The sequence below is a fragment of the Plectropomus leopardus genome, chromosome 19 (genome assembly GCF_026936395.1).
Source record: "Plectropomus leopardus strain MGB_pleo_1.0 chromosome 19, ASM2693639v1, whole genome shotgun sequence".
NCBI lineage: Eukaryota > Metazoa > Chordata > Actinopteri > Perciformes > Serranidae > Plectropomus > Plectropomus leopardus.
This window is the reverse complement of record NC_142194.1, coordinates 19783662-19918211: the sequence shown is the minus strand read 5'-3', so window position 1 is coordinate 19918211 and position 134550 is coordinate 19783662. Positions and strand designations below refer to the sequence as shown.

The 134550-nt window shown below is 42.1% G+C and overlaps 2 protein-coding genes and 1 long non-coding RNA gene across 3 annotated transcripts; 1 reads left to right on the top strand and 2 right to left on the bottom strand.

The window, feature by feature from the left end:
* Positions 1 to 15976: 15976 nt before the first annotated feature.
* LOC148186350 (uncharacterized) lies at positions 15977 to 17748 on the top strand. The gene is made up of 2 exons (XM_088070214.1): positions 15977 to 16061; positions 16170 to 17748. The coding sequence occupies exons 1-2, from the start codon at positions 15998 to 16000 to the stop codon at positions 17189 to 17191; spliced, it is 1086 nt and encodes a 361-aa protein (XP_087926340.1). The 5' UTR covers positions 15977 to 15997; the 3' UTR covers positions 17192 to 17748.
* A 162-nt stretch (positions 17749 to 17910) lies between these two features.
* On the bottom strand, positions 17911 to 48728 carry LOC148186349 (uncharacterized). Its single transcript, XR_015774918.1, has 4 exons — positions 48603 to 48728; positions 48313 to 48410; positions 18460 to 18546; positions 17911 to 18104 (listed from the first exon to the last, which is right to left on the bottom strand). It is a non-coding gene; the product is annotated as an uncharacterized LOC148186349 (long non-coding RNA).
* A 2039-nt stretch (positions 48729 to 50767) lies between these two features.
* Positions 50768 to 115240, bottom strand: bahcc1b (BAH domain and coiled-coil containing 1b). Its single transcript, XM_042507340.2, is given in 28 exon segments — positions 50768 to 53408; positions 53952 to 54188; positions 55728 to 57175; positions 58177 to 58314; positions 58415 to 58522; positions 58610 to 58718; positions 58813 to 58888; positions 59409 to 59526; positions 59746 to 59917; positions 62233 to 62477; positions 63629 to 63799; positions 65359 to 65526; positions 65618 to 65804; positions 65942 to 66020; positions 69631 to 69735; positions 70025 to 70161; positions 71551 to 71717; positions 75057 to 75983; positions 77433 to 77817; positions 79044 to 79234; positions 80823 to 80963; positions 81360 to 81553; positions 82084 to 82195; positions 83706 to 85733; positions 86945 to 87055; positions 91859 to 91960; positions 91963 to 92016; positions 114934 to 115240. Coding segments are annotated over 28 exon segments (8292 nt in total). The 5' UTR covers positions 115106 to 115240; the 3' UTR covers positions 50768 to 53198.
* Between the last annotated feature and the right edge of the window lie 19310 nt (positions 115241 to 134550).

Here is a 134550-nt window from a genome sequence, read left to right as displayed (position 1 = left end):
TTAACGACACTTATTCCAAACTGTTTAACTTTCAAAAAGCTCCTGATAAAATGATTTTGTAGCAATTTAAATTGCAATACTGACAAGAAATTGTGATTCATCACGATAAGATAATGACAAATATATTATTTTTATTGACTATTGCTGTGAGAAAAACTAAAGACAAAAACAACTGCCACTAAAACTTAGTAGTGAAAGAAGTGCACAGGTTCTAATGCTTAACCTCTGAGGCTGTGACTGCTCTGCAGACAGGAGGTCAAACTCATCTCAGTTTTTCCCCCCAACATGTATAGTTAAGTTGACTTGATACGTGCCATTCAAACTAAGACATTAAAGGGACATTTACAGCATAAGCAGGTACAACAAGGTATCTTATGTAGTCCATCAGCAGTGCCAGACCTGGAACATCTGGCACCTTAGCCCCCCAAAATAATTTAGTATAATTATCATGATTATGATTATTTATATTGATTTTATTTATTACAAACAAGAACAAAAGTAAATGAGAATTTAATTTAAAAAAAACATTAGCTAACAATCAATTCCAGTAAATGACAAACAATAAAAGAATGTGGTATGTGCAAATTTGCAAATTAGATCTTCTTTTGAACACTAGATGGCTTTTTGTTTTATCTTATTCTTATGCTCTCAAAATACACCCTACTCCATCATATCCATCAATGCTCTCGAAAGTTATGACTGTGATGATCTCTCACTCATAAGGTAGACTGCATTGCTAGGACTAGACGTGTTACCCCTACTACAGACCCACTGTTGGTATTAGATTTTTGGAGTATTTTTCCTTGATGCCAGACTTTTTCATTAGAAGAAGGGGGCGCTCTGCGTGGCGCCATAGGCGGCCGTCTATTAAGCGTGGGTGGTATCATGGTATTACGGTATACCAGGATATTTAGAAATCCTGAAGGCTGGTTTTTCCAATACCGTCATAAATGCAGGTGCTCCTCTTTCTATTAAACTCATTGCATGTAGTGCACAGCACGCACCACCAGAGCCCAGTCTCCGGTCTCTACTGCTGGAACAGGCAGCTGAGCTGAAAGACACCACAACAGCTAGGTAGGAGGGATAGGTTACAGGGTTAGAAACAGAGAGACACCGAGGGGAATAACAGCATGCTTTTTGCATCTGACTTGGTGAATTAACAATTTCTTTTGGCCAAACCGGAACTGGTGATTGTCGAAACAGAGGACTTACTAACTAGATTACAAGTTTGGGTGAGTTTTATTTGTTTTTGTCGAGTTTGAATAAAGTGTGTTTTATAATGAGTTAACAAGGCAATTAAGTCTTCTGTGACTGTGACAAAGTTGAATTCAAAAGGTGAACAGTTGTACTTCTCTTGTTAATATGGATAATAGCACTTGCACACTTACATCATCATAAACTGTACACTCTGGTGAAATTTTAGAAAGGTATGAAAAATTAGATACCACCCCAGCCTCCTATCTATGTTGCCTTATGGAAGATCCACTACTGTCCATCAGAACATTTGAAAATCTCTCATGCATCATGCATGTGCGCATATACATGTGCAACAATACTCCTTATCTTTGAACTAGACTAAATAAATTGGGAACCAGATCCTCATATTTCCCGTACCTGAAATCTTCTTCAGAGAAACATCCTTGTCCCCCTTATCTCTCTATCTTTCTCTCTTATATAAAACTACAAATACACACAACAACATGCATGCATACTTCAACACACACATAGAAAACACACAGTGGGAGAAAAAAAAGGAGACAGGAGGAGCAGACAGACACAAATCAAAAAAGTCATATACTGTTATTGTTATCAGTGCTATTATTTTCATTACCATCACTATTATCACTATTACTGTACTTCCTCCTCATATGTGTCCTATCCCACGCATCATTAGCTCGCTCTCTGTGGCCCCCGGGGGGGCTGCGTCATCGTCTGCTGTTGTGCCGGCACTCCTGATGCCGTCGGCACGGTGACGCCTGTCGATAGCCAACCAGATGTTTTTTTCTCTCCCCAACCCCCCCCTCCCAAACTCCTTTATTCTGGGACGGCGGCTGTGCAAGGTTCACCGTGGCAACCGTGGAATGGTGCTTTAGAAGCCATTACAGCGGTCCTCTGATGACACTCAAATAGCTATCATTACACCTCCTCCAAGGAGACACAGAGGGAGGAGGAGCGGGGGAGAGGGAGGGAGGTGAGAAGGGAAAGGAACGGAGAGATGAAGCAGAGGAAGGATGGATGGGTGAAGGCTAGGAGGGAAGGAAAAGAGGTGGAGGAGAAGATACAGAGCAAGCAGAAGGAGGTGAAAGTGAGGAAAGGAAGGGAGAAACAGCTGAAAGGTGACTGGTGGGATGTAGGTTAGGGGTGCAGGGAGACGGAGGGAGAATCGGCAAATTACACAGGCAGACAGGGATGGGAAACCACGTTAAAGATATAGAAGGTGCATGGAAGAAGGGATGAGAGGGGAAGGGAGTGATGGAGAGAGAGAATGGGGAATTCAAAATGACCGTTCTGAGTTAACAGCCTCCAGCCTTTTTCTACCCTATTAAGTTCTATTCTGCCATTACTTGGGACTGCAGGGGGCTGCCTCGTACCCCACAGTGCCCCCCTGCTCTTACAGACACCCCCTCCCTGCACACACATACATCACGTCCACAAACACACACTCCCTTCCACACTTTTCCTTCTCCAGTCATCCTCTTCCCCTCTTTTTTCCTCCACTTTAAGTCCCCCCTCCTCTCTCTCTAGGTTTTCAGTTCAATTCCAGAGGTTGTGAACTGAATGAAAGAGATCACCCTGATCAATCTTTGAGTCCACCAGTTGCCCTTGTTGTTGCTGTTGCAAAAAGCATGCCAAAACAAGCTGTAAGGTTGTTTTTTTTTGCTGCTGTCTAGCTTTATTCACTTTCCTTCCTCTCCACCCTGACACACTATGAACCCGTTTCAGTAAAAATCAACTGGGATCAGGACAGAATTGATTGTTAGACGACCATGTCTGAAATCTGAGTGTTTAGACTGCTTTGTCATATTTAAAGTCTGAAGGTACCTGCATTAGGTTGAAAAAGAGTGAAAAAAAAGAAAGTTGTTTGCATACAAACTTAAATCTGATTGAGAACACCTGGCGCTACTCAAATGGCTTTTTTGACCAAGAAGTCAGCATCAATACACAACATCTGTACAAGAAGATAGTGGAAAAGACATGTTTTCTTTTTTCTTGCACGTGTTTTAGAACATTAAGGGTGAGAACAAATGCAACGTCTGAGGATGCGCTCAATGAGTAATTATGGTTGTGATCTGACTAAAATTTTGGCAAAAATACATCAGACATGTTTAAATGCAAATGAACCAATTACAACCTTCACAACTCGTTCACGACATGGAAGTTGGGAAAAAGTTTTTACATGTAAAACCTGTCCGGTGTCCAAACCTTTTTTTGCCACCACTTCCTCCTTCCTTCAACACACCCTTATTTACCTCTCTTTCATCATTTTACCATATTGCCTTACAAATTGAAGAACATCTCAGCTCTAAAATAAAAACTTAGCACAAATAAACAAAAAGAACAAAACAGTTTTGCCATTATGTCCACAAAAAGCAACAACAGATTCCTACCATGCAGAACATACCAGGTGGTTTCATTGTGTAAGAAATGAAATCCAGTTTTTAATTTTGGAGTAACTTGATAATATCCTTTGTCCAAAGACATTTTCTGCTTGATGACGTAAGTAAAAAGACAAACGTTGTAATGACTTTCAAACTTTTATGAATGTCGAAACAGTTGCATCCCCTCACAGCTTGACCTGACGTGCTCACAGTTGTAATTTCCAGATCCACCACTGAGAGGCGGTGTCAGCCTTCTACTTTGCCTCCTTTACGAGAACCTTGCCTATATATTTTTTGGAGGTTAAAAAAAGAGAGAGAAGATTGATGATTGGTTTGTCAGTGTTGGTGCCTGTGTGACTGCATAGCGTAGGAGGGAATGACTTTAGAGCTATTTAAAATGGCTGCTTTTAATGTCTCCTGCTTTTGGGGGGGACTTTGCAGAAACTGAAAGGCGTCAACAAACATGTGCAGCGTTATCAACTGTAAAACATCAGTGCAATTAAAACAACAGAGGAGGAGGAGGAGGAGGAGTATTCCCCCTGTGTTTCAATCATTTCCAGTCACTGTACCTGAGCGTATTTCTCTGCCATGTCATGCAGGCTGTACATGGCATAACAGGAGCAGGTTTGACCCACAATTTTAGAGCCTGGATGTGTGAATGTGGGTTATACCTCACTGCTAAGCATGCATTTCTCATGTGCTTTTAATCCCATTGGTTTTCTTGCATGCTGATTTGATTATGATCAGGGCAACGCGCAAGCTTGAAAAGGCTGCCGCGCTGCTCTGGTCGCCCCATGTGCTCCGCTACAGTTCAGTATATTACCCTCACTTTTCTTTAAATGTGTCTGAAACGAGGCTTTGAAACAGTCCGGATTAACTGATGTATCGCGTTTCTAAAAACAAACCGCCTCTGAATCATTCATTAATTCACATTTGGCTATTACAGTGCGGGTTTGTGTTTTATGGGCAGAGCAGCTCCTTCCTGTGTGGTAGGAAAGAGTTAATAACAACGGGCTAAACGTGATGAGTGAGGGGACGCTGTGAAAAACAGCAAGCCAATCCGCGTCAAGATTAACACCTTGCGCGGCCGTGATTCGCCCACAGCCTGGTCGTTGTTGTTTGGGCTCAAAACCCACGTGGGGGTACGGACCCACATCTGAGTTTTCATTGGCTGAGACCCCACACTCAAGACCCGCCCCGAGAGGTTCTCACAGTGTGATTGGCCAAGCTGCCGCGATCAACTCCTCCCCCTCCCCGCCTTGTTTTTCCGTCCGAGAGGAAAGGAAATATCCCTCTCGCGAGCTCCATGGGCTCGCGCGGGCAGCCGCGCCGCCGCCGTCGTCGCTTCACATCTATCAGGAGGCGCGCGAACTCAGATCTGACATTTCGCACCGATCTTCTTAACGGCCCCGAAAATACGCAAAAACACGATCACTAGATCTGATATTTAACTGAGCATCGACGACTGCGTGCGAGGAGCTTCCCGTTGTATCGTTTTATCGCCAATTTGCACGAGACGTTTGCTCTGTCTGTGTGTCTGTTTCTTCATTTTCTCCTCAACCAGCGGCTTCGCTCTTCCTCTATACCGGACACCGCCGCACACACACACACACACACATACATGTACGCACGCGCGCACACACGCACGCACACACACACACACACGCACGCGTCTATGTTCATATGTGCAGTTTTGCAGTGACAGGACCATTAACCTTTAATGAATTAATTATATTACTAAAGATTAACAGGCAAGGGAGCTTAATCAAATTTGGTGGGTGAGAGTATAGCCTCTGGCCTCTATCTATCTATCTATCTATCTATCTATCTATCTGTGCCTGTCTGTCTGTCACTGGTTAGATAAAGTCCAGATTCTTTTAACTTTCCTTCGTAACGATTAGTCTGCACAGCTGGATTAAATGTCTTACTGAAGACGGTTCCCACACATTTACATCGAAAACATTTCAGAACTGTTCCATGACTTTTCAAGGACTCATAATATTTTTTCTGCTTGCCCATTATAATGTAATTTCAGCCAGCTGGCAAACATGAAGGGAGAGACTGAATGCAGAGAGAAAAATGAAACATACGTGATGGTAAACAAAATGATGATGTTATTGTGCTGTGTTTTTGTTCTGACCTGCCGAGGGACTGCAGATGCGAACTAGCTCTAAGCAACAATCTGGTACAGTGCATCAAACGGTAACATTCATGTTGTAAACTGTACATGGCCCCTTTTATATAAAAATATAACGTCACACATCCAATGCATGTCAGAGTCACATCAACAAAATAAAATAATATAAATTTGTGGTTATGTTACAGTATGTGGAAGGTTGTCTATGGAAGATTACAACAAAATTATATGACTTTTGCAAAACTTTCAATGATTTGTGCTAGTTCTATTACATTTCCAGGCCTTGGAAATGTGATCATGGTATACCATGACTTTTCTGGGGTTTCTATGACCGTGGGAACCCAGTAAAGAATTTGTTAAAATGTAAATTGCTTACAAAGGAACCCCAAATGTACAGTTGCAGTTTTGGATAGATTGCTGACTAAGCCTGTAATGCTTTTTTTTGTTAGGCAGGACAGTATATGTGGCTGAGATGAACCACAGTAACAGATAATGGTTGTAGTGGTAAAAACAAATCTAAACTTCTCTTCGTCTTTGAGCTAAGCAGGAGGAGATATGAACTGTGAAAACTCAGATGCATGTACATGCGGTATTTACTTTTTTTCCTTCAACCAATGAAAGTTTGTCTCAAAGTGAGCATGTTCAGTTAGGTGCCATCATGGCATATTTCTTTTTTTTGTGTGAAAAGTAAGGTACCTGGGCCATATAAATGCCTTGTTTCCACCAAGCCGTCTGGTTCTGTTCAGTTCGGTTCACATTAGAACACTTATTTTTCTGTTTCCATTAAAAAGTTATTGATGGTACCAACAGAACGGTTCCTTACCGTTGATATTGTTTGTCACACCTCTGTTGGGTCACCTAGCGCACTGATCTGGTATTAAAATGTGGCGCTGTAAACTTGCAGCCTGTTGATTGGTCAACAGAGAACCGTCATTCTTGCTCAGGCCTGAGCTGTGGCTAATTTTGAAGCCTATGTAACCACTGTTCACTGTAAAAAGTTTTTCATATATCAAGAAAAACTATATGAAAGAGTGATTTGCTAGCAGCTTATAGCAGACATAAAACTTTCACTGTCTACTGCCAGCAACTTTCTTAGGTGGAATGTTTCGCTGTAATGTTACTCAATGCATTAACTGACAACGTGACTCCATCAACACAACTTAAATGTCAATATGACAACTCTGACCATCCCATTTGTTTTTATTGTCACTCATGAATGACATACACTTTAGTGATGATATGTATATGAATTTCAGCTGGTGTACATTCTATTTCCTCACTTGGAGAAATAAACGTGATGGAGTGTCAGTCTGGTGCGCTCCAACATAACAAAACCCCTGCTCTTGCCTGACAAGAAGTCAATGCACAAACTCACTATTTTTAAATATCCCATCGAGAGACTCTCAAACTGAACAGAGCAGTGAGTAACAACAGCCCCGTCTAAGGGGCCGTACACATAATGCTTTTCTCTCTTGCTCATTTCTATTGTTTTCAGTGGAGATGCACGGCAGGCAAGCTCATGAGCCACGTCAACGCCATCGTGATGCGCACGCTCTCCCAAACGCTTTCCCAAACGCCTATTTTTCAGGGTGCATCAGCTGTGCCCTGAGATAAACAGAGTTCAACTTTTGATATGCTGCAGCGCCCATGCATGTCATGTGACAAGGAACAAGCAGTCACAGCCAGCAGAAATCTTTCCCTTTCTTCTGTAAGTATCAGTCTGTGATAAATATGGAGAAGAATAAAATCATTTCTACTGCAGAGATACTCTGAGATACTCTCTTTACATCTTCACCTGGAGGAAGATCAGCTCTGCACTCAGGATGTCTGGTAGGAGGGCTACGAAACAGTGCTGATTATGGTCACTTAGCAATCTCAGACGCAACCTGACTCCGCACTCATGATAGCTGGGACAAGAGTAGCATCCAACATCCGACCACGCATGTTCCAGGCGGTTAAAGATGCGGCATATGTTAGGCCCCCAAAAGTACTGTCTGCAGCGTGTGTTCACTCCTAAAAAGCTTTGATATTGGTGCACTGTCAAAAACAAATGGGAGCTGTGTTTCGACTTGTTGAATGCTAACAAAATATTTGTTCTCATCAATAACGAGGTGTTAAAATTTTAGAAAGTACAGTCATATTTGAAGATGGACAGAATTTTCTGATATTTAATATCTATGTCTGCATAGACCAGAGGCTAGTGGAAATGAAGCCTGTTAGCAACAATGCAGGACTTTTTAGTCTCTATTTAAGGCTCATTCATCCTCCTTTCTGTTGGTCTTTGCCAAGGGTGTCCATCAACTCCTTAAAAATAATTTTGCTCTTCAGCTTGCCAAATTGTTTTCTTTTAATATTTTTACAGCAACTTTCTAACTTTATCTGCTGTTTGGTGCTGGGCAGATAGCTACGCTCTTTCATACCTAAATGACAGAATAACTCGATTCCAGCTTTATTGCTTCACTGCAGCGGGCAGTGAAGATGCGATCAACAAAACTAGAACACAAATTAACAAAGAGCAGCTAAAAAGCTTCATAAGAGCTGAGAATTCGGTTTACTACTCTGTGATTTAAGCATTATGAGTCATGCCTTTAAAATGACATAGCCTTGTGATAAAGAATTAATGTAAAAAACATGACCCAATGCTGGGTTAACAATCAAGAAACTGTAATAATGACATTTACAGTAATATTATGATCATGAATCAAGTTTTTCTGGACATTTTTCCCTTGCTTAAAAAAAAACTATTTTCCAAATCAACTAATTTCCTACCATTTGCAGGATATTTCTTGCTAAGTTGCTCACCCTCCCATGTTTTCATAAAGGAAACAAACCAACTTGCTAAAGAACGCAAACCAATTTGGTTCGAAGGTTTCAATGCTTGTGAAATGCTTATAGCGCACCACAAGAAAAGTGATGTGGATCCATGTTTCAAAGGGTTAAAATCATGGTAAGTGTTTCTTACTGCATCCTGAACCTGTATGCACATGAAATCTTGCTTTTTTAAAATGCAGTGCGACTATTCTCCTAATATTGTGTCTTTCATGCTAGCGATACTTGGTCAGCCTCATAGACCAGCCACAGTGACTCTTTTTGGGAATTCTGCCTCCAGAACAAACCCTTCCTCCTCCTCTTGAATTGTTAAATGATTCTGCTAAACTCGGCTCAGATTGAATCTCCTGTCCATTCAGTTCACCTCAGAATCGAGATCAGTCAGCTTTTTTTTCGCCTCATCCTATGCCGGAGCCGTGCTGCGGATTTAGTTTGCCTCTGATCCAGCAGCAGCAGGCACGGCGGCCCTCGCTGTGTGACGGCTGCAGGAGGGGAGCTGGGCCAGCGGGGAAGGGGGATACCTCCCGTGTGCGCTCGGCAATTGTTGTCGTGGCGATGGTGGCCGTAGTGGTGGTTGCCAGGGAGATGGCGGTTGCTTGTCTGACCCGTCCCCCTCGTGCTGTCACTGGCATTATTGATGCACGCCGCTGCTTGGCATTGTGGGAGTGCGGGAGGGAGGGCGGAGAGGACAACGGTTAATGAGTTCAGGAGGAACGGGGACTCTCCCTGCTCTCTCTTTCCTTTCTCTGTTTCCTCATCACCTCTCTCCCTCTCTTGCTCCCCCCCCCCCTTCATTTCTCATGGGTGTCTGTCTTGTGCGAGTGTGCATTAAGAATGTGGGTCTCTCATGATCCATCATGGCAAAATGCACTTTCACTCTCCTTCACACACACACACACACACACACACACACACACACACACACACACAAATGCTCACACACCTAAACGGCATACAGACGGCGCACTCACAAAAACATGTTCTCCCACACCTTTGCTCGAGCAGCGTAACTGACTCATTCGCAACCACTCCTTTCCGCCCTCACTTATACACCACACACACACGCACGCACGCACACACACACACGAACACACACACACAGATGCTGCCCTGCTGTTATGCCTGAAGGTAGGAGAGCTAGCAAGATTAATAATGACCCCTGACTCCCCATAGACAGACCCAAATATACACAGTTTGGAGAGAGAGAGTAAGAGCGAAGGCAAAGAGAATGAAGGTAAGAACAAGGTGAGGCCAAATGGTGACTAAAAATACACACTTAAGACACAAAGGGAGAGAGAAAGTGTATACAGTTTAGAAAGTGATAGAGATGAGAAAAGAGAGAGTGGAAGAAGAAGTGGAAGGCCAAAAATGCAAAATTGAGTGAGCAGAGTTGATAAATGGGACAACACTAATTGGACTGCGGGCACTTGAAAACTGGGAACCATTTTTACAGACGGTCCCCGGAGTGGATAAATCTGAAAACACCAACCACAAATTTTTAGTGAAGATAAGGAAAACGTAAAGCAGTGATGTGAGACTGGTTGGGGTGTTAGTCGCAGGGGGTACTTCAGGGTTTCACTTCCATAAAGTTAGGGGACATGCAAGAGACAGACTGAAGAATGAAAATGGAAGTAGCAGAGGCCATGATAGCTGGACTTCAGTAGTATGGGCCAAGCTCCAAAAACACCCTAAAATACCCAAAATGTAACTCATATTTGATGTCTCCCAGCCCAAGCCAAGATCAGACTTTAGTGAGCTCCTCTAGAACCACACTCGTTTGGGCTTTAATGGTCTGTGCTTTTATAGCTGCATGCAGAACACAAAGAACTGAATACACAGTACAATTTCTAGGAATGTAAAGGTTCACGAAATACATGGTTCGATGTGATACGGAACAGTGGTCTCTTGGCTCACTACGTTTTCTGTACAGCAAAAAAGTAGAAATGCCAGAGAACTTCTCTTGATTGTTTCATTAGTTTTATTTTATGCTGTTTTAATTCATTTATTTATTAAAACTAACATAATAAAGTATGACCTTTTTCAACTATGATGGATGATGATGGATCTACACCTCAGTGACCTATGTCAGAAGAAGAAGCAGAAGAAGATGAGTTGACCACAGTTACAAATTCATTTGAGATTTATAAAAGGAAAATTGCAGACTTGCAGGCGCACGCATGGTTTCATAAATCTGAATATTTTTTGGGGCATGCCAATTTCGTTTTTTTCCCTATATACACTTTCAGTATGAATCTTATGCGTTGTTTTATAAATGAGACCCCTTGTCTGTTTGTTTTAGCAAGGAAGGGACCTCTGCAGAATATCTGGCTCTAAGTCAAAACCTCATGAACAATGAGCACTTAAAGATTTCCTACCCAGGAGAAGTTTGAGTTAGTTGCAATCTGCAATCCTCAGCTTTAGATGCCACTAAATCCTACACACTGCTTCCTTTAACACTGACATATTTCCCCAAATGTCAAACAATTAAAGTTATGAAGAGATTGTGGTCATGGTTAGATAAAACTGTTGACTGCTGGTTGGAACATACCTAAAGGTCCTTTTAGGTACTCTAACAAACAGACCATGCCTTAGTTTTCCTTGTGAAAACTGTGAATACAGGTGTTGTAATTCATCTGTTATTGTGTTGATTTTGCCAGACAACTTGCATAATGATTCTAAAATTTAATTGAAGTCTCCGCTAGCTGAAGACTCTAGTTTAGACACACATTGTTTAACACGTAACCAGTGTTTTGCACATAAGCCGAGTGTGAGCGCAGCCTAAAGAGAGTGACGGCAAGAGTATTTGCTTTGACAGTGTGTTACTACCTCTCACTTTCTTACGCTAAAGCGCTCTCAGAGATTTTTCAGCTGCCTCTCGTTCTCTCTCTGGGTCACACACACACACACACACACATACATAGAGGCTTGTGCATGTGTATATAGACACACAAAAACACACACAGATACCAGCGGCAATATGCAGACAAAAACACGTGTGCACGTGCACACACTCACACACTCACACACACACACAGTTACATGCATGCACAGAAGCACCGGCATGGATTAATGTGTTTGGCTCAACTATTTCATTTATTACTGTCGGAGGCCTTTTGTGATGAGGGCATTTTTCAGGTTGCTAACCATTATTCCCTCTAGGCCCCAGGCTCATCAAAGGACTGTGTGTGTATGTGTGTGTGTCAGTGTGTGCGTGTGTGTCAGTGTGAGATTTACCCAGCCTTATGGTTATGGTTATGGTCTAACCAAGTAGTCTTTTTTTTTCTTTTTTTATTCTTCAGGGGATTCACGTTGCCATTTCTGACTGTACTTAATGCTCCCTCCCCATTTGTCAACACAAGCCTAAGCAGCTCGAAGGCCTGTTTGTTTTGCCATGAAAGGGTTTTTTTTGCACCTCTATCATACCTTGAAATATTGCTGAGTGTGCTGTATCCATCAACATACCAAAAGTGTCTGAGCGAGGGGAGAGAGAGGGAGGGAAAGACGTGGATAGGGAGCGACCATGTCACTCGTCTCTGTCCTGATGTTCTTTCCCCCCAGTGTATTAAAAAGTGTTTACACAGTACTCGGATCAACTACAGCACAAATTACATGCACATAGAGATATAAACTCAAACCAGATGGCATTGCTTGTGCTCTGAATAATGGTTGGTGTTTGGTTCTGTTTTCATGGGCTTGACTCTGCCACTGCCTCAAGAGTAAATTAATTCATTGGTTTATTCTTGGTTTTCTTTGTTTGTAGAGGAACTGGCCAGTGGGCTAACTTGTGACAGTAATACAAGAATTAATTGAAATCATTCTGTGGGTAGTACATGTAAAAGGAAGGAAGTCAGCATCATCAGTAGCCTGCCTCTCACCTCATTGCACCAAATATACATTTGGCTCACAGGTACTAAAGTATGTGTTCAGTGTTGCATTGAACTGAATGTAACAGGTTGAACCAGCAACAGATGGCATTACGACTCAACTGAGGTCAGTCAAAGTTATGAACCATGATACCTTCATTTACTGCTGTACGTACTAAAATGCATGAACAAAGTACATAGTCAGTGAAGCACCAGACTAAGTAAAAACCAGTAAGTGGTTATTTGAAGTTCTACAGCATACTGACTTACACTAAATCAAGTTCACAGCAGTATGACAAAAATCCCTTCAAGGTCCGCTTGCTAGCTTTTTCTGAAGAAACCCCCCCCCCGTAAAACTGCTGGCTCTTGGAGCTGTTGCTCACACTACAGGCTATACTTTCGCATTTGTGTATTGCCCACTAATCACCAACAACCCTGTTGCTGTCACCACATACACAGTGAGTAAAGAGTTGATCAAGAGACACAACCACTCCTCTGTCTATCTCTTAAACTCGGACCGAAACCATAAAACAGTAAAACTAGGCAGTGCTGATCGACTAGAAATCAAGATTACATTATCACACTGCATATTTCTCATCTAAAATGTAGGTTTAGAAAAAAACATCATGGTTCGGCTTAACATTCATACCGGAAGCAAATATTGGGCTCTTAGGTGAAAGTTTGGGTATTGTTGGACCCATTCACCACCCCCAGTCACTATAGAGAGACTTTTCAGGTCCTTTGATCACATTGTTACCGGTAATGTTTCAAACTGACACCACCCAGTGGCGAATCATACTGTCGTGACAAATTCAGTCCGTTGGGTAGTAAACTGACGCTGCTCGCCAGCGTATCCTCCCGCTGTGACAGGTGCTGTTTGGCTGACCTGTGGCATATCATACTGCCAAGAAAGGTGCCGTCTGGTCGCAATATAAACTGCCACCATCCGTTGGGGTATTAGGCTGCCATGAAATGTGGCTTTTGACGTCAGTGTTTGACCCCGAAATTACTGATTATTGACAAGTTCAGAATGTGAACAGGCTGGAAATGCTCAAGTGAGATTTGATATTCTGGATTTGAAAAAAGACATGTAAAGACATGCAGGCTCGAGTGTACGAGCACAGGAGTAAAAGCTGAAAATGATAGCTGTTGTACTGCTGCTGTTGTATGCCTCCGATTAAATGTTTGTCATCTGTTTTCATTTAAGGGCTAAAGGCATTTCTCTAGATTGAGGATTTAAGCCTGTGAACCTATTTGTCAGCCCTAAAAATAAGTTCAAAATCAGAGTTTTTGAAAAGTTGACATCTTGGTAATAAAGGAGTCCTTATCAGTATATGGCTTTTGTAAGCAATAGAGTCTAACACGCATAAAAGCAAAAATGCATTAATTTAATGGATGAAAGGGGCAAGAGTGAAAGTGGTTTAGAGTCAAAGCTCAACCAAAAAGATATACAAACATTTACTGTTACGGGAAATCTGCCAACATTTGTAGAAATACAGAGTCAAAATTGACCAGAAATTTTAATCAACCTCTTAAACCTTCTTTGACACAGTGTCAACCGGCCCTGCACAGCGTGAGCGTCACAAACTGTGTATTCAGGGCTGCCATTCACAAACAGCCTTTACCAAGGCCGACACACAAAGATGCAGTTGGTATAAGGACCACAAAACCTGGAGCCCTGAGCAATGGACACGCGTAAGATGATCTAATGAGCCACGTTCATGTTTCTCTTACAAGTGTCATGAGAGTCTGCTGGGTCCAATGACTCCTTTGTATGGCTTCATAACAGCTGAGGAACATGAGGTCATTTTAGTGCATCATTTCCCCATATTCCAAGATGATGATGTCTGCATGTTAGACGAATTAAAGAGTGGTTTCATGAATGAAGTCAAACACCTTCTGTCAGTCCACTGCAGAAATCTTTGTCAACTCTCAAAAACTAGAGACTTTTTTTTTTATCTTGCACAATCACAACACACTGTTCAGGTGTTGTATAGAAGCACTGGAAGCAGGATAAAGAGGAAAAGTCATAAAAACTGAATATGTGTAAGTAAGGAGTAGAGTCATTTCAGTCTTTCTGATCTTAAATGTCGTGCACAGAATTTGAACCAAAAATATATTGGACAATTAAAAATAAAGATCTCTTGTCTTTCAGTATCTCTTTCAATCAAAAATATTTTACCTTACATTGGTACTAAACGTGTAATTCATTTTTTTTGTTTATTTCTGTCATATATCTAAATTGAGTTCCCGGCCTTTACCTCAGTTTAACAAGCCTTAAAGGCTTTTTTATCTTTACATGACCTTTAGGGTAAAACAAACTGCACATGTACATTAACATTAACATGTTTCATGTGGCAGTTGCTATTGTGTTGTGTTCACAGGAAGGAGTAGGTTTTGCTCAGAGGTAAGGTAAGATCAAAAGTACCAAGAACACAGGAAATGTGATGTCGGTGTCCACACCACAATTCAGCATTGTTGCCTTTTCTATTGCATGAGTGTAGCTCTTCCATTAGGGTTATTAAACCTAAAAATATCTAATGTATTTAATCATGCACATTTGTCAAACTCGACAATACAACTGGAATATATATAAAAATATGCAACACATTGGGTCAACGCTGTTCATGACTATTTCAGCTCTCACATCTGACTGATATGGCAGCAAATATTCACGCTCTGGCTCGTTATAAACTTTTTGTCTGGGCATGTGGACAATGCGCAGTATGTTGTGGATAAGGAGGCATATCACCAATGTAAGTGTAACCATTAAAATATTTTTCACATCTAAGTGGTTAGGCAGCAAATGCACAGATGGTTTGGATTAGGGTACGGAGGGCAATGGTAAGCTGTACAAAACAACACATCCAACAGTTGTTGTGTAATGTTATACTATAAATGGTTTTAAACGTATTAAATTTATTCTTAAAGACAAGGCGATATACCATAAATATAAAAGACCATTTTAAATGTTCTTCATCAAGTCAAATATGAGTCATGTGTTTGGGGGGTGGGGGTGGGGGGGGGGGTGTTATTTCCACACCTACAGCATCGATCAGGTACTTAAACCACAAACTTGTGTTGCTTTCATGTTCACTGACCGGACTGCAGGACCGCATAAGCTGTAAGTGTGATCACTTATGTTGTTTATTAACAACTGTGGCTGTTGTAACATGACTTGTCTTATTCAAATTGTTGAGATTTTGCAGTCTTGCTTGATATTTAAGATTTTTTAAGAAGTTACTAAAAAACGAAAGGTTTGTCTGAAATTCTTAACTGAATTCTGTTTTTTCTGTGTTGCTTTATGTTACACAGAATAACAGTGCCCTAAGAAATATGTATATAATATGTTAAGGGAAAGTGATTATTTAATCTTAAGGAGTGTAAAATCTTTGTGACCTTCTGCTCATTTCACTTACTTCTAATTTCTGGACGGCAAATACATCTTTTTTTTTGCATGAGATTTACCCCAAAATCCTGAAAAATTCGCTGTTTGGACTCCGAGTGTATAGTTGTACCTTCATATCACTTTTCTTTGTTAATTTTGGTGCAGTGCATTTGAAGCAACAATGGAGGGGAAGGCAGCAGGACATGCAATTTGGACTGCCTTTCTGGTGCTGTTTCCTGTGGCAGGTACAGGTCTGCATCATATTATTGCTGTCACTCTTGGAAAACTTTGAGGATTCACCACATGGTCCAGAGGGTGTTAAACAAGCCTGTACTTTATGTGTTTTATTTCAGCTCAACTCTCATCAGCCAGGTGTGTTACCTACGCACACAGAGAAACCTGTGGTTTAGAGGGCTCATCAGTACAGTTTCCCTGCTCTTATCCCAATAATAGTCAAGTCATCTCAATACCAGGGTGGTCCAAAAAACTGCACCCTAATGTGAAACCTAAACCCTTGATAGAGATGGCAGCTTACTCGTTCCGAATGAAGTTCCTTCAACGTGGAAACAATGACTGCACGATGACGCTTACAGACTTGAAAACAGATGACGCATCCATTTACTATTTTTTATACAAATCAAGAAACAATACAGGGGAACCTGTGACATGTCAAGGTTTCCCTGGTGTGAGACTCCACATTTTTGGGTCTCCTGTGAGCATCCTGGTGAAGGAGCTTGTTAGGGAACAGCATATGCCTGTTGCAGATTTGACAGTGACAGAGGGTCAGAGGATAATGCTGACTTGTGTCCCCAACTGTGCTGCAAATCTGAACTCCAAACCAGGCTACATTTGGTACAAGAACAGGAACAGACTGTTATTAAATGTCAGCAGAACAAACTCATGCTTCCTGTTGTTGGACCCAATCAGTGATGAGGATACAGGCAGTTATGTCTGCGCCATGATTGGCTACGAAGACCGGCCCTCGTCTGCTGTCGACCTCATAGTCAAGAGAAGACCCAGAAATATTGTGGTGTCTGAAGCTCCTGACGGTGGATCACAGGAGGACAGTGTGACAAACAAAGACAAAAGCATGTTTACATTCTCTATGCTTATTGTAGCCAGTGTTTGCATTGGGTGGGTAATTGTAGTAATGGTGGTTATACCCATCATCAGAGTAAAGAGGAAGAAAAAGATGGAAAGGAAAAGATTTGCTGCTTCAGTCCCCACACCTCAAAACCACAACAGTGATTTATACATAGCTCTAGATATAAAATCCATGTCTGCTGAATATGACACACTGGACACAGTGAGACACTGCGCTGATGCCGAGGCTATTTATGAGAACTACCATCAGCCTGGAAACTCCCTGAGATGAGAGGGGTTTCACAGTAGCCCAACACCAGTTTTGCATATTATAGCTACATTGTACATATATTTTATGTTGTGGCACTGTTTAAAGTATGTTTACCATATTTTTATTGCATTTTTTTCTATTTTATATTTAAGTTCTTGAGTGTTGCAGGATGTTGCCTTTATTTTAATTATTATTCCTCTTTTATATATGTTTATTGTATTTTTAATCTTTGCACCAACTGCCAAAAAGCAGATTCCTTGAACCTGCTTGGCAATAAATCATTTTCCGATTCTGATTATAGCCAATGTATACAAAGTACTTTCAAAGATTGGACCAGACTCAGAAAACTGTAGGATTGACAGGAGCCAAGAAGACCACGGAGAACAGAGACACAGGACTCAAATATAGATAGTGTTTGCATGTACTGAATGCTTAGAAAAGGTGATAAACAGGTGGAATTCTCTAGATAAGTTCAACAGGTATGTTCAAATTGCAAAGTAAATGTGTTTACAGATTTGCTTAGAAAATAACAAACTAATAAACTGTGTGAACACAAAATAAGTAAATAAATATATACATTTAAAAAAAAAACGTGGGAATATGGCTCAGTGTCTCTACACAATACAGTGTGGGACTGATACGAATAAAGGTATGTGTGTTCTCTTTCCACAGAGCTCTGTGTGTGTGTGTGTGTGTGTGTGTGTGTGCGTGTGTGTGTACAGTTCAATCTTACCGCGCTGGACGTAGGTGTTCAGCTCGCGGCCTCCTCACTGTGGTAGCAGGTTCTGGGCTCTCCTGGGCTGGGCTCGCCATCCAGTACTGGAAAATGGTTCTCGCTGAAATTGTCTCCATGTATCTGAAGTCTCCTCCAACGGCTCTGAGATTTCCTGTGAAGTCCCGACACGTCTTAGATGGACTCAACAAAAAAACGGACCTGTAAATGAGGACAGACTGTTACTAGCTAATTCTACAAGCTAGAGAGTACAGCTGATACAATCAACTCAATTCTCCATTCACATTTCTGTAGTTCACTCCTTTTCAAAAATCTTCATTTCATTCACAGCAGCCAAATGTGGTCAAGTGCAAACAAGCGTTTATCATTAACCCTTTAACACCTGGATTGACATCAGTTTTCTTCACTAGTATTCAACTTCAGAAACCTGAGAAAATTAGGTTGATTTCTTTCCACAACATAATGAGCAACTTTGTGAGAAATGTCCCATAAAATGGGGCACCCAGTAACTCTGTGGACAGAGAGGGGGCCAGATGTATAAAGGCAATGTCCTCACTGCAACGGCCGTGGGTTCGCTTCCAGCTTGAGGCCCTTTGCTGCACGTCATCCACTTTCTCTCCCCCTTTCACACCAGCAGTCTGTCCTGTCAAATAAAGGTAAAAATAAGAAAGAAATGTCCTGAAAACTGCAAAAAATAATAACAATTAAGGTGACAAGGAAATCATTTGAAAATTAGCTGGGTTGAGTATTTGTTATTATCAAAATATCAAAAAACCTGGGAAAAATGGGATGGGCCTGTTAAGTAGGAACAAGGACACAAACGCAAGTATGTATGCACGCACGCACGCACGCACGCACGCACGCGCGCGCGCACACACACACACACACACACACACACACACCACACACACACACACACACACACACCTTTGCAAAGGATTAGTATCTGCCATCACGCCGAGGGTGTATCTCGGTGCTACAACACATACTTTTGTTTTACCAACATGTCTTTGCTGTCTAATGCTCTCTGTTTCCGTGTGTGTGTGTGTGCATCTCTATACCTGCCATCAGCTGTTGTGTGTGTGTGTGTGTGTGTGTGTGTGTGTGTGTGTGTGTGCGTCTCTATACCTGCCATCAGCTGTTGTGTGTGTGTGTGTGTGTGTGTATGTGTGTGCGTACTCACTAGCTCCAGCTAATGACATAAGTAAGCAGACATGTTCAACAACGAATTGGTGCATGTAAACATTGTACGCTGCAGCAGCCCCATCCCTCCCTCCTTCTGTTCCTCCATGCTTTTATCTCTCCTCTTATCTCCTGCCCTCTAAAAATCTGCTCATCCATCGCTCCCTGCCTCTTCTGTCTCTACTCGCCTCTATCTGTTTATCTGCCTCTCCTCCTCGGGCATTCAAATCCTTCCCTGCTGCACCTTTTCCTCTTCTCTTTCTTTAATACAGTTTTCCCATCTCTTTTTCCTTCTTCTCTTCTAAAACACCTCCACTGGCATTATTTATTTCTCCCCACAACTCCATCTGTCTGACGGTCTGCCTGCCTTTTCAGCCATTCATCCACCATCACTCTGTTGCTGATGTGGTGTGATGGAGGAAGTAAATAAACAGAGCCAAAGCCAGGAATCCTAAAAGATCTTGTCTTTGCATGGATGATGGTAATTTATCACTACCTTGTCTCTCCCTCCCTGCTTCTTCTGCGTATAGGAGGGAGATTTATCTCTAATTGTAATAGTGAGTCAGGTGATGGAGGGAGGGAGGGGGCGAGGGTGAGCAGCAGAGAGGGAATTATTAAATGTCACCAGTAGTTTGATGCCACCTGGGGCCCGAGATGCCATCTTTGTTTTGGGCTTACAGTTTGCTGCTGGTCCCATGGATGTGTTTGGCAGTTTTTTTCATCTATCTTTTTTATTTTATAATTTTTTTAAATAGATTTTATTTCTGAACATTTCAATAATAAAAACAGAGACATAAGACATACAGGACAGAAAGCAAAACAACATTGATTTCAATTCTTTAACAAAAAAGTAATGATAATAATAAATATGATTAACTATGGAATTTAATACAACCCCTATGGCCCTTGCGTGTTATTCTGCGCTCAGATTATGCGCCGTTTAACTAGCAACATGGTGCTAGATCGCTTAAATGGGGCCCTGAAATATAGACAAAATTTAAAACATCTCTGTCTTTTAGTTGTCAGAATTAACTGCACTGTGGAGCATAATAATAATAATAATAATAATAATAATAATAATAGAAAGAAGAAGAAGGCAGTTAAAAGGGAAAATACAACTTTTGTGTATGCCAGTTTGCACTATGATTGTCCACAGGAATATTGAGGCTGAAGCACAGTGAACAGTCCAATGCAAAGAAGCAGTTAAATATGGCTTGTTACCCACTTGACCTTTTACCCCGTTGAAATGTTCAATAAAGGCTCCCCAGATTTTAGAAAACTTCATGAGGGAGTTTGACAGAGTATAGCGGATTTCTTCAAAACGTGGACAAGAAAGCATGTCATTTAGCCATTTTCTAAAGCAAGGAGAGGAAGATGATTTCCATTCTCACAGAATAACCCCTTTTTTTGCTATGAGTATATCAAACATAAGAGCTTGCTGTAATGCAGGGGAAAGAGTCAAAGAATAATTAGAATAACTCAGTATCACAGTGAGAATCAGTCAATCAACTGTTTGCTATATGTGTTACTATACGAGGTGTTTACATTTCAACGGTACCTCCTGACAACAGCTTTCCTACAAAAAGGAGGAGATGGAGGAGATGTGTCTGAAAAGGTTTTCAGGTGTAAAGCAAAAGACGGGATGAATAATTGCAAACAATAGGTGGTGAAAAATAGAGGAAATGTTCTCCAGAGGTGCACCTCATTGTAGAAATCCCCCTCCTGCTCTCTTTACCCAGCCCTCCACCTCCACCTCCCCTCTCCCCCCTTTTCCTCCCCCCACCCCATTACCAATTAGCTCTAAGGCCATAATGGATGTTGTTTGCCGTGTTTCCCTGTCAGCGGATTGAATTAGCGCCTCTGTGTGTGCGAACGTGTGTGTATGTGAGCGTGAGTGATCATCTTATCGGCTCTTAGTACAGTAATGAAACACAGTTATAAATGGCTGCAATCCTGTTAACAAAACAGCACCTGAGTGTAGCCTGCTAGATAAATCAGAACTGGGTCCGTCGCCACACCGACCCGGCGGCTGTTGCTAAGGCGTGGAATCACCAGGAGACAATTGAATCATTTGCTCACTGTCTGATAAAGCGTCTGTCTTTAACAACCGGATCACTGCTATAAAAAATAACACCATTTGTTATCACTGTGTTTTCTCCCTTCACAGGGTTCAGGAGAAGTCTGGTTGAATTTCTGGTTTTGGAATCAAACTGATATTACAGGAGTGGGGGGAATGGCAGCATATTTCTTTGTTTTGAAACATTTGGTGGTTTAAACAGCCCCTGCTTTGCTTCTGGTCTTTCTTCATCGCACTATGGTGATAGGGGTTGTCATGCATGCGCTCGCTATCACACACACATGCACACATTCCTCTGTCTTTGTGCTGCGGGACTATTAAGACAGTGTCTAATGCTGCGACATACTCCAGTGCTCACACACTTAATTGTGTTAATGTTTGAGTTCACATAATCTTTCAGGGCTGTCATTCTCTCAGATTATTCAGCCCTGTTTTCAATTACTGAACGCCTTGGCACTGTAGGCCCTGAATGCATGATATACCTGTCCCTGTGCGCGTTTTCACGCCGTTGTTTGTCCGTGTGAACCAAACCAGCAAAACAAAGACTGTGGATGAGTTAGGTTTAATTATTTCTACGATGCCTTTACTGATTTTGCTACAAGGCTGTGTGTGTGTGTGTGTGTGTGTGTGTGTGTGTGTGTGTGTGTGTGTGTTTGTCAGTGGTGTAAAGTAACAAAGTGCTCAAGTATTTTTGGGGGAGTATCTGTACTTTACTTGAGTTATTATATTTTGGTCAGCTTTCACTTTTACTCCACTACATTTGCTAAACAAAATGTATACTTTTACTTCACTACATTTCCCTCGAGCATCTTAGTTACTTACTACAAAATAGGGAAGGCAGCAGTGGTGTGGCCAGACTTTTTTAGCGGGGTGACCCGAGTGGGGCATCGACGTATGCAGGGGTGGCATGAAGTACGAGCACCACTGTGAGCACACGCGTCGGCATAGCTTTAATTTACCATTTTTGTCTTTATGACTTACATTGCATTGTTTTATATTCCTGTTTATGGTTTAGTTTAAAGATAAATAAACCTACCAATCACAACACAACAGAGTGACATCACAGAAATGTAAAATAAAGCTTCCATACTTTAGTAAAGAAGTTGTTTCTCTAAATGTAAATAGTACAATAGTGAGTATAAAGTGCCAAAAAAATCAAAAAACAACAACAGCCTCTGTAAATAAACTTTTTAACAGTTGCATCGATTTATTTGTATTAGGGCTGGAGACGGCGTCGGCGTCATTGATAGCGTCGATAATCGTCGACGCAAGAACTGCACGTCGATGCGTCGTCACTCAGAATCAAAAAATGGCGGCGGCCGCGGCATCGAGTAGCAGCCACTTTTTGATTCTGAGTGATGACGCATCGACGTGCAGTTCTTGTGTCGACGTATTTTTTGCGTCGACGTCATCGATGACGTTGACGCGTCGTCCCAGCCCTAATTTGTATGTGAAAATTAGTCAGGCTAGACACTACTCTGGCACATCACTGACTTTCAGGTTTAAGACTGAATTTGGCCAGTGCCACCTGGACCAAATTCTCTCCCTAGACACACCCCTTACAGGAAGTGAGGAAAAGATGAGGGGACGGACAGACAAATGACAGAATACGAGGTAGGGAAAAACTGGACTCTGTTCTTTAAAATCTTTAAGTTATAAAAAAAAAAAAAACAGCTTTTCTTAATGTGTAGTCTACACTCCATTAAAGTTTTTAAGGTTGAGTATGTTACGAAGACATAAAGTTCATAATTCTCAAAATTCTGGCCACTTGCTTTTCTCTTCACAGAACTCACTTTTACTTTCAATACTTAGTTACATTTAAATGCATACCATTACTTTTGATACTTAAGTATAGTAAATAGTAGATACTTTAACGTGAGTAATATTCTTCTCCTTTTAAGTAATTTTCTGGCAAGATATCTGTACTTTTACTCAAGTATGGCTTTCAGATACTCCATCCACCACTGGTGTTTGTACATCTGTGTATTTGAGCCTGCACATACATGATGTGAGTGTGTCTCCATGTATTTATACAAGCAGCTCAGGCTTTCAACGGCCAGTCAGTTGAAAAATTGAGCAGCTCCTCCTCAAACTCATTTTGAAACCTGTCTGCAATAGTTTTGGCTACACTCACCGATACACCACATCATCAGTTATTGTGAATACGAGAGGAGTGAACTCTGTTAGCATTTCGACACACGCACACCCACACACACTAGGCAACGGAGCATGAGTCAACGATACAGGAGTAAGAAAAATAAAAGCCACATAGCACAGTCATTGCGTGCTGAACGGAGCCCATTCAAGCAGATCAGCGGTGTGTGAGACAGAGTGTGTGCAAATTGTGTTTGTGTGTGTGTGTTTGTGTTTGAGTGCACTCGTGTCAGTCATCCATCAGTCTCGTTACTGCCTGTCAACTGCAGGAATTTCCTCACCACGGTTTACTTACTGTCACACAAAGTTGCGTGTGTAACTATGAACAGTAAGGATTAAGCTGGGTTATTTATCGTATCCTGTGAAAGCTGCGTATGCCGACTCACAGATAGCCGTAATTATCCAGGTTCATTGTGTTCTTTAATTTCTAAATTCTGTTTTAAAAAACAGTAAAGACAGCATAGCAGTGATTTACTGTGCCCAGACTGACTGAAAGTATACAATAGGTGTAAAGTAGCATGAAGAGAAAATACTCACATAAAATACTTCAAATTCAAACCTAAGTATAGCACGAGTAAATTTACTTAGTTACATTCCATCCAAACAATGAAAAGTGTGCTTAGGCAGCAAAGAGGAACAAACATAGCTTCTATTGTTCAAACTTTTGGTGAATTTGAATTACATAGAAATGACCTTAAAAACGGTCTTTTTAGAAGAATATGGTTGCTGTATTTCCTCACTTTACAAGATGTAAAGGATAGAACAAACAAGCCGTTTGAATTGAAAGTTTGAGATAATTAGGGCTGTAAGTTATGCGCTGGATGTGTGTGAATCTGTGTTGCAACAAGATGGGCATTGTCAACCGGCTATGATGCTCTTTATTTGCTCTTTATAAGGGGACTTTAAATGATTCAGCTCCTGGGATGGGACGCAGTTATAGAGGAAACTGGTCGTTTTCATGAGCAATTACAGAGGCCTTGGTTAGACCACTGACTGTATGAATAATAATAGTCGCTACCACGATGTAATGTATTGTGGGCTGCTGTTTTGAAGCCTCATGTTTGATATTTTGGTTATTTGGAGCCAGTATTGACCATATTTGGGTGAGAGGTTGGAAGCTGTGGATGAGCAATAGCTGGATCCGACTCACAAACTGTAGCGACACCTGTCTTGCAGACAACCTGTCAGTGAAGTGGCCCTTCCCTTAAATATGCATAACTTTTAGCCTAATCCTAACCCTAACCCTAACCCTAACCGTAACCCCGTTCCTCGTTGAAAGTTCAAATAAATACCAAAACCATTTTTTGTACCAGGCTATAAACATGTTTATCTTTGCTGTATAGCTGTCTATAGGGATTTATTCAGTTTTGAAATCAGCCTCCAGTTGCCATTTGATGAACTGCAATTTTTTGTCATTTCCGCGTTGGCTGACTTTTTCAGTCTCGGAGGTTGCAGTTTGGGTTAAACAGATGGTGTAGATATCTGGTGGCATTTGTCCCCAAGTTGTGGAAGACTTCACGAAACAAAATTTAAGACATTTACAGCAGATGAGGCAAGTTTACTGCAAGCATACGTTATTACGCACATGTCCACCGTCTTTATGTGATTACACTGAGTGCCAGAGGGGGGAGACAAAAAGTTCTGTACTCCAGCTTTAACTTGTTGCCCTTTCAGTCACAAATATGTAACAGAGAAATGTATAAGATGTGAAACTTATGGAGCTTCATGACAAACTTTACAAGTCTGCCTGTATATAGATAGTATACGGAAGATGAAACTTCACAGTTAAAGTCTGGGGCTACAACGAACATACATACTGATAAAGTAAGATCATCATCATGAAGAGTTGTGGTCTCATTTGTCTTAAAGTTTCACAGGAAACTGTGTGAAAGGTAATGAGCGTGACTTAACTAATCTGAATTTACCTGCAGATGACCTGTTGCTGGAGGGGGTGAAGAAAGTGACGCCCACATTTCTGTTGACTGTTCTTTGGAAATCAAGGTGTGAAGAGCGCTGACATGCCTTTCATCATGTGGCGACATCTCCCTTCACAAACACACGTAAATAGAAATGTCAGCTGTGTTTTGCATACTGTGTAGATTAGATGATTTATAACTTACTTTACCATCTGCATAACTGACGAGAAACTCCTCTTTCCTGTGTCTGGCTGTTTTTATCAAGCACAACAGGGCACTAATATGTGCGCCTAAAATTCTACCGCTGTCTCTGATGAGTACAAAGGAGGGGAAAGAAGCCTCGTCACAGGGAGAGAAGAAAGGTGATCACACCGCTCTGACAGTTTTATGATGCTCTGGCTTTGTATGTGGCTGCTGGGCCAACGGCTCTGAAAGCCTTTGCAGTAATTTGTGAGGTGCACCCGTCATTTTATCACTGCTCAAATTAAATGCTTATTAGCTACCTTAAAGAGGCATTTCATGTAAAAATACACTCATCTTATTTAACCAAACACATTCTACTTTCTGTGGTGACTTCTCTGTAATTAAAAAAGACAAGTATATATATGTTGATTTCATCATGAGAAAGCATGTCTTTTTATGTTAGTTCACATCACCTCACACATACATTTATGAACAAATTAAAAACACTGTCCCTGCAATTGTATTTTGCAGCTGAAACTTGTCACTTAAAATTGGTGGCTTGGTTTATGATCTTGTGGATTTTCGTGTTTTTCCTGTCCAGTCACATAAAATTATAAATACGATCCAATTGATCGCTGTGAACATTAAAAATTAGCTTAGCTGTAGTTCAAGTCCATTACTACCCGGGTGAAAGTCTGGAGTTCGTTGGACCCATCCACTGCCCCTGCCACCTGCTCTAGAGGGACTCTCCAGCTCCAAGCAACGCTGCAAACTGATGGCTCCTGACTGCGTATCATAACGCAGCGAAAGGTGGCTTTTGATGCCAAAATCACTGACCGAGTTCAGAATGAGAACGGGCTGGCTGCAGCGGTCACTCTCTCCAACTACTAGACCAATTCCTAACAACTGTTGTCTCCATCAGTTACTTAGACACAAAAACCTGTCAAAATCATGTCCAGGTTGAAAAAAGTGTCCATTTAAAACAGATTTAATTATATGCCAGATCCACTTCTTACTTAAGTTTTAACACAAGCAGGTTTGCTGGTTATACGGTGATAGCATATGAATGAGCTAAGCTAGGCTAATCTCACCATTTAAATCAAAGACGGGCCTCCCTGAGGAATGAGGAAAAGGAGGCAAATTTATTTTATATACTGTTCTCGCATGGCAAAGAGTAGACCTCAATTCACAAGAATACATTGTCATTTTTAACAAAATGCAAATTAAGTTTCACAGTTGGTTAGAAATCCAATTTTCCAGAAAAGGATTTTGAAAGTGTAAAGGCTCGCTGTCTTTTTTCTTTTTTTTTTCACCTTTCTGTTTCTGCCTTTTGACAAACAGGTCTAAATAGCTGTGTTGGGGCTGACCCTTTGTAAACAGGCTGTGGGTCCGGTCAAGGCTGCAGGAGCTCCGTTAGAAGAAGGACAGGCCGGGGAGACAACTGAGGTTGTTTGCCATCAGGTGTGTGTGAAGATATCTCCAAACATTTGGACCCTGGAGATAACAACATGCCAGAGAGGGGGAGGCAGGGAGACAGACGGGGATGAGTGTATTTCCCTGGGACCACCTAAGCCGCCTAATCAAGATATGACTCCACAGCATGTGTGTGTGCGTGTGTGTGTGTGTGTAAGTGAGCGAGAGATAGAGAGAGACAGACAGAGACAGACAGAGAGAGAGCGTTTCTGTGTGTCTGTATGCGCCCAAGATAAAAGGTGGTGAATCAGAGGTTTCCCTCATTCTGATCCCCTATAGCAGGTGAAGCTAGGTGCGTGTGTGTCAGACAACTGGGAGGCTGCTCCCACAACCCCCATCACATCACCTAGACCATGGAGACCAGACCTGCACATGAGTAATGAGCAGTGTGCTGTTGTGTCTATGTCACTCAGTTTGTGTGTGTATGTGTGTGTGTGTGTGTGTGTGTGTCTATGGGGGCGAGTGATAAACGTTAGCGCTGTGATGTCGCATTAATTGCGTGCAGAGTCTTTGGTTCCCTCTCGCACAGTTAATGAAGACACGACACGTCGCTCATCCCTCTCTGACGCTCTGCTTTGAGTGCCACTGTGGCCTCCGCTGCATTTGAGCACTGTAATTTGGCTTTTAAATGAAATAAATGAGTTATCCGGGAGATCCCAAGGATTACGATTATCATTATTTTTCCCTTAGTGACAAACGCCACGCTGTGATTGGTTAATGACTTTCTTCTGAGTGGCAGCCGTCCTATGGGGTCGTCCGGAGCGAGGAAAATGGAGAGGGAGTGGAAGGCGGCAATCTGTACGACTAATGAGGAGCAATTATATCACTGACTTTCTGTTGACGTGACCCCACCGAAACCCTCTACACACATATACACACACACATTTATTGGGAGCCCTTCAGAGACCCAATTTTAGGTGGCTGAATATGTGGATGTTAGCTGAACTGATGGCTAACTCATGACAAAAACAATTATTTATGGGTGATATATTTTTAACCTATATTCCTCTTTTTAGCAGTTTAGTTAGTGGTCATTTTTTCCGTAATAACACATTCATTTAAAGGAGAACTTACGTCTGTTTGCAGATCTTTGACAGGATTACTGCATACATGATTAGTTAGTTTTATTTTAATTGTCTAGAGACGTGCAATGCTAAATCTGTCTCTACTACAACATGTTTACATGCTTTACTGGTCAAAAAATGCTTTATTTTCCTCATCCTGTGTGTGCCCCCCTCCCTCGAAAAAAACATCTGATTGGTCAGCGTTTCCAAGTCTACCACATGCACTCTCAGTGTCTCTGGTCGGAGCGTTATTATATGCCAGCGGACAGACGGACGGCACCAGCCTCTCATTGGATGAGAGGTGAAATGTCTTCAAGAAACTCGAGCAAGTCCAGCTGCCTAGGATAGAGCACTTAGAAGTAGTAAACAGGGTATTCAGAATGCTCTGAAGCCTGAGGTTTTAGCTCACAAAACATCTTTTAACAAAATATACGGTTACACACCCACAGGCAAACCTCCTCACTTATTTATCGCAATGCATTATTGGTCCAGCTTTTGTCTCTTTACTGCTCCGTGCACATATTCCACAAAACTGGACAGTGAAAAAAACTCAAAATAACACTTCTGGACACAATCCATCCATAGAGATCCTTTTCTCGTGTTGAACACTGGGGACATACCCTTTATCTATGCGGAAATACGGACACAAAACAAAAGTGTGTGAAAACCAAGTATTAGCATATCAGTGTCTGGTCACGTATTTCTTTTGTTTAAAGCCTTTGCATCACAGCCACATTTAAGGCAGCAGGCCGGATTTTTGTTTTGATGATTATGTCTTACTGTCAAACTTTTATTTGGTCAAGTAAAAATCAAAATGGCCTGCAGCAATACAATCAGACCTGAACCAGCAATGAGACAGACTTGACCCAATGTGAGTAATGTCAAGCAGTGTTTTGTGAGCCGATACTTTCTAGTTTTAACAAGACAGTCCTGACGATACTCTGTTTTTCTAAATCCACGAAATCACCAAAGTCAACAAAGAATTGATGATGTTCTAAAGCTCATTCAAGACGGACTTAAGCGTTGTTAATTTGTTGATAATAAGAAGAATACAGACTACGTTTTGTTTCCTTTACCACTGAAATAACTGTATGATTTCACTCTGTTTCTCCACTTTGATTTATACACATTGGTAGAGTTGCAAGGCTACATTATTCCTGTTTCTTTCTTTTCTACAAGTCTATCTTGTATGGTCCTTCAGCCTATCACCTTGGATACTTCATGTGCATATGCAGGAAAGATCATGATGTTAATTACTGTATGTTCACATATTAATGGAGACTAGAAGTCTTTATGTCCACGTTGAAAGCAAAACTGAAGATCTGTTTGAGCCGAATTCACGGCACTGACGAGGCTGGAGGATTTTTTTCTCCTGCTCAGTTTGTAGAAAGCCTTCCACTCTCCCTTTGTCTGTTTCTCTGAATGCTTCTCTCATTGTCTTCGACTTCTTTCAGATAATCTCATTTAGACTTCCCCTCTTGATTCTCAAGCCTCCTTCTCTCCCTCTCTCTCAGCGGAGCTCCCTGCCTCTCTCCCATGGCTCTGTCTTTCTCGCTCTTTCTCACTCACTTCCTCTAAATGCACACAGTATTGATGTTTTTCCCTCCATCATGGCCCCTGTGATGCTTTTCCTCCTTTTAGTTCTGCCCTTTGTCTCCCACCTTTTATTTGTCAAAGGTTCTCTGTAGTGTTTTCTCCCCAGGTATACTCTCCCTCATGCACACAGATGTATAGATATACCAGGGGTTTGAAGGCCAACACCAATACTGATTTTTGTTCTGAAACTGCTTATAGACAATATACTGTATATGTCAATGGACGTTATTTATAAAAATGACAATTTCTGTGCTGAGAAAATGAACTATAGAAATGTCAGCCCCCCATGAAAGATGCAATGTGTTGGTTTCATTAAAAAAATATTTTTCTGAAATGACATAAGACAAATAAGACATGGAAAAAATATGATATACTTGATGTGAAAAGATCTGTTCGAATTAAAAACTCACAGTAAGTCCAGGTTACACCAAGGCAATTGTGGTTCTCTGATGTGACTAGACTAAACTCCATGGACGGAGGAATCATGGATGGATGGAAGAAATGACTCTAACATGTTCATTCTTGCCATGAACAGATCAAAACCAGTATGTCTCAAAACAAGCAGAAAACAACACACGTGCTTTACAACACTGACTAGATAAAAGAAATGGGCGTAGTCACCAGGAGATCACCCACTGGTCAGCTTTAAAAGCCCTGAGTATGGCATTTTGGCCGTTGCCATCTTGTTTTTTGGGGGGGGGGGGTTGAGCCAGAAGTGACCATATGTGGATGAGAGGGTGGAGCTTTGGAGGAGTGAATCTGACTGAAAAGCCAAGGAAACCATGAATGCCCGACCTTCAATCACAAGGTTGCTACGACCTAAAACAGGAGTGCTCAACTTACTTTGCTTGGGGGCCACTTTTGCAAAATGACAGGAGGCAAGGGGCCAGTTGAAACAGCACCATACATGCTTCTAAAATTTCATGACATCTCTAGGACTTCAGGACATTTCTGGGATGATAGGTAATATCTCAGATTTAAGGACGTTTTTAGGGTTTTAGTATGTTTCTCAGATTTTCTGTCATTTCTCGGATTTTAGGATATTTTTAGGACATTGAAGACTGTTTTATGCACTCTGGCCCCTTAGGTGCACTAAAAGTGCAAAAACAATTCCCAGTGTGAATCACTTTAGTTTATTGTTAATTAAAAAGTAGTTAAGAGGCCACCAAGCAACCTATCAGGGGCCCTAAAGCAGAGAATGGGTCTATTTTACACTAAATGGGATCATGATTTACGTAATGAACATCATGCTGCATTGAGGAGGACTTGAAACTAGCCACTGAGACCGTAAACTCATTAGGGAAAATGTTTTCTGTGGTGATAAATCAAATGAGAAGTAGGACCATTTTCTCATAAACTTCTATAGAATATCATGTGACTTCATTATGCAACCAGTGGAGTTGCCTCCTGCTGTCGATTTCAAAGAAGGCCGGTTGAAGGCACTTTGGCATTAGCGTCATTTGTCAGAACCGGGAGCTACGTCCACTTCTTTTATACAGTCTATGGTTGTACAATGGCAACACACAGCCAGTTTGAAAACATTTTTAACAAAGAACTGCCACTTTTGGCTTTTCATTCTTTTTTCTTCCACCCGGTTGACCTGTGTGCCTCTGGGGATATTTGCAACAAGTTCTCATCCCAAATTGTCACATATTGCCGATGTGCAGTGGGCTTCTGCATCCACATATTACGCTCTAGGTATCCTTTTGCATCTGCTATTTACATTCTGGGATGCCCCTATTGTAATGTCAACGCAAGCACATGGTGGGATTAAGCTGCACTAGGTATGTTTAGGCAGCAAACACACATGGCAACCAACGCCTGGCATGGTTGGTTAGGATTAGGCAAAAGCGGCACATGTTAAGGATTAGGAAAAAAATATTACTTTGACACGAGAAGAAAACACCGGAACAGGGTTTGTTGGCTCCATCCACCGACCCTCCTGCCTGCCCCATAGGCACCTTATATAACATCGTTACCAGCAGGATTTCAACCTGACGGCATCCTGCCGCTTGTAATACACACACAACAGGTTTCATCCGGCTGCGTTCTCCACGAATCATGCCAACATGGCGGATGCCGTCGGCCCATCCGCCGGTGTATAATATTCCCATGACCGGTTCTGTCCACCCGGTTCTTCAGTGGCATATCAAGCAGATGCCAAAGGTGGCTTTTGGCGTTGGGATCTTACGCCAAAAGCACTGACTAAGCAGCTGTATTTGATTACTTCAGAATGAAAATAGGCTGATTTGTGCCCCCTAACACTGTCAGAGATTAATGACAAGGATGAGACACACACACCTGCAGATTAGAGGCTGAAATCTTAAACTGGTCCAAATCAGACTGCGTACCTTTGTTGCATGCCACACTCCACCCCCCTCCTTACATTTTCTGTCTTGCTCTTGACTATCCCAGAACTCTTTTTTTGTAAACCTTATTTACTGCAGGTCATCATGGGACACTCGACATCCAAAAAGATGACATTTCTTTACAACAGTTAATCTGGGACGCACCACAGCCCTCACATGAGGATTAATTTACAGCGAATCAGGTATTTTGTTGCGGTAATTTAGCTTTAACCTTCATGCTTCCTGCAATATTCACTATTTAATAAAGATAATTTCAGCTTGATATATTGGGTTACCTGTCATAAAACACACACACACTCGAATGCACACACAACCTTTGCACCATCTCCCTTTGACTGTAAAAAGCAGCAGTAATAGAGAGCCGCGCACCATGTCAAGCTGTATTTTACATTTACAAGCATATCTCCCAACAAGCCAATCTGAGGTGGTGAGGCCAGATGAGGCTGGCTGTATCACGGTCCATCTAGTCAGCAGTTGCTGGCCTTATAACATGGCCTGTATCTGAGCAGAAAGGATATTTAGGGCGAGACGTAGAGGGAGATGAATGATGGGTGGAAGGGAGGACGGATGAGAGAGGGGGAGATGTAAAAAGAGAAGGCTCATGCACAAGAGTGGCCTTAAAGAGCGAAGAGGTTGGTTTCAGCGTGTTTAAGAGCTTTGGCAGAGGAGCAACTACCGCTACTGCGACTGTGGTTTCTGAAGGAATCAATGTGTGTGTGTGTGTGTGTGTGTGTGTGTGTGTGTGTGTGTGTGTCAGATATGGGGAAAAAGGATCCAGGGTATTTTCCTGGCATTTGATGGACAGCTTAACGCCGAGCTTGTAAAAACAGCAGAGCAAAATGTTCCACGTGCCAAAGGACAGGAGGAGGTCACACACACACACACACACACACACGTACACACACACACACACACACACGTACACACACACACATGCACAATAAAAGTGAAGTGCAGAGTTGTAGTCTTATTTATTGGGTATCCTGTGGTGTGGGTGAACAGTCACTGGGTGGTAGGGCAGCGTGGGCTAAAACCAGATGATGTTTTCTTAACATTTCCCCTGATTACCCCCAACATCTCCCATCTGTAATCAGATTTCTAACATTTCCCCGTAGCCGCTTAAAAACCTCCTGCTGGTGACCACATAGCCTCAATTGGCTCTTGCAGAAATTTTGTGTGCAACTAATAAGATCAGGAGCAATAGTTCAGGCTGTATTGTCAGTCGTCCACAACTAATGGCACAGAAAGTATTACAGAGAAATGGCCGTGTTTGCACAATGGCAAACAGCACTCGGACTTACTAATGAAGTTCCCAGATGAGGGAGTTTTACGCACCACTTTTCAACTTCTTTAATACACTCCATACTTGGTCATCACCTTCTCACCTACTCCCCTCCGCTGCTCTCACGTTGATTCAAGTGAACCACATCAAAAGTGTCGTTCTGCTGCCAACATTACACAAGCTTTCCCTTTCACACCCGACCTCACTTTCCTCATGCCTATTCCAATCTCAACATGACAATCTCGAAAGAGGGTTACAACATTTAGCGTTTGTTGCATTTGGTTAGGTTATTGTGCAACACAAACGGAGGCTCGGTGGAAACAGACAGTTGGGTTACTGGTGGAAGAATTCATACATAAAGGACATTTTGCTTTTCTGAATGAGTAGAATAAATATTGTTTTAGGGCACGGTCACACATGAGCGAATGCAGGCGAGTGAATACGACCTGTCGAGGCGATATTTGTGCGTACTGCCTGATGTGACAAATACAGAAAGCTAGCTGGTTAGCTAATGTTAGCTAGCTGTCTAATAAATATGGGGAAATATGATGTTATCGACACATTATCCATTTCCTCATGTTTCATGCTCCCAGAGACACGCTCCACAGTTTGGTTATACTCCTCAAGAGCTGCAAACATGTTGCTTGTTGCCACAAGTGCAACAACTGCACATAAGGGCGGAAACACGATTAATCTTTCAAAACACCTCGAGAAAGTACATCACACACAAGCAAAGAAATGTACCGTTTTCCACCGCCCAGCTTATATTTCATAGCCTTTACCCCAACCCCCTCTGATATCTTAGATATCAAAATGCTACTGCTGAATGTTAATCTATATACTGTACTTACATAGATGGAAAATAAAGCAATATTAATTCTGTTCTTAATTTTTTCTTTTTTCTATCTTTCCCTAAATCCCCCCCCAAAAAGTACCAATAAGAGTACCATTAAAGCACTGCATCGATATGCAGTATCGGTAAGAGTTAGTAATCAAAACGATACCAATCCCTAGAAATCAGAGTAATGATTAATTAATTAAATGAATGATGAAATAACTATTAGTAACAGATTGCTTTATCTAATGTTTACATGATGAAAACCATGAAAAGATCGAATGACTCGTTGCATTATCAGTTTCACAGTGAAGAACGTGTTTTTCTAATTTATCCTTATAGCATCTACAACTGATCATTTAATATCCAGTTCATACAATACATAATGGTGTAATATTCTAGTTTGAAAAAAATAAATAAATAAAAAGAGATAGGTCCTATGGATATGAAATGTCCCAGAGGTATCAAACCACCCTGGTGTGAGCCGGGCTCAGCTAACTCAAATGTGTACGGAGCATGTGGTGCCAAATGTCTCGGAATAAAAGAAGCAGAAACTCATTTATCCCTGCGGCAACACTGATTCATTTGCACATATAATGATGCTGCTTTCGCCTCAGCACTGAAACAACTTTGTGCTGCAATGATGAATATATTTTTGCTTGTTTGTTTTCTCGTTGTTAACATCGTGTCTCTGTTTTTGAAGTAAATAGTCTATTTGGGTTTTACAGTAGATCAGCTTTGTAAAGACTAGATAAATACAGACAGCTACATTCACACTGCAAGCCTCAATTCTGATTTAATACTCTTTTTCCTTTTTTTTGTTTGGCTGTTCACATTGTTTTAAAAATTTGGCCAGTATCAGATTCCAGTGTGAACTGGTCCTGAACCAAACAACATGCGCAAAAGAACAATAGCAAGACGTCGCGAGCAGCATGCTGTCGCACTGAAGTAAACATGGAGGCCACTGAAGTCTACAGTCGATACGCAGTGGAAGCCAGCAAATACACAAGCAGATGATAACAAGGTTGAGGAGAAAGATGGCTTAATTTTTAATTACGGCTTTTTGTGGAAAAATAACTGCTACTGTTGTGCGGAGGTGTGTGTGGGTGTGGAGTCGGAGCCAAGAGTGGTTGGATCTTGACGTGAACGGCTTCTCTGAAACAGATAACATTCAAAATTTCAGGATGTCAAGGGCTACTTTTAAAAACAATCTTTTCTCTTCTCTTGGTAAAACATTCAGTTTCGGTGAGTGAAGTAAAAGTCACATTAATTCTGTCCAGACTGAGGTTGCATTGCAAAACAAAAATCATAGCTTTATTTAATTTGAGACAAACTGTATGGAAGTGGAACAGCCAGAACTGAAAAGATCAGGTTCCACGTGATTTGTGCTGTTCATACTGTTATGACAAGAAAAATCCTACCAGTCACATATGAGCGGCTGATTTTGCCTGCAGTCTGAATGTGATAGGTCAACACTTAATGTGATAGATTTTAAGTATTATGTTGCACTACTTCCACGTTTTGTAATTTCTGTTGTGATTTGTTGCCATTATTGTATAATTTTGTTGTCTGGTTAAGTGTTGACTGTATTTTTGTATCTGACGTTCTGGGACGCAAGACAAATTTCAGAATTATTTCGAACGATAAAGTGAAATCAAATCAAATCAAATCTTGCCTCAATGCAATTATTTTTTAGGCAAGTAACAGGTCGTGAAAAAATAAATATGCAAACTTTGAAAATGACTAAAACCTACAACAGTTTTCTTTAAACAACTTTTGAACCTTCAATTAATCCCTGCATGAAAATTGTCAAATGACTAATTTAAAAGTCATTTTCACACAAGTTAAAATGAATCATGATAGACTGATATACCAAACAACGACTCAGAGATGAAACCAAAACAAGTCCAAGACATAAAAGAACATCCTAGAGATTATGCTCCAGTACTGCAGACCCACATGCTACATAATGTGGGTATTTGTTATGTGCATTTCTTCTAAACCCTTTGAGCAAAGTGGATTCCCTCAAGCGCATCATAAAAAAGAAACTTCAAGTTAACATTGTGTGTGCCACATATGATATTGGGCCAGACATGAACAGTAGACGTCAGTCCTCCAAACAACACCATACTGTTTGAAATTAACTCCTACATGGTGCCAATCAATGTAAATACCAGACTGCAGTGCTTAAATTGTGTTTTTAAGCTCAAAGTAGCCTTCAAAAGTACAGGATGACAGCATGAGCCAGCACGAACCAACTAAGATACCACGCTCTCGCTCTCACTTTCTTTCCATGAAGCAGATGCAGAATAATACACGACAAAAATCACGTAATCCCCAGAGCGTCACGGCCCTTTCCTCTTTTGGTCACACTTAACCAGAGACTGTTGAACACATTTAAACTAAACTTTGGCAGAATTCCGATTTAAAAGGTTATTCAGAAATTCTGACAGTATAATTTTACCAGCACCATCAAAAAATACAGATGCTCGTCTTTCTATGAAACAGATTCAGAGATGCTGTATTGTGGATATTTTGTATGTAGTGCACAGAGACTGTATTTTAAACCTTTAACACCTGGACCGACATCAGTTTTCTGCATTCAGACACCTTTTATTTGTATTTAAACCTCTGAAACCTAAGAAAACTGGTTTAATTTTTTTATCAACCCAGGGGAATAAACAGAATGAGCAATTTGGCAAAAAAATGGCCAGAAAACTGAAAAAATAAATAAATAAATATAAAAATAAAAAAAATATATATATATTATTTTAAGGTAGAGATGTCCATATATTGGCAATTCTCTTGATTTTGCATTCAAAATGATGCTACAGAAAAAATATACTATTGTATATATATTTTTGTATTTTTTAGCACTTTCTTGAGGATATTTCCTTATTGCATGTTCTTTCATTCTTTTTATTTATTTGTGCTAATTTTTCTTGTAACTTTTTTACTAATTTCTCGCTAATAAGTTGCTCTTCCCATGTTTTTGAGAGAAATTGAGCCAATTTGCTCTGGTTTCAAAGGGTTAAGATGGATGACATAATTTTAGCTTCAGTTATGTCACCAGCGCAAGATGGCAGTAGCCATTTCCAGAATATTTTGGCTTCATTTTTGCAAAGTGGGGGTAAGTGGAGGTGTTGGGTTAGGGTTATCTTTATATACAGCCTAAGGTAATGCACAGCATGCGCTACCAGAGATCAGTCTCTACTAACGGAACATGAGGTAGAGTGCTCTAGCTTTTATTATTATTTTTTTTTTTTTACAATTTGTTGAATATTTTTTACCAAGTTGCTCACTGCCTTTTTTTCCCAATGTTTTTCAAAGCAATCACACCAATTTGCTCAGGGTTCAAACGTCTAAATACTCATGAAAGGCATCTGAAAGCAGCACAAGAAAAGTGTTGCTGCTTCAGGCTTCAAAGGGTTAAGTTAGAATATTTCCTCTCTGACGTTTTGTGAGCTTATTAGACTAGAAAAGCTAAGAGCTTGTGGAACGTAGCAAACTCAAGCTTGAACACAACTCCCAGCTTGATCTACAAATACCGTCGTAAACCGAATATCCTGGTGAAATGCCAGGGAGGTGTGTAAAAAAAAAAAAAAAATACGGTCGGCTGAATCACATGAACTCCTGTCTTGGAATGAAAGTCACATGATATAACGCCAAAAATGGTGGCTGGTGGAGGGTTCACACCATGATGCCCCAGGTTCTCTTGAACAACTGTCCATGGCCGTGTGCTGGATACCACAAACACCACATCCCTGCTTTTCGGCCAGATCTTTTCCACAGTGGAGCACTGAGGACTGTGGTTGTTGTCCAGGTTGGACTTGTTGTCTGTTTACCCAGAAAAGCCCTGACATGCCGACTGGTGGTGACTCACAGGAAGTGAAGGGATCATCCTTAGCATTAATCACAACCATAGTGTGACGAGGCCTCTTTTCAGAATCTCTGACAGGACAACCAATCTGTTCGCCCCCTCCCTCCTTCCACCCATACCGCACTCACTCTGTCATTATGAGGAGCTGCCACTCAAACCGCTTCAAGCTGCACTTATTGCAACACTGTCGGGGTTACAGGACGAGCCGGCTCAGCTGGGATTAAAGTCTCAGTTGCATTTGTTGAAACAGACTTTAGAGCAATACAGTGGGCAAATCTGGAGGAAAGAGTTTGGGAACAAAGACTGCCTGTGCTGCAACACACTGGATGGGCCAGATGAAATTTAGCTTATGAATTGAAACACATGCATTATGCATAATGAACAGAGGCCGAAGGGAGAGAGAGACAGAGAGGAGACATCTTGTCATCACTAAAGGAGAGCGATGGAAAGATGGACAAAGGAGATGTCCCAAGGGACTATGCACTCATTCTGCATGGCTGCCTATCCGTCACCATGGAAACTGTGTGTGTATGAGTGTGTGTGTGTGTGTGTGTGTGTGTGTGTGTGTGTGTGTGTGTGTGTGTGCGCACACTGGTGACCAACAGTGAGCTGGAGGGTGTGTGTGTGTGTGTGTGTGTGTGTGTGTTATGAGGAGGGGGAATAATGCGTAGGTGCTACGCGAGAGGCCTCCAACTGTGTTAGCAAGAATACCTTCGAAACTCACTATGATCACATTCCACGTTGTACGTGTGTGTGTGTGTGTGTGTGTGTGTGTGTGTGTGTGTGTGCGCGCGCGTGTGTTTGTGTGTGCGTAACACACAGAGAGAGTCTGTGGACCGAGAGATCTTATCATTTAAAAGCAGGACCCTCCGTTGATGAGTGATCTGCTGGATGGTGTGATTGATGAAGGACGGAGTGATGAACGCTTGATGAGATGAAAGAGTGAAGAGCCATCAGCACGCAAAGGCTGACTTACTTCAACACACACAGACACACACACACCACACACACACACACACTAAGAGGAGGCCCATGACTAAGGCCTCTGATGTGCGTGTGCAGGCAACACACATGCAGGCGTACTTGAATGGACACACAAACTTATAGAACCATAGACATATTATGCAAACACACACACACATACAAACACAGTAGAACACACACCTCCGTGGAAGATGAAGGGACGATTATAGATGAAACGTTTTCTTTGAGCCAAAAGAGACGTGACATGAATAACAGAGGAGGCTGTAATACCATATACATGCTCACAAACACACACTTAAACACACATTAGACAGAAAGACAGTGAGAGAGATAGAGAGATAGAGAGATAGAGAGATAGACTTGGACTTGAGCCTTTTGACCTGAAAATACTTCACATCTTCCCCCTGGCCCAAAAAAACCCCAAATTATTTTCCAATATCAACTAATATTCATGTTATTCATTCCCAGAAAGGCACATAATTATCCAGATTAGATTTGAGCCACAAATTTGACAACTTTAGACTCAACTTGAAAAAAAAAACAAACAAACTTGTAACTCAACTTGGATTTTAACACCAGTGGCTCCAGACTTTACTCGGATGTGAGCCCTTTGACTTGAAAATACTTGATACCTTCGCTCAAGCCAATAAGGGATGAGACTGTTAGAGACATTTTTTCCAATAAAAAAATCAATCATATACAAATAACCTGGAAATATGACCTGCACTTGTGCAGCGCTTTTCTAGACGTTTGACAACTCAAAGCGCTTTCACACTATGAGTCACATTCACCCATTCACACACACATTCACACACTGGTGGCCGAGGCTACCGTACAGGTTTCCACCTGCTACGCATCCAACAGCCATCGGGAGCAGTTTGGGCTTCAATGTCTTGCCCGAGGACTCAGCATGGTGACTGGAGGAGACAGGCGTTGGGCCGTCAACCTTCCGATTAGAGGACGACTAGCTCTACCACCTGAGCCACAGCTGCTCCGACAAGACTACAAGACAACAAGACAGGACTGAAACAAATTCGTTCAGTTGTAGGACTGGTTTATAATGCTATTATGTTACTAGAGTCCGTGTAAGCATTAATTTTTTTTTTTTTTATCTCTAATTACATTCAGTCAAACTTGTTTTAAGCACAAAACCTAAATTTCTTAAAAGGCATGAATTAATTTAATACATTTATATTATTACTATGTTGTTAAAATAGCATTAAAGTTGGCAAAGAGCTCACTATGGTGAACTCAAAGTTGAGGACTTGGGACTTGACTCTGGACTTGAGTGTTAAGACTTACTTGTGACTTGCAAAACAATCTGTCTCAGATTGACAGATATTTAGTGTTTAACTTCTTTCTTCCTTCAGTTCATGCTTGTAATTTATTGGGGGGGTTCTGCAAGGAGGGTAATTTGTCTGTGGTCAGGCCAAAAACACACACACACACACACGCACATGCACATACACACACACACACACAGACCCCTGGCACCTGAGGAGAGCGCCCTTGTTGTGCCAGGCTGTGCCAACATGTGGGTGCAGTTACAGCAAAGAAACACTGCCAAGACCACTCTGGGCAGGGCAAACAGCTGCCAGGGGCAGGCACGCACACGCGCACACACACACACACACACACACACACACACACACACACACACACACACACACACACACAAACATGACTGCTGATCTTAAACATTTAGCCTCGCTCACACACCTATCCTGCGCTTTCACTACCACAAGAACATCGCCACAAATTCTGCACACAGCTTCCTCTCTCTCTCTCACACACACACACACACACACACACACACACCCACACACACACACACACACACACACACACACACACACACACACACACACACACACACACACACACGTAATCCACACATAATCCTCCACCTCTTCCTCTGTCTGCCTTTCTCATGCAAACACACACATACACACACACTTTGCTGAGTCAATGCGGATAACAAAAGACCAAAATATAACCAGGATTTCCCCCGCCTGTCTTGATTTGGGTTGTGTGATATATAGGAAGCTTAACTGTTCCATTGATTTTGCACTGTACATTCCTGGTGTGTTGGTTCAGCTCTGCTCACTCAGCGTGGCGTCTTAATCTCTCAGGATCGCTGTCAGTTGATGAATCGTCACTCATACAGACCGTGTAGAGTAGCTTTCAGCTTTAGGGACTATAGGCAGAGACGTTTGGACAGAAAACATAAAGCAGACACTGTATGAAGGCGATTGTCTTTGCAGCGTATCGCCATTTACTCTTTGTGTGTCTTACATGGTCTTATATTATCAGTCTGAGTCTTCAAGATGAGCAACGGGCCTACTGAGGCTACTTTCAGTGCAGAAATTGCTCTGTTTACCAATTATTCTCTAAATTGTTAATTAATTTCCTGCCATTTATTACCATGGTAACTATGTCTTGACATTAGCCCTGTTCATATGGGACTAGTATTACCTGGGCCCCTCTTGTGATTTGTAATAACTGCAGAGGTCGTCTGTTTTCTTAATTGCTATGAATCTGCCGTGTGCATGAAGTGTAAAGAAAAAAAAAATGGCCACAAATTACCTTCCGCGTTTCACCAAACACATAGGTCATCAGGTAATATGTGTTCCACATCACAGTAATTAGACTTTTAAAACAGGAATCAAAAATGATTTGGAGCGATTTTTTTTATTCGTGTATTTTTTTTTCCAGTCACGTCTGGGCTGAAAATGCAGTGGTTAATTGTGACTGAGAGGTTGGATTGGATTTTGGGGGAAATGCAGAAAGCTCATCCAGCTACGCAGCATGGGGAGCCATTTGGGGAGAGAAAGCTTATTGTAAATCAGTAATATTAGAAATTTACCCCCCATGTCTGTGTTTTGTGCAGGAAACACAGAAATGGGGGGTAAATTCCCCGATCGCACAACGTTTATTGGTGAATTGAGACCAGTGAGGACAGCACTACAGTTGGTTTTTAGCATGAAAAGAGAAAACTAATGATAAAAGTAAAAAAAAAAAAACCAAATAATGTCACTCTCATGTGACTGGAATCAACGTTTTTGGAAAAACGTTTATTTGCTTTGTCAGTAGTTGGTCATGTGAAGGCTCTTCTCGCACATCTTCACACTTATACCGGAAATTATACACAAAAAGTAATGCACCATAATTCGTATGTAAACCACGTAATCAGGGAGGCTGCCGCCATGCCAGCAACGTGCTGAGGAGAGTAAAGAAGAATATGAAGAGCAAAAGAAGGCTCAAATTTTAAATATCCTATAAACAATTCAACTTGGCTGGCAAAATATTTTCTCAAAAGTGGATTTTTTTTTTAAAATCCGAATTCAGATTAACAGTAAAAATTAATTGATATTTTGGACTTTGTTTCAAAAAGCACTTTGTAAATAAAGTTGTTGTTTTTTTTTCATATCTAGCAAGCACAAACTTATCCCAGGGATTTAAAGTACAACATATAATTTTGACATTTCAGTTTGAAGGTATAATGTGTTAACGTGTTCAGAGATACCGGTTTGGTACTTTTGGATGGAGACAGGCTAGCTGTTTTTCTGTTTCCTGTTTTTAGGCTAGGTTATGCTAACTCTGGCTCTGGCTGTAGTTTCATATTTAACAGACAGATATGACAGTGTTACCATAACTCTCGTTTAACTCTGCCTGAAAGCACGTTTCCCCAAATGTCAAACTATTCCTTTAAGCATCAAAGCAGACTTTTTCTTAAGAAAACTTAATTTCTGTCATTGGTGAAATGCATGTTTATGGCGATATTTAGCACTTAGTTCTGTGCTCCTGGTGCTGTCAGTGTAAAAAGTTACAGCGGGAAAGTGGTGCAGTATTCATTTAATGTGAGCAAATCTGATGAAATGTAAGGAAATGCAACCTGACTGTCTGCCCGTTAACATCACGAACGTTGCGTCAATTCCCATTTAAAGCGGCGACAGAAGCATGTGAGGAGATAAATCCTCAAACACTGACACACTGTTCAGGTTTCACATTAATTTACTGTACGTAGAACAACCAGACAGGTGTACAGTTACAAGTATTTTGATGACCCCCGCGGTGTAGCTGACAACTCATCACGAGGAAAGAACATACAGGGCTGTATGAGATATTTGTGTGTGTGTGTGTGTGTGTGTGTGTGTGTGTGTGTGTGTGTGTGTGTGTGTGTGTGTGTGGGTGGGTGGGTGAGTGTGAGAGTGTGAGTGTGTAGGGTTGCACCGGTTGTTTTATATAAATACACTGTGCATATCTTTTCTACTGCTGTCACTAGGGCAGGGTTGGCAAGCTTGGCAATCAAGTGCCACACACACCCACACACACACACACATATAAATTCCACCCTGCATCCAGATCGTATCATAAATATCGCACACACATTCCCACACAGCAGCTATCTGGTGTCTGTGGCTCGGGTTGCTGTGTCCACTAAGACTTTACAGGATGTTTGACCTATTCTGACCGTCGGAGCAGCCAGACTCTAGCCGGCCAAGACTCCTCTACTATTCCAAATATCAAATACCAGCATCAGCGATAACCACCAGAGCTGCTCAGAGCAATGCACAACCTGATGTGTGTGAGTGTGCGTATGTCTGTCTGTGTGTGTGTGTGTGTCTTGCCTGCATAAAGGAGAGGAAATCACGGTGGTTTTTCTGTAGTTTCATGTTAAAATCTTGTGGATTAGGAGGTTACGGAGAGTTTGACCCCGGATGACCCCCGAGGCAGCATTCCTGCTATAAAACACACACGTCCTGCTCTTCCTCCATCCCCTCTGCTCCTCTTTATCCCTTTCTGCTCTTTACTGTTCAGCTTCTTTTTACCTTCTCTTCTTTTTACTCTTTGTGCCGTGTTTTCCCTTTCTTCATACGACAAAGCACAACACAGGTAAATGGGGAAAAATCTGATTCTAAACATATAATACGTTCTTAACTTAGAATATTTTTTTTTTTTGCATTTTTTAAATATTCTCACGTTGGCAAATATTTAAATGAAGTTAAAAAACAATTTTGTTCTGTCGCCGACCTGTTTCGTTCACATGAAAAAATAGGGATTTTTAAAAGGATTTTTCTTTTGAGTATTTGTCTACAAAGCATCTATACTGGTTCCCTCATATTTTCATGGACAACATTTTAAACTTCTCCATGATTTTCAAGGACCCCTAATTTTTTTCTTCCCCTTGCCTGGCGTTTTTCAACATAATTTCAGCTAGCGTGCATACACAAAGACGGGGGCGTAAACACAAGGAGTAAAATTTTAAAAAAAACATACATCAAGGCATATTGTAGCTATGTTACATCGACAGCTCCAGAAAATACATTTGCCGTGATGTTACATTATGTGGAAGGTTATCCATGGAAAAATCACTGTAACAATTTCATTGCATACAACAAAATCCCATGACTTTTCTAAAACTTTCAATGATTTTTACTAATTCCATGACTTTTTTCAGGCCTGGAACATGTGATTGTGAAATTCCATGACTGTTCCAGGTTTTTCAAGACTGTGGGAACCCTGTCTATATTAAGTGAAAAGACAGAAAATTCATATCATTATATTTAATGTAAATCAATTAAATTAAAGACACACATTCAAATAAAACCCGTGAAATGTGGTTGAAAGAGTAAAGTAAATGCATAACTAATTGTAGTTGTCAATTAAAAATAAATTAACTCCCCTTTATTTTTTTAATTTTCACAAAATTTTGTGCTCAAAATATCAGATACCATATAGTTGGTATAAAAAAGGAGAGTTTAAAAAGCTCTTTGAGAACACTGAATCCTTACATATACTATTGATGTCTCAGATTAGTGAAACTGCTCCATTGTGGAGCTGAAAATGTTGCCCTGGTATCTACATATGGCCACTGATCCGTGAGAAATATAGTCAACTACATCCCTTTCTTTCTTTATTCTGTGAAATGGACCAGAAAGTGAAACAAGTCATAAAATTGGGGTGAAATATAAAGAAGAGTGCAGGTTTGTTGGTGTTGTAATGTAGGAGAACATGGACATGACTTCCTCACTGCCAAGAATCCATGATTTATGTAAGCCCACCATCTGTTGCCACAGAATACGTTGCACAACTACCAATGAGTCAGATTGGCTATACGGATATCTACAATGTCACACACACACACACACACACACACACACACACACACACACACACACACACAGATAGTAAGATGGATACCAGTGGTGAGCTCGCAGAGGCTCATATGAACGATGGATGAGGTGAGAGAGAAGACCGCTGATCTCCTTACTCCCACTCTAAGTGACCTGAATACACCCCAGCACACGCATGCGCGCGCGCACACACACACACGCACACACACACACACACACACACACACACACACACACACACAATCTACATACACACATGCTGCATCCTGCTGCAGCTGACAGCCATTCATTCACTTCAGCGACATGCTCAGGCTATATCTAAATGGGGGGCTTTCACTGAATTGGACACCCCACCCCCAACGCACACGCAAGCACATCATAACACACACACATGCATACAGACCACTGATTGGGCAGCTCACGATGTATCGCATCTAGGTTCCTCTGGACTGGTAACATGCTTCAGATGTGGTGTCTTTGCTCCCTTATACCAGCCCCCAACCCCAAAAAACTAAAGAAATATAATAAAAATCTGCCACACCTTCCACTGACACCTTGACCCTTCACACACACACACATACTCACACAGACACACATCAGCTCGCAGCATGTTTGCTCTCACAACGTGAAAGCCCTCTCTCATTAACCCAGAGGGCACCCCCAGCCTCCTATTGTGCCCCTATCTCCCACAGCATTCTGGGTAAAGTAGTTTAACAATGTCATCCAGATAAGCCCAATGCAAACCTGCTGATAAGCAGTCAAAGACTGCACTTAATGTCTGTGTGTTTTAAAGGCGTTGGTTGATTGAGGGGCCAATGAGGAGGATGTAAAAGACCAACAGTGAGCAGAATGGGAGCATGTGTGTGTGCATGAGTGTGTGTGTGTGTGTGGTCGCACTCCCAAGCATACTGTTTCATATCTTTGTAATAACAAGTTAAACTGCCGAAACAGCTAAACGAAGAATACAAAAGGAAAGCAAACACACACATGCACACACAGCTGGACAAAGAGCGTGAATGTGTGTATGCGTCTGTGATTTCAATCTACGGCCAAGGACCATTAGCAAAGTTATTCAGAAAAAAATGTGAGTCAACCTTTCCTGTATTGACAAGTACAGCAGAGAGAGATACGCTGGTACAGAAAAAAAAAGGGCTGAGGAGGGGCCGGTCTTAAAGGGAAACACCACCTAAATTAAAAATTTCAATGTTATTTCCATGGCCAATATTCTACCAATATTTGTGAACATGAGCTCCTCTCTCAAAGCCAGAAATCAGAGAAGAGAGTCTCTAACTTGTGATCACAAACAGGAAATGCACCCATATATGCAGAACATCGCCCTGAGCGCTCTCAGTGTCACTTATAACATCTATCCTTACTCATTACCGCCTTTTACAGGGAAATCTTGTGATAGGGCCCGGGGGCGCCGCCAGAGATTTTAGGCTCCATGAAAAGATTTTACATTGTGCCCCACCGCTACATGCCATGCAAACGCCGCGCAAATACTGCAACTCAACTTCCAGAACTCAGTCGACCCATTCAAAACTTTAAATGACTCTACCTTTGCAGCATTGTACTTTTTTACTCCATTACGTTTACTTGACACTTGAGGCAATTTTTTTCTTTTGAAACTCATCTAAAAATAAATTCAACCTCATGTTGTGTCATGCTTGCACACTGACCTCGAAACTTTCGTCCGTCACTTAAGTTTTCGGAACAGGTTTGATTTTCAGTGGTTATCGCATCCGCCAGAACTAGTGAAGAAAATGTGGTAGCACGACACATCAGTGACTTTTAACTGGATAATGAATTTTAGTCATCTGACGTGGATTTTAACTTGTTTTAAAGACTTTTCTCCCGCTGAAGCAGGTACGTAAGAGCGCCACGTTAACAGAACTCTGCTCGGCAAAGCCCGTTTTTAACAGCATTCTTTTATCGATTGTGAGATTACTTTGAAATTGTTGTTTTTAGTTTCCCAGTTTTACGATGGTGCTGTTTTATGAGTTACTTCTCGACTGAATCCAGCGATGATGACTTTGTGTGCGGACTGTGACAGCAAACTGAAATACACACAGTTAACAGAGGATATCTAAGACAGCGCTCCAGATAACTTTGAAACTAAGGATATCAGTGTGTCTGATCACAAAGCGGTGTTATTCAATTTGGTTTTATCCCAACTTCCTTTTTAACCATAGCACTCCAGTCTGCCCTCGGATTTTTAACTCTATGGCCTCTACAAAGTTTTCTGAGCTTTTTACTGTTGCCTCTTTAACTGCTTTTAGCCCAAATTTTAACACAGAGGAGCTGGTCTGCTTAAATAAATCCACCCAAACATTACAGAGAGAATATAGGAGAATGGAGTGAAAATGAAAAAGAAAACCCAACAGGTTTATACGTACGCAATGAAAAAATACTTTTACCGATGCCTCACAAGAGATGTGTGAGATTTTTTGTCAATAGGGTCAATAAAATAAGGCAATAAACTACCCCCATCAGATTGTGTTTTACTTGTTAGCTGGGACATTCAGAATTATTTTAGCAATTTTAAACCCATTTCCTTATGTCTTTTATTTGATATCTTACCCACCATGAAACCAACTATGTGCAGTCTTGATTTTTTCCCCACTCAATTTTTCAAAGAAGTTATTGACACAGTTATTTTATTGATTATTAGTAGCTCTTTAGCAGAAGGGATTTTCCCATTTTCTTTTAGATGTGCTGTGGTCCGACCTCTTTCAAAGAAATCTAACATTGATCCCTCTGTTCTCAACAATTTTAGGCCAATTTTTACACTGCAATTTTTATCAAAAGTTTTAGAAAAAGTGGTTTCTATCCAACTTTTAGAGTTTATGTACGATAACAACATCTTTGAGAAATTCCTGACTGGTTTTAGAGCTTTAGGTTTAGCTCTCAAGGTGACAAATGATCTTCTCATAGCTGCCAACAGAGGGGCAGCTCTATTAAAAATATTAAGCTATGAAGCAATTAACCTAAGGAGCTCGTGTTATGATCACAGAAATAATAATTGTATAGCTATGATATTTTTGCCTCTAATACTTTAAGTACATATTGCTGATAATACTTATGAACTTTTACATAAGTAACATTTTTAATCCAGGACTTCTTCTTCTAATGAAGTATTTTTACTGACTGTGGGAGCCAATTTATACTTTTACTTGAGTATAAAAATTTGATTACTTCTTCTACCACTGTAAATAACATCATAACCGAAGCTACTGTTTCTATAAGCTGACATGTGGTTTGACAGAGTGCTGCTCACCTCCCTCTTCAGACGGGAGTCAGGCTGCCGGATCACTCCTGTGTTTGGGGACACAGGGCTGCTGAGGACAAAGCTGCATCTGTCCTTTGGCCTGATACCTGTCAAGGACAGGAACAGCTGATTAAATATGATAATTCCCCAAAAGTTTGGCTATAACGACGGTTAAAGGAGGAACTAAATATCAACACACGGTATTTTCTGTGAAGCTATTAGCTAACATTAAGGGAGCAAACTTAGCTTATTTCACTATGGCCTAAACGGGTTAATTTCCACCACTCACGGTGACCCACCTGTCTTTGTGAAGAACTGGGTGACACGCCGTCACTCTCTTTTCTCTCTCCTGTCTTTTTTAGGTTTTGGTAGGCACACTTTCCTTAGGGATGCTGTAAGTATGAGCTCCAGCTACAGGCCGCTTTGTTAGCAAATTACCGTATGCGCCAGGTGCCCGGACAGGAACGAACCATTTCATGAAAACAGGGGGGGGCAAAACAGAGGCTCTATGGATGTTTACTTTTTGCCAAAATCAAGAAAAGAAAAAGAAACCTTGTGTATTAGTGAGCACATTAAATCAAGTACAAACGTCTGTTAATGATTATAGCTCGATAGTTTTCTATCGAAAAATATTCTCTTTTTTTTGGCCCCTATCAGTCGTGGGTCCTTAGAATAGTCCTTGAATTAGCATTTTAGTACCTCAAAGTCAATGGGCTTTTCAAATGGGTTTTCAATTAGATATAAATAAGGTTTGTGGTTAACACTAGCTTAAGAGACTTTCACCTTTTGTTCTACAACATAAAGTGCACCAGTAAATAAATATCCCTGCACCCAAACCCAAGTACCAAGTAAACTTTGAAACTTGTATATATATCTTTAAAAGGTGGTTGCTAACAAAGAGCTAAATGAGACACCCCTACAACAAATTGCAAGCAGCACTTTGAATGCAAGCGCATGGATTGGCTGTCACAGCTGTCAATCATGACAAAAAAAAAAAAAAAAAAATTCCGCTTTTTGTAGAATTGAATAACTCATTAAAACCGAACTTATCATAACAGTAGTTGGTTAAACAAACATCTGGATGATGAGAACTACCTTCAGTGACAGAAGGCATCTTTGCGAAAAATGTATTTGGCGAGGTTTTAGTTTGGCCTATGTCCCATTCATTAACAGGAGGGCAGGCTTTATGACCTATACACCAGAGGCCGATTGAGATTGAAAAGTGACACTTTGGAGGAGCTGTCTTGTTGTCCGTCTTTATATACAGTCTATGGTTGACACAGGTAGCCCAAAAACTCTAACAGGTACCTCCTCATTATGATTGGCCATCTACCCAGTCACACACTGAACGGCAAGACAAGTCTGTGCCACCTTTACATGATGGTACTTTCTATACTTATCAATAAGGCAAAATATCGCCTTGAACAGGCTGTGTAAAAGAGGCTTTACACTTGATGGCGTCACATATTCGTGTTTTAGCACTCTAGTTTTTGGTTTAAGGAGAGTTACTCATCTTAACAAAAGCTTTTGTCTTAGACTACAGGAGTGAATGTATGAATTCTGAGAATAAGTGTAGTTTCTCTTTAACAATGTAGCACAGTGAAATAAGTTTACTGCCACCATTCAAGGTGATGCTGTTCCTCGAGCCGTCTTCTTTGTGGGCCACCACGAGGCGACCAGACTGTAACTCAAGGTCAAAGGTAAATCCACCATTCAGCCTTTAATGTTGCAATAAGCCGCGTCACAAAGGCTCTGGTTACAGTGCGATAAAAAGGTGTGAATATTTCACAGGAAGTCTCAAATAAAGTGCAGTAAATTTGTGCACTTTGTCCCAGAAACTCCACACCCTGCAGGGGATAACTGTTCTTCCCAGCTCTCACATTACACACACACACACACACACAAACACACACTTAGCAGCAAGAAAAAAAAACAGAGGTACAGGAATGCGTGCAGACTGCATGGATGTATATCAGTGTGGACTAGCACGCTCTGTTTAATGGGCACATGTGAGCTGCATTTCTGGTATTCACACACACATATGTGTGCTCACATACATGCACAAAGTGAGGATCTAAAATCTCGGCAGGCCGAAAACCGATATCCTCACTTTGTTCTCTTAATGGTCCTGTTCCGTTTTTATTAGTCTGAATACCTGACCCACCTGTACAGCCAGAGGAGACTTTATCCTGCCCATCGTCTCTCATGAAACACTGCCAGATACAGTTTCCCTTTCTCTCCCCATTCTTCCCCTTCTATCGGCTACAGCTACAGTTTCAAATTGCTTCCTCCTCTCGTTTTTTCCCTTTTTTTTTGTCTCCCTCCTTCCCATTCTTCCACGCTTTCTTCTGCGGTCCATTTTCCTGCAGCAGACAAATGATCGGCATTGATGAACACAAGGCGGTATTCAGAGGACTCACGCCCAGCAGACAAGGGGGAAAAAGAAACAATCAATCAAGATCAGTTTTTTTTTGTAAGAATCTTTTTTTTAATGAAACACAAAAAGGCAATAAAATTAAGATAAATAATTTTTTTCCTTTTGTACATGAGGAAATATTTAAGTCATATTTCCAAAGAATGACTGAAATTACATAATATATTTTAGTAGGCTATCTCGACCGTACAAAGCAGTTTTCCAGTGGGTCTAAAAAAAAAACACACAATGATGTCGCTTCTGTCAAAACGTGATGGTTAGAACTGAATCCAGTGTTTCTTAAAGAAAATACAGCTTTAAAAAAAATAATCAATTAAAGACCCATAAAAGTAATATTCTAAAATTGAGTTTCACATTAGATTCCTTTTAAAGCTTTTGCTTTGCAGTGTAACAGCAACATTGTTGTTAAAAGTCAGTCAATGTCCTAAAAAAAAGAAAAAGGCAATCACGTTCTTCCCCCCTGTACATCCTATACACTGACAACAAACAGTCATCACAGGCTTGCATAAACAGTAAGACAATGAGGAAAACAAGCAAACATAAAACACACACACACAGACATTTTTTTGGCAAAGCAGGAATAAAAGTGACAAGAAGCATAATTTGTGATTTGATCCTTGTATTTTTTTGTCTCTCAACATTGTCCCATTGATTGGCTCTGATTGTCCTTCACAGTCACGTGATGCCATTCTGGTTGCCATAGTGACCTCAAGTGCATCAGCTGGGCAGCGTGCAGACAATGTTGCTGCAACGTTTCTCAGAGGCTGTCATAGCAACGCTGGATGAACACGAGCAGACAACAAGAGGAACTCTACTTAAAATACCTCTGTGATTGCAGGGGTCCCGGATTCAGATTTGATTAAACGTTTTTATGTCTTTTTTCATAAAATTGTTTTTTCTTCTAATGCGGTGAAGCGTAAACTCACAGGTGCTTTGGTATGTTTCTTTTTGATGCCAGATAAATATCTACATTTTATATAGGAATACAGGCTAAAATAGAAAAAGAAGAACTAGATTCTTTTAGGATCGGAGGACAGCAGAAACTCAGTTTCTTTTCCAGTATTTGTTTAAAAATAAGCTTCCAACAGGAAATGCACATTCTAAACCCAACAGAGTACAATAAAGACAAAAAAAAAGAATTTGGACACATGTTTAAAAAGAGCCTTTTTCTGATTTCCTTATAAAAACATTTCCCAAACACCCTTTCTACATATTCACCCTTCCTCTAAAGCAGGGCTTACAACCAAAAAGTCTTCACATCAGTTGTACAGATTGACCCCAAATCCAAATCTCTAATCCTGTTCAGTGCATTGAGAGAGAAGGAAACTAACCCCACCTGATCTCTCTATCCCACAAACCCACCCACAGACACCCTAAAAAATCTAAATAAAATAATCTTCTCTGCAAAAGAAAAAAAAAACAAGAACAAATATATATGTATACTATTTACAACATGTTATATTATACATGATACTGTACAAAGCGCACACGCTCCATGCACACGTAGGCACGCACACCACCATGCACGCACATTTCAAATAAACAATCCAACGACCTGTACATGTGTCTTCGCACCTGAATAGGAGGTTGCGAGAGCGAGGTATTGACGTGTATGGCTTGACAGGAAAAAAAAAAAATTGTTTCAGCCGCGGGGACTGAAAACTGCACGTTAAGTACTGGACAGATTAATATTCAGAGTGTTAGAGACATACTGACGGTGTGTCATGACGTCGCGAGCACGACCACCGATACACCTATATGCTATTTACTGAGAGCTCATTAAATGCCAAACAGGGCAGCCACTCTGCAAACACACACACACACACACACACACACACACACACACACACACATACATACACACATTCACACAAAAAGTCCAAAACTACAGTGTTTTTTGGTCCTGTTGGGGATCTCCCAATCATGTTGTCATCATTAAACTACCAGTATAAGACCATTAAAACCCTCCAAACCAGTGTGGTTTACAGTAAGTCTCTTACCATACAGTCTCTCCCGCTCTCTGAGTCAGTCTTTGTTTCAGAAAGCCAAGTCTGACACCCTCCCTCCATAGCATATCCAAGCGACTGTACTCCAAAGTGCTCATGTCCTTGGTTCCTGTTCTTTTGTTGCCGTAATCTTGTCGCAGTGACGAGATACTCTGTTATATCAGCCACAGGGAAGGCTGGAGACTCTCGCTGCGACAAGGAGCCTCAGTCCACATCTGATAAAGAGGTTAAATCTGACATGGATCAGACTTTTCCCCAGAACAAACCAGACTCCTCTAAGTGCCAGTACTGTGGGGCTTTATCCAGTGGGCTAGCTCCTTCTCTTACAAGGGACAGATCAATACGCAGAGCCGACGCTCTTTGTCTTCCCCTCTGTCCCCAGCTCCGCTCTGAAGGACCGTCCTGGAACTCCAGGGTTCAGGTTCAATATTTGGATTTCTCTCTAGCTGTCGGTGCTAGGATACGATGGCCATGCCGTCTGCGCTGATCAGCTGGCCCGTGGTTGGTTCGTAGCTTCCGGCCAGGTAGAAAAGGTCATTAGCCGTGTTGCCGGACTTGTGTTCATGCATCAGGTGATCATACTCGGCCCTGCTGACCACCTGGCAGCGATGGGAGATGGTCTGCACGTCATTCTCGTCCTCATGGCTCGACTGATACAAGGCATTCTGGGAGAGAGACAAGTAGATCGGTTGATAAACCAGCTGGATTATATATTCAACCATCAAAATGTTGTTTTCACGAGAAAAGCAGTAAGGCTGTTATCTTTGGTGTTGTTTTCAGTCAGCACTTCCCACACATACCCTCTCTGTCATGTGTTTAAGCGTGGGTTTTCTCATGATGAAGTTTCTGCAAGTGGTGATCTTTTATGTTTGCTCAGCCACGCTGGATGTTGCTGTTAATGCTAACGACTACCCAGATCTTTTTTATATATTCCAAACAAACCACTACAGCTGTTGCCAGAAATGTAAAATATGTTACTTCCTGTGCAGCAGAGATTTTTTTCCAGGGAAAGACCATCCTCACACTGAGTCTTTAGAACTGCAAATGTAACAGTTTCACAAACTAAGTGGAGGTTCAGCCATTCATATCAGATGAGAACAGGGAATAAAAGGAAGCAAAGAGGTAATATATTTATATGAAAATGTCACGGACTGTTACTTTGACCATTCCCATTTTAGAAATTCTACTTTGCACTCCCTGGCCTTTACCTTGCCGTCGCGGTGTCGCTTCCCAAGGCGAGTCTCCTCTGGGTGGTAGAACCACTTGACCCTGACCACCATGCTGGAGCTCCACGACTCCCAGAGGCTCTCCACTCTGCCCACGTAGGGCAGCTGGGGCCGACCAGGTGACAGGAACACAGCACAGTCCCCGACACGCACCGTCTCCTTGCCCCGCACGATGGCCTTGTAGAAAAGCTTGCGGGCTTTACCCTTCAGACCTCTCCTCTGTCGGGGAAAAAGAGTAAAAATAGCACAATTTATTCAGCATTATTTCACCACTGGCCTCATTTCAGAATTCAATTAAGATTTTTGTTTGTTTTACTAAACCCAGTCTACCAAAGTAAGGTAAGATTTAATAAGTCAAGAAAATACCTCATGCCTAACACCAATCATAACAACCTGACCCTATTGAGTTACAGGAGTATGTTTGCTGGCACACCAATAATTCACTCCCAACCTAATACAGGCAATATTGCTGAAACTTAATCACAGTGGGTAACCCACTCATCCCTTTGAAACCTGGATTGACATCACTTTTTGTGCTGCGTTTAGACGTCTTCGCAAGTTTTTCAACCTACAAAATCTAGGCAAATTGGTTTGATTTTCTTTGAAAACAGGGGAAAAAGGCAATAAGCAACTTGGCAAGAACCGCTTTACAAACTGCAAGAAATTAGTAGATTTGGAAAATTAATTTTATGCTCTTTTTCAGATAATTTTAATAATTAATAATTTTTCCACTTTTTCTTTGTTTTTTCCCCCTGTTTTTAGATAATTTTCTTGTATAAACACTTTTGGGGGGCTATTGTTTAGGGTCATTTCCTCCTAAGTTGCTCAATACCATATTTTTGAAAGAAATCAAGCCTATGTGTTTAGGTTTTAAAGGGTTAAATATCTGCTCCATCGATTCATTTGTTCCAGCATGTGCACACCTTCAGCGTCTTTTTAAGATGCACATCTCAGTCAACAGATGCAGTCATGTTTACAAAGCAAACAACGCAACAGAATGGAAGCCTAGAGTGGCAGCGGTTGCTCAAAACTGTTTCGTTATCTCTGGATCGTGACTTAAATATCAGGATAACAAATTCAGAGAGTAAGCCGTACAGCGTTGCCAGTGTGTACAAAGACTAAGGCAGAATGAGCACTGCAAAGAGATGGTATTTATCGCTGCAATTACTGTATGTAATCAAGGTATGACCCAGCAGAAACTGCAACAACAAGCGGTAATGAACTTAAGTAGGTTACTGATACCCAAGATAACAATTTTAATCCATATAACCAAGACGATAACATGTGATTATGAGAGACACTCTGCAAAGAATAAAAATAAAGTAAAAAAGCCTTGTTCCAGGAAAATATGTCTAATTTTTTTTGTCTTAAAAGTAAAATAACCATGTCAAGAATGTCGCATTTGCATTAAGTCAGTAATTCAGGAATGGAATTTAGTTATAAGCCACATGAAAGTCAAGATTTAAAACATCAGTCTCAGACCCCTCAGTTGACTGAGATTGCACCAAGTCAAGCAGTCATTTTTTGTTTTTGTTTTTTTGCTAGTTAGTGTGCCATGCAATGTGCCAATATGTGTATTGAACAGCCAAATCTTATTCGACTTGCAAAATTCTGGGTCAGGTACAGCCCTCAAGAAATCACAGACGCTCTTAAATTTTGCAGTACAGTGACGAGAAGCAGTTACTAAAAACATCTTGGAAAAACTCTTCATTAAAATCTTGAATATAAAAAAGGAACATACAAGCCAAAGTGTCCTACCTGTGTGGGATTGCCGGACCATTTCCAGAGCTGGCGTCCAGGCAGGTGAGTGATGTTCGGCAGAGGCTCAGGTGAAGACATCCGCTGCCTCTTAGCTGTGGCTGAGTCCTTGGAGGCCGATTTAGACTGCTGGCTCACAGGACTGCTTTGCCTCTGATGGTGGCTGCTAGAAATTCCTTCTTTCCTCTTCAGCTGGGTTTTAGCTGTGCCACTGTTAGCCACCATGCTTCCTTTTGACATGAACTCCTTCCTGTCCTCTGTCCTGTCTGCCCTCACCTTTGCCCCTGAGACAGCCATGCTGGCTTTGGCCACAAATCCGTGAGCAGGAGGTGGGGCAGAGGGAGAGGAGCTGGAAGTGGTAGGGTCGGGACTCAGGAGCTCAGAGGTCATATTCTGCCTGTGCTTGTGTTTGTCCTGTTGGAGCAGCGCGCGGCGCAGCAGCACAGAGGAGGACTCTTCATCAGAGGAGTAGGAGGAGTCGTTGTCTGACGAGCAAATCGACGAGGAGGAGATAGAGCCAGAGGAGGAAGAGGAGGAGGAAGATGAAGAGAAGCAGGTGGAGAGACGGGAGAGAAAACGGCCGCCACGATGGGACGTGACCGCTGCACTTCTTCTAGGTGCTTCAGCATCCTGACCATCATCCTCATCATCCTCATCCAGCTCGGAGTACGAGCTGGGGCAGTCACTCGGGTAGTCCAAATTGTAATCCCCACCTTGAACTCCAAGACCTGCTGACAGAAGGTCCTTTCTCAAAGGTGGAGCGCCCTTTACAATCGGCTCAGAACGGGACCCAGCGCTGTCTCTTTCCCCTCCTCCCTTCTTCCCATCCTTCACCAACAGGGCAGGGTGGATGTATCGCAGCGGTGCTCCTGCAGAGGCGAGACTCTTGCCTCCTTTCCCTCCGCTCCCCCCGAGTCGAAGCAGGGCCTTGCCGTTCTTTGTTTTAGGAGAGGTCACCCCTTCATGGTCAAGCTTCACCAGGAATTGTTTCCTGTCGCGTTCGCTCACCGGCTTCCTGCTTCCAGCTGCCATTGCCATGGTGACAGCTGAGGACAGAGGAGAGGATGAGGAGTCCCGGATCCCCATGGAAGCCACTGTGGAAACCGGTCGCCCCGCTCCAGAGCTTCCACCGTTTCTGAAGGTAGAGTAGCTGTTGGCGATGCTACTGAATGAGTCACCTTCAAAAGGGGAGCCAAAGATGCCTTTGATAGGTATCTGGGGTGTGAAAAGGTGGGAGGCGGGCCGATGAAACAGCCCCAAGTCTCGCTCTCGTATCCTCCTCTGGGTCTTCCGAGACGTCCCATTGAAGAGGAAAAAGTCAACTGGTGGTCTCTTCCTCGGCGCGGACCAGTTCAACAAGGAAGTGTTGCCTTTGGTTACAGTGTCTGTTACTGATGTCGGCGCGCTGGCAGTCTTAGGCACTGTGTGGACTTTCTTCGGCCTGCCAACTGAGAAAGGAGTCGACAACAGAGACGAGTTATAATCAATATGAACTGACAGGTCTGAAGAGTAGACTGAGATAATTGTGGAACTAAGAGCTTTGGAGAAACTTAATATCTTTATCTCCCCGATCTCCACCGAGCAAGGTAAGTTTCAACATATCCATTATTCAAACTACAACAAACCAGGTAAACCTGTCTTTCTCCCCACCTTCATTGTCACCTAGAGTTTGTGATGAGTTACATGTTGCTCAACTACCAAAAAACACTGATGACACCTCATAAAAGCATGATTAATGTGGTCATGTAGAGGTTAATTGATAGGCGGCAAACAAGGAATTTTTAATTTACGAGTCTTTTGATTTATAAGTCTCCACTCAGTGCTCTCCTCTGACTCGGAGGCATATGATAAGTGGTTGACAGTTGGAACTGTAAATGAGGCCTTGTTTGGGGGACTTTAGTATGGCCTGAGGGGGTGTGTGTCTGTGAATGTATTCACTAGTTAGACCAGTACTTCCCAGACAACATTTATTAAAGCTTTTATATCTGAGTGATGTTTAGTCCCTGAGCGGATTGCTTATCAAATAGGCAGCCAGTCTTTCTTCCACAAATTTAAACCAATAAGAGTTAATCAAAAATAGCATTTCCAATGGGCAAAGCTTTGCAAAACATTATGTGTTTTTTTTAGAAGTAGCAAAACATTAAATACAAGGATAGAGGATATCTGGTCTTAGCCGAGCAGCAACCTAGAGGGCTGAAAAATGAGGCCAAAACTGCAGTTGCTCAAATGGCCTCTTGAGGCTGGCTCCAAAAGCAAGTCAGGCCCTTTAGGCTCCCATGTAAAATTGCCCAACTTTACAGCAAAAATAAACATTTTTACAGCCTGGTACAAAAACAATTTTGGTCTCTGAGGCTTATTCTCATCATTTATGACAACTGAACAGGAGGTGATTTGTTTCGTATTTCGACGTTCCTGAGCAGAGTGCCGCACGTGTTCCCTTTCTCCTCACCTGGTCTTTTCTCTTGGGGTCTCCCTGCTGGCTCCTCATTGGCTGGTTTTTCTGTGGGTGTGTCTTTCCTCTCTTGGGTGGAGCTTCTTCGACCGCGACGACCAGGTGAGATCAAAAGTGCTGGAGAAGGCTCCGCACCTGCAGGAGAGAAGTTGTTGTTAAATGATGATACTGTATGTCTTTCTTTCTGTCTGTCTGTCTGTCTGTCTTTTCTTTCCTTTTTTAAAGCCATACTCACAGCAGATTTGGTATCCTGGGGGCAGAAGCCTGATGTTTGCTAGAGAGATCCTCCCCCTGTCTCCGTCATCAAACTCCACCATTACGCTCCCCTCCTTCTCCTCCTCACCTGGACACATGAGGGAAGATATGAGGTGCTGGGAAACTACTAGTGTATGTGTGCAGAGTGAGGTTATTGTTGGAGCATCTCGCTCACCTCGGTGGACGTATCCGGGATAAAGGCAGCGAGAGCGCTCGCTCCAGTAGGCACACACTCTCGTCCCTGCAGTCAGGATGGCCTCATTCTGGGGCCGCACGTCTAACACCTGGAAAATTCACAAAATTTTTCGTATAACATGTGGAGTTTCAGTTGAAGCGACTATTTAATAGATGCAATGGAGCCTCAAGACTGAAACTCACAGCTTCCTGTAGTAGTTGCTCAAGCGAGTAAATCCGGGGGCGATTCCCTCGTTCTCCTTCAATGACAACACTGAATCTAAAATTTTTTTTAAAAAAGGGAAATGAATGAAAGATAAAATTCATCACAAAACTGTTTTTTTTTTTAATTTGTAAGTTCCCAATAACACATTTTTAACTGTTCGATTACAAGGTTTTCTTTTTCAAAATAGGGTCTTTGTCATGAGTGCTCAGGTTTTTCCCTGGCAGCTGTGTTGGCTGCCAATGCTGTGTGTCTTGGCTTTTGTAGTCGTCTAGACTTCTTGTTTGTCAAGATTCACACAGCTGTCAGGCATTTAACTAAGCTAAGTTTTCAACTCTTTTGTAAATCAGAGAGGACTCTTGTTGCAATATGTCTTTCTAGTACTTAACTCCAGGGTTTCCCCAGGAAATTGTTAAGCCTAAGCGGTTATCCACCCAGATTTTGATGCTTCTCGCATTTAGATCCATTGATGACCGAGAAAAACAATGGTCACGTATGGCAGTTGCTGTGTGAAATAGTGACTCTGCCTTCTCCCCTGGCTGGTGAATGTTTATTTTGTAGGAAAGATGGGCCTTACATGTCAGGCAGGTCCAGAGTTTGGACGCAGGCTGCGTACAGCAGCTCATCCTCCTTAGAGATCAGGATCTTCAGCCCGTCTACCAGCATCTCTTTACTCAGCACACAGTTTGGCAGGGCTGCAATGGGAGGGCGTGGTCGAAAGATGGATGGATGGAGAAGATAAAGGGGTGAGATATAGATAATTTGTGAGTGTGTTGAATAATTGCTATGTGAAGTGAAAAAGGAGGGACAAGACAGGCAGAGAAAGAGGTGTGTATGCGTATGTGAAAAGGATCCAACATGCTTTTAAAACCTGCATGTGTGTGCATAATTATATATGATGTGTCACTGCCTACCGGGTATTCTGCTAGGCATGTTGGGAGGGAGGTGGATCAACTTTATCTCCTCCTCATCCACCTCCTCTTCCTCCTCCTCTTCGCACTCGGAGAAGCTGCTTTCCTCATCCAGCCGGAAGCCGTCGTCTGCCGCGAAGCTCTGCAGGAGCCGGCTCACTGCGTGGCCCTTGGCCTGGAGGGGGAAACAGGATGTGACATCAGTGGGCAGAAAGCAGGATATGGTATCTTCATTATACTACGCCCAAATTAATCTACAGTAAACAGGATCTGCAGGTGACTGAATTGATTTGACTGATGTGGTGAATCTGTCAGTGAAAGGTACCAACGCCTTTTGTTATATGATACTTCAATTAAGCCGGCAGGATTTTTTTCTCACTTGCCACCGTTTACTCAAAGGTTAGAGGTCACAGTCGGTAATAACTGCTGCTCTTGAACGTGTAGGACTTTGGTGTTTTGCTCAAGGACACTTGAGCACGGTGGACGCCTACTAATATAAAAGCTTGAACCCTAATTTACATTCTCACCATCAGATACACACACACACACACACACACACACACACACACACACACACACACACACACACACACACACAAGAGATACTATCCATCTCCAGACCGGTTTAGGCTAGTCTATCCAAAGATGACTGATGACTGATGATGGAAAGTCAGCTCATCCAACAGGTTTCTGCTTGTATTTAGGCTTTCCAAAGAAAAGACCATAATATTCGATGCATGAGAGAGAGAGAGAGAGAGAGCGAGAGTGTGTGTGTGTGTGTGTGTGTGTGCATGTTTGTGTTGTCTCCTGGAGTTTTCCACATCAGGAGCCCATATATTTTAGTGACAGAAGTTTCGTCACCAGAGGGCATGGGTGATTATTTCTCTTTAGTGCTTATGTGTGTTTGTGTGTGTGTGCAGGCATGCATGGGTGTGTGTCAGGTTAAGGCCAGTGATTATCTTTATACTTCAATGTTTGGTTTGGAGTTATGTGTTTTTGGACATTCCCTTACAATGAGTCAAAGACTAAGGCAACCTTGGGGCATCTCTCATTAAAATGAATGTGGGTGTCTCGCCAGCGGCTGCTTGCACGGAGACAGCGGGGCCAGTGGTGTGTTAGCACAACAGGCAGGCATGCAAACACACACCTAAGACATGAGCAAATGGTATATTTGACAAAGTGACTGATTTACAGCTGATGCTAAGTATCTCCCCATAAGGGAGTCAAAGTTATTGGTAGGTTGTAATCCACAGGATTTTTAAACTTCCTGCCAGGGTGTGGCTCACTGCAGAAGGGAAGGAGTGAATTTGAGGCAAGGGCTTTTCCAAATTCCTCCTTACTCCTCTCTTTCTCAACTTTTACTTGCATGCATCAAAAGGCCAAAGGACCTTCTCATCACCACCTGTCTTTACTCAGTCAGTCTGAACTACTGACAGCTGCATTACACAAAAACCAGCATGTCCCTTTTTGCCTGAGTAATGTAATTATATTCCTCACATCTCTGTGACAGCAGTAATTCATTGTGCTATGCATTATGTAACCTTTCCGTCACACCTCTAAAATTGGCAACTGCATCTCACCTTTCCCTTTTCACTTCTCTTTCCCATGCACCTCTGTGTGACTTAACAAATGTACCAGGCCGCTAGTTCCTGCCCATGACATTTACTCCAAATATTGTTGATTTTCTCTTATAGTTTAACTCTAATTGGTGGAATTTGTTTTTCTGGAAATGAGCAATTACAAAGACACAGAAATAAGCAAGAAATGAGTAGAAAGTACAAGAAAATGACCTGAATATTAGCAAAACAAAAAAAACGTAAAGTTAAAAAGAATTAAATTACCTGAAAAAAAATCTTACAAATTCAAAATTAGAATAATTCTGTAAAATAATTTTTAATTTTCATTTGTGCAAATGATTAATATATATTTCTCTAGACATTTTTCTCTAGCTTTTTTGAAATATTTTTTATAATTTCTTTCCATTTGTGGGACATATCTTGCCAAGTTGCTCATTGCTTTTTTCCCATGTAACTGAATGACATCAGACTGATTTGCTTGGGGTTCAGAGATCAAAATACTTGTGAAAGGCATCTGAATACAGCACAAATAACAAAACAAAAAACTTGATCCAGGTTTCAAAGGGTTAAAAGGTCATGGGAGCAACTGATAAACAATAACCAACAGGTATTGTGCACAGGTAGTGGTGCAAAGTTTTATAAAATCCAAGAAAGCTTCAAGAGGTACAGAAAGACTGTATTTCATGCTGTCTAGTTCCTATGATCATCTACGCAGAAGTGTACAGATGAAGCAGCTGAGGAGGGAAACGCAATATGCAAATGTCAGTTTTGAGGGTGTAAATATGACAGAGTAGCGTCATAAATCACTGCTGTCAGGGAGTCATTTACTTGGTTGAATAGCTGTCACTAGCAAAGGTAAAATATTGCTGTGTCACTGTAAGGTTACAAACCACCACCCAACACTGGTCCTCACCTTTCCCAGAATGCCCTGTCCCGATGAGCTCTTCCGCACTGCCTCCTTGCTGGCCCTGTTTGCTTCTGTCAGAGCTCCGTGGTTCCCCCGGCCGTCCCCAAAGCTGCAGCCCACTGACGACGCACCCCAGCTGGGCAGAGATGCTCTTTTGGTCCCCTGGTTGTCTGGATGTCCCCGGTCTGCGTTGGTGAGGCTCAGCCTTCTGGGAGCTCTCCTCTGATCTGCGCTGGGCATGCTCCCCATGTCTGACAGCGAAGGGGACACCATGGAAATTAGAGCTGACAGATAAATCGCTAAAATGTCAATATCTGAGTTTAGATTAGATATATTTAAAGAATTTCTTTAATATTAGGTAAGAAATGTAGGTTTTGAGGCCACATCTGACAGTCATCTGACACAATTTTCTGACCATAATAGATTGAACTGAACAAACATGACACTGTTTCTTTCAAGCCCTAGTTTAGATCAAAGATTGCTAGAAAACACTCAAGGGATCACACTAAGGGATGATTTGCCAATTTTCAACCAGCTTTGTGTCATAACAATGTGGGTAGTATGTGTAAATGAACTGTAGTAAACTTCCCCCCATCTAACCAGCGCCCAGAACTCCACGCTCTTCTCAGAGCTCAAATTGTTGCTGAACTACAGATTGTACTTTTGCAGTTTTGTACAACCGCCACCACAGACAGAGAGTATAGATTGAGACTGTGAGAGAGACGCGCCCCTCTGTCGCCCTCTCAAACATAGCTCAAACTGTAGAAGTAGGCAGTGTTGATCAAATATAAACCAAGTTTCTGTTACTGTATTGCCTATTTGTCACCTTTAATGTTTTCAGAAACATATTTTTGGCTGTAATGCAGCAATTTGTGAACAGGAAGTGGGAACCACACTGTTTCTTGTATTGTAAAAATGGAGACTGAAAAAACTGAGATTAAACTAACTAAGCAGTGCTGATCAAATATAAAACAAGATTCTGTTACTGCATTGCCTATTTCTCACAAAAATGTTTTAGCAATGTAATTTAGCTTACTGTTTGACTGTTTTTTCGAGATTGTTTGATATTAACTGGTAGCCATATTGTTTTCTGCATCAAACAGATTTTGTCCCTATTTTCTTTGGTCATATAGCACAATTTTTTAAAGTATTTGTGTCTTTCTACTGCATAGACTTCCTATTTGTATGACCATCTTTCCAGCACTGACACACTTTTTTAGAAATTGTACCCTGTTACTGGATGGGGGAATCATGAACCATCAAACTGGTTTTTAGCTGAACCACCATACATTTTCAACTTTATCCTTTATCCTTTAAATTTTCCTTATCCTTCACTTCAAGTTAAAAAAACAAAAAGTCACAAAGTTATATAAAGTTATAAAGGTGTGTAAAAAGGTCTCACCGGGAGGCCCTGGTCTCTTACTCCTGGCTTTCTGGTTCACTTGGAGCTTGGAGGACTGCGATGAAAAAGGCACAATCCCGGCAGGGTTTGCAGGAGCTTCTTTAGAGGATGAGCTAATCTTGGTGTCACAGGCTCCGTCTTCGCTGTAGTAGCTGCCCTCCTCCTCCTCCTCTGTGGAATCACAACATCAATATGATCAGCAGGAAAGCTCGGAGTGATCTAAATGTAAACACTGTTAACTAAAGCCAGGGACTCACTTGATGAGATATATTGACAGTGAGCTTTCAATATTCCTTTAGTATCTGCAGTTCAGTTCACAAGCTTGTGGCTAAACTTCTGCGATCATAAATTCAAGTGTTAGATAAGAAATGTTGCCTGAGAAAAGTTTTGTCTGATGTTTTTTTAAGTTTTCTCATATATTAACTCTACTACTAAACTAATTAACACACAATAACTGTTAGCTGCAGCTTGTTCCTTAACTGCAGTGATGGAAAGCAAATGTTGACACACATGCACTTAAGCAGTGCACACACAAACACCGACACGGACACACACACACACACACACACACACACACACACACACACACACACACACACACACACACAAACACACACACGCAGATTGTTATTGGCAGCTGTGTGTCGCTGACTGCGGGGGTCGTGTTGGGTGTCGACACATCTCTGACACACTTGTCACTTACATGGCGTTCTCGTCAACACTTTGACTTAGTCACACACAGACACCGACACACACACACACATTCAACCATTAATTCTCTGTGCCATCAAGGCCACGAGGTCAGTCAAATTTGAGCGTTTTCCTAAACTTTTCATATCCGACCGTCCTCTCCTGTGATGCACTTATTTAAAAGTCGGGAGGAGTGTCATTCTTTCTCCTCATCTCAAGCCTCCAAGGGGAGCATTTTCACGAGGTTGGGGAGGTGAAGAAGAGAGGGGAAGAGCCCAGGGTGTGAGATTCTGATCGGGGCCAGAGCGGGCTCACGTTACTGTGCAGAGTTGAGGGCATGGGTGGTTGTGTTGCATGCTTGTGGCAAGTCGTTAATGGTTTTAATGGTGTGACAGACGAGCTGGGAAGTGAGAGGAGGGCCCCCTGATGATGGCAGACATCTCACTCTCAGACGTTTTACGTGCCCACACACCCACACACACACAGACACACACGCACACACAGATGCACATTCACAGCGAAATTTCACAATGTCTGGTTGATGTTCTTTGAGCCATCAGCCAAATCAGCACTGCTTGACTCATGTGTTTAACAGCCTGTGAACTCTGCTGATTGACTAGAACAGTGGTTCCTGACTGGTCCAGCTATTGGTTTGGCGTTTCTTGAATTTGATTATATTTGGGGCTTAGCCCAGACCTATGTAGGTGGTTTTTTTTTCTCTACAATATTTTGGTGATTTTTTTTTCTCTAACATTTTTGGCAATTTGTTTTTCTTTTAAAATTTTTGACAGTTAAAAAATAGTTACTGTTCTTGAAAAAACAAAAAACAAAAAAAACCCTCTCACTTTAGGGCAGGAAATTGCACTTCAAAATAAAAGCTCTGTGCTGCAAATTCACTGTACTTCCAAAGAAAGTAAATTTTCACAAACTCGACATGTACTCGACTAATTTGCTGTCCATTCAGAATGGACCTGTGACCTACCAGCTGGGAACCACTGGACTAAAGTACATACTTGTGTGTGACCTGTACTTTAACTCACCACGCTCTGAGCTTTCACTGTCACTCTTCTCTTCCTTCACTTCCTGTTTCTCGGAGGTCTGGTCATCCTTGTGGTGAGCTCTGTTTGTGTTGACGCCCATCAACACTTTGGGTTTTCGACCCCTCTTCCTCTTTGCAGTCTGAGTAGCTGCCCAGTCCTGTTGCAGGTCTGACAGATGAACAGCAGGAGGGGGTACTTTAGTTTTAGGATGTCACTTAATGAACAGTTTTCTCTGTGTATATGCTCCCTGTGTACCCACCTTTTCTTCCTTGTCTGCTGTGACTCTTGGAGGCATTGTTCTCACCAGGGGTCCCTCTGCAGTGCAGCATGCCTCCCGACGGTGCACCAAGCTTGGCTGCTGCCTTCTGCTTCAGCTGGGTCACCCGCCTGGCCAGCCTGGAACTCAGAGTGCTGGGCCGACCTCTATGGTTACAGCGAGCTTTCATCTGTAGACAGGGAGCGAAAAAGCTGATTATTGACTCATTTCTTTCCGCTAATTGAAATATCCAGGACAGAAAAAAAACATCAGCAGCAGGAAGTGCTTGTGTGTGGATGAACCAGGAGGAGCCGTAGAGAGACGAACCTGTGCAGAGCTCAGGCTGTTGAAGCCGTGATTGGACATTTTCTTCCTGGTTTTCTCCTCGAGCAAATTCAGCCCGGCTCTGGAAAACATAAAAACGTAGCAGAGACGCACTTCAATGAGAATTTATCATATATAAAACAGATCACAGAGCCAATCTGATCACACATTTCTTCCCTTTCAAGGATTGCTTTCTCTGCCTCTCTGCTCTCCTCTTTCTAGTTTTGCCTCCCTCTCTGCCGAGTTCATTGATTGTCTCACTCGCTCCCCACTTTTTCTCTCAGCCTCATAACTTTGATGAAGTAAGAGAGCGACCGTCTGCGCAGATTGACGGCAAACACAGAAATATTCAGCAGCCGTGCGAATATGAAACTCTGCTGAATCACCACATGAAAGGGTAAGAATTAACTGGTGCGAAGGAGAGAGGAGAAGAGACAGAGAGAGACGGAGGGAGGAGAGCAAGTTGGGGGGAAGGGAAAGAGACAGAGAGAGAGATGAAGCAGTCTCGGGGGAGTCTGTCCGTTGACCGGAGCTTCAGGGCTCGATCGATAAACACTAACCTCTATTGAACACTACTCCTCCCTCTCTCTCCCTCTCTCTCCCTCTCTCTCTGTCATTCCTTCATTGTATGCATGCTCTCTCACACCACAGGCAGCCAGCACACACACTCACACACACAGCTCACACACTCTGTTAGCAGCTGGTGTCTGAGGCAGGTGAATCCTATATTCCCACAGAGGAAAGGTTTGGCTCTCAGCACCTCCGCTCCCGGGAGAGGAGGAGAGGAGAGGAGAGGAGAGGAGAGGAGAGGAAAAAAAAACACCTATCTATTTTAAAAAGTATCTAAAAAAAACTTAAAGATCTATCTGTCCATCCATCCAAACCACATCTGTCTATTTCAGCCCCAAACCTTCTTGACCGGTTACCTCTGAACCCTCTGAACTTTTAACTCTTAGTACTTGAGTATATGGACAAATAATGAATGCATTGTTTTTGATGGTTTGGGCTACAGGGCCCTTAGTTACAATTAAAGGAAATCTTAATACTACAACATTCAATGCCATTTTGAGCAAACTGGCTTGATTTCTTTCAAAAACATTGGAAGAGGGCAATGAGCAAAATTTAGCAAGAAATTAATAAAAAGGTTGCAAGAAAATTACCTGAAAATAATCACAAAAAAGAAAAAAACCCAAACAAAACAAGATAATTATTTTTAAAAATTATTATTAATTCTGTAACATTTTCAATATATAATTATGATAATTATAAATACAATTTTTCTGGACATTTTTGCCTAGCTTTAATAATTTTCTAAATCTAGTAATACAATTCGCAGGACATTTCTCACCAAGTTTCATTGCCTTTTTTCCCATGGTTTCAAAAGAAATCAAACTAATTTGCTCAATTTAAATACTAGTGAAAGGCATTTGAACGCGGCACGAGATAAGCAAAGTAAATCCAGGTTTCAAAGAGTTAAACAATAATGTACTTCCAACAACTACTATTTCTTAGATCACAATGCCCCTGTGCACAAAGCCAAATTCATGAAGGGCATATTTTCCAAATTTTGTTGTTGAAAAACTTGCCTTACTTGCACAGAGAACTGACCCCAACACAGGCCTCAAGGCATCAGGCTTAGAAACGAAGTGCTTTTAAGATCACTGAACAGCAGCTGAAACCAACTCCCTAGCACCTTTCTAGTGCCGGAAATGCAAGAGCAGTATTTGTTAATTTTTGTAACTTTCTAAAACAGACAATTTGACAATCACGCCCACTACACACAGCCAGATGAGCAAAAGTGAGAAGGTAAGCCAGAATTAAACTTCTCCTTTGAGCTCTCTTTTACGCAACTATTGCCACCACTTTTCATGTGAATTGTCTCTTTCTAAAGGATTTCTAGAATGATTGTCATGTCTTGGCCCCTTCAATGATGGCAGGCTTTTCACCTCACCTTCAAGTGTGGCTTTAACAGCTATAAACACTTCTGACACTAGAGCTGCCCCTTACAGTAGAAGATTTAAATTATCAGTCAGTGCAGAACAGTCGTCTTTTTGGTGCTGTTGTGTGCAGTCTAGTTCTAGGGAAGTTTTGGTCCCCAGATTTTGCTGCAAAGTGAGCGCTCCTCGCTTTCCCGCTTCTCTCAGGTACAGGTAGCTGCTGATCTAGACCCTGGGTGAGGCTGACTAAGATGGAGCCAGCTGCCGAGACAGAGAGGCTTTGCCCGGTCAGACTTAAAGATAAAGCTACCTTCTGCCTTCTGCTAAAAAATTTGTATCTCAAAACAACTCAATACAATACAATACAGTTTCTGGCTTTTGTTTGATATGAAATGTCGGCAAACAATGTTGTTGCATGCTTCCAATAGTTTGTTCGCATTAGCTTGGAGAGCTAACTTATTTTTAACTTTTATTTTAACTCATTTACTCTATTACGTGAACATCACTGTTACCCCACATGTCCCACTAAACCCTGTTCAAACTCTAAATTGATATGGGAAAAAGGAACAAATAGTTTAAAATTTGTGTTAAAGAGCTGAATCCAATTCGATTGACATACTAGTTTGTTTCAAGCACAATCCCAATTTTGCTCGATAGAGCTGTCTGATCTCACAAATGACCCTGTAGCTGAATGGAAGTAAACCCCTCCATGTAATGCTTGTGGTTTTGTAACATCTTCAACAAGCACATATAGATGCTCGTGTGTCCACATACTTCTGGCAATATATTGTGTATCAAGAGGGATCATCTGCTGTGTTTGGAAATGCTACTATTCCTCTCTATGTCTCACTCTCTTGCTGTTTCATTTCAACCCACAACTCTCTCGAGAAGATGAAAGCGTAAACAAATGATACATCGCTTGTTAATAACAACAGAAACGCTGCTCAGGCACGTAGCGACCAGCGCTACTAATTAAACAACTTCTGAGTGTGTGCGTGTGTGCGTGTGTGTTGCACCAGCATGTATGACTAAAGCCTTTCATTGTCATTTTCATTAGCACTTTCTAATCATGGTAACCGTGACAAACCCTCAGTTTCTCTAATCATTTTATCAAGGCGAGGGGTGCACATGCTAACAGAGGTGGGGCAGCATGAGAAAACACATTTATCATTACGAGTGTTGAACGCTGGCTGCGTGTGAGTGTGTGTTTCTGGCTTGTGTGAATGCGTAAGAATGTGTGTCAGCATGAAAGTGTGCACGTCAAAGGTGTTAAATATTGTGTGGTTGTGTGCGATGCAGCGGGTGGGTGCGGTGTCTAGTCGTTTATCACTGTAATAACTGTACATCGGGACTTTGTCCGGCTGTATTAATGTATGCTTGAGGTTCACCGGGAATCAGGACATAATCAATGCAAGTGATAAATATGATTAAAAGTGATTAATGATGATTAATGAAGGCCTCATCCACATTACCTTCTCTCATTTAAAATCACACCCGACATACAGCTCCCATCATACAACCCATTGTGTATATGCGTGTGTGTGTGTGCACGCATGCGCATGCGTGTGCAAGCAGCTCCTTCCAGTGCCCAATCAAGCAAATCATCAGCTATAGAGCATTTGAATCATTTCAGCTGAAGAAGAACTTCTTGAAAATCAACCGTGCCTTTCACTAAAAACACAAACAGAAATCAGGATGAATGAGCTGGGCTTGCCAATCACACTGATTATACTGACGCAATATCAGAGGACTGACCTGAGCCTTTTGGAGCTCTCTGCAGCAGCTGGGCCGGGGGTGGACTTGCGCTTGCGGGGGCGGCCGGGCCCCCGGCGGGCAGGGCTTCGAGACGTCTCCTCTTTCCTGCATAGACGAAGACAAGAGGAAGGAGGAGGAGAGCGAGAGAGGGAGAGAGATCAAAGATACAATCCGGACAGCAGGAGAAATCAGGAGGAAACTTGTATCGGCTACAGGTCAAACTGCATTAGGTATGAGCAGGCAGAAAGTCCTGATAAATCAGGAGGATGCCGCATGACAGCAGAATTGTGAATGTTGGAATGCACGACTCAATCGAGACAAAAAGAAGTGTGTGTGTGTGTGTGTGTGTGTGTGTGTGTGTGTGTGTGTGTGTGTGTGTGTTGTTTCTGCTCACTGGTGGTCGTGTTTCCTCTGTAGCTTGGCCAGTTCTCTCTGTTTCTCTTTGTAGCGGCGCTGTAGCTCAGCCAGTTGGACACGCATGGCCAGCTCCTCCCCTCCCATCGTCTCCATGGAGCCCTTCACTGGGCACACCTGACACACACACACACACACACACACACACACACACACACACACACACACACACACACACACACACACACCAATACACATACATGCACACAGAGACACACACAGAAAGCAGGGGAATTTCAATGCTGAACACAAACTGAGTTCAACAGTCACTGGATATGTGCAGTAGCCAGCTTGTGTTTGGGCAGCTCGACAACTGGATGGATTTTCCTGCAACTAGAAGTTCAGCTAAAGCAGTTTATCCATTCATGCTTAAAGGCAAGGATCTCTGGGAAATAAAATATAGCGAACAATATAGGAGGGGTGAAAACCAGAGGAACATAGGTGACATTTTTTGGCAAAAATGCATTATATATATCTAATGAAAGCTCCTTATGAGCTCTTTCTACTGCAAAAAGGAGACCTGTAATTCTAAACAAATCCAGAGTTATTGATCAAAAACAAAAAGACATAACACAAAACACACTAAATAATTTGGGGCCAAAAAGAGCATGTGCACTTACTTTTTAAAAAAAAATTAAGTATATTTTCATTCACATTTTTTGTGAAGTTTTTTGGTTCTCAACCCTTGGTAACAAGCATTAATAAAAGTAAAGAGAACCTTTAATTATTTTAAGGTTATTAGGAATATGCAGATTCATGAAATAGCATCAAGTATATCTGTAGCCGGCTTTAATTACTAAAATAAAAAGAAAATGTTGATCCATCCTACAGCTTTGCCCCTAACATTTCATCAATTTCACTAAATGTTTCTGGCTAGTTAAAGAAAATTTTGTGAAAATGTTCACCTTTAAATTTCTGCATAATAATTGCAAAATATAACCATCATTAAGAGATTTTCATATGAGCTCTTAATAAGTGACCGCCCTTTTTGTTAAGGAATTTCAGTCTGTGGTGTGTCGCATACCAATCCATTTTTGTATGTCTTATGTTTTTGTGATGCGCATTCTGTCTGTCTAACCTGTCTGTGATCTGTATGCACCTGCTGTGAAAAATAGTTTCACAGATATGCTATCTATCTATAAATAAAATAAGATATTTTCACATTTCACTTAAATGCTACAACGGTTATTTCATTACCACTGAGGAAACAATATCCTTCTGACATAAACACAAAGCAGCATACACTACAGGCAAAAAGTACAGTGGTTGATGAACTAGTGCAAACCAGTCTGTGCTTTGGGCTAATTTATTAGTCATTCAGTTGCTTGGAATAAAAGTATCACATACATTTTTTTATATTATGTTTGGGTTTTAACAGGTTTTTTTTTTTAAGCGCAGTAAAAAACACAAATGTGTGTCCATTGTTCAACACTTCCGCACATTTTCAGCATGAATGATTCATGTTTGCATGCATAATCACAAAATACACATTAAGTAAAGCCTCACCGGCTCGTGGCGAGGCGTCCAGCTGCACTTCCTGCGCAGGTTGAGCCTCTTCCTGATTGGACACTGCTGGTCCGCCCCCACGTCCGCAACCCCTCCCCCCATCTCCAGGGCACGGGCAGCCGCCAACGTCGCCAGACTGTGGAGGTCAAAGGTCAGCATGTCCTCACCTGCACGGAGACGGATCGTTTCGGTTCAGATTGGTACATCACACGCCGGCTGACGCAGCGTTATAAAACATGTTGTGCGGATTTATTTCTGGAACGATGAAACCATGCCTTGAAAAGTGGTGATATTTATGATATTAGCTGTGTAGTTTATTTGATGTACACTGGTGTTCCTGCTTAATCGTACACACAAACGACACACGCACACACATACACGAGGGGGAGCGGCAGAGAGCGATCTCTACATCTGTCACTGTCATTAACTCTGTCATTGTCACAGCACCAGCAGATGAAACAGAATATTCATGAGATGCTGCACACACACACACACACACACACACACACGTAAAGACACACACACACACACACACACACACACACACACACACACACAAAAAAACGTATGCAAATAAAAAACACTCATTCTGAACACACACACGTGCACCTACAACATTTTCGCTGAGCTGCGCAGACATGGGCAAACTGCATGAGTCTGTGAGGGAGAATTGGAGAGAAGGAGAACGACGGGTAGGAGAGAAGAGGAGGAGGAGGAGTGCAGAGCAGGGAGAAGAAGGGAGGGAGGGGATGGGGAGTAAAGGGGAGGAGAAGCAATAAGAGGCAAAGTGTTTATTGAGCTATCTATTTATTCTCCTACATCTCCTCATTATGGACATGGACAGAATCCAATTTCCCCTTTCGAGGAGAGGAGAGGAGAGGAGAGGAGTGGAGAGGAGAGGGGAGGAGAGGGGAGGAAAGGGAAGGAGAGGAGAGGAAAGGAGAGGAGAGGAGAGGACAGGAGAAGACGGGAGAAGACGAAAGGAGAGGAGAGGAGAGGAGAGGAGAGGAGGAGGATCACTCTCAGCCTGTGCACTGGAGCTGCAAGGCCTATTCACTGACATCTGACGTTATTAAAACCTGTATGTGTGAGCACTAGATGGAGACTGAAATGTGGTGAACAGATGAAAAAGAGGAGGGCAGGAAGGGAGGATGGAGTCTTCATCAGTGAAGCAAGCTTTTTTTAAAACGACATGGGATGTGTGAACGACAGGTAACTCCTCAGAGAGACAGAGCGAGCGGGAAGGAGTTGAGAGAGGCGGCTTTGTCCTGTCCCAGCTCGCAGAGGTCAATGCCATCTCATCTGTCAGACCTCTGAGCCAATGGCACGCTCCGATTACCCTGACAGGATGACATCACCACTGACATCACCGCTCCTAGTTTAGTATCCTGGAGGATGGCCACAATCGATAGATACCTTCCGCCCACAGTATACCACACACTCACACACACATCTTTGCACAGTAATAACACCATACTGTGTCCCTAAAGGGAGTGACGGGTGTAATAAGAGGCGGCACAGGGGATTTCAAGGGGAAAAACAAAAACAGTGGAGGAAAATTAAAAACCATTACAGTTGATATGGGCCCAGGCATCATTAGGGGCCATTAAGGAAGTTTATTGAGCTGAAATTTCAATATAAAGGAAACGTGAAGGAATAAAGGAAACTATGACACAAACAGCTCCTCTGACTATGTGTAAATAGAAGTAATGGTGCTAATTTATACTGGAGGGGAAAGTATCTCTTGATTCCTTAATCTGTAATTGCGATCTCCAGTGAATGGCTGAGATATCCTTCCGCGTCAAGGAGCGGCATAAATGCATCTGTCTGGGATCGGTTTCATCTCCCAAACACATTCAGGATGACAAAAAACGCCACGAGCGGTATTAATAACATTCCATGCGGCGAGGACGGAGCAGGTTTTTAAATAAATGTGTTGCAATTTGGAGAACGTTTTCCACGCCACGACAGGACTTATTGATTTCACACCTATTACACATGCTAAGCACGTGCACGCACATGTAAACAAATGCACACACACACAACGCTTGCTCTTGTGCACAGACAGCTACAGAGCGACTTATGATTTTTACACTTATTAATTCTGTCGACAAGGCTTGCAGAGGCAGGATTTACACACAAGATTACATTGGTTTAATAAAAGCAGGAAAGAAGAAGAAGCAGGTGAGGGGGAAAAAATAACAAAGAGGCAGGGGGAGGAGGTGCAGGCAGGGAGCAGGCAGCCTGGTGGAGAGACACATAGACTCTGATGGAGGAGAGCAGGGATTCATCTGGGATTACTTAACAGCTTACACACACACACACACACCGCCGTGCGCGCACACACACAAATGCGGGCAAACATACACACACAGATGCTGGCATAAATAAAAACACTTTCTCTCTGAGGAACGAGAGGAAAATAGGAGCGCTTACAGGAGAAGTGTTTTAAAGGAAAGGGTCTAATTAGCAAAGCAAGACGCCAGAGCCTGGGGGACACACTGGGCAGAGCGTGTGTGAGTGTGTGTGTGTGTCCTGGCTTGTGTCTGAAGCTGAGCTCGTTTGTCCATCTCTGTGTCCCCTCCACACACACACAAACACACATACTCCCAAAGGGGAAAATATGGTCCATGGACAAGAACAGAGAGTCCGAGTTGAGGAAGGAAGCAGGACAGTTAGTGGGAAGTGTGTGTGTGTGTGTGTGTGTGTGTGTGTGTCTGCGTGTGTGAGTTCTGAGTTGAGTCTCCACATCTGGGTTGCACACATCTCGCAGACCCCTTTTTTGGTTCACTGTAAGTGTGTGTGTTTGTGTAGTCAAGAGAAAAGTGGGTTTTTTTTTCCTTGATCTGATTTTCAGGGGAATTTTGGTTCCTTTTACTGCAACAATATGATGTAAATTGTACACAGATTATATTAAAAACACTTCATTATTAGTCGGGCTGCCCCTTGAAAGTCAGAGACCACTCAGGTCAACTAATATTGCTTCAAGTCAAGCTGTCATTATTTTTTGTTTTTTGGGGTTTTTATTTGCTACTCAGTGTGCTGTGCAGTGTACTTCTGAGGACGTTTTGGTCCCCAGATTTTTCTCCTAAGTGAATGCTCTTGACTTTCATGCTACTCTTTTGCAGCTATGGACATGCAGGCAGCAGCACAGAGTGAGAGAGAGAATGCACCATAAGGTGAAGAAGTGGCGAATTTACAGCTCACAGCAAGTTAATACAACATAGTCTTTAGTATGATATCTTGTATCGGCGAAAAATGTTGTTGTACATTTCCAATCTGTTGTTAGCGCCGTAAGCTTGTCAACTCTATCACATGAATGTTGTTGAGCCTTTTTCAAACTAGAGTCGGGTACAGCCCTAATCATTTGGGGCATTCTTAAATTTTTTTTGGTTCATTTCACAGGCACTTCATAACCTTTTAAAGGTCTTCAAAGTGGCCAAAAAAAGGCAGATACGACAGTAAGGTTTTGATGCTGCAGCAGAAGAAAAGAAAAATGAACTCACCCTCAGTGTCTTTCTCTTTGCTCTCCCTGCTCCTCTGCTGGATCTCCAGCTCTGCAAGCTCTCCCAGAATCTCCATACCGTGGTGTGGTGGAGGGCTTGGGGCCTGGACGGCAGGTACAGGTGGGTACAAGGCATCTCTGGTGGCACAAAGAGCCGCAGCGATCAGGAGCTCCAGGCTCCACATGTAGGCCCCTTGGAGCTGGGCTGCCGAGCTCGTCGCGGAAAGGAGGACAGAGTCAGAGGACGGGGAAGGAGCAGGAGAGTTACACTTTAGTTCCACCAAGTCCTCGTCTGAACTCCCCTTCTCTTCCTCTTCATCCTCAACCACCTCTACATTCTCTCTGTCTTTGCCTCCATCGTCCTCCACCTCCTCTTTCTCCTCCTCTCCAAACACAGAGACAGTACATTCTGCTGGTTCAGATCCCATCTTCTCTCCCGCGTCCTTCTCCATGTCTTCTTTTCCATGCTCCTTATCATCCTCCTGCTCTTTGGATAGTTGGGACTCCTCCAGGCTGGCCTTCTGGCCCGGGCAACCTGGAGAGAGCTCTACTTTTAGGGTTTTGCCTGTGGCTGTGGCCGTGCAGGCTGGATCTGGGACTGGAGTTGGGGAAGGGCATGGCGGCAATCCAGAAATCTCGCTCTCGGGCTCGGAGCATCCTTTTGCTTCCACCCTCCTTCCCTCCTTCTCTTCCTCTGCAACTCCACTCTGGGATTCCACCGCTTCACAGTCCCTGCCATCCTCATCGTCCCTCCTCTCCTCTTCTTCGGTGAGAGACTGGATGTGGCACGGATGCGGGAGGGACTTGGAGTCGGGCTCTGCCGGCTCCGCCTCCGCTGTGGCTTGTTCGGCCAGTCGAGCTTCAGGAGGTGAGGGCCCAGCCTTGTAACCCATGGTGATCGGAGGGTAGGAGTAAACAGGTGGCAGATCTGGACAGCAGAAGAGGACAAAATAAAAGTCAAATAGGTCAAGAACAGCTTTTGAGCATCTGTACTATACCTAAGTATTATTTTTTTGGAAACTTATTATTTTGACTCTTTGTTATTTGTTACATTTTCTTTAAAGTCAGCTGTTGATTTATTTTTTCTTTTTTAAAATGTAAGTCTATAAACATGATTATGCAGTTCTGTAAGTGGTTTGTTTGATGAAATGGTGTTCCCGTTCCTCAACCTCACACATGTACTACTCAGATTGGGCATCACAGAAGAAGAAAGCGTGTCTGTTTGTGTTTTTATGGGGATTCCTGTAGGCTTTGCAGCATATTCGAGCTTTTCATTCTACAGGTTTTACAAGCAAGTCGGTGCATTCAGTCAGATGTTTTAGTCATTATGTTCTGTAAATGCATTGTGACAATATACAGCAATGCATTGGGATTTTGTAAGAGATACTTTGAATGCTTGAGTATTTTTAAAAGCAAGAGCACTTAACCTCAAGTAAATAGCTGGACACAGCAAATTTCAGTTGTATTAGAGTAATATTTGACCAGGAGTATGTATACTTTGACTCAAGTAATAGAGTTGTGTACTTTGTCCATCACTGCAAACTGTACATAAAATTCATTTACAAGCATCTAGAGAAAATAGAAAATCACAGTCAGGCCCTTTCCCTTATAAATTCATTGCCTTTCTGTTCAGGCAGACAGGATGAAGCACGTGATTACAGTTGGCATAATACACTGACAGCAGGGTGCAGAAAACACAGGGAGTGTGTGTGCTCATGTGTGTGGTGTATATTATATGTACTGCATGTGTGTGTAGGAGTGTGAAAGTGTATAGATCTATGTGGGATATTGATGACACCCTGCCGTTTTCCTGTGATTGCAGCACCGGCCCTGTCACCCCTGCGCTCCTATTATTGATGGTATCCCTCCGCCCCCTGACAACACAGCCAGATGAATGCGTATCCTTCCGCCTGTACTTCTCAAGGACCCCTGAAGGATAAGGAGGGCCTGTCTGAAGATTTTCACTGACCTTCCTCTTGTGACACACATGCAAGCTCAGACACACACATGCGTGCACGCTGGCAGGTCACACATACACACACTGAGTGCCCATATGCTTTCTCTGACCTTAATGGCTGACCTGCCCGCTGTCCCTCTTTAGCTTTCACAGAAAAAAATTGCGCGCGCGCACACACACACACACACACACTCAAGGACACACAGAGCAAGGGATCAGCCATGCTTCAAACAATTTCTGCAAAATCAAAAGAATACCACGCTTCAAAGACCAGTGCTTCATTTCTGCAGAAGCACCCTCCATCTCTATCCCTCTCTTTTTTTTTCTCTCACACTATGTCAGTCTATCTCTGTGCCTTTGTTTCCTTCAGTTCTTCTTTAAATTAAGACATTGCATTCATTAACCAATTTACACACTCACCTGGCTCTAAGGATTGTGGGTAGTCCTGAGGTGGCTGTCCCTCTCCTCTGTCACTGCCCCTCTCCAGGCCCTTAGAGAGATGCGAGGGAGCGGGGCTGAGTGCCGGCGATCGAGGTGCTGCTGCAGCCGGGCTTGGCGCAGGAGTTAGAGGGTTCGGCGGGTGTGGTCTCCTGGACGGGGAGTGGTAGCAGGGCGACTGACGGCTGCTGGGACACATCCCCGGAGACGGCGTGGGCGTCTTGGGTGGAGGAGGGGTGTGCGAGAAGGGTTTGGCCACATGAGAGGAGGTGGTGGACGAAGTAGAAGATGAAGAGGATGGAGTTCTGGAGGTGGGGGATTCGTGAGGAGAGTCCTCTATAGTAATGGCTTGCTCCTCATGTTTTCTCTGTGGAAAAAAATAATGCCTTATGAATGAAATAATCCTCTAAATGTTTGTAAAAACATATAATATTTCATATTAATTCAAACATTCCAGCTATTGTGATTCAACCTTTTTTTTTTAAAGATTTTTAAAATATTTTTGCCTTTATTGGATAGGACAGAGTGACAGCGTGAAAGGGGGAGAGAGAAGTGACGACATGCAGCAAAGGGCCGTGAGCTAGAGTTGAACCTACGGCTGCTGCGCCAAGGACACTGCCTTCATAAATGGGGCACCTGCTTCATCCACTGAGCCACAAGACGCCCTTTCAGCCCAGTTTTTGATCTAAAAACTTGCTCAAAATAAATAGGACAAAGGTAACCCTTTCAAACGTGAGCAAATTAGCTTGATTTATTTCAAAAACAGCAGCCAATGAGCAACTTAAGAAACTACCCAAAAATTAGAGCGAAATCGCTAAAAGTTAAAAGAAAAATCACCTGAAACTAATTGACCGAAAAAATAAAAAAATCAGGAAGTGACCTGAAAATGTGCTAAAATAAAATAATTCTAAATAATAGTATTAATTTCTGATAATTCTAAATATTGTTTTTCAAGTGTTTTTCCTTAGTTATCTGATATTTTTTAAAGATTCTCTCTGTCTTTTTTTAGCTAGTTTTGAGGCGATTTTCTTGTCACCTTTAACTTTTTTTTGCAATTACCCAGAAATTTCATGCCAAGTTGCTGATTGCCTTTTCCCATTTTTCTTTTTAAAATCAAACCAATTTGCTCAAGTTTCAAAGGGTTAAACACAAACAGAAATACAAAAAAAATCCTGACAAAAAAGCCTTAAGAAAAGAAGCCACACGGTTTGATTGCCAAATGATCTGGCAATGTGAAAGTGCAAAAGCACCACACTAACGCCTCTTTATCAGTGAAGCCTCAATACCAACAAAAGGAGGAACTCACTGGTTTGAATAACTATTGCTGACTGCGACATTGCATATGCTTTTTCTCTATGTGTTGAGAAATCTGTGCTGAGAGATCTCTAAACAAATGATAGGCGGTGTTGTTTCTTACTCCTGACTACTCAAGGGAGGAAGATGAAGTGCATTTGCACAAGTTTACAGTATTACCACACTTCCTTATTCTCATTTTCACACAGTTTCACAATAAGTTACCAGTGTTTCACAAATTTCAACTACAGTGTAACATCTCCACACATGTTGGGTGGGTTATATCAGTATTAGTTTTACCTGTCCCAAAGAGTGGCGCTGCATGTGCTCCATGGCTCGTTGCTGCTGCTGTTGGTGCTGATGCTGCAGGGCGTACAGCTCCTGTTGCCGTAGGAATGAGGAGCGGGAGTAGACGGGGTGATGCTGGAGGTGAGAGGGAGGGCCTCTGCCTCCGTACACAGGGGGCCACAGTCCTGACTGCTCCAGAACGTCTGGAGTAGGAAACAGAGAAAAAGAGACAGATGGGACAAGATACTCTGAGGACTTTTATCTTCTGTATTGTTGGACTTCCCTTGATCATTATTCATTGAAATACAGAAGACCATCTTTTTGGAACAACTTCTTGCATCACTACAATCAATCTCGACATTATAGTTATTTAAAGACATTCGAAAAGGACTCTTATTTACAAAGACTCATAGGGCTTCATTGATTCATTTGTTATGCATTTTACTGTATAAATGCAAACGTTTTTTGTCTTATTGTTATCTAATATGGGAGGTATTTCCATAAGGAATTTTTGGCATCTAACCTCTTCGCCACAGTGTTTAAACCTTTTAATTTTATTTTCTGTCCTTTCAACACATACATTTTTGTGCACATAAAATTAAACTAAACAAAAAAATCTTTTTTAATTTGAATCATAGAAAATTGGTAAAAAATGAAAAAGTGGGACATTTCTAAAGTCAAACTTTTTGAATAAATAATAAAAGAGAAATAGTAAGTACAGAAATATTTTCATGTCTGCTGTGTCGCAGGAAAGTCACAAGGAGAAATTGTGTCAATGGACTCTTGTACTACTCTTTTGAATATGTGGGATCGCAGAGTAGCTCGGCCACCTTCACTAAAGATGTACAAACTGTGACCTTTATGAGATGTTAGCCTCTGACATAATCAATGAATGCATGCTTCACATCCTCCATTCACCTCCTTTAACTCTTTCTATTTCCAATGGTGGTGTTTCTCTATTCAGGGAAACACACATTTTCTCCAAAGTCCCACCCTGGGCACACATAAATTCAGACACATACACACACACACACACACACATACATACACGCACACCCATGCACATACAACACATCCCTCCTTGGCTGCCTTGTCGCTGGGAACCTTTGTTCTGTGAGATTAGCCTGAGTGGGCTAATGTTTCCCAGGGGAAGGGTTCAGTGGATGCACTTCCCCTCTCTGCAGGAACTCCCACGGAGCGAGGCAAGGGAGGCGGGAGATAATTAAATTTCACAGCCTGTTTGCAAAGCAGCATTGATGCGCGTGCGCGCACACACACACACACACCCATATTCACATACAAAGGCACACACACTCTTTTCTCTCTCTAGCAATGGCAGAGATGTACAGCACAACCCTTAACACTGAGCAGTGTCTTATGTTGTTCCAGACATGCAAACTTTAGATGTCCAAATGCACGTGCGCGCACACACACACACACACACACACACACACACACACACACACAAAGTCCAGTGCTCCACCACGAAAGAAATAAGATGAGAGTTAAAATGGTTTGCATAATGCTGGGCACATGCAGAGGGGGGCAATGGAATAGCTGCTCCCATTAACGAAGCCATAAAACACGGTCCCACTGACAGAGGGACTTAGTTGAGCATTATATTATGATTAGCCAATGATACTAAAACTCTGGGAGAGAAATGGCAGCAGCTCCGATGGTACAAACGGAGAGAGGGAGGGAGGGAGGTAGTGGGCAGTAAGTACGGGTAGACAGCGATGTATACGGGCTCAGCTGGATGTGTGTATTGTTGTAAAGGGAAGCTACGCATACCGAGATGATGATGAGGCCCGGGTTCTGTAGGAAGAACCACCAACGGGGAGTTGGGGTCTTGAGTGAGTGACCCCAAGACGGGCTGCAGAGGGCTGGGCAGACCTGGCGGGAAGCCAGGGCTCATTCCCACGTGGCTCAGACCTGGAATAAAGATACACACATAAAACAGTCAAATGAGGGTGACATTTAAATACTCATTTTACTGCTCCAAAAATATAGTGGTGTGTTTTTGGATTTGGTTAACTAAAATCACTAGTGCTAGTTGAGCATGTAGAAAAGAAGAAACTTTGGGTGCTTGCAGGATTAATATGTAGTTTCAATTAAATGCTGATAACCACCAATAACGCCCATGTAATGGAGTGATAACATTCCTAATGAGTGCCACATAACACCCTGACTGATGTGTGGCCTCAACAAACAGTAGAGAACATAATACTCTTGAAATGGAGAGTGTTGAAGGTGCAGACCTTCTATGTATAAAGAGAAGCTGTGCTTACTAGCACAGAAAACATCATGTGCTGCTTCCACTCTACTCACTGTATGAATGCCCCATCCAAAGGGAGGGACTCCCTGTCCTTTGCATCCAGTGGTGGTGAGCCGGGTGAGCATGTGCAGCAGGGTCCGCCCCTAGCCTACTGGCCCCTCCAGGAACCAAGAGGTGAGAGGTCAGGTCACCGTGGCAACTACTGGAAGGATGGATCCTGGCAAACTCCACGCGATCCTTGTTTTCCCTGTCGTGGTGTTAGGCGGAGTGAACTTTGTCATTATCTTGATTATCCCTCTCATTGTCACCATCATCATCACCACCATTATTATGATCATTATCTTCATCCTTGTCATCTTCATTACCACTACTACCATTATAATCATCAAGAAAAGGAAATGTGACGGCAACAGGAACAGCCATCATCTTGTGCCTGGTCTATGAGTTCTCATTATATGTTTTCTTCCCTTAATATGACTACATAATAAGAGCCTGATACTTCAGAGACATCCGTATTAGTGCCCGTAACATTAATGCACCACATCTCATCTTAGAGAGAAAGAGAGAGAGGGGAAGAGAGAGAGTGAGGGGGCACAGAAATACCACATCAAAGGGTGAGAAGAGTAAATGGAGTGAGGGGATGAGAGAAAAGAGAACCAGAGCCTCAGACTGGGAGAGAGAAGCCGAGAGAATAAAAGAAATGCAGCTTATCAGATGAGAGGAAGAAATGAATAGATGCTACCGTATGCATGTGTGTCTATGTGGATTTAAGTGTACCTGATGATCATTTCTCTGTCTCTGTCCAGGTGATGAAGGCTGATCTGTTCCTCTGTCATCCTCTTTCTCTCCTCTGCCTCCCGACCCAGAGGATACACAGGGCGTGACACTCCTGAATTGTAAATACAATCAAAGCAAAGTGCTTATAGCAACCGTCATCAAACAATATCATAAGATATAAAGGGGCCTCATGCAAGAATTGATATACAAAGAAATTTTCTCTTATTTTTTGCTTGTATCCATAATTTGTTCTGATTTTGTTAGTACCCACTGATTTTGGGGATTCAGCGATGTTTTCTTATTTTTGCTCTTTTCTGAGGTTAGAGGAAAATTTTACGAGTGGTTGAGAACACTCTTTCCAAGAAAAGAGTTAAACATCTCATTTTCACAGGCCACAAATTGTTGCCCAGAGCAGGGAAAAATAAGTTTTACATTTGAGGAACATTTAAAAAAATGCCTGAATATCCTTTAATCAAATCTAGATGATGTTTAATTTCAGGGCTAAAGAAATACTATACTATACTTTGTCCATCGATCCCAGTTACTGTAACTTAAGTTAGTGTGTGTTTCTCTGCTGACCAGTGCTGGAATGTAACAAAGTACATTTACTATAGTTCTGTAATTAAGTACAAATCTGAAGAACTTTTACATTACTTGAGTATTTTAATCTCATGCCACTTTCCAATTCTACTCCACTACACTTCAGAGGGAACTGTCAAACTTAATTAATTGGCAACATTTTTATAATGATTTTACAATAAAAAACATTTCATGATTCCAGCTTTCCATATATACTGTATGTATGAGGAGTTACTGCTTTTCCTTTTATTTTAATTATTTTGTTTTCATTAAATTTATTTAATCGTCAAATGTTTAATTTTATGCATACTTTTAATTCCAATATTTCAATCTTATTTACTTTGTGTAGGTTTATTTTCCAGTACGTCAATTTTACTACTACAGAAGTGTTTATTCTTACAACATTTTTTGGTGCCATCTCTCCAGTCTTGGCCATGTGCCAGAGTCTTTGCACATGGCACAAAAACCTTCCTTATATAGAGTTTAGGGGGCGTGACCTATGCTAATAGGTGACTTATGGTCAAGCGGGATTCAGCATTGGGCACACCTGGATAAATGCAAGTTTGGATGGTTAAGAGCGTTTGGTGCATCTATTGTTGACTTCTCTTATATTTTCTCTTGCCAGAAAATTAAAAGAAAATATAAGAGAAATTAATGAGAATGTTTCTGCATGAGGCCCAATGTTTCAAACATGCCTACTTCTGAAAACACACAGCACTGAGGGCATACTGGTCACATCTTCAAAAGTCTACCTGCCGATACACATACACATAATGTCATATAATGAGGTTCATTACATGCAAGAAATTGTGCCTTCCTTCTATACCTAGAAAGCTTCAATATGCTGCTTATATTTCCAATATAAAAATGATGTTCTACAATTCCTAGGACAACCACTGCTCGTGTAAAAATCAAATTCTTTGCAATGAACCTGACCACACCACTACCTGTTCTTGGGTGTTTAATGGTGGATTTTTCTCTTAATGCAGCCTACAGCACAGAAATAGCATTAATTGACTTTCAGCGCAGTAATGATGTCTGACCTTTCATGCTGGGCAGCACCCTACCCTGTCGGCTGTGTCCAGGGGTGTTGTCTGGGGAACGATGTGGAGGTCTGGCTACCGCAACCGCAATACCCACCGGAGGCTGGCGCACCTCCCCCTCACCTGCCTCCCCCGCCTCCTTCCCACCTCTGTCCCCCCTCTCTCCCTCGTTAGTGGAGCCTCGGCGAGGAGGGAGCGATTGTTTGGGAGGATCTTGCGGCAAAGTGTTGCTTTTAGCTCCTCCTCTGTCCCCCTTCTCTGATCTCTCTCCACTCTGCTTGAGGCAGCCCAGACCTCCAAAGGGGCCCCGCTGTGGCAGCAGCAAAGGCTGCTGGGAGCTGTAGTTCATTAGGTTCTTCATGGCACTGCCCTCGCCCTCAGTGTTGTGCGATGAGGAGCGGGATAGAGGTGGAGGCTGCTGAGAATGGTCACTGTTTTGAGCTCTGGTGCTGAGTCCTCTGACTTCACCATTACTAACTGATGCATGATGGGAGGCTTTTCTCTGGTCCTCTTGGTAGCGAGCCCCCCAGGAAGGTGCTATGTGACCTCCGTCTCTTCCCCTCTCTTCGGTACCTGCTCCGTGGCTGCTGTGCTGCTGGTGCCGTATCCTTGCAACCTTCTGTCCCTCTCGCTGAGATGTTGCCCCTGACCCCACCCTCCCATCAGGAGGAGGACCTGAGTGTGAACAGTCCCTGAAGGGAGGAGTGCTGGTGTCGGGGCCATTCTTGGGTGTGCTCTGTCCAGCACCAGGGTGCGTCCCCTGGGCCTCTAGTGGGAGCGAGGGCCGGTAAACATCGTCCACAACCTCAACATCTCTAAAGGATGAAGATCTGTTAAGGCTGCAGGACCGCAGCTCTGACTGAGAGCTCCCGTTGGAGCTGGGTTTGTGGAAGTGCTGCGTCTGGTGGCTCCAGTCTGGAGGTTTGTCCGCCTTGCCGTACCCCAGCTGCTGCTGATGTGGCTGTGATTTGTCTTTCTTTTGGCAACTACTAAGCCGGCTAAGGTGATGAGAGGGACTTTCATAAGATCCTTCTCCACTCTTTTCATCTGCCTTTCTCCCACCTCCTCCTGCTCCACGACAGTCAGTGGCTGCCAGATCTCCCAGTGGCCCCACTGAGGGCACGTAAGTTGGCCCAGTAACTTTCGCCTCCCTGCCTCCTGATGTGAATGCTGGATCTTTGGAGGGCGTCAGTGTAAGAGGTGCTGGAGGACAGTAGAACTCAGGATGGGGATGGTGATGTGCGTGGTGTAGCCATCCTCCTGCCACTGTGGAGCCCATGTGCAAAGCATGAGGAGGAGGTGGCGGTGGGGGAGGAGGAGGCATGGAGTAGGAGGCCACAGAGTGGGGGTTTGGAGGTGCCAAGATGGCTGTCGCAGCAGCTGCACCTCTTCTCATACATTCATTGGAAGAAGCCGAGGATTCACTGATCCTCATCTCCCCATTTACAGGTCCGTCCTTGGAGCACCTCCTGCCACCTCCAGATGGAGGTCTACTCACCACACCACCACCACTGCAGCTGCTCAGTGCTCCTCCCTTCCCTCCAGAACCAGTCTCTGCTACCGAACCACTGGACAGTTTACAGGCACTCATGTGTTTTGTGTCCTGGCTGCCCGAGTCACTGTACTCCTTGTGTCTATCCAGAGAGTGTCTGTGGTCCTCCTCCCTGCTCTGTGGTGTGAGCTGAGGAAGGAGGGCATGGTGAGGGTGGGAGTAAGCTTGGTGGTGGTGGCTGGATGGAGTGGTGGCAGCGTTCGTCTGAAGAGGATGGTGATGATGAAGCTGATGCTGTTTGTCTTTGCTGTCCTGGTGCCGCTCCTTGCTGCTTGATCGCTCCTTTGCCTTTGACACAGATGAAACTCCTTTCTCACCCACATCTTTGGCGCTCTTCCCGCCTCCGCCCCCATTGTCCGTCTCTCGGCTGCAGGAGCCAAGTGGGTGGCCTGGGGCAGTCCTGGACAGTGGAGGAAGGCTGTGACTGGTGGAGAGCAGAGGGGGCTGGGGAGGAAGACCTCTCAGGTAGAAGTGATCTGGGGAGAGAAAGAGAAAAATTGAAGGTTTCTTGAAATCTAAAGAGATTTAAAAGGGACTTTTTGTGCTCATTTTCAGGTTCATACTTGTATTTGGCTTTCTATTGGGTCATGTGTACATGCTTTTAAGGTAAAAAAACACTATATTCTCCTTATCCTGTCTGAAGTGAAACACCCTCTGTCTGACAAGGCTCTGTTTTAGTGCCTTTCTCTTTAAGCTCCCCACCTGAAAAAGCTCAGTCGGCTTTTATTGGAAATTTACAAAATTGGCAACCAAGATTATATGTTTCTCTGATGTTAGCATGTACCTGCATTTAGCAGCATACCTGCAGCTGGGAAAAGACTTGAGTATAACGGCACTTTCTCCTGTTAAAAATTACCAATAAAACCTTCTATACCCAACCAGACATGTTTCAGCAAGAATATCATGTGAAATTAAGGAGAAATTAACTACATTTGCAACCAAGATTTCGTGTTTCACATTACATACATATGCTTACATCATTATTTGAAACTTTGGCCACATTTAACTCTATAAAACCTAGATCATCATCACTTTTCTTGTGCTGCATTGAGACGCTTTCACAAGTACTTTCATAATCTGAGGAAATGTTCTGCAAATTGCAAAATAATAAAAAAAATATAATTAGCAGAATTATATATCTAAAATTACTTTAAAGAACTGCCGATTTTTTAAGCATTTATACCATCATTTCTTTGTTGCACTTTTTTGTTTGTTTTTTAAACATTATTTGGTGGGTTTTGTGTGTTTTTTGTGCTAATTTTCATCACAATCTTTGGGGGGGATCACTAATTCTTACGTTTCTTATTGCTTTCTTCCTATGTTTCTGAAAAAAATCAAGCGAACTTGCTCAGGTCTCAAAGGGTCAATGTGAACATCCAGCATTGTAATATATACTGTATGTATGACAGATAAAGAAAATCATGATAGGCCCCCTTTAAATTTTAGCTGCAAAATGTATTAAAAACTTAACTTTTCACATTGTTTTATTAAAATTACTGTATTTACATATGTGCATTTATATGTGTAAAAAAGAAATGAAAAGTCACGAACTTGAAAAAATTGGCCCCGGGTTACCAACTGTTCTCATTTCTGTGGTGAGTGCTGATTAAGCAGTTTGGGAAGGTATATATATATACGGCTATTTTTTCTCTCTGTCACAATCTCACACACACCAACACCTACGTACCTTTCTGAGTTTCATAGAAGCGGTGCTGTCCATAGAGACCGTTGCTATGGTGATCCAGGGGACTCATGGGGAGAAAAGGAGAAGCAAGACTTCCTGAATAGCTGGGGTACCCTGTCAGAGGGAGGGAGAGGGAGAAAGAATTGATGTCTCTCCGCAGCGTTGACATTCAGCAGCCCTCTAAACAAACAGTTTATCTCTACAATCTATCATGAAATGGGGCCATTTTGGAAAACACAGACAAAAAATATGGCCAGTTAGTGCTACTTTCACCATAAATGCACTTTTGCACAAACACGCCACATGAGTTGACATTATTTACAGTGGACAAAGTGGTGACAAAAACCACAGCAGACAGCTACTGCCAAGTGTTTGCAGCATTTAACTGGATGGAATTTGCTCTTCTACAAAACACATTTTTCCCAAACCGAAGACAAATAGTATGAAGCATCGCAAACCCCCCCTCCTTAACACACACACACACACAAACAGAGTCCTCCCAGGAGGTCACAGGGAGGTGAATGGTCGTTCCACTCTGTTCCTTGTCTTCAAGGACGTTGAACTGCATCCTACGATAGAGGAGGTCTTGGTGGTTTTTGTTGGTGGGGTGAATGGGTGTAGTGATGGGTTCGGGTCGGTGTGCATGTGGAGCTGTCATGGTGGTGGTGGTGGTGGTGGTGGGGGGTGTAGTTAGGGGGAAATATCAGCAACATTACCACAGGCCCAGGCACATATACAACTACACAAACACTACACAGGACGCACACAACTCCACATTATGGGGCCAAAAGGCTCAGATTGTGTGTGTGTGTATGTGTGTTCTCCAGCAGCTGGTTTCATGCCCCACAGAGTGTCCTTGCCGGCCCGTTAATTGGCAGCCGTTAAAAGTTTAACGGTGGTGGCCAAAGTAAACAGCACTCCATAAAAACTCATCCTACGCATTCCACAGTCGCACTGCAAAACCACCAACACCCCCTCACTGCTCCCAGCATGTGTGTGTGGGACTCTGTGTGTCTGTGTGTTCATACTGCAACGTAAATGCATGAATGTGTACACTCCACTGTGTGTTTATGTGTGTGATTACTCTGACTGGTTAACAACCAGTGACTCTAAATGGCGACAATTAGCCAAAAGGCTCCATCAGCCATCTAAAGCCAATCCCCCGGGTAATGATGAGTGATAAAACTCAGGAGGGAGGGAGGGAGGGAGGGAGATGAGACGGAAGAAGAAGAAGAGGGGAACAAAGACGACAGAGGGACATGGTGTGGAAAAAAGAAGACGGAGGAATAAAGGAAAGACAGTAAGGAAGGGAAGAAAGGATAGAGCGGGTTAGTGATTGAAGAAGCGATGTAAAGACAGTAAAAGTAAAGGAGACACCAGAAGAACAGTGCTGTCAATATGAAAAGCCCCCAATCTGGTGCTGCTGTGAGGTGTATGGAGAGGGGAGAGTGTGTGAGTGTTTATGTGTTGCGGTGGCTGTGTGTATGTGTGGGGGGGTGGAAGATGAAGGAGGAAGTGAAAGGGAAGTGGAGAGCTTTGAGATGGCTGAGATGAGAGGAAAGAGGAAAGGGAGGTAAGAAGACGAGCAAGAGCACAAAAAACAAGGACAGGTGTGGGAGAGGGAAAGCATGCGGGTGAGAGAATATGTGTGTGTGTGTGTGTGTGTGTGTGTGTGTGTGTGTGTGTGTGTGTGTGTACATGCATGTATGAGAGAGAGAGAGAGAGAGAGAGAGGGAAAGAAAGACGTGTGTGTGAGGGAATATGTGCTGTTTTTCAAACAACTGTGCATTTCTTCGTGAATATGTCTCATCTGTGACTGTGTGTGTGTGTGTGTGTGTGTGTGTGTGTGTGTGTGTGTGTGTGTCTGTAGTGTGTGTGTAGTATGTGTATCGGCCAGGTTTCTTCTCTCTGTGCTGGCTACGCTCCACTCTCTGGACCGTGGCCAGCTGGCAGACCGCCTACCGGAGCTCCCTGGCTTGAATTCTTAAAAACAATCATTTGTAGTGTGCGTGCGTGTGTTCGTGCACGAGAGCACGCCTGTGTGTGTGTTCAGACATCAAAGCCGAGCCACACAGACACAAAATCTGTCTCCCTCCACACACACACACACACACACACTTCGCCTCTTTTAACTGTCGCTGCTCTCTCTCACGCACGTTCACGTTGAAGTCCTGCCTCTGACTCTTTCTATGAATCTGATTTAAGACAGTCACTCCGGGCGACATTAGCGCTCATTTTCGGGGCTTAACTGTTGCTATTTATCGCTCGATGAGCTGCAAATGAGGCAGTTGTACAAACAAAACTCTTGTCTCCTTTTAAGCTTTAAAGCTGCATCAGGAGAGACTTCTATGTGAAATATAGCACAGCCCTTCTGAGTTAATTTGAATAGTTTAAATCACAAATTTGGGCCGCAGTGGAGAAGCGTCCTGTCTCTGCAAGTGCAAGGCTGTGTGTTCAACTTATTTGCCCAAATTAAATTCTGGCATGTACACTTCTTCACCAACAGGATGTGACACATTAAAACTTATAGGAGGGAAATAAAAACGGTCTCGTAAACAACAGTGTCCTCCAGAAAAAGATGGGCTCTCGGTGTTTTGCCTCTCTTGCTCCTCTGGTACAAAGCAATTAAAAGTTGATGAGTTTTCTTGATTGCGCCAAAATTTTGCTTCTACAAACTGCGGCAACTGGTGGAAAGGTGACAGGTAGACAATTAACTCGTTATGTAAAATAAGCAAAAATAGTCCCTTTTTTTCACAGCAGACATTCTGACCTGTCATCGCAGGAAAAGCACAGGTGTAAGTGATAACCTTAATGATGGCACCATTTAACCCAGCATTCATGTGGTTCTGAAATAATCGCCCCTCCCCCCCAAGTTGAAAAAACAATTCAGAAAGCAGGCAAACATTTTTGTACACGAGGTGCTGAGTTAACATCATATATGAAAAAACATGGCAGCAAAAATAAACGTTCAGTTGATGGTAATAAACTTTTAATTAATTCACATTCTACGTTTAAATTTTTGGCTCTTGTGTTTTTTCTATTTGGTTGTAACCGCTGTCCACATATAATGACCTAGATTAGTTAGAAAGGTTATTAAATAGCATGAGTCAGGTAAAGCAATATTTTAGTTGTTTTGGGAGATGCACTGGTGCAGCAACACGTCTGGGGCTAAATCACTTTGTAACATAAAGACTCGTATATGTTGTTTAAATGTTCTGAGTAATAAAGTACAATATATTGTCTTTGTAGTGTCCATGTTGTTTCCACATTACAGTTTAAAGATCATGAAACCATCAAATTGGGGGGCACTGAGTAGCTCCGTAGATGAAGTAAGCGCCCCATGTACAAAGGCTAAGTCCTAGCCGCAGGGGCCGTGGGTTGGACTCTGGCCTCGGCCCTTTGCTGCAGGTCACCACCCCCCCCCCCTCTCTCTCCCTTCCACATAGTCTGTCTTATCAATTAAAGGCAAAAAAGCCCACAAAAATAATCTTAAAAAAATAATAAAACAACAAGTTGGAAGAACTTCTCAACTGTGAAAAAGGGACCATGTGAGGAACATGTGAATGCAGCATAAGTGTCCCCTTAAGTCATTCCTGTGAGTCAGCATGCACAATAACAGGATGCTGACTCACCTAAATGGAATGCAGTCCTAATTAATGTTACTGATTACACCTGTGCGTTTCCTGCTATGACATGTCAAAGTGTTATTGAAACAGCATGTTAGTGCTGCGGTCAGAGAACTGGTCAAAGAGTTTTCCTTGGTATGATATCAAAAAAGTCAAATAAAGTTAACACCAAAAGCTGACTGGTTTCCATTTAATTCTTTGGCAACAATTTTTGGAGACGTCAAATATTTCCCCTAGGGCGGCGTCACTGGGTGTTATCATTTACTCGGCTTGCGTTTTGTGAAAAACTGACGAAACGTGAAATTCGAATTCTGACCGTTTTCGCCGTTAGTTGAGAAACACAGCCTGTGGCGGAAGCTGTCTTTCTGCTGAAGCCTTTTTTTGGAGGTTATCTGTTTAGACTCATCTCGCTGTCAAAAGAGAAATTCTCTCTCTTACACACACACACACACAAACACAGACACACACATACCTGAAAGGGACAGATAACTAAGTCAAGCTTTGACCACAAACGGTTAACAGCCGAAAGAGGACATGATGCATGTGGATGCGCACATTTTTTAGTGTGCGTGTGTGTGTCTGATCAGGAAGGGGGCCGTTGGAGGTCGGTTAGCCCAGAAGGGGCCCTGAAGGTGGGGCTGCGGTCAGAGGGAGGAGGGGGCTGTGAAGAGGGAGAGGATGGTGGAAATGGGGGTAAGTTTCAGTCTGTGTGTGTGTCTGTGTGTGTGTGTGTGTGCACGCGGGGGGATGTAGGAGCTCATGAAACCTAAAACTCACCCCGAAAAAAGAGAGCAGTGGGCTGAGAGATGATTGAGTGAAAAGAGGGGAGTGAATGTAAGGAGGCTGCAGCGTATTGTGAATTACTGTCGGTCATGATGTTATTTCTGGGCTGCATGGAGTGTATTTGTGTGTTTGTTTGTGTGTGTGTGTGTGTGTGTGTGTGTGTGTGTGTGTGTGTGTGTGTGTGTACGTGGCAAGAGGAAGAGGAAGGTTTTGGTCGTGCACCATTTTTGAAAGCATCACTGCGCTCAAGCTCCGAACTAGAAAACCACCACAAACACAAAGCCACATGCTTGCTGACATACACAGTCAGAGTGTGTGTGTGTTTCTAAAAGTAGCATCATCTGAGGCGTCACTGCTGTGTGTGTTTGGCCTCAGCTCAGTGTTGGTTAAACCACTTAATGGCTCCATCACGATCTAATCCCAAACCAAGACCCTGGATTAACCAGAGACCCAAGCACTCTGGGCTGCTTCCTGCATGTGTGTGTGTTTGTGTGTGTATGTGTTTTACCTTCGTGTGAGTGGGGGAACCAGATAGGGGAAGCGCTTGAATGGGGTCCAGGCCTGTAGGAGGGGGAGGACAGGGAGGCAGCAGGTCCCGAGGGGTGAGGGGGTGGGAGGGCGGAGACCCTAGACTGCTGGCCAGGAAGGAACCCATGAAGGAAGCACCTGAGAGACACAGAGGCCAGAGGTTAGAGAGGTGCTCACGGATAAAATTTGACTCTTGTAAGAGGAGGGGTGGGGTTTTTACTTGAGCTGTGTTTCCATCAAAAGCTTTTGGTATAGTACCTTTGGAACCAAAAGTAGATCATACAAACAGGTACCTAGAACCTAGACCTGTTTAGCATTTCCACCACAGACAGTGCTTATACATGTGGGCAGGGTTGTTGACACTACTATATTTGAAACCAATGTGCATTTGCAATAAAAATGAAACTCTTTCCGTCAGTTTTTAGAATTTGGAATATAACAAAGTGCAACACATAACTTTGTTTAAATACCTTTAACAAATGTTCAATCAAAACGGAAACTTTCAATATCAAAAACAGAAAGTTTCAAGCAAATTGTTTTATAAAGTCAAGTGAAATTTTAAATAAAAACGAATAAATAAAAATATCTCCCAGAGGTTTTACAAAGTAAAGTTCCTCCCATGCTGAAACTTTCTTTGCACTTTTTTGATGAATTAATTTTATCAGCAATCTTTAAAATAAAACGCCGATACAGATAATCGCCAAAACACCAAATATCGGCCCAATAATAGGGCAGGCTGATAATTTGTCGACCCCTAGAGTGAAGTCCACGGAACTGGGCCTTACAGCAACATTTTCAAAACAAAAAAGAGCAGGTTGGAGTGAGAGTTTCTCTCAATTAGATATTTATAAATTGCTGGTTTGTGCGTTAACTCCTTGCCAGACAAGAGCAGGGGTTTAGCGCTGCTGGAGCGCACCGGAACAATGCTCCGATACATTTTTTTCTCCAAGAGAGGATTAGAATATGCTGTTCACATAATGTGGTGGCAGCTAATGTACATTTTTTAAAACCTTTAAAGATCCACTCATTAGTAAAAGCGCATGTCGTCCAAGGAACGATAAATACAGATGGAGTACATATGTCATATTGAAATTTAAGGTGTGTTGGTGGATTCGCGTTGTCAACTCATGCATTGAGTAACATTACAAGTAAACGTTCCACCTTAAAAGTTGCCAGCTGTCAAACCAGTCTTCAGCTGCTGCTAGAGGCTGCAAACATTTCATTTTATAGTTACCGTTTACAAATGTATGAAAAAATTGTCCCAGTATGAACAGTGGTTAAACCAGCCACAGTTCAGTCCTGAGCACAGTGTTGATTCTCATTGATCAATGAAAAGACTGCAATGTTTCTAGCTCCACTTTTTAGTACCAAATCTGTGTGCTGGGTACCCCAAGAAGCAGGAGGGGTGAAAAATCGGGACCATTCCAAAGGTACTAAAAGTACTATCCACAAATTTTTACAATGGATATGCAAAAAAATGCGTACCTAACTGAACCGAACCGAACCCACCCTTTGGTGGATGTGCCCCACTAGGTGCCAATGAACAAGCAACACCACAGGAGCATTGAGAAGGTCTTGCGTATGGCTGTTAAAACGAGAAACAGCAGCTGTACAGTCCTCAGAAGTTAAAAACAGGAAATGTTTCGTGCTTTCTACATGTCTCAGTTTTTCACACTTATTTGAGAATGTTTCATGCGCATCTGCTTTTAAATCCTTTGACGATGCCTGTGATTTTCCATATGTGCACAGATGTACTTGTGTCGCTTGTTGCACGCAAACATGCAGTTGCCATTGACAAATAAAACATAGCACTTGGCATTACACATTATAACAAAAGTCTAAATATTGTTTTTGTATAACTTTAAAAAACATTTCAGGACCAGGTGGGAGTCTGAGGCTGGATTTTTCTCCTGTTAGCAGGCAAAAAGTCAGACACGGCAGATCTGGATGGAATTACTATGACTGAGAAGTGCTGTAAAAAATGAAATTTCATGACCTGCCCTAGAGAAATTAATCCCTTCAAGCTACATTCACACTGCAGCTCAAAGCGTCCCAATTCTGATCATTTTTGTCCTCATATGTGACACACATATCTGATTTTTTTTTCTTTTAAAATTACGATCAGGAAAAAAGCTTCAAGGTGACATTTTTTTCCTCATTTCTGATCTGAATGGGTAAAAACTGGGTCCTGAAGGCATGTGACTGACATGCAACTTCAATTTGATTAGTTGATCATTTTCACCTGAGACAGAAGGCGCTTTTACATAGATATGACGCTATAGTGCTGCAACAAAGTCCCCCCCTTTATACCGCCCCTGTATTTTTACACAGAAGTCAATGATGGTGGCATCATTCCACTCCAGTGTGTTACTATAAACATCACGGCATTGCACAATCAAAAGGGGCATAACGGGTCTGAACACATGAGCGTCCGCCTCTCAGCTGATCTAGTTCGCTGCTCGGAGGAGCTCCTGAATCTCATTGTTTTGGAAACTGAAAGCTGCTGTTCTTCGTAGTAGCCGCTATGTGATCTCCCATTATGGGTCAAACACATAAACACAAAAATCACAAAAGTTGAAGTGGGAGTTCTGTTTTGGTGGAAATACTTTAGGTCCTAACTATCAGTGTACTGTTTGCTTGCATTGTCACTTCAGACGTTGTCTGGACAGAATTTGTTGTTGGCTGTGTCAACAGCTAGCAGTTAATGATGCTAACTCTGTAAACAGCGCAAAACAACGGCAACAGTGCTGACAGAGCTAAAGGTGCTAACCAGGAGTGAACTGGAGGGTGGAGCCTCATACCCACTGCACAAAAAAAATGCCACTAACTTCCACCAACATTTGGATTTTTAATGCAATGGGAATGCGTACAATTGGCAATCTCAACCAGGTCAAATGACTCTGCAGTGGTCACACATATTGATTGTCTCTGTCTCCAATCAGCATTGATGGAAACACAACGCCCAGGTGAACGCCCTAATTTCAGCTCCTTTACCAGTGAAACATGAGGAGCCACAACTAATTACCCTCCATCTCCACTTGAGCAATGCTACAACATCGATCCAAATTAGTCTGCTGCTTTTTACTGTTTACCTGTTCTCCGATCCATCCACGACATCAAACACCAAAACAACCCACACACACACGCTCATCTGCTGCAGAGCTGTGTACACAGTTCTCTACTGAAAATGGTAAAGCAGTCTGTAGTATAGCCTCTTTTTAGCAGGTTTACCTGTGTTTAAAAAATCTGCGTACATGTGCTAATTTTGGGAGAAAAGGGGTATTTGAATTGTGTATTGGGGCACCTTCATGCACCTAAATTATGGCCCTTTGGAAATACATGTTAACATATTTGCAAAACTTAGCAAAGATGGGTGTTATGGGTAGCGAAAGTTTGCCGAGGCTCTAAGAAGAGCCGTACTGCAGACCTGCAAGTCAAGCAAGTTGACTGATTCATTCAACTGAAAACACATCTGAAACAAGGGCAAGAAGTGATCATACGAGCTGTTCAAGTTATTTGTCCTGCTGCAGCTCCACACTGCATGTTACCCAAATTTAGACTTTCAGATTTTAAAGCAACTAACAAAGATGTTGACAAGCTGTGACCCCAATGCCAAACTTCCCAAGAGATGCTACATCCAGGTTTTTCAATAGCCTGTGATCAGTGTAAATGGCAGTTAAACATGACAATAGACAGGGAGAAAATTCAGCAGAAACTTGAAATGTGTAGAAAACCAGTAGAAACAAAAGCATCTTTTGTTGATTCTCAGTACACTTGTGTCTTTTTAACATGTCTCTTTACATATACTTTCACATAAAAGCGCTTCCCCCTGGTAAAGATTTGACCAATCCTATTCAAAAACATCACATGGGGACGCAGTTTGGAAGTGGGAGTAAAAATCTAATTGCACCTCTCAGACAGGACTAAGAGCGAGCTCAGAGGTTCAATCTCATCCTGTTACAGTTTCAGCGAACTGAGCGAACTGGCTCAGCTCAGTTTGGCTCTGTTTGAATGTATTTCCACTTATCAGCATGCTCTCATTTAGTGGAACAACCCGAACAGTTGTAGGGGAAGGAGGAAACAAATCCATGGGGAATCAGGTAATTAGTCACTGGATGGAGAGAGAGAGAGAGAGTGGGTTGGGTCGTTACCCATAAATGCTGCCTCACATCAGAGACAATTACCACAACCACAACAGTCCGCATTGGAGTCACACACACACACATGAACACACACGTGTACATGCACAGCACCCTCACCTCAACCACGACCCGACGCCCTAACAACCACAACCACAAGTGCCCTCAACTGTCTGCCTCTCTCTCTCTCTCTCTTACACACACACACACACATTAAAAAGAGGGCATGAGATAAATCAAGAGGGAGATGGAGCAATGGTGTGTATTAGGAGACAAATCAGAAAGAGGTGTGTGTGTCTATTTATACAGCTGGATCTGAAGTAACCACACACACACACACACACACACACACACACACACCCACCCACACACACACACACACACACAGATGAAGACAATTTAAAAGCAGAAATCCCTCCATCTTCTGCTCTTGATATTTTCACTCTCTGTAGTCATAATAAATTTGGAGGAAGAAGAAACTTTCCCTTCTAGACATTTATTTTCTCTCTTTCATTCTCTCCCTCACCCTCTCTCAGACAGGATATTTTTACAGTGTTTTTTTCTTTTCCTTTTTTTGTCTATGCTAAATCTTTTCTTGTACAACTGTAGATCAGTGGCCTTTCAGCCAGTCATAATAAAACACAGCTCATATAAGACTCGGGCTGGTTTCACAAGGCACTCCTGGCAGTGCAGATTCTCACACACACATATACCAGCACACACACGTCAAATAGAGACTGATTTGTGCACACTGCTCACTGTACCTCGTCAACTGCAACAGACATTAGAAAAGAAAGCCAGTTTCCACATGAGCAGCCATGCATTTTTGAAATTACACTAGGCATTTTGAAGTGTCTCAAAGGGCCATAAAAGTTAACTTGTATTAAAGCAGATATTTAATAGCTGATTTCAGACAGTAGTAATATTGATAAGTGAGTTTAGCAGCGTGAATACTCTGCATTCCTTGTTGTCTTTCTTCCCACAGCTGTTCTTTAATCTCTCAACCCTTTCAGATCTCCACCCTTCCCCCATTTCCCCATCTTTTTTCCATTTACTCATCCCTTTCTCCTCTTTTCCCCCCATCCCCTCTTTCCTGTGACCTCCCTCCCACCCCCTCTCTGTCTGTTTTCTGTTGGCGAGTTGAGGAGAAAATCATATTTGCCCGCTCCCTCTGGCCTGCTGATATGGAAAATCATCTCGGAGGCCAGCCACTAACGTAAACCTCATTTCTGTCGCTGTTTTTTTCCGCTTCTTCTCCTCCTCCCCTTCTTTTCTTCCTGCCCTCTGTTTCCGCCTTTGTTTTATCCCGATCCACACATTCCCTTTCCATCTGTCACCGCTGCATCCTCTCATAGCTTCCCGTAGCTCTGAGCAGAAATGATGAATGCAAACACGCCAAATTAGCCGCAACAGATGAGATATATCGAAGGAATAGTGGGTAAGATAAAACACAAGAAAAATAAACATTGCAAAAGCTTAACTCATCAGTGGGTTTGATTTTCTGATCAACCTCAGATTTATGTCAAAAATCAACTCTGACCCAAGTGACATAGTGATTACACGCAGCTTATTACTATATGCATATGTTATTTACCATAAATACAGGCTGCTGACTGAGAAAACAGCTCCATTCAGTCTCCGTAGTGGTAATTAAAGTAGAAAATGTGTTCGTATGCCTCCCATTTTTCCCAGTTGGCATCATGACTTGGAAAAGTGTGTCAACACACAAGCAGCGAATCCTCCGATGTTGACAATCCAAGGTAATAAGAATCCGAATTATGAGTTTCTATTCATACTAATACAGTCAGCTGTACTTACAGTGAGCGAAATCTGCTTTAGTTTATTTATGATTGACTGTAATGTGATTTGCTGAGGGGAAAATCCACTCAAAAACACTTAAACACTGTTTTATAAAAAACAAGTGCTGGAAACGCGCCTTGCTTTTCTGGGCAGGTTTTGCTGCTTGGCATATTTTTGGTATTCTCACGGATAACGGGGCCAAACATAAATTTTGGGATGTTGTTTTATTTCCAGCGCAGCCACAATGGAGTTTGATAGCAGCAAATCTGGAGATTCAACAGTATAAACGTTAGGATTTGGTGTTCAGTGCTTCAGAGTTTAACAGCCAGAGCTTCAGAGACGCCATTTTACACTGATGTGTAACAGTCAAACAGGGAGAAATCTCTCACCAAAAGGCAAAAAAAAAAACCTAAATTCTCTACAGATAGTAGCTTTTTCACTGGGATAACTGTCACACTACTGCCTCTATGAAAAGTTGATTGAAATAACACCTATGATAGTGTGGGAATATTTCAGGGTGGAATTTTTATTTAACCCCAAAGGATAAAAGTTGCGAAAAAAAAGAAAAAAAGAAAGAAAAAGTTGGCTCAAATTGTGCAAGAAATGCTGCATTTTTCATGAGTGCACTCATGTTTTCACACCTTTAAGGCACACTATGACAGTTTTAATTAAGGATGAATCAATCAGGTCTGCTCAAAATGCTTGGCAGTCATGTTTAGAAACAGTAACACTGTAAATGCTTTCATGCAAAATCCAAAGAAAGTGTCTAATGTTGAATAGCACCCAAAAACGTCAAGGTTATTTTCTCATTCTTGGATTATAACAGATCGGCTCTTGTGTTTATTAAACCAACTCATATACAGTACATGCAGTATGTTGCACGAACCATGGTAAAAAAAAATCTATGTGGAAAAAAAATAACCCTGCACCCTCTTTTGTGTGTTTGCCTCGACAGCTGCTGAAGAGTGCTTGATGAAATCTACGGTGAAACAAAACAGCGAGACAACAGATAACAGGCCAGACTGTCCCAAGGTTTCTCACTATTCTAAAGAGAGAAAGAGAGGAGGAGGAGGAGGAGGAGGAGGAAGATGAGGAGGAGGAGGAAGCAAACAGTGGAGGAGAAAAGGAGGACACCAAAAGAAAAGGTGGTGATATAACGAATGTCACAAGGAGAAAGAAGCAAACACAGATAAAGCAATGGAGTGATGTTCTTTGCTGTTGCTCTCTGAATGGACTGCTGCTGATCAATACACACACACACACACACACACACATACGCACACACACACCTGGAAGGATGACGAGTTCAATCGATCTGCATCCGATTGAAAATCAATATCCTCTTGTGCTCTATTGTCACATTTGCCAATTAACAAAAGCCTCTGTCCACACACTGATATACTGAACTCTCTCTCACACACACACACACACACTCACACACACATTATCTCAACTGTGCCACCGGTGGTGAGTACTGAGAGAGCTCGAGGGCCTGACAGTACAGTGTGTGTGTGTGTGTGTGTGTGTGTGTGTGTGTGTGTGTCAGAGGTTCTGACTCTCGTTAGCTTGGCTGTTACGCTTATTGCCGTACACTTGGCAACCTCTCGTCAGTCCGACCCTTTCATAAGCCTCCAACCACCAAGGGCCCTGGCACTGAGCCTTCAATCTGTGCGTGTGTGTGTCAGAGTATGTGTATTAGTGTGCGTCCATGTGTGTGTATGTGTGTATTTAGGGGCAGGAGTCAAGCCAGACCTTTCTGATCTGTTTTGACACCACGGAATTGCACAAGTGACAGGGCTACTCAAACAAGGCGGTTGTGGAAGGCGCTTAGACACACACACACACACGCACACTCTCTCTCTCTCTCACACACACACACACACGCACACTCACAAAGGTCCGTAAAAGCATTACGGCACAGGGGACACAAACACATTCAATGTGTGAGTAAGCACCCGAGCGGTGCTTACAAAGAATACGTTCAGGGGAGAAAAGGAGTTCTTTTGCTCGACTAGATCCGGATAGCATTTTCCTTCTGCTCTATCTTATTATTCATCAATTGACTCATTCATGTTAGAGAGAGCAGGGTGTGCAAGCAAAGCATGGCATGTCGCCTGGGACGAGCGGCTGTACTGAATCACATTACGGCGGGAAGAAGAGAGAGGACAGAGGAAGTGAAAGGGAGAGAGAGGGAGAGAGAGAAAAAGAGAAAGAGTGGAGGGGAAAAATGAGATGAAAGAGCTACAAATGAGAGATTTCCCTGTGAGGCGCATAAATCAGCAGACTATGAACAGCACAGCTCAAAGCCTGGCTCCCAGGCTGCGGACCAGAGCGTCGCCATCCACACACACACACACGCGCGCGCACACACACACACACACACACACACACACACACACACACACACACACACACACACACGTCCCTCAACTACCATCTCCCTGCATGCACGAGACTACTGTAGTTACATCCCAATCTTGCTGCACCTACATGCGTGCGTTTACGCCATCAAAAGCCAGTAAGGACACTAGTACAGAGGCACATCATCTGCTGGCTGTGTCACCATGAAAATTACAGGAAACAAAAGCAGTAGAAAAGCAGAAGGAATTAAATGAACAGGGGAGAAAACGTGCATCATTGCACCTTGTGTCAACCCAGACTGAAATCACCCAAAAAGATCAACAAAAAAACAACAACAAAAAAAAAAAAACTCCGTTTTTGTTTTCCGTCAGTGGCAAACGTGGCCCTCAAAATGCACCAGTAAACTGTGAGTGAGAAGGAAAATGTTCCTGCTTTTGACCACAGACTTTTTGGACGCTACACACCCACCCACCCACGGCAGGAGGAAGGGACATATATGGTCAAGGAGAGCTGGAACTAACAACACATGAGAGATTTTTAGGAAGCAGGAAGGAGGGAAGAGGGGGGCTGTTGGTGTAACTTTTTCCATGTTTTACCAAAGAAAACAGCGGAATTTGGGGAATAGGGGTCATACGAGACTGGCTCTCCTGCCTGGGTCAGAATGAGAGACAAATGGTGTGTGCAGGCGCGCACACACACACACACACACACACACACACACACACACACACACATACACACTAATTAAAAGCATAAGGTTGCAGATATTTCAGGAAAGCCTGCGGTGAGAGCCAATAATGCAATTCCGTCTAACTGGTGTGTGTACATGTGTGTGTAGGGATGTGTGTGTGTGTGTGTGTGTGTGTGTGTGTGTGTGTGTGTGTGTGTGTGTGTGTGTGATGGCAACCCCCCAACCATAACCCCCACAGTTGCTTTGCAGCCTTGGTAAACAGTGAGGAAGCCTGTTCTGGGAGTTCTGGTCGTCCTCCAGTCCGACATGCCTATGCCACGCCTCTATGGTCCATTCAGCCCACTGACACAGCAAACACACACACACACACACACACACATACACAGACTGTAATGATTTGAAGCTGCATGTGCCCGATGTTGGATGAAATACACTAGGGGGTCAAGACACCAGCAAGAGCACAAAGTGAGTCTAACAGAAAACACGTCACCCTGAGCTGAGAGCAAAGTGGAGACAGAGATGAACAGGTACACATGTGCTTCTTTATGAATCATACCGAGTTCAACCGCAATATCAGTTTACCATTTATCATGGTTTACTACTCTCTGGTTACATATTACAATCTGCAGTAGATTAGCACACAATCCCTATTAAACACATGTTATTTAGTGCTGCTTTATATGGCTCTGTTACTTATTAACATGTATTCCCAGCTATAATGATGGTTCACAGCCATGACAGGAGACCTTAACAATATGTGAGAACCAGGTGATGCAATGGTTCAATATTTGGCCCCATACGAAACAGAGATGAGGCCACTTTCCACAGCTTCAGTTTTTAATCAAATACGCTTTAAAGGTAAATTAACATTTCACCTGCTATGCACTGTAAAATCTGAAAATCGTCTTCCATGATTTTAAAGTTAAAATACTTTAAGTGCATTTTTGTAATTGGGCAATTTTGTACCAGCGAGTCAAGCTAAGAAAATTGCAAAAATTGAGTAAAACTTCAGTTTTTCAATTTAGTAATTAGTAATTTACCCTGGATCAAAATCAGTTTTCTGGCGCTGAGTTTAGACGCCTTTCAGAATCTATATGATCCTTCGAAAACTCAGCAAATTGGATGACTTCTTTTGAAAACATGGGGACAAAGGCAATGATGAACTTGACAAAGAAGTCCAACAGATTGCGAAAGATTTTCCCTAAAAATTTGTTTTAAAAAAGAGAGGAGGACTGTAGATATGAAATAAAACAATAAAGGGGAACGTTTCCAGAAAACTAAATTTAAAATGATGTCCTTAGTTTATTCTAATTTGAATATGAGAGCAGAGCGTGTTTGCAGGTGATGGTGACAGTGAGGCTGAAGCAACCAGAGCAGAGCAGGAGGGTACATGTTGCAGTACAGAGCGACTTAATGTTGAGCTATTTGTCAGTGAATAAATAATACAACTCTTCAAGACCCAAGACAAGCTCCCATGTCTTGCTTGTCATGTGACGAGACTCACTCAAGGTGGACCGTCATTGTGCTGACAATCTCAGCCACTATAATAATAATAATGCCAATAGATAGGCCTATATATATAATGTGCTGCTGAATCTCTTCTGGGTTAAGGAAACAAATATTTTATCACTATGTATCACACTTTATTTTGCTGTGTATAACTGTAACTGTAGTTGGGTTAGATTTATTTATTATGTGAAAGTGTTATGTTAATTTTTCAATAGTATTTTGTATTTTATCATGTATATATTTAAGTATACTTTAAACTGTTAAGAGGTAATATATTGTTCAATTTTAATTTTTTAAATTTGCCTTTGCAATTAAAAAAGCTTTTCTTTATCATCCTTGATCCTTTTTTACCCTTTAACTTTGAAATATCAGTTCAGGCACTGTGTAAGCACCAGTGCTGTTTTGAAAGTATTGCTTTGGGCATGAGATCACAATGCAAAAAGCTGTCTTTTGCATTTGCACGAAACACGGTAGGACGGCATCAACAGAGAACGTGACAGAACCATTTGTGGTGTTAATATACACCAGCGGATAGCCGGAAAGCATCTGCCCATGGCTGGACCACGGCAGGTTGAAAATGCTGCCAGTGATTATGTGATATAAGGAGTATGAGCGTGCCTATAGGGCAGGCAGGAGGGATGGTGGATGGGTCCAACAAACCCTGGACTTTCATACGGGAGTCTGCAGTGTAATCCCACCATGTCTACATCACAGTAATGGCATCCTAGAACATAAACAGCACGTGCAGAAGGATACCTAGAGAGTAATATGTAGACACTGAAGTCCACTGCAAAGCATCAACATGTATCAACTTTGGATGAGAAGATGTTGGTAACTGAACCCTAGTTGTGCTCTCAGATTGTTTCCTCTGATAATTGCTAGAATACACCCACCAAATGAGTGTTTCCCCTTGTCCCACCCTACTGTGCTGTAACTACATGCTGTGATTGGTGCATAGAGGTCGGAGAGGGCTAAGGTTAGGGCAAAGAGGTCATCTTTAAGGTTAGTACAAACCAGTCCCAGCACAGTAGGGCAGGACTAGGCAGGTGCATTTTAGCATCTGCTGTCCCAAAGTAGCCAAATAAAACAAAACAGCTTTTGCAAGTTAAATATTAGCCACTCCAAACTAACTATAAGCTAGCTAACAAGCTAAAAATAACAACAAATTGTTAAATCCAAAAAGTACCACATAGCTACAGAAAACATAACCTCTTTGATGGCCTATACTTAATTGTTCAAAATGTGAGTATGAATTAAGATACTTTTTACACATTTGTGCAGGAAGTTTTGCAATTTTGATTAAGCTTTGTTTCCAAGAGTATTTATTTGTGCGTTTTTTTTTTTTTTTAGAAAGGAATTGAAGCTAAGCCGTGCAAAAATTGTAGCTTTTTTGTTGAGTCTTAACTTAATATTTCTATGAAGGTTTATGATTGCGGCTTTAGATTTTTCAGCAGCAGTGCAGCGCTATCCTGCCTCAGCTAAAGTTAGCTCCAACTCCAGTGGAAACAAACACGCCTACGCAGCAGAAGCGAAGCAGCAGGGCGGAGGACAACATCCTTTAGGCTAACCAGCAGAGGCAGCATCCACCCTGCTGAAGTGTCCGTGAGCAAGACACCGAATCCCTTTCAGCTCTGCCACTAGCTGTAACTGACCCTCTGCAGTCTGATCTGCCTGCAGCCGAGAAAAGGTGAATATCCCTACGGGGATCAAATATCACATTATTATTACAGTATGCTACTTACAAGCCATCTACAGTGCTTCCTTCAATCCCACACCATGGAGAGTCATATCTCAGTATCACTAGAGCAGGATGTGTGTGTGCGTCTATGTATAACTGTGTGTGTGTGTTCTACCACGCCGCTCTGTATCACCCTCCATCATCCTGAGTTGAGGGGTTGTGGTTCCTAGAGAAGCACTTTACTTAAATTAGACCCTCAACGGCTCGACACGCAGGTGTCAGCGTATGTGTGTGTGTCTGCATGTGTACTGTATGTGTGTGTGTGTGGGCGTCAGACAGACAGTCAGTGTGTGCCAGTGTGTATATGAGGGGGAAGAGACTGAACAAGAGAGAAGAGCGGGATCAGCAGACAGCGAAAACGAGAGAGAGGCAACAAGGGAGAGAGCGGGGGAAGAGAGAGGAAAGGAGAGAGCGAAGTAGGGAGGGAGGGAGGGAAGGATGAGCGAGGGAGCAGGCGAGAGAGAGGATGGGAGGCTATGACAGAGCGAGGGAGTTAGAAGAGAGAGACAGCAGGTGAGAATAACCTAGTGTGACCTTATTTCAGCATGGCTTTTCCATTCTTTATATTCCCTCATTGCTGTAATATTTACACAGGAATAAAAGATTATTGGAGAGATTCACGGAGAGGAAATAAAGAGGAAGGAACGGCGGGAGAGAAGGGAAAATAAACTAAAGAAAGAAGGGAGAACAGGAGGCTGATGGAGGGGGAAGATTTCAGGGCTGCAACTAACAATTATTTTCAGTGTCAATCAGTCTGCCAATTATTTTCTCAATTATTCAATTAGTAGTTTAGTGTACGAAATGTAAAAATATAGTGAGAAAAGGCCTATTGCAATTTCTTGGAGCACAAGGTAATGTCTTCAAGCGTCTTGCTTTCTCCAAATAACACAATTGACGATGATATTAAAATGAAAAGTAGATACATTTGAGAAGTTGGAGTCAGTGATTGTTTGGTATTTTTTGCTTAAGAAATTGAAGAAACTATTGCTTGATCATCACAATAGTTGCATATAATTTCACAATGAGGAAGAAATAAAGGGTGCCATCAAACCAGCAAGCAAATAATTCCACACAAACAAATAAAACCTAAAAAACACTTTTAAAAAAGAACTCTATTTCTTTACAGTAGCCAAAAAATAGAAAGCCCATTAAAACCATGGAACTGGTAGACGCAGGCTATGCAACAATGCAATACAGAAGAAACACAATCAGTCATTTAACTGAGTAGTTGGGGTTTTTTTTTAATATACAATTTATTTAACTTATTTGTTAAGGCAAAATTGCCTAGCTTTTCATATTTCCAGTTGTTGCTTTACTTAGTTGTAAATTGAATCTGGTGCTGGGTAATTTGGGTCAGACATTGTTTTTTTTCTGACAAACACTTATCTGATTGAGAAAGTATTCTACAGATGAATCAATAATGACATGAATTTGTAGTTGCACTTGTAATTCAACACTATGATTTATTGTCTTTCATCAGAAACATATCCTGACATATGATCATGTTATGTTGTTGTTCGACAAATTCTTTACATGCAAAAGCAGAATAATTATTTAAGTTAATATTATGATAATGAGACACAGCTACCAAAAGAAGACAAATGTATGTTTTCATTGTAAACTGTAAGCAACTAAGACAGAGCTTTACTTCTCGACTGGATGCACCAATTATATACACTTAAGAGGACAGTTTTTACACAAAGCCAGAATCATACTGTACATCCAGAAATCAGACAAATGAAGCTAAAAGTGCTGACATTTTGGGACGGATCAGCAAAACAGATGCCTGGCTGCCAAATATGTATCTGCGTGTCACAACTGAAGAGAAAACCCACGAGACCGCTCCTTTGTTCTCCTGATTTGTGTTATACATCCACAGGATTGAACTGTTTCAGATGCATTTGTCCTCTTGTAAATATTTATCTATTTATTCCTATGAAGTATTCAGAAATGTGTAATTTAGCTTTGGCAACAACGTTAACATCCATGCCACTTAAGCTTATTTGATTTTTTTTGAAAAAAGACAAGGCTAAAACAAATGAAATAGCCAATGAAACACAGACAAGACCAACACTAAGGGGTTCTGATGAAGCAAGATGTACAAACACACCAAGCACACGCATGCAAAAGCAGAGATAAGTGTGCGCACTCACACACAATAGACATCTCTATATTATGCATGCACACATGCTTCCAAACATTACAAAAACACACATCAAAACGACCGGAAAAGACAGTAGGCGGTTATTAAAGAGACAAAAGAGGAAAAATAGAGAGAAGGAGAAGAGACACTTTACCAGCAATCAAAGATGCAGAAAAGAGACGGAGGGAGAAGAAGAAGTAGATGCAGAGAGAGAGAGAGAGAGGGAGAGAGAGAGAGAGAGAGAGAGAGAGAGAGAGAGAGAGAGAGAGAGAGAGAGCGATGCAAAAAGGGAGAGTGTGCTTCTAATCAGCCCGGATCCAAAATTTAGACAGGCACACACAGAGGCACAAGCAGTCCCAGTAGGATTAGGACCTCAGCACTGTGTGTGTGTGTGTGTGTGTGTGTGTGTGTGTGTGTGTGTGTGTGTGTGGGGTGTGCACATCCCACGAGACTGATTAGCCATGAATGACTGATGACGGATCTTTGTTGTTGTTTTTTTGTGTTTTTTTTCCCCATCTCTCTCTCTCTCTCTCGTGCTCTTTTTTCTTGTTTTCTTTCTCACTACTCTCAGCTCGGGCAAGAGCATGGGAGGGGATTCTCACACACACACACACACACACACACATACATATAAAGCTGCACACAGCTCCATGTATATTCAACGAAGGCTCCTGAATATACTTAATGCTTTCATGTGTGTCACTGTGTAACGATCCATGCTGTTCCACACAGCTGCTTCTCTCTTTTTCTTACCCCCCCTTCACACACACACAAATGCACACACACACACACACACACAGATATGAACCTTTTTCCTATGTAAGAGCACATTAGCTGTCTTTCACACCAGACTCAATCTGTTCAATCAGCAGTGTGACTCAGAGAGACTCGACAGGTCCAGGATTCAGGAGGCAGTCTGACCACTCTGCCTTCTTTAACCTCACCTCCAGATGAACCTGCAGCCCCCTCCATCCATCTGAGCCCCCTGACAGCAAAACAAACTGGACATAGACCCGCCTGAATGGAGGCCATTACAATATGAATGAGCCAAACAGAGCTGAAATGAATCGAATAGAGAACCAAAACACAACAGCGGAGAAGAGGGCCCCGGCTGAGTCAAACAAGTCAGCTCGAGTGACGATGAGTCAGGCATAAATGTGACCCTGAGACGAATAAAAGCCGCTCGGTCTCAGGTGTCTGCGATAAGGGTTGCCGTGGTTGCACCGCCTTGCTTTTGCGGTATGCATTTTCAGGGGACCTGTGGATGTGGCGAGACTGTGACATCATGTCTGTCCCCCCCTCTTCCACAAGTGATGTCACCTCTCTGTCATGTCGTGTAAACAGGGGGATTGCCTTGACCCCTCTGAAGAAGTGAAAAGCCATAAAATAGCAGGGAATTATAGTGTCTGCACACACACACATTTGTGCAAAGCCACTTTCTTTTCACATATCTTGTGACTTTTTCATGCATTCATATCATGAATACCAGCCACACATTCACAGAAAACACCTTATAATGTAGTTTTAAATGCACACACACACACACAGGGAGAAACACACACTGCTCCCCCTCCTCCTGTACAGAGTAAGAAGCTGTTTTAGCCTTGTGTTTTGCGGGCTGTTTAAAATGTCATTTTTCTCTCGTTTCTCAGACTTCAAAGGCGTCGCGCTGAGCTCTCACTCCCTCTTGCCAAATCCTCCAATCGTTTCTGATTTAGTGAGTTGGCCATGGGCCGAGAAGCACCGGGACGGGCCCGTTAACAACCGGCCGAATGGTGGGGAAAAGGGGGGAGGCAAGAGGAAAGGAGGGTATTGAGGAGGGGAGGAGGGGGAGAAACAAATGAGGCAATGTGGAAAAGGAGTGGAAGCAGGCTGAAATTGAGACAGAAATAGGAGGAGTGCTGAGAGAAGCTGGTCTGCTAACAACGCAAGGAGGCGATGGGTGTGTGGGGAGTTAGACAGAGATGGGAGCTGGATATAAGAGGTGGGGGGATCGATTGGGGTGGGGGTGGGGGGTGGGGGTACTGTTAGGAGGAGGAGGAGGAAGGAGGGCTGGAGGACCACTCGAAAAGCTGAGAGGAGCGAACGCACAGTGAAGGGGAAGTGAAAGAGGAAAGCAGAAGGAGAGGAGAAAGAGGGAGGGCGAGCATGTGGTCAAAGACGGGTGGAGGGGAGGTCTGGCCAGTGAGGGACAGAAGAAGAAGAAGAAGAAAAGGGGGAAGAGGAGAGAGAGCGAAAAAGAGCACATGGACACAGGAAGTCTGGCGCTTTCCATTCACATGCCAAGTCATCAGATGGTGGTGTGTGTTCACACCCCGGAGATGTCGCAACCAAACGCACCCCACTCCCTTCAAATCACTGCTACCGACAATAAGCAGCTGTTCACATGTTGGATGAGAGTTGGAGATGAGACAAAAGTCCTCTGTCAGTGCAGCAAATGTGCCGCGGAACAAACGCACGCTTCACTCAACAACTCCCAACATCAAAAAGAGTTTCTGTTAATGTATTCAAATGTTCTATCTCTCCGCTGATGTGACCTTTCAGACGGTTCATATCTTGGTCACAGTTACACTGAGGTCAATTTGATTAGCGAAATATTCAGGAATATATTTAAATGATGTGCCATAGTTTGCTCGAAATATCAAAGCATACACAAGAGTCTAATTTGTAATGGAAATGCCTTTAATGACTTTACTGGCTTTACTTAATGACTTAATGCCTTTAATGCGTCAACACATTTCAAACAGTCGGACTCATTTAACTGATTTCTTTGGCCTTGCTGCATATTTTATTTTAAGTTTAGATAAGTGCAGGACTGATGTGGGTGTAAAATCATTTTTTTCCCCAATGTTTTGAGGTTTATTTAAAAAATTGTGTGCATGTAAGATGTGATTTTTCTTTCTTTTAAATATAATTTGTATGATGAGTGGGTTAGTTTTTCATATTACTGTTGGATTATTGGAGCACATTAAAATATGGTTATTTTTACTCAACATTAGCTACAACAAGCTTTACCTTTGAAGTGGCACAAATGTGCTGATCAAAAGGATACAAATAAAAATATAACAATAAATAAAAGGCATGAGACAATATGGACATTTCATGTCACAATTATCCTCTGTCTGAAAACACTTAACCATACATTTTGTTAAAAAAAATCATATTACATAGGGCTGAAAAATATGTCAAGATTATATCAATACTGTCATATAAGACTAGATAGTCATAGTTTTGGTTGTCGTATTATCTGGTGTTGTCTTTTCATTGTTTTATTGGCTGCATTACAGTAAAATGATGTAATTGTCTGAATTTAACAGATTATTCTAGCTGCTCTATTATTTTACTTTAACCACTCAGTAATTTTCTCCACATTACTGACGACTGAATGAAATCTCATTTCGTAAATATTTTATGAAAGCACCAAAAGTCAAGCCTACAATATTGCCAAATTATCAATATTGAGGTATTTGGTCAAAACCATCATGATACTGATATTTTCCATATGGCTCAGCCCTATTACAGAATGGGCACATGTCTTTTTTTAAGTGAGCATCCCTCTTACTGAAAAACAAACAATCTTACATAAGATTAAATCATAAAGCCCCCCCCCCAAAAAAACAGCAACAGTGTGCAAGTCTGGTCTTTCTTAACTGATATTCTCAGTAATGGGGATACTTACAATTATGTCAATAATGGAAATTTACCACAATCAACCTAATGTGGGTGTTTTTTAATCGCAGTCCACTTTAGTATCATATATCATCCCATCACTTATTGTTAACATTTGGCAACATGTAAGTTTAAATGAAGCTAGAAATCAAATTTTAGTTTGGGTCAACACAGCAGCAGTAATGTAAAGAAATAACTCTACGTCAAAACAGCCCATTATTGGTTCTCTATGGGTACTGGGTAAATTAAACCCAAAACTTGGTAAAATATTTATGTGTTTTTTTTTTTGAATTAAATTGACAGTTTACACTCTGCTCCTTCCTCACTGCATCCAATCGCAGCTCGGCTGGCTGCAGCCTCCACCAGCTGTCTCCTGCACACAGGGGGTCGTCTTGCATGCTGCACCCGGGATGTGCCCCTGTACCCTGGGTAGCGCTGGTGAGGTGAGGGGAGGGGGTTTGGGTCTGTCTGAGGCTCATCCACTGCTGACTCATCTCACACACATACACCAATAATATACACACACACACACACACACACACACAGGCGAGCGTCTCCTCTCTCTATTGCTTTCACTCTCTCGCACTCTTGAGAGGCAGCGGAGGCGGGAGGCTGAGGAGTCGGGGATGGCGGCCAGTGGGTGCCGTCAGGCAGTGGTAATCTGACTGGATTACCAACCAGGTGGAAACATTCAGCCTCTCGACTCCCTCTACTCCTCCTCCTCCCTCTCTTCCTCTGCTACATCCATCTATCATTTACATACTCAAATTCTCTTTTCACCCCAATCTTTCTTTCTTTTATAGGGCCTTTAACATTATCAGTAATCTGCACACACACACACACACACACACACACACACAGATATATGCACTGCAGACCTCTGTGTCTCTAATCGTACACACACAGAAACTTCCAAACCCACACACACACACATCATCATCTTTTCTCTCTACATCATGCAAGTTGTTGTGTGTGAAGGTGTGTGCAGGTAGGAGGGTGAAGGGGCGTGTCTTATCTGTGCTGCCATGATGATCAAAGCCAAAGCCAAGAAACTTCCAAGAGATGAGAGACATTACTGACAGCATCATGATGAATGGACAGGGCGGCTGCATGTAACACACACACACGCATACAGCTGCACACACATTTGCAGCAAAGAGTTGCAGGATTTAGCTGCAGGATCTTCACTAACAAGACTGAACGGGAAGAATGAAGAGGAAGGAGAGAGAGAAAAGGAGAAGAAAAAGGTCAAAGAGGAAAGATTGAGAGAGAAATGAAAGAGAGAAGCAGCACAGAGGTTATCTAGTCGAACCAAAACATTCTGATTATGGTTTATTACTTTTTCAAAGCACAAAACACAAGCAGCTTAAGATAGAACCCCTTTACTGACTCTGTGTGTGTGTGTGTGTGTGTGTGTACAGCTGTACGCACACATGTAACATGAATGGAGGTTCTTTCTGTCTGTATTACTAGGTCACACACACGCACACTCTCTCACACACATACACAGTCATGTAAACAAAAACCGTCTGCTGTCTGGGAAGTAACACACCTGTTCAATGACAAGCTTTGCCACGCCCTCCATAATACTGCACACCTGTGCTACTGCAGGCTAAACCTAACCTTAATCACACACACACACACACACACACACACACACACACACTCGCACAACTACTGCCCAGGGGCTAACATCACAGAAAAAAAAGGGAAGAAAGAGAGGGAGGCTGGAATAAAAGCAAAGCAGCGAAACAGGGAGGGGAAAGAGAGACAAAGGCTTTCCCACTGCTCCTATCAGTAATCTAAACGCCTGTGTAATATCATTGTGGGGTTTTATCAAATGGGGGCTGAATCTTATGGCGTTGGTATGCAGCTGTCATTCCATCACCTTGTCAAGCGCAACCATATTCAAGCGGACATCATGCTGATCTAAATAAGAGGCTTCAGCAAATTGATGGATTGCAGGTTTTCCGGGATATGAAGAAACAGGGGGGGAATGAGAGGTTTCCTTTTTTTAACTTTGAAATACTGTAAGTGATACACCCGGTTTGGTCTTATGAGAGGATGAAAAAAAAATGTGTGTGTGTGTGTGTGTCTCGTTCCAAAGATCTGAAACAAACCCCCCGTCGTAACCCCCCTCCTGCCCTGATATGGCCAACCCCACATCATATCTACCCCCTGTGCCGAGGCCTAGGGCCAGGCATACAGCTTTCTGAATCTCTAAGGGGGGCAAGCACAAAGGTAACCCCCATCCTAACCTCCCAGCAAACACACACACATACACACACACACACACACACACACACACCAACCCCCATCCCAAAACAACAATCCTCTATGCCCATCATGTCAGTCAAAACCCCATCAGGGACATGCATGGAGAGTCTGGGTATCTGGAATCTCAATACAGTGTCATGCACCTTGAGACCCAGTGAGAGGCCCTCTTGAATATATTTCAATAGCATTATCACCCCGCATTACTACGCCCACCCCCCTTTCAACATTACAGAATCATCTTTAAATTATATGTCAGCGGGTGGAAATATCAGTCAAAGTGGAGTATAATCTGTTTAAATCATTATGCAAGCTGGACATGTGTTTGTTGAAACAATCCCAACCACCAGTTATGGGTTTAAAAAAGGCTCTGCCATATTTTCGGTAGAATCATTTCAGGCACATTTAAAGGAGACATGCATTTAAATGTCTCATGAAATGTATTAAATATTCTATTAGTGTAAAATAAATTATAATGTATGATGTATTGTGTAGTGTATTTAGATATAATGTGGAACTCCAAAAATGTAAATTATTTAATATCTGTCATCCCATCTATATACATGTGTTGCAAAATAATACACTCTATAATACATTTTGTACATGTTACATTTACAAAAACAAAATTATAAGATGTAAAGATGATTAATTATTTAACACTTTATAATATATTTTAAAAATTACAAAAAAAATGCAAAGAAATCTTGTACATTATATGTTGTAATTTATTTATTTTTTATTTTTAGAAAATAGATCTTTACTAAATAATAGTAAAAATGAGAAATGTTCTTAAGTTTATAGTCATTTCTGATTTTATTTTTAAACAGCATGTGAATTAGCTTAGACCAGAACCGGGACCTCAAACACACCACATGTCAAACTACGTCACTTTATATTTCTGTTGTATTTCTGCACACAGTGCGACGAGCTCATGTTTATGACCGAAAATGTGAAAAATGTTGTATTTTGTTCAGAAATTTTAGGAGTTTGAATTCCGCTCTGGACGTCTGCAGTCGTCTTTTTTTGCTGTTGTGTAAAACTAATGAATATGCAAATGAGCAGAGACAGAGGATGTGTGGATCCTACACAAGACAGACGATATCATTCATAGGCCCGAGTCTCAACGTCTATTTAAAGAAGCCGCTGCATTTGCAAATGATAATTAATGAGATTTCTCATCGGGCACGTTTACATTCATCGGTTTAGTCCAGTTTATAGACACTGTATGATTTCGAGCAGAGGCTTCCTTTCTTTCTCTCCCTACACACACGCGCGCGCACACACACACACACACACACACACACACACACACACACACACACACACACACACACACACACACACCACCCCCTCCCCCTATTGAGACAGGATACCAAAGCTACTTGTTAAATCTAATGCATGCACTGTCAACCCATTCGCACCCCGTCACGTCCCCGCTCAATATAGAAACCGGATTTTCTGGTATTACCCGCACCTCTATTAGCCAGAGCTCCCCTCGCCCTCCCCCGCCCCCAGTTTGTGACCAGTACAAACCAGCATGTGCCCCCCGAACCCACCAGCACCAAAACCACCACGCTCCTGCAGCCACACGTGCAGGAGGAGACATTGCGCACAAAACTGCAGCCAGCTAATAGCTTTAATTTATTGTTTAATGGGAAATATAAGCAGTGGAATTACCCAATTCTAATTAATTACATCAAATGGCAATGATTAGTACTTTACTAATTGATGAAACCATATAAATCTATGACAAGATTATGCTGCTGGAAACGCCTAATAATCCCTGTGTGATAAAGACGAATAATCCTGGAATATTTCTAAAATCAGGAGAGGTTTAAAGTCAAAAACAAAAGAGGGAGGTATGCCGAAAATTCAATTTAATTTGACAACTTTCTTAAAGTGGGGAAATGTCCCACAGTTTTCAATATATTTTTTTTTACGTGAGCTGGAGCAGTAAACAGATCAATTATATTTATTTGTACACTGTTAAATGTTTGCCTTAAATTTAAATTACTGTCTATTAGTTGCATTACTTTCACAGTAAGCTACTCTATCATTTTAAATGACAATAATTTAGTACTGTGGAATACTAAGGTATTACTACTGTATTTTACAATAAATTACTGTAAATCTTACACATTTATATATGTAGAAACTAAGATGCTGATTTTTTTCCAGGATCTAACTTTAATATTTCACAGTAAAGTACTGTAAAAGTGATACAGAGACGCAAAGATGCTGAGATTATTTCCATGGTTTTAAAGGGCATAACTATACTATTTTACAACAAATCACTGTAAAAAAAAATATACACTTATAAAAATACACTGTAAAAGTATTGGACACAGTACACCGTTAATTACTGGCTATTAGTTGCATTACTTTCACAGTAAGTTACTATATAGCTCATATATTGAGAAATGTTACAGTTACATCCTGTAAAACCCTGGAAATAATTAACAGTGTACAAATAACATAAGGAAAACAGCTATGCCATAAACAGCTCATTAAATAGGGTAAAACATAAAACTCTTGAAGATGCCTGCGCATTTTTGCTAATTTCCACATGCCCACAAAGTCTGAGCAATTCCCTTCAACAGTAAATTCGTCCCAAAGAGCTTCTCAAGTTTTAACATGGAGAACATATGCTTCAGACAAAAGAGACTAAATGCATTTTTCAAACACGCACTTGTCTTTTATACACATGAAAAGAGCTGCATTCAAAACTGACCTGAGTGCGGACCCATGGAGAGGTGGGATGAGTAGTATTTCCCGGGCTGGAAGTGAGCGGGGTGCTGCACGGAGCCGTGGCCGCCTGGCGCCATCCGAGACGCGGCGCTGTGAACCAGCGCGCTCCGCTCCGTCAGGAGGTGGTGCGGAGGAGCGAAATCTCGGCTTTCCATCCCGGTGAGAAGCGATAAATCCCAAATCCGAAGTAAAAAAAAAAAGATCCGGAGGCACCGTAGGTCTCAGGCACCCAGATGCAAATAATCCCTTTTTATGAACTTCGGGCTCCCCTCGCATTGAGCGGAGTTTGGGCTTTGCAGGGAAGAAACTGAGTCCCCGTCATGTCCTACAAAAGAGAGAGCAGGAGACACGTCAAAGCGCTGACAATAATGAGCCAAGCAGGGGATGCAGTGCTGAAGAAAAGGCTGAGCTGAGAGACAGTCGCTGTTCATGTTTAGACAAACAACCAGCATTTACAAAAGCAATTCAATTTTCACAAAAAAAAAACCTTTTAAAAGACCACATTTACATATTATTCTCCTTGGTTTGGTGCTGTCCTCCACGTTTCGTGTATTTATGCCACAACCAGGAAGGTGAATAAAGTCTGTTCTGCAGATAAAAAGGTGGTGGAACTATGTGGATTTACCCTGCAACCTCATCGTTGGCCCCAACAGGGGAGTCCTTGCTCCCCCCCTTTCCTCCTCCTCATCCTGTGACCAAACACGATGCAAATAACGCACACGGGAGCTTTCTTTATCAGCGAAAAGAATGGAAAGGAAAGAGGGAGGTTTGGCTCAGGTACAAACAAATGGTGCATATAGTACAAGAGTTCACAGCGGTAAGAAGCCTCTCTCGATGTTGTAAAGTATTTAGACTGAACAAGGACTGGTCATAAACAAGGTGGAGCTCGGGGGCTCTTGCACTAAAATATGAATTTGCACAATACTTCTGGGCGAGGGTGCGCAATCCCTAAATTATGGCGACTAATATTGACACCATGGTGCCAAAAACTGAAAGAAACGCATACGTTTATGCTTTGATTAATGGTTTTTGTTTATCTAAATAGAGTTTTCTTGCCTCATTCAGTTGTCATAAAATCTTATCCATTGTGACTCGCACATTGCATATGCACTTAACACGTGGTTGTGTCACCTTAAGACAGGATATTCTATATTTATTTATTTTATTTAAAAAGGAAATCCATTTCTGCCTGAGATCAGTAGTGTTTGATGCTGCTTTCCGGAATTAAATCTTACTTTAATGTTTTTTTTGTGTGAATTAACCAAACTTGTTTCACATTTTATGTTTGCCTTTTTTATAGCTGGTGCCCAATTCATATTTGCGGAATTGCTTATTAATATGAAATAGTGATGAAACAGCTATTTCTGTCAACTCCTTCGGGGTCAGCAGCAGTGGCCCCTCGCCTCCTGGCAATGGCAAACGCCATGCATCTCTGCCACATACATATACAGTGCGTATAGGCTACACTGTAATCACAAACACAAATCAAATCACCTTTATGCTCCAGTGCGAAAGAGCGGGGCAATAAACAGTGAAATAGACTAGGAAATCATCGACTTTATATGTATGCCTTATAGCCTAGGTCATTTACTTAAATAGGGCTCCGTGTGACGCTCAGATAGGGAGAGCTGGGCGCCTGCGTTCACCAAACACACCTCAGCAGTCCATCTATTAGGCCTCTCAATGCATGGCACGTCCATCTAGCGCTCTGTAGATGCTGATAGCACCTCCCAGGAATCAACGATAAAGGAACAAAGAAAATATCAAATGCTCTGGTGGACCTTATGAAGTGCACAGGGATATAAGCTCGGATATTCTCCTTTACGCACACTCTCTTTCTCTCTTTCTCTCTCTCTCTCCCTCTCTCTCTCTCTCTATCACACACACACACACACACACACACACACACACACACACACACACACACACACACACACACACACAGACACACACACTCAAGGACTCCCAACTTTCAGGAATTGTGTTAGTAGAAAAATCTACAAAGTTCTCTGACAGTGTGGATGCGTGCGTCCAAACACAACATAACAAATGTATGCAAATTTCTAAATGCCTCCCATAAGAATATAAAACTAAACTGTGAGTGCATTAAATAATTTAATTTTCTTTTTGTTTGTGGGCACAATGTTATCGTTTTTGACCACATCTAGTGGACAGCAAGAGGAAAAAATGAGGTTGAAAAAGGGAGAGAAACGCAGGCTACTGCAAGCGCACAGGGGAAAGGCAAAATGGACTCTCTCCTGTCCCCTAGGCTGTGAGAAACAATGGCCCTTCTCTACGGGACATCAATCATAAACCACTCTCGTCTGACATTTGTCTATACATTTTTAAATTTTCAGGCCGTAAACACACGTCCTCGGTGTTTACATTCCACGTCAACAGAGAGCCACTCAGGCTACATTTAACAACCTGAATCTAAATCCCGTGTTATCGCTCGCCACGCAAACAAAACGACGTGAGCAGATCGCGCGTAACAGTTTGGGGGGGAGAAAAAAAATGATCATTTGGATCTTCTGTACTGTGTGTGTGTGTGTGTGTGTGTGTGTGTGTGTGTGTGTGTGTGTGTACGTGGAAGGCGTTCAGACTTCCACTTCCCCCAGACTCCCCTAAGCGCATACGCACCGCCCCAAACACACACACACACACACACACACACACACACACACACACACACACACACACACACACACACACACACACGTACACACGCGCATTTCCCAAACAGGCACACGCACACACCTCCAGCAACATTGCCCTGCAAAGGGTCAAACTATCGTCAGACGAAAATCCCCTTTAAAAAAGTATAAAATACTGGCCAAAACGACTTTACATTGACCCAAAAGCCAGCAAATCCACGAAGAATTGCGTCTTTCAGATGTCATGCAATCCACGTTTCAATCCAAAAACATGCGCTTTTTTGTGCTATTTGTAAAGAAATCTATTAAATCATAAACGCGTGGACCTTTGGACAAAAGATAAAAAGAAATGTTAAGACATTCAGTTTTAACGTGGCTCGGCTGCAGAGGCCAACTCGCTGCCTTCACCAATTTTGCAATAAAGTAAAGTCACAAAGCATAACCGAGACACTAAATCCGGATATTCAGAGGCCGGCTAAACAGGAGAGACAAGCCCGGCCGAGCCGAAGACAGCCCGGCGTCTGCACAGCCTTCATGCCGAGGAGGAGGAGGAGGAGGAGGGGGGGGGGTGCAGGGAGCACTGCAGTTTGTAATAAACTGTCTCCATCCCTCTCAAACACACACACACACACACACACACACAAACACACACACACAATAGAAAACTAACAAAGAATAATCTACAATTTAGAATCTAACAAACTACAGGCGTGAGGAGGCGCGCTGCTTTTGAATAGTCGTCTGAATGAACCACAAGTAATTTGGCTGTGAAGAGAGGTCAGATCAAAAAAAGTGATACACATTATCGCCCACAGCTCCACACTGGACAGGAGAGAACACAGTGGGGATGAGCTCCATAAAAAAATAAATCCTTTAAAATACAGTAAAATCTGGAGATATGTTGCTTTCGTGCAAATATTATAATTAATGAATTAAATATGCTTTTAGATTCTGTACAGTCATGGGCCTATCTGCTTGTATTTTAGTATTTACTTCTCTAAAGGTATGGCAATTCATAATAGCGGACTATTTTTGAAAAAAATAGATCTCCATTTAAATAAAACGGCACATTTGGATGAGTCTGTCTTGCATGTATAGCACTTGAACGAAAATTTACATTCACTAAAGATTTATAAAACACGGTTATAAAAATAATTTGCCACTTACTGGTAAGTTATATCCATAGCGCGGTGAGTCGCTTAAAATGAAAGAAAAAGTACAAAAATATTCAAAGAGAAAATCCCCGAGTCGCAGAGATGAAACATGTGGGATTGATTACATCCTATGCTGCTGCAGACTGTGCTGTGCAGTCAGTTGAGGTATGGGAGAGACGCATCGTAGAAGTTCAGGCTTGTAGTGAATCGAGGCTCGTTCATGCAGCCGGAGACTCAGACACGCCGGGAGGAGGAGGAGGAGGAGGAGGAGAAGGAGGATAGAGGGGTGTGTGTGTGCGGGGAGGGGTGAACGCGCAGGCCTATTGGTTTGAGAACGACAATGTGAAAGCGTGCCCGTGAGGCGCCCCTCCACCCGCGCCCCCGCCCCACCCTACCCTTTCCTACACACACCCCCACCTCCTCCCCCCCCTTCGACGGTAAACACACGTTGCTATTGGCTGCCGCTCCGAGCCAATGAGGAGGCCGCCGGAGCCGCGGAGCGAAACGGCGGGCGTTTGATTTGCAGCCCTCGGCGCACTGCGTGCACAAGCAAATGCGAGGAGACAGGCGGCACAGCTCGGCGCGCGGAGAGGAGAGGAGCTGGAGCCGTGCAGCGCTGCCTGCACTTTCTGATCACTGGTGGAGAGCAAACAGCATCTAGCCTATTCTGTGTGATCCCACTGCAGTTCAGTTCAAATGCTGCATGTGCTCTATCGTTATTTTGCTGTGTGACAGCGATGATGTGATAGTTTTATTGATGCTCCTTTAGGGAAATCCACTTTTTTTTTCCCCCACTCGCCCCACTGCATGTGTTTTGCTAAATAAATCCTTATTTGCGGAATCTGTGTCTGATTTATTGAACATGTACACTGCAAAATTTGACAAGACGATTTTACTTAAAATAATCTTGGGAAACGATTGCCTTGAAAAAAAAAGTAAATATTTATTCATGATTACTCATATCTAAGTATTGAGTTTACTTATGAATTAACCGTTTTTGCTTAATTTTGTGAAGTTGTTGCAATTTAAAAATGACAAGTGAAATTTACTAGTTCTTTGTCAGTTTTAGCAACTTCCCTAAACCGAGATAGTCTGGCTTAACCTGATCACAACAAAGATAATTTTGTCATTGATGAAGTTTGGAGATCTGTGAGTTCTGCTTTGTTAACATATTTAGGAAAATACAAACATGATTCACTGGTTTGCAAACAGCATAATACAGATTTATAGTAGAGTGAACTTGGTTTAATGAAGTTGCCAAAACTTAAAAAGACTGATTTAATTAAATGTGTTATTTTAAAGTTGCAACAACCTTGCAAAAAAGTACATATAACTAAATTTGAAGTAAACATAACAGTAAGATATAATGTTAAAAAAAATAATACTAATACTTAGGCTATATTTACTTATATTTTTCAAGGCAATTGGTTTCCTGGATTTTTTTAAAAGTAAAATTAACTTGTCAGATTTTACAGTGTATGTTTTCATTTTGTCATTTCATGTCATTTTGCACACAGCCACATTAAGGTAATATAAGTTTAGGACCTTATGTGCAAAGGTAAGTGTAAGTTTGATATAGAAAATGTGTCCAATGGGAGTGAATCTAAAGGATTTAAATTGTATGCTTCGTCTGTAAAGCCTCCACTCTGAACAACTTTGATCAGCTCAGTTAATCCATTGATAGAATGAATTCAGGTAATTTGCGACACTTTTTGGTAGATAACCAAGAAATCTACATAAAATGGCAAGTAATGCTTTTCTAACTTGTTATGGTTCTCTGCTATATTTCTTTGAAGAAATTTATGATGATAAATAAAATAATTTTGAAACTTTGGACCTTTAAACACATCAAGAACCCCAGCCTCAGTCTGCTAACATGTACAGGTACAATGGGACAGCAGGTATGGTAATATGGAACAGTCATGTTTGTGTTTTAATGTAACCTGTGGCTGTTCCTGAAAAAAGAGTTGCCAACTTCCTGCTTTCACTGTTCTTTTAATGCCTGTGTCCCTGGTGCCATATTGAGTATTTTGTCCCATTTTACCTGAATGCATAGTAATCACTCAAAACCCTTTCCCATAAAAAGTAAATAGAGATGTGAAAACATTTTGATAGAAGTCAAACAAATAATATAATGCAATGTCCTACAATCATATCTGATGTTAGCTGCAGGACTTTTAGACCAAGATGAGATAATCAACATGCCACATGGCTTAATTGCAAGTTCTGTGACAAGTGGATTTTTTTTTTTTTTTTTTGGCTTTTTGCTCTGCCCCTACTATCTCAGATCAATAAAAGTTGTTGTTTCTTGTAAGTGTTTCATGTAAATGACATTTGCAATAACAATGCAGTAACATATTTGGTTTCTGGCTGCTAATATATAAAGAGCACAAGATTTAAAATCGTATTTGTCCCATTTTACCTGATGCCACACATTACCTGATGTCACACATTACCTGACTTCACCCTGTAAGATATATAAAAAAAAGGATTCTGTCCTTTTAAAAAAGGTAGAAAATGCACTTGAACGCAAAAAGGCTTTTGTTGGGAAAGGGTTAATAATGTTGCTTTATTTTCATCTATTTTATAGCTGTATGTCTGTTTACCTGTCTCTGTCACACACGCGCGTACACACGGGCAAATTGAATCACTGCATAATTTGAAAGCATTACTGTCCCCGGGGTTAGCCTTGCGCACGGTTCACTAATTTAGCCAATTAAAAGTGGAAGGATATGGGCTTGTGTGTTTCCATGTCGAAATATATGAGCTGCTATAGGCTAATATTCTCGTCCAGGTTTGTTTATACGTGGAGACAAAGGGTTAAAACTCAGGGCTTCAGCCCTGTGAGGCTCCTGATTGGCTGGCACGGTGCCAGAACTCTGTCAATCACCGAGTGTAAACAAGGCTCTGATTGGCTGCTGGCCAGTCCGCACTGGGCTGCCTGAAAAAAGCAATTACTGCCCCTGCGGTTTCAAGGCGGCCCCGCGCTGAACGATGAAAGGAGATAAGGAGGGGCGGTTTCAAGGCGCCCCCCACGGCGAACCCCGTTGGCCCCAGAGCAAAAGGAGAGTCAAGAGTGACTAAATCAAAGGGAATACGGTAAAAGGGGGGAAATTACACGTTGTATTAAATGTAGAGGCTAGATTCGCGGAATGGTGCAATAACAACTTTGTGTTTAGAAAATGGAGGGGAGAACGGCAACAAGAACCGGAAAACAGCTATAGCGCTGCTTCGAGGGAGCTCCTTTTTTCCACAAACACGGAGAGAGAAAAGTTTTTGTCGACAAAGGAGAAGGTGGAAAGAGAGCGATGGGTCTGTTAAGAAAATGAATTACAAGATTTTCTCATCTATATGTTAAAACAATGACTACATTGGATTATCAAGGCTTGGCTCTTATTGTGCAACTGAGCATAAAATGTTGACTTAAACTTTTTTTATTACCAACTGTTCAATAATTAAGTGGACATTTCCGCTTTAACGCAGCAGCTTAAACCGTAGGTCAGTTATAATAATAAATTACGTCATTAATTGTTTCTGAAAAAGAGAACAGAAAAAGAAGTCATTGATGAACTGGTAGTGAAAAAATAGGCCTAGGCTATAAATTTACAAAAATAGGCTAAAGAAAATATTTATTGTGAAATATAGATGAGTGTAAATGTCTTTCCCAGTTGAGAAAACGTTCGCTTAGTGTGTCACATTAATATCACATAAAACAAATTATAATAGGAATAAAACAAAACTTGATTTAACCAATGTGAAAGTGACACAACTAGGCTATATATATATATATATATATATATATATATATATATATATATATATATATATATATATATATATATATATATATATATATATATATATACACACATAGTGTGTGTGTGTGTGTGTTTGCAGCAACAAGGGTTTTTATCATAGTCTTACAATGAACTGAACGCAGCAAGAATTCATCCATGTACGGCTGCATGAAAGCAAATCATTATCCTTTCAACTGAACTTGTCCAGAGTTGACAACAGTGAACACGCACCTCATAAACTACATGAATATTGTTCAAACTGATGATGTCCCTTAACATCACATACTCTCTTGCGTTGGTCCAGCCCCTCCAACAAAACACACTGGACAAAGGAGACCCAAGCCAGTATGCAGCCGATAGATAGCTTATAAATTGTATGCATGGAAGAAAACGAGGCTTTCATCTATATAGTGGGCTTAATTGATACATATATAATTCAAATCAAATAACGCCAAAGCGAGCAGATTTATCACGTCCGTAATTAGATAATCGTTACCCTCTTTTCCTATTTACATAGCAGCCTGCATTCCAAAGCCCTGCGCTCTGCAATGGGCTTCAGCCACCACGTGTCCACACACACGCGCACACAGACACTCACACACACACACACACACACACACACACACACACACACACACACACACACACACAACGTAGATCCAAATGACACAGTATACAAAAGTCTGATCTAGCTATGTTCTTCCACAGTGGTTCCAAGTCGATATTTTAGTCACCCAAATATGCTCTGCAATCAGCGAGACAAGCATGAATTGTCATTTATGCATTAGCGTCCACTGAGATGAGAAAAAACAAACTTTTGTGGAGTTGCAAAACTCGAGCTGGTGCTCCAGGTCCATCAAAAATGTAGGCTTTAAATTGTTTTTGCAGCCTCAATAATAAGAAAAAATATATTTTATTCTTGAATATTCTGTGTCACACATTGGATTCAGTCAGTGTGGATCCCAATAGGGCTATTACTTTATCCAACAAGTTTGCAGTGATAGTACAAATTCACAGTTCACTGTAATATTGTCAAATTAGTGCAACAAATTAATTTGTAGCCTTCTCTCAGGATTTTTGAATCGCTCATTGCAGCAAGTTAGTAAAATTAGTCAGTTTTCTCCAGTCTATTAGGACAACTTAGCAAAAAATAAAATTCCAGAATAAATGTCGATATAGTCTATACATTATTAGGGCCTATATTTTATTTTGTAATGACTTAGTTTCTATGTTCTCTCCTCCAACAGTGTTGTCCTCGGCACTAATGACACAGGGACAATAAAGAATCCTGTTCCGCAGCTCACAAAAGGGGTCCGGCACTTAAAACAGAAATCTGCATTTAATTTATTTAGTGACAAGGAAAAGCCTTTTATAGCTTGATTTTTATTGGTTCTTTTTCACTTAAAAGGTGGGGGTTGGGTGTGTGTGTTGATGAGTGTTCGTGTGTGCACGGAGAGAGAGCGAAAGAGAGAAAGCATAACACACACACACACAGAGAGAGAGAGAGAGAGAGAGAGAGAGAGAGAGAGAGAGAGAGCCTCCACTGGTCCTTGTGCCAGCGCGAGCTACCCTATACGGGGGGGTGGGGGGCGCGCGGATAATTAATGCGGATTGACTGATTGCTCTTGAAACAGACCGGTCCTGCGCGCGGATTGTCCTCGAGCAATGAAGCGTTCCTGACTGACACTTTCCACCTTCCCTTCTTCGCTTCCTTCTTCCCTTTTTCTCTCTCTCCCCCTTTCTTCCCTCGCACCAGACCGGTGTGTGCACGACTCTTCCTCAATGGCAAGGAGTCACACATCCCGGTCCCAGTTTTTCCCTGTTCTGGACATGTGGCGTCTTTACGCCTTTACTTTTACGTGTAAATTGATTTATTATGTAAGCATGCAAACATTACCTATAGTCAAATTTTGATGCTTTTGTGTTATAATTTTGACATTTTTTTGTGCAACCTGGCATGCAGTCTCGTGTTCTTTTTGAGAAACTGCAACTTCATCGCGCGGGGAGTTATGTCTCCGTGAAGCTATTTTCCACACATCGAAAAGTAGTTGAGGTGCCTTTAAAGTGGGTGCCATATTCTCCACTGCATCCGTAACATTGATTGAATAAACTTTTGAACGTCTAAATAGGAACGCATAAAAAACGCATAATTCACAGTCAAGGGGAAATACATTGGAGAGGCTGGTTTTAAATGAGGTCCAAATGGAGAGCTGTCTCCACGGGAGGCCCTCCATACGGGGCAGCCATCCTATTCTCTCCAGATATTCCTGATAGCCCTTTAATGATGCGAATTTCCAAACAGGGCCGTTCACCAAGGGAGACGCCCCGGCTGTCTAAAGGTGGTGCAACCTCATGAGACAATAGAGTCATATTAGAGTATAGAAGCATGCGTAATGTAGCGCTGCCAAGCTTTTGGGTTTATGAAAAACAAGGCTGTTCTGTGCGCTCTGGGCGTGTAACAGCGCTGATGTCGTTCAGGAAGCCTTTCTTCTCCTTTTGCTGGCCAACACGCTGTAAATATCAACCTCAGCAAACAACACTGGCACCGTAGTAGAAGAAGACGTGATGGAGTCAGAAGTTGACTGGACACAAAAACAACATGACCTTTTCTTCTCTGTGTGCGCACAGGACGGATGCTGCTATTTCTGATCATCTTGACAGATAGGCTGGAGAGGAGCCTCGCAACGGTTCATATGTGAAATGGCCGGCATGAAAAATAAAATGTGCCTCTGAAAAGAGACCTCAAATCTTGGGTGACTTAAGGTGCGTGCCATCAGATGAAGAGGATGATGGCGCAGTTAGAAGAACATGATGATGGCGGTGTTGATGGTGACGGAGGGAATGGCTTGGGCACCAAATTAGTGCCTGCCACACAGCCATATATCCGGCTGTAACCACCACCAGGCCTGTGTGGATGAGATGAAAGCACCAGCATCTATTTATGGGCCATCAAAAACACGCAGGTGGAGGCTTTAATTATCATTTGAACATGAGCAGCCATAGCGTGCCGTCCTGCGTGTGTTTGCGCTGTAAGCTTATGCAGTAGTTTGTATTCAGACAGGGAGGAGAATTGAATCTTCACAGCCGGGGAAGTGAACTGAGCACGTCGTGAAATGTTGATATTATACACGCAAATAATGGGATTAAATATATCGTACATCTGGCACGTGACCGACCTAATGTCATTTTATTCTTCCAGTATTTCTATAACGCTTTCTTTTCTGTCACTGTGTACACATGCACACTTAAAATTAAACACATAAAATTAAGGACGTTTTTGTTTTTGGAAAAGCAAAAGAAAAATGTTCAAAGTTTACCGGCCATGGGGTCAACAGGTCAGCTGACCTTCTGCAATTCAGCCTTCAAAATTTCAATCAATTGATTATTTCAACCAGGAAAAAGACTCACTTTGCAACAATGGTTTTTGCATGACTCAAAACTTCAACAGTGAGCCATAATGTGCTTTGGTGACGCACCAGCAATTGACTCCAATGAAAAAACTTTCAACAGTGAGAAAAACATTTTCAGTAATCAGTCATCGTCTCCTCCTGCAGACTGTTGCTGTTTAACCATGTTGGTCATATTTTGTTGTTGGTAGAGGATTACACCTAATCAGATCACATCTGGATCATCTCTGGAAAGAAAACTCATCCAACAACGATTTAATTTTGAGTTCTTGGTTAAGGCTGCATGTCGAAAGCAACAGCGTGTTACTGGATGATCACAGGAGCCAGAAACATTTGGGACTGAACGACCTGCTGTGTCAAACTTTCAAAGAAATTATAAATAAACTTTCACACAGCAACCTATCCACTGCATGATCCAGAATGCTACTATTTAATTGCTTGTGAACATTGTAATATTACTGCGAATTATATATTCAACAATATTTTTACTTATATGTTTTTAAGCTGATTTTCGGACATTTACTTTATAAGTGTTATCCCTAAAATATAAAAATAAAATAAAATAAAAAAGATACAGATAAACACAAACTTAATAATTGTTAGTTTGAGAGATGAGACGAAAGCAGGTGTTAAATGTAGAAATGTCCCTTCACTGGACATTGCAGCTTAACAGTAAAACCGTGAGTAAAAAAACAGTATGGACATTGTATTTGAATTGATTGTAATGAGTTAAACAAATTGTCAGCAAAAAAATATAATAAAATAAATCGAGACCTCTTGTATTTATTGGCACTTTGTCAAACTAAGTCAAAAATCATAAATGTGACCTAAAAAGACGTATGTCATCTCGCATGACTGGCTTTATGGCCAACGGTGTTGCCAGAAGCTATTGGTGGTGGTGTGTGTGTGTGTGTGTGTGTGTGTGTGTGTGTGTGTGAGAGAGAGAGAGAGAGAGAGAGCGACAGAGACAGAGATAGACAGACTCAGTATCCATATACAGTGTTACCCTGTAACTTAATACAGTTAGCCCGACAAACTATAACACCCAACTGTGGAGCTGATCAACTACGCTTTACATGGCTGAATCACCTTGTTTGTGTATGCGTACGTGCGTGCGTGCCTGCGTGCGCCATTGTATTGGCACATGCACCCCGAGAGGCCCCAACTGATAAACCTCCTTATAACTTCTACTTAAAACTCAAGAAAAGGTCGTGATTTTAAAATAAAATTTAAGAAATCATCCATCCATTCGCGTTTTCTATATTGCTAATTAACATTACAAGACAAAACACTAAAAGTTTGTGAAGTGATGACACATTGTTTGAGGCGTAAAAAATGATTGCGCAAACTTTTTTTCGTGGAAGTTGTAAATTTAAAAAAGTAGCCCAGTCCGCATGATCAGCACCACCTAAATACGCAAATAAGCACCTTTTTTCTCTTGGACACATATGAAACCCTGGAACTACGACTAAAAATACGGCTGCCATCATAAAAACCTTACAGTTTAGCGCTGTCCCCAAATTAAGCCGTTAGAAACTACAAGAGTGTGAAAACTCCTTTAAAAAACAGAAAATAATTCTGGTTTTAAAAAGTCCTCCCACTGCAAATGATTAAACATAGTACAAAACCCAACACCTACCTATAAAACGACCGTCTCCATAGATCACATAATTGTATTTATGGTTATAAATTCAAAAATAAACGAACAAAAATAGTCTTTCCTCCTTCAAAAAACTTGACAACCCGAAGAGAGAAAAAAAATCCTGCTCATACGCGCGTTATCCAAACCAACGCGCATTCAAATGTATGGACTTAAATAGCGCTCTGCTTCCTCTCCACGTTAGCTCTCTGCTGAATTTGTCCGCCGAGGGGTTTTCCCGACTACAAGCTCCGGATCCTGTAGATGTGAGTCTCCGTGAGGCTGTGTAATAGCAAATTTATGTCTGCATGACGCGTCCTCTCTCTCCCACAATGGAGCCGGAGCACTGACATTAAACAGAAAATTGATGGAAAGACTCTCTCTTTCTTCCCCTCTCTCTCTCCCTCTCTTTCCCATGCACTCTGTCTCGTCTTGTTCAGTAGAGCAGAATGCAGCTTTCTTGCATTTTCAGTTTTTTAATCAGGGGAGGGGGCAAAGGGACATCATCAATGAGTTCCACACCAGGAATACACCCACCTCCACCCAAAGAAACAAAGATATCCTACAAGAAGGCTTCACTCACACACCAAGACGCACACACCTTTTTTTCCTGACTTTCGTTTGTGATAGTGCTGAATCTGTGCATGGTGGAGGACGAGGACAGGAGGCCTATCAATCCTTCCACATCTTTCTGACCTTACAAGTTTTATCAAAGTGAACTATTTTGGGTAATCATTACTCTGTCTTTGCACCATGTGTTTAACCTATAACCGCGATGTGGTGGATGGCAAGCCACGCTCGGTGTTTTATTTGCGGAATAGTTCCGAGTCTGGCATGAAAAGGAGCAATCAGCACTTCCCTGAAAATCCAACTGATATTTGTTTATAGCTGTTTGCCAAATGATATCCCTAATTACCGTCTGGAGGTCACAGTTTACCCACCTTTTTTTACTACATCAATGCTCGCTTATATAAAGGTGCTGTCCCGAGTTTCAGAGGCATTTTGTTGGGAGGATGACCGGTCGGCCCGGCGCACGCAAACATACACTGGTCGTGCACACACGGGTTCAATTGTAAGAGCACTATAAACGTTTAGCACAGGCGTTAAAGAGTCCACGGCATTTGTTTGCCCTGCAGCTTTGATCAAGTCCAAACGGTCCAGACAAGTTTGTGCGTAAAAGTGAATTTATCTCCCGGAGCTCAAGGCTGCTTCAGTGTGTCGCTCTGAAACAAAGACATGATTGCAAACAATCGTGGAGTTAAACACACACACACACACACACACACACACACACACACACACACACACACACACACACACACACACACACACAGTTTCCATTCGGGAGGGCGTTTTACTGAAGATGCGTAAAACAAATGTGCCGCAGGTTGGAGATGAATGCGGAAGAAGCGGAGTGAACGAGCTGCAGCCTGGAAATAATTGCAGAAACGCGGCGTGTTGTTGGAGTCTTCTTCCCTCCCCTACACGAACGGGACCTCAGCCTCGGCTTTCTCCTCTTCTCCCCCTGCAGCCCCCACCGGCTGCCCCCGTGGGTCACCGCTTCAGGAGCACCACGTCACCACGTTAACCCCTGCATCACCGCGGCGTCCAGGAGGAGCAGGGCCGAGGTGGGGGTGTGCAGAGTGAAGGAGAGGGGGAGCCCACTTTGGGTTGTGGGCACCTCCGGGCGGGTCCAGGGGTCTCCGGCAAAATGAGGAACAGATTTATTTCAATTTATTTCAATTTGGGGGAAATTCACCCAACTAGCTTATATTAGAATAACTGCTGTGATTAGTTTGCTTGGGTTGTTGTTTTCTCTCTACATACACAAGCTCCTGACTTACGCTTACTTTAAAAAACCCTTTGTATTGAAAAAGGTTGTGACTATTCTTAGGCTATGTTTACTTTACTTATATGTTTGTAAGGTTTACTAAAAATTTTGCTGCATTTATTCCATTTTTAAAGTTAACTTAAAAATGAAAAGTAAAACTAACTTGCTCTTTATAAGTGACAGCAACTTAACGAAACCAAGTTAGTCTGACTTAATTCAGTTATGTTCAATCCGCCACTGTAAATAAATAAATAAATAAAATAAAATGTTGACCCAACTTGACTCAGTTAAGTCATGTTGTTGCTTTGACTTAGTAAAGTTGTGTCAACATAAGGTGTCAAGTTTATTACACTCAAAGAAACGTGTTGATATAACATTTTTTGTTGACTCATCTTAGTATGTCAAATAATTTGAACTACAGAAGATTAATTAGGAGAACTAAAAATGAATTTTGGTAACCCCCAAAACCCCTTTGTTACAGTGGAGTATTTAGGAAACGGATTGCAATTGATAAATACAGTAAGAACAACAAAGAATGATTGTTTGCATCATTATTTTCTTTTTAACCAAACGCCATTCTGAACATCTTACGACGAGACTGGGGTTGGAGACAAACGAAATTATACAATCAAAACAAATCCACCTTTAAGTCTTATAAAAAAATCTTTAGACTTAATCTTTCTCTTTGACTTTACTTAAGATTTCAACAGGACTCCATGTCATGCATTTTAATCACAAATATCAATATAATACATCAAAATACATCAAACTGTTCAATTAAGTCCAACTTCCTTGGTATACTTAAAGTCTTAAGTTGCTATTAGGCCTACTTAAAAAAATAACTTGGAATCAACTTGTTCTTTGTAAGTTACAACAACTTCACAAAATTAAGTTTGTAAAATATTTGTAAAATAGTAAGTAAACTTAACAATTAGAAATGAAATACTAACTAATAGTTAAATTTACTTACTTTAATTAAGACAATCGGTTTCCTGTATTTTTAGGTTCCGCATGTGAGTTTTCGGTTCACAAATAACTTTTTTCACTTGAAAATTTAAGATGAAATCATTAAAATATTAATGTAGTCAGAAACAATAACGTGGAGTAGACAATCTTCCTTTGAATCTATATTTTTCTCCTAATTTGTGTGAGAATATATATTTTCCCAGTGTATATAAATGGTTAAATGAGTTTGTCATATCGATCCATGTCAGCAGTTTTCAAATGTCATTTATGATTTATATTCATTCTATGCGTTATTACTGTGACATCCCAAAAAACACCCCAATAAACCCAAATGTTGTGATGGCACAATAACATCACAACAAAAGTAATCTGCAGTCATCGCTGTTGTAAATTTCTGAGCTGCATGAAAACATTTGAGTCGAGTGACATCAGACATTTCCATCTAACAACAAGAAATATGCTTCACCAAAACAAACTCACCAGAGCTCAAGCTAAGTAATTCTATTATGACTTTTCCAAACCAGCACTGCCCTCATCACAGTGTTGAAAAATAGAAACTATTCTCAAGACCAAAAGCAACAACAATACATCCATAAATCCCTCCAGTTTGGTTTTGGCTTTGCCTTTGAAAGGATTTATGGGAAAGGGAAGTAGGAGGGTCACGGCAGACCCCACCCACTCAGGAGCGTGACCTTTATTTGTCTCTGTAATGGCCTACTGTTGCATTGTGGGTTTTGCAGTTAGTCCAAACCCCATTTTACATTTTGGTCAAAGTCATTAAGGATATTTTCATCCTATTATTCTATATTTTTATTCTGATTTATCGTATTCTGTTAACTGTAAAATCTGCTAAATTGATTTTGCTTAAAAAAAATCTAGGAAACTGATTGCCTTGAAAAATATAAGTAAATATAACTATTAATGTTAACTTATGTTAACTTTATATCTAATTGTTAAGTTTACTTAAAATTTAGTTATATTTACTTAATTTTGTGAAGTGGTGCAAATTAGAAATGACAAGTTTAATTAAATCAATCTTTTTAAGTTTTAACAACTTCAATAAACAACTTTCACTGTGCCTCTGTTTCTGCTAGTTGCAAACTAGTCAGTCATATTTGTATTTCCTTAAACATGTTAACAAAACAGAACTTGCAGATCTCCAAACGTCATCGTTGGCAAAATCCTCTTTATGATGGTCAAGTTAAGTCAGACTAACTTGGTTTACTGAAGTTGTTAACACTTAGAAAGAACAAAGTCATTTCACTTGTCATTTTTAAGTTGCAACAACTTCACAAAATTAAGCAAAACAATTAAATTACAAGTCAACTTAACACTTAGATATAAAGTAAACACTGATTGAGATTATAGTTGGATTTAGTTTCCTTTTTCAAGGCAATCAGTCCCCAAGATTATATTCAGTCACGTCAACCTTACAGATTTTACAGTGCATTTAGATAAATGTTTGAATTTAATTTTGAAACATTTGCAGAATTTTTACCTGCACTTGTGACATTTCTGTTAGTCTTACATAACTGATGTGTGTATTTTTCTATTTAAAATCCCTTTTTCTGTAGCATCTAGGAAAATCAAGTGTTTGTCCTGAATGCATCCCAGCAGTGACAACTGACAACTAATAATATTGTCACAGCCTTTGGAACAAACCCAGCCTCTTTGTCCCATCTTATAAAGCCTCATCATCATTACTTTCCCTGGAAAACATTCACGCGGTTCAGTTTTCCTGCACACATTTACAGTTTCTGTGGTTGGAATGTATCAATACATAATGTGTGGCAGCTTATGCAACATATTTTTGTCACTTTTAAACACTTTTGAAGAGATCCTCTCTGTTTTAACACTCAAAGAATATCTTCATTACGATGGATATTCTTCAGAAGAGCGCATGGAAACTGTTGCTTACTTCCTGTCATAGTTGCGATGCCTTTGGTTCTCTTCTTTTGACCAAAGTTTCGGCTGTTAGAGAAGTGCAGCTGGCCTTACACCAAACCCTTAAATTACTGCCGCCCATACACTCACTCATCCATCTGATGAAGGACAATTCTGTTGCACTCAAGCCATCGCCTGCAGCCTGAAACGTGACCCTTCTCTCCTCATTAGAACGCTCCCAAACAAGACTAGTTTACAGCTAAGCCCCCGGCCAGCCCGGACCCTCCCTGCTCCACACTCTGCTAGTGTTGGGTAAACACACCTCACTGAGATACTATCACAGGTGTCAGGTGGTTTTCACTCCTGGATTCCTTCACAAAGTATGGATTATATATGTAGCATCTGTTGGGAAAAGGTTATGTCTCATGGCATTGAAACATCCTTGTTTCTTGAGCGAGTTGTTTCCCAAAATGTCACCTTTTACGTCATGTTTATACAGGAAACATCTGTAATATTCATTGCAAAACACAGCAGCTGCAGAAAAGACAATACTTGTCCTTGTGTGTGTGTTTCCGTCAAGCTTTTAAGCCGATCATGATGTTGTTGGCATATGGCAGTATTGATAAACGTGGACAAATGTTGAAGATTTGCTCTCTAGATGTGATGCTTCTCATTTGCTGTGGTGTAATACAGTTGCTCACTCTTAACCCCGTTCAGAGCCTGCTGCACGTGTGTGTATGTGGACGCCGGATATTTGTGTGCATGTGTGACACAGCTGCGATAGGTTAAGAATCAGACACTAAACCTGTTTCTGGTTCCAATTTGAGGCCAGCTCCTCTTTGGCAAATGGAAAACACTTCAAGGTGCCACCGGACCTAAAGATGGTGCCTGTTTCTGCAGTTTACGTGGTCATGTGATTTTTGGAGAATGGAGGTTGTTTGCCCCAGAGGCAAGTGCACTGTATACACACACAGAAATACACACACCGGTGCACTTCTTGAAGTTTATAGAGGCCTAGTGACCCCATAGGTGAGCATTGCTGCATAACTGAGACGGCCACAAAAGGGTGAGCTAAGAGAGCAAAGCATCCTGGGATATGACTTCTTGCCAAAGCACTAAATTCTTTCATCTGTGCTCTCATATTGTAATGCATATCAGTCATAAAAGAGTGTTACATCATTGCGCACAGTGGTGCCTTTATCTTGAATCCGCCATGTAGGTTTTAATCTCTCTCTATGAGTTATGGCGTGTATGCATATTCTATGAAGCAGCATTAAAACACAGTGTAGTGAAGTGACAAACAGAGACATCTCTTAAACGTCATGCCGGGCCATTCACCCCTCCATGCCATCGTCCACCCATCCTCTTCTCTGAGCTTTTTTTTATTGCAGCTGCTAATGCAGCAGCCAGAATTGAAACAAAGCTAGCTTTGTGGACCCCCACCCCTCCACGCTGTCTGCTGACGCGTTTGCTTGTTCTCCATGTCACCCCCTAGCCCTTGTTCCCCTTCCAATCTCTCACTAAAAACTTCTTTTCTTCCTTTTATAATTTTTTCTACCCCTTCTCCCCACATCTGCAGCGGCAGCGTCACGCGGGCCTGGCATGGCCGGCCCGGAGAGTCATGTGATCTCTGCAGTGGCTGTTGCCTGAGAGAAGAAAAGGGAAGTGTGTGTCAGAACCCTGTTTTCAGGCCCAGCTGGGAGGTCAGAGGTCAACTCAACTCTGATCCAATCAGTTCAAGCCACAACAGAGCCGACTCACTTTTACGCTGTCCTTCCCCTCTTGTTGCCATCTTTAATGCTATCTTTCCTTTTTTCTTTTCTTTTTGGTCTGTGGTCTGACCCAACGGCCTGTGGCTGCAATTAATACACCCAGATAAGGTTAGTTAAGCTAAACATCACCAGAATATCAGGTGCCTCACCACAACGAGGCCCGGAGCTGGACATAGGCTGTTTGAAGAATAAATACCTCATGCGGTTCATTCGCTTGCAAAGTATCAAAAATATCAGAAGTGTAATGCCTTGTAGGCCTGTGTGTGAAATCAGCAAAGGTTGACACTGCTGAGTTTTTAAGTGTCCTCCTTCCTAAACACTTACATTTTTACCGAAACCATTTAAAACACTTCTGCATAAACAGTCGTACGCACAGACTAGTAGCACCTTGACAAGCGTGTGCGTTTGACTTCTGCTCAGTGGAATGCTGGAGCAGAGTTCAAATGTATGTGCTTGCCCAGGCATGCTACTAGTCGTGCGTGAGACTGTTTTTGCC

Excerpts from the sequence above, each read along its gene's own strand:
- LOC148186350 (XM_088070214.1), top strand. The coding sequence starts at position 15,998 with ATGGAGGGGAAGGCAGCAGGACATGCAATTTGGACTGCCTTTCTGGTG. Across the intron at positions 16,062-16,169 it reads GGTGCTGTTTCCTGTGGCAG|CTCAACTCTCATCAGCCAGG; the intron begins GTACAGGTCTGC and ends GTTTTATTTCAG.